Below are 112,231 nucleotides of genomic sequence, written 5' to 3' on the forward strand. Positions count from 1 at the left end.
ACCCTCACACATTGCACATACATTATACAGAACCCCCATACACCACACATACATTAAACAGCACCCCCATACACCGCAGATACATTACACAGCACCCCCATACATTACACAGCACCCCCATACACCTCACATACATTACACAGCACCCCCATACACCTCACATACATTACACAGCACCCCTATACACCTCACATACATTACACAGTACATTACACATCCCCCCATACACCTCACATACATTACACAGCACCCTACATACATTATACAGCACCCCCATACACCTCACATACATTACACAGTACATTACACAGCACCCCCATACACCTCACACACATTACACAGCACCCTACATACATTATACAGAACCCCCATACACCTAACATACATTACACAGCACCCCCATACACCTCACATACATTACAGAGCACCCACATAAATCTCATACATTATACAGCACCCTACATACATTATACAGAACCCCCATACACCTAACATACATTACACAGCACCCCACATACATTACACAGCACCCCACATACATTACACAGCACCCCACATACATTACACAGCACATATATTTCACAGCACCCCCATACATTACACAGCACCCTCATAAATCTCATACTTTACACAGCACCACCATACTCCTCACTTATATTACACTGCACCCTGATACATTACACAGCACCCCCATACATAGCACATATTTTACACAGCACCCCCATACATAACACATATGTTACACAGCACCCCACGTACATTACACAGCACACCCATAAATAACACATATGTTACACAGCACCCCACGTACATTACACAGCACCCCCATACATACATAAAACATATATTACACAGCACCCCACGTACATTACACAGCACCCCCATACATACATAACACATATTTTACACAGCACCCCCATACATAACACATATGTTACACAGCACCCCACGTACATTACACAGCACACCCATAAATAACACATATGTTACACAGCACCCCACGTACATTACACAGCACCCCCATACATACATAAAACATATATTACACAGCACCCCACGTAGATTACACAGCACCCCCATACACCTCACATACATTACACAGCACCCTACATACATTATACAGAACCCCCATACACCTAACATACATTACACAGCACCCCCATACACCTCACATACATTACAGAGCACCCACATAAATCTCATACATTATACAGCACCCTACATACATTATACAGAACCCCCATACACCTAACATACATTACACAGCACCCCACATACATTACACAGCACCCCACATACATTACACAGCACATATATTTCACAGCACCCCCATACATTACACAGCACCCTCATAAATCTCATACTTTACACAGCACCACCATACTCCTCACTTATATTACACTGCACCCTGATACATTACACAGAACCCCCATACATAGCACATATTTTACACAGCACCCCCATACATAACACATATGTTACACAGCACCCCACGTACATTACACAGCACACCCATAAATAACACATATGTTACACAGCACCCCACGTACATTACACAGCACCCCCATACATACATAAAACATATTACACAGCACCCCACGTACATTACACAGCACCCCCATACATACATAACACATATATTACACAGCACCCCACGTACATTACACAGCACCCCAATACATACATAACACATAATTTACACAGCACCCCACTTACATTACACAGCACCCCCATACATACATAACACATATATTACACAGCACCCCACGTACATTACACAGCACCCCCATACATACATAACATATATTACACAGCACCCCACGTACATTACACAGCACCCCATACATAACACATATATTACACAGCACCCCACGTACATTACACAGCACCCCCATACATACATAACACATATATTACACAGCCCCCCACGTACATTACACAGCACCCCCATACATACATAACACATATATTACACAGCACCCCCTACATAACACATATATTACACAGCACCCCCATACATACATAACACATATATTACACAGCACCCCCATACATACATAACACATATATTACACAGCACCCCACGTACATTACACAGCACCCCCATACATACATAACACATATATTACACAGCACCCCCATACATACATACATAACACATATATTACACAGCACCCCACGTACATTACACAGCACCCCCATACATACATAACACATATATTACACAGCACCCCCATACATACATAACACATATATTACACAGCACCCCACGTACATTACACAGCACCCCCATACATACATAACACATATATTGCACAGCACCCCACGTACATTACACAGCACCCCCATACATAACACAGCACCCCACGTACATTACACAGCACCCCCATACATACATAACACATATATTACACAGCACCCCCATACATACATAACACATATATTACACAGCACCCCATACATACATAACACATATATTACACAGCACCCCCATACATACATAACACATATTACACAGCACCCAATACATACATAACACATATATTACACAGCACCCCACGTACATTACACAGCACCCCCATACATACATAACACATATATTACACAGCACCCCCATACATACATACATAACACATATATTACACAGCACCCCCATACATACATAACACATATATTACACAGCACCCCATGTACATTACACAGCACCTCCATACATACATACATACATAACACATATATTACACAGCACCCCCATACATAACACATATATTACACAGCACCCCCATACATACATAACACATATATTACACAGCACCCCCATACATACATAACACATATATTACACAGCACCCCCATACATACATAACACATATATTACACAGCACCCCACGTACATTACACAGCACCCCCATACATACATAACACATATATTACACAGCACCCCATGTACATTACACAGCACCCCATTACATACATAACACATATATTACACAGCACCCCACGTACATTACACAGCACCCCCATACATACATAACACATATATTACACAGCACCCCCATACATACATAACACATATATTACACAGCACCCCCATACATACATAACACATATATTACACAGCACCCCATGTACATTACACAGCACCTCCATACATACATAACACATATATTACACAGCACCCCCATACATACATAACACATATATTACACAGCACCCCCATACATACATAATACATATATTACACAGCACCCCCATACATACATAACACATATATTACACAGCACCCCACGTACATTACACAGCACCCCCATACATACATAACATATATTACACAGCACCTCCATACATACATACATAACACATATATTACACAGCACCCCCATACATACATAACACATATATTACACAGCACCCCCATACATACATACATACATAACACATATATTACACAGCACCCCCATACATACATACATAACACATATATTACACAGCACCCCCATACATACATAACACATATATTACACAGCACCCCCATACATACATAACACATATATTACACAGCACCCCCATACATACATACATAACACATATATTACACAGCACCCCCATACATACATACATACATACCACATATATTACACAGCACCCCCATACATACATAACACATATATTACACAGCACCCCATGTACATTACACAGCACCCCCATACATACATACATAACACATATATTACACAGCACCCCCATACATACATAACACATATATTACACAGCACCCCCATACATACATAACACATATATTACACAGCACCCCCATACATACATAACACATATATTACACAGCACCCCCATACATACATAACACATATATTACACAGCACCTCCATACATACATACATACATAACACATATATTACACAGCACCCCCATACATACATAACACATATATTACACAGCACCCCCATACATACATAACACATATATTACACAGCACCCCCATACATACATAACACATATATTACACAGCACCCCCATACATACATAACACATATATTACACAGCACCCCCATACATACATAACACATATATTACACAGCACCCCCATACATAACACATATATTACACAGCACCCCCATACATACATAACACATATATTACACAGCACCCCCATACATACATAACACATATATTACACAGCACCCCCATACATAACACATATATTACACAGCACCCCCATACATACATAACACATATATTACACAGCACCCCCATACATACATAACACATATATTACACAGCACCCCACGTGCATTACACAGCACCCCCATACATACCACATATATTACACAGCACCCCCATACATACCACATATATTACACAGCACCCCCATACATACCACATATATTACACAGCACCCCCATACATACATAACACATATATTACACAGCACCCCCATACATACATAACACATATATTACACAGCACCCCATACATACATAACACATATATTACACAGCACCCCCATACATACATAACACATATTACACAGCACCCCATACATACATAACACATATATTACACAGCACCCCACGTACATTACACAGCACCCCCATACATACATAACACATATATTACACAGCACCCCCATACATACATACATACATAACACATATATTACACAGCACCCCCATACATACATAACACATATATTACACAGCACCCCCATACATACATACATACATAACACATATATTACACAGCACCCCCATACATACATAACACATATATTACACAGCACCCCCATACATACATAACACATATATTACACAGCACCCCCATACATACATACATAACACATATATTACACAGCACCCCCATACATACATAACACATATATTACACAGCACCCCCATACATACATAACACATATATTACACAGCACCCCCATACATACATAACACATATATTACACAGCACCCCCATACATACATAACACATATATTACACAGCACCCCCATACATACATAACACATATATTACACAGCACCCCCATACATACATACCACATATATTACACAGCACCCCCATACATACATACATAACACATATATTACACAGCACCTCCATACATACATACATACATAACACATATATTACACAGAACCCCCATACATACATAACACATATATTACACAGCACCCCCATACATACATAACACATATATTACACAGCACCCCACGTACATTGCACAGCACCCCCATACATACATACATAACACATATATTACACAGCACCCCCATACATACATACATAACACATATATTACACAGCACCCCATGTACATTACACAGCACCCCCATACATACATACATAACACATATATTACACAGCACCCCCATACATACATAACACATATATTACACAGCACCCCACGTACATTACACAGCACCCCCATACATACATAACACATATATTACACAGCACCCCCATACATACATACATAACACATATATTACACAGCACCCCCATACATACATAACACATATATTACACAGCACCCCCATACATACATAACACATATATTACACAGCACCCCCATACATACATAACACATATATTACACAGCACCCCCATACATACATAACACATATATTACACAGCACCCCACGTACATTACACAGCACCCCATACATAACACTGCACCCCACGTACATTACACAGCACCCCCATACATACATAACACATATATTACACAGCACCCCAAGTGCATTACACAGCACCCCCATACATACCACATATATTACACAGCACCCCCATACATACCACATATATTACACAGCACCCCCATACATACCACATATATTACACAGCACCCCCATACATACATAACACATATATTACACAGCACCCCCATACATACATAACACATATATTACACAGCACCCCATACATACATAACACATATATTACACAGCACCCCCATACATACATAACACATATTACACAGCACCCCATACATACATAACACATATATTACACAGCACCCCACGTACATTACACAGCACCCCCATACATACATAACACATATATTACACAGCACCTCCATACATACATAACACATATATTACACAGCACCCCCATACATACATAACACATATATTACACAGCACCCCCATACATACATAACACATATATTACACAGCACCCCCATACATACATAACACATATATTACACAGCACCCCACGTACATTACACAGCACCCCCATACATACATAACACATATATTACACAGCACCCCATGTACATTACACAGCACCCCCATACATACATAACACATATATTACACAGCACCCCACGTACATTACACAGCACCCCCATACATACATACATAACACATATATTACACAGCACCCCCATACATACATAACACATATATTACACAGCACCCCCATACATACATAATACATATATTACACAGCACCCCCATACATACATAACACATATATTACACAGCACCCCACGTACATTACACAGCACCCCCATACATACATAACACATATATTACACAGCACCTCCATACATACATACATAACACATATATTACACAGCACCCCCATACATACATAACACATATATTACACAGCACCCCCATACATACATAACACAGCACCCCATGTACATTACACAGCACCTCCATACATACATACATACATAACACATATATTACACAGCACCCCCATACATACATAACACATATATTACACAGCACCCCCATACATACATACATAACACATATATTACACAGCACCCCCATACATACATAACACATATATTACACAGCACCCCATGTACATTACACAGCACCCCCATACATACATAACACATATATTACACAGCACCCCCATACATACATAACACATATATTACACAGCACCTCCATACATACATACATAACACATATATTACACAGCACCCCCATACATACATAACACATATATTACACAGCACCCCCATACATACATAACACATATATTACACAGCACCCCCATACATACATACATAACACATATATTACACAGCACCCCACGTACATTACACAGCACCCCCATACATACATAACACATATATTACACAGCACCCCCATACATACATACATAACACATATATTACACAGCACCCCCATACATACATAACACATATATTACACAGCACCCCCATACATACATAACACATATATTACACAGCACCCCCATACATACATAACACATATATTACACAGCACCCCATGTACATTACACAGCACCCCCATACATACATACATAACACATATATTACACAGCACCCCCATACATACATAACACATATATTACACAGCACCCCCATACATACATAACACATATATTACACAACACCCCCATACATACATAACACATATATTACACAGCACCCCCATACATACATAACACATATATTACACAGCACCCCCATACATACATAACACATATATTACACAGCACCCCCATACATACATAACACATATATTACACAGCACCCCCATACATACATAACACATATATTACACAGCACCCCACGTACATTGCACAGCACCCCCATACATACATAACACATATATTACACAGCACCCCCATACATACATAACACATATATTACACAGCACCCCCATACATACATAACACATATATTACACAGCACCCCCATACATACATAACACATATATTACACAGCACCCCATGTACATTACACAGCACCTCCATACATACATAACACAGCACCCCACGTACATTACACAGCACCCCATACATACATAACACATATATTACACAGCACCCCATGTACATTACACAGCACCTCCATACATACATACATACATACATACATAACACATATATTACACAGCACCCCCATACATACATAACACATATATTACACAGCACCCCCATACATACATACATACATAACACATATATTACACAGCACCCCCATACATACATAACACATATATTACACAGCACCCCCATACATACATAACACATATATTACACAGCACCCCCATACATACATAACACATATATTACACAGCACCCCCATACATACATACATAACACATATATTACACAGCACCCCCATACATACATAACACATATATTACACAGCACCCCCATACATACATAACACATATATTACACAGCACCCCCATACATACATAACACATATATTACACAGCACCCCCATACATACATAACACATATATTACACAGCACCCCCATACATACATACATACCACATATATTACACAGCACCCCCATACATACATACATAACACATATATTACACAGCACCTCCATACATACATACATACATAACACATATATTACACAGCACCCCCATACATACATAACACATATATTACACAGCACCCCCATACATACATAAAACATATATTACACAGCACCCCACGTACATTGCACAGCACCCCCATACATACATACATAACACATATATTACACAGCACCCCCATACATACATACATAACACATATATTACACAGCACCCCATGTACATTACACAGCACCCCCATACATACATACATAACACATATGTATGTATGGGGGTGCTGTGTAATATATGTGTTATGTATGTATGTATGGGGGTGCTGTGTAATGTACATGGGGTGCTGTGTAATATATGTGTTATGTATGTATGGGGGTGCTGTGTAATATATGTGTTATGTATGTATGGGGGTGCTGTGTAATATATGTGTTATGTATGTATGGGGGTGCTGTGTAATATATGTGTTATGTATGTATGTATGGAGGTGCTGTGTAATATATGTGTTATGTATGTATGTATGGGGGTGCTGTGTAATATATGTGTTATGTATGTATGTATGGGGGTGCTGTGTAATGTACATGGGGTGCTGTGTAATATATGTGTTATGTATGTATGGGGGTGCTGTGTAATATAACACATATATTACACAGCACCCCATGTACATTACACAGCACCCCCATACATACATACATAACACATATATTACACAGCACCCCCATACATACATACATACATAACACATATATTACACAGCACCTCCATACATACATACATAACACATATATTACACAGCACCCCCATACATACATAACACATATATTACACAGCACCCCACGTACATTACACAGCACCCCCATACATACATAACACATATATTACACAGCACCCCCATACATACATACATACATACATAACACATATATTACACAGCACCCCCATACATACATAACACATATATTACACAGCACCCCCATACATACATAACACATATATTACACAGCACCCCATGTACATTACACAGCACCCCCATAAATACATAACACATATATTACACAGCACCCCCATACATACATAACACATATATTACACAGCACCCCCATACATACATAACACATATATTACGCAGCACCCCCATACATACATAACACATATATTACACAGCACCCCCATACATACATAACACATATATTACACAGCACCCCACGTACATTGCACAGCACCCCCATACATACATAACACAGCACCCCCATACATACATAACACATATATTACACAGCACCCCCATACATACATAACACATATTTTACACAGCACCCCCATACATACATAACACATATATTACACAGCACCCCATGTACATTACACAGCACCTCCATACATACATAACACAGCACCCCACGTACATTACACAGCACCCCCATACATACATAACACATATATTACACAGCACCCCATGTACATTACACAGCACCTCCATACATACATACATATATACATACATACATACATAACACATATATTACACAGCACCCCCATACATACATAACACATATATTACACAGCACCCCCATACATACATAACACATATATTACACAGCACCCCATGTACATTACACAGCACCCCCATACATACATAACACATATATTACACAGCACCCCCATACATACATACATAACACATATATTACACAGCACCTCCATACATACATACATAACACATATATTACACAGCACCCCCATACATACATAACACATATATTACACAGCACCCCCATACATACATAACACATATATTACACAGCACCCCCATACATACATAACACATATATTACACAGCACCCCCATACATACATACATAACACATATATTACACAGCACCCCCATACATACATAACACATATATTACACAGCACCTCCATACATACATACATACATAACACATATATTACACAGCACCCCCATACATACATAACACATATATTACACAGCACCCCCATACATACATAACACATATATTACACAGCACCCCCATACATACATAACACATATATTACACAGCACCCCCATACATACATAACACATATATTACACAGCACCCCATGTACATTACACAGCACCCCCATACATACATACATAACACATATATTACACAGCACCCCCATACATACATAACACATATATTACACAGCACCCCCATACATACATAACACATATATTACACAGCACCCCCATACATACATAACACATATATTACACAGCACCCCCATACATACATAACACATATATTACACAGCACCCCACGTACATTGCACAGCACCCCCATACATACATAACACATATATTACACAGCACCCCCATACATACATAACACATATATTACACAGCACCCCCATACATACATAACACATATTTTACACAGCACCCCCATACATACATAACACATATATTACACAGCACCCCATGTACATTACACAGCACCTCCATACATACATAACACAGCACCCCACGTACATTACACAGCACCCCCATACATACATAACACATATATTACACAGCACCCCATGTACATTACACAGCACCCCCATACATACATACATAACACATATATTACACAGCACCTCCATACATACATACATACATAACACATATATTACACAGCACCCCCATACATACATAACACATATATTACACAGCACCCCCATACATACATAACACATATATTACACAGCACCCCCATACATACATAACACATATATTACACAGCACCCCCATACATACATAACACATATATTACACAGCACCCCCATACATACATAACACATATATTACACAACACCCCACGTACATTGCACAGCACCCCCATACATACATACATAACACATATATTACACAGCACCCCCATACATACATACATAACACATATATTACACAGCACCCCATGTACATTACACAGCACCTCCATACATAACACATATATTACACAGCACCCCCATACATACATAACACATATATTACACAGCACCCCCATACATACGTAACACATATATTACACAGCACCCCACGTACATTGCACAGCACCCCCATACATACATACAGAACACATATATTACACAGCACCCCCATACATACATAACACATATATTACACAGCACCCCCATACATACATAACACATATATTACACAGCACCCCCATACATACATAACACATATATTACACAGCACCCCCATACATACATACATAACACATATATTACACAGCACCCCATGTACATTACACAGCACCCCCATACATACATAACACATATATTACACAGCACCCCCATACATACATACATAACACATATATTACACAGCACCTCCATACATACATAACACATATATTACACAGCACCCCCATATATACATAACACATATATTACACAGCACCCCCATACATACATACATACCACATATATTACACAGCACCCCCATACATACATAACACATATATTACACAGCACCCCCATACATACATAACACATATATTACACAGCACCCCACGTACATTACACAGCACCCCCATACATACATAACACATATATTACACAGCACCCCCATACATAACACATATATTACACAGCACCCCCATACATACATAACACATATATTACACAGCACCCCCATACATACATACATAACACATATATTACACAGCACCCCCATACATACATAACACATATATTACACAGCACCCCCATACATACATAACACATATATTACACAGCACCCCCATACATACATAACACATATATTACACAGCACCCCATGTACATTACACAGCACCCCCATACATACATACATAACACATATATTACACAGCACCCCCATACATACATAACACATATATTACACAGCACCCCCATACATACATACATAACACATATATTACACAGCACCCCCATACATACATAACACATATATTACACAGCACCCCCATATATACATAACACATATATTACACAGCACCCCCATACATACATAACACATATATTACACAGCACCCCCATACATACATAACACATATATTACACAGCACCCCCATACATAACACGTATATTACACAGCACCCCACGTACATTACACAGCACCCCCATACATACATAACACATATATTACACAGCACCCCCATACATACATACATAACACATATATTACACAGCACCCCCATACATACATAACACATATATTACACAGCACCCCCATACATACATAACACATATATTACACAGCACCCCCATACATAACACGTATATTACACAGCACCCCACGTACATTACACAGCACCCCCATACATACATAACACATATATTACACAGCACCCCCATACATACATACATAACACATATATTACACAGCACCCCCATACATACATACATAACACATATATTACACAGCACCCCCATACATACATAACACATATATTACACAGCACCCCCATACATACATAACACATATATTACACAGCACCCCCATACATACATAACACGTATATTACACAGCACCCCCATACATACATAACACGTATATTACACAGCACCCCCATACATACATAACACGTATATTACACAGCACCCCTATACATACATAACACATATATTACACAGCACCCCCATACATACATAACACATATATTACACAGCACCCCCATACATACATAACACATATATTACACAGCACCCCCATACATACATAACACATATATTACACAGCACCCCCATACATACATAACACGTATATTACACAGCACCCCCATACATACATAACACGTATATTACACAGCACCCCCATACATACATAACACGTATATTACACAGCACCCCCATACATACATAACACATATATTACACAGCACCCCCATACATACATAACACATATATTACACAGCACCCCCATATATACATAACACATATATTACACAGCACCCCCATACATACATAACACATATATTACACAGCACCCCATGTACATTACACAGCACCCCCATACATACATACATAACACATATATTACACAGCACCCCCATACATACATAACACATATATTACACAGCACCCCCATACATACATAACACGTATATTACACAGCACCCCTATACATACATAACACATATATTACACAGCACCCCCATACATACATAACACATATATTACACAGCACCCCCATACATACATAACACATATATTACACAGCACCCCCATACATACATAACACATATATTACACAGCACCCCCATACATACATAACACATATATTACACAGCACCCCCATACATACATAACACATATATTACACAGCACCCCATACATACATAACACATATATTACACAGCACCCCCGTACATACATAACACATATATTACACAGCACCCCCATACATACATAACACATATTACACAGCACCCCCATACATACATAACACATATATTACACAGCACCCCCGTACATACATAACACATATATTACACAGCACCCCCGTACATACATAACACATATATTACACAGCACCCCCGTACATACATAACACATATATTACACAGCACCCCCATACATACATAACACATATATTACACAGCACCCCCATACATACATACATAACACATATATTACACAGCACCCCCATACATACATAACACATATATTACACAGCACCCCCATACATACATAACACATATATTACACAGCACCCCCATACATACATAACACATATATTACACAGCACCCCATACATACATAACACATATATTACACAGCACCCCCGTACATACATAACACATATATTACACAGCACCCCCATACATACATAACACATATATTACACAGCACCCCCATATATACATAACACATATATTACACAGCACCCCCATACATACATAACACATATATTACACAGCACCCCATGTACATTACACAGCACCCCCATACATACATACATAACACATATATTACACAGCACCCCCATACATACATAACACATATATTACACAGCACCCCCATACATACATAACACATATATTACACAGCACCCCATACATACATAACACATATATTACACAGCACCCCACGTACATTACACAGCACCCCCATACATACATAACACATATATTACACAGCACCCCCTACATAACACATATATTACACAGCACCCCTATACATACATAACACATATATTACACAGCACCCCCATACATAACACATATATTACACAGCACCCCCATACATACATAACACATATATTACACAGCACCCCCATACATACATAACACATATATTACACAGCACCCCCATACATACATAACACATATTACACAGCACCCCCATACATACATAACACATATATTACACAGCACCCCCGTACATACATAACACATATATTACACAGCACCCCCGTACATACATAACACATATATTACACAGCACCCCCGTACATACATAACACATATATTACACAGCACCCCCATACATACATAACACATATATTACACAGCACCCCCATACATACATACATACATAACACATATATTACACAGCACCCCCATACATACATAACACATATATTACACAGCACCCCCATACATACATAACACATATATTACACAGCACCCCCATACATACATAACACATATATTACACAGCACCCCCATACATACATAACACATATATTACACAGCACCCCATACATACATAACACATATATTACACAGCACCCCCATACATACATAACACATATATTACACAGCACCCCCATACATACATAACACATATATTACACAGCACCCCCATACATACATAACACATATATTACACAGCACCCCATACATACATAACACATATATTACACAGCACCCCCGTACATACATAACACATATATTACACAGCACCCCCATACATACATAACACATATTACACAGCACCCCCATACATACATAACACATATATTACACAGCACCCCCGTACATACATAACACATATATTACACAGCACCCCCGTACATACATAACACATATATTACACAGCACCCCCGTACATACATAACACATATATTACACAGCACCCCCATACATACATAACACATATATTACACAGCACCCCCATACATACATAACACATATATTACACAGCACCCCCATACATACATAACACATATATTACACAGCACCCCCGTACATGCATAACACATATATTACACAGCACCCCCATACATACATAACACATATATTACACAGCACCCCACGTACATTGCACAGCACCCCCATACATACATAACACATATATTACACAGCACCCCCATACATACATAACACATATATTACACAGCACCCCCATACATACATACCACATATATTACACAGCACCCCCATACATACATAACACATATATTACACAGCACCCCCATACATACATAACACATATATTACACAGCACCCCCATACATACATAACACATATATTACACAGCACCCCCATACATACATAACACATATATTACACAGCACCCCATACATACATAACACATATATTACACAGCACCCCCATACATACATAACACATATATTACACAGCACCCCCATACATACATAACACATATATTACACAGCACCCCCATACATACATAACACATATATTACACAGCACCCCATACATACATAACACATATATTACACAGCACCCCCGTACATACATAACACATATATTACACAGCACCCCCATACATACATAACACATATTACACAGCACCCCCATACATACATAACACATATATTACACAGCACCCCCGTACATACATAACACATATATTACACAGCACCCCCGTACATACATAACACATATATTACACAGCACCCCCATACATACATAACACATATATTACACAGCACCCCCATACATACATAACACATATATTACACAGCACCCCCATACATACATAACACATATATTACACAGCACCCCCATACATACATAACACATATATTACACAGCACCCCCATACATACATAACACATATATTACACAGCACCCCCATACATACATAACACATATATTACACAGCACCCCCATACATACATAACACATATATTACACAGCACCCCCATACATACATAACACATATATTACACAGCACCCCACGTACATTGCACAGCACCCCCATACATACATAACACATATATTACACAGCACCCCCATACATACATAACACATATATTACACAGCACCCCCATACATACATACATACATACATACATAACACATATATTACACAGCACCCCCATACATACATACATAACACATATATTACACAGCACCCCCATACATACATAACACATATATTACACAGCACCCCCATATATACATAACACATATATTACACAGCACCCCCATACGCCACACTGCATCCTCATACACATCTTAGCCCCAGCTTCTCACAATGACTGAACTTTCTACAATGAGCGGTCACATGGTACACTGACATCACGGTCATGTGGCCGTGACGTCATTAAGGTCCTTGTAGAGGATAGGAACTACCGCCAGCCTCCGGGAGGCCGTGTATAGAGAGGGATCCGTGAGGGAGCCGTCCGGGCCACTCCTTGTAGTGGTGTGTGCTGGGGCCCGCTACCTGATGACATGATTCATGGGGACGGACCTGCAGACATGTCTGCTGAGGAGCCAGACGTACGGGATGCCGAGTGAGTGCTGCAGTGAGCCTGACAGGAGCCCGGGTGCGGGCGGCTGCTTGTGTCCGCTTAGTCGCGATTATTATATGATAACTATAGCGCTGTGTTATTAGTGTTTATTAACCCCCCATTAGCCACAGCCTAGAATGATATCCAGTGGTCACCAGCTCGTGACTGTTACTGTCCACACATTACAATCTTTTTCTAGGACTGTTCCCACCATAAGGCGCTGGTCTCCTATGTATACAAGGGGGAAAAAAGGTATACAGACATACTGTGACATTCCCATACATGTCTGCGCTAAAAGAGCAATGGCACATAAAGCCAAACCCCTGGCATACTTTAGGGAAGGTAACAAAAAACTTCAAAAAGACATGAATAATTTAGCTGAATATGTATTAGATTACAGCGGTGTTGTGGATGTGATGACCTGGTGCAGACGCCATCATTCTCATACAGTGCGCACAGTTCAGTGGTGCCATTTATAAGTTACAGTAAAGCGGTCTGTCGTGAAAATCGGGTGTCCTGTTTAAGTGCGGGGGCTATTATATCAAACGGCATGAAAAAATATAGTGCAGTTTGGATAATAGCTCAGAAAAAAAGAAAATAGCTGACCACTTCCCCTTTTAAAAAATCCGGATCTGAATTTGTGCTTTTTACCTAAGGCTGTGTTCACATCTGTATCAGAGGCTTTGTTCGGAGATTCCGTTGCAGAATCTGTAGTTTTTGATCGGAAAAATAGCGCTGCATTTTGTATTTCCTGTCAAAATGACATCTTGGTGGAACCCGACGGACCCCGATTGTAAGGGTATGTTCTCACGGCAGCGTCCGTAACGGCTGAAATTACGGGGCTGTTTTCAGGAGAAAACAGCCCCGTCATTTCAGCCGTAACGGCATGTGCAGGCGCTTGAACGCCGCGTCCGTTACGGACGTAACGAGCTGGTTTTCCATGTAGTCCATGGAAAATGGCTCCATTTACGTCTGAAGAAGTGACGTGACACTTCTTTGGCGCGGGCATCTATTTATGCGCCGTCTTTTGACAGCGACGCGTAAATATATGCCTCGTGTGAACAGACAAACGTCAGCCCATTGCTTTCAAGCCGTAATTTTGGACGTAATTCGGGTGTTAAAACGCCCGAATTATGTCCGTAAATAGGCCGCATGAACATACCCTAACGCAAATGTTAACAAAGTTTACGCTGTATGGGCCAAACCTAAAATGTGACCAGAGCCTTAATAACGGTCATAAAGCAGCCAGTGACAGGTTTACAGGGAAGCTGCGGGGCTGGCCGTCCTGTCATATCTTCAGATCACTCAGCTCTGTTAATGACAGCATGGTTGGTGATGTCACAGGGTGTGGTATACGGTGTTTGTTTTTGGTTTTTCCTGAAGCAATGTTTTTATAAGGAAACTTGTTCAGTTAGAATCTGCTGTGCCGGAGTTGGAGAATCCTCCGTTTCCCAGAAAAGTGCTCCAGTTACTATTACTATGTTCTGGCTCTTATTAAAACAAGTCTGTTTGCAATATAGTCTGATCAGGCCTTCTGTAAAAACCCTGCAGTTGTAGGAAGCATAATCTGTCTTCTAGGCTTCCATACCCACTGGAATCCTCAGTCTGGGCAGCACAGTGGGTACAGGTGCCTAGGAGGTCGACCCACACATTCTGCCTTATTGTTCCTGCACTGGTTATTACAGAAAAGAGGCACCGACTTGTAATGGGGTATTCTGCAAACAGACTTGTGTTGGTAAGCGCCGAACTCTGATAATATGGCCATACAATCTGGAATCTGAGAAGAGGAGAATTGATAGTAGAATATTTTATGCTATTGCTTTATTTGGGTATGTCTTAGGCTGGGTTCACACGAGCATGTTCGGTCTATAAAGGACGGAATGTATTTCGGCCGCAAGTCCTGGACCGAACACACTGCAGGGAGCTGGACTCCTAGCATCATAGTTATGTACGACGCTAGGAGTCCCTGCCTCTCCGTGGAACTACTGTCCTGTACTGAAAACATGATTACAGTACGGGACAGTTGTCCTGCAGCGAGGCAGGGACTCCTAGCATCGTACATAACTATGATGCTAGGAGCCCGGCTCCCTGCAGTGTGTTCGGTCCTGGACTTGCGGCCAAAATACGTTCCGTCCTTTACAGACCGAACATGCTCGTGTGAACCCAGCCTAAGTTTTCTAAGCTTAGAAGTAATATGAATCTACTTTTCTATGGCCTGTGCGGTCCCATTAAGAGTGGGATGTCTCCCGAAAACAAACCTGTACGTTTTGTCCTTCCCACAAGATGCACTGCAGTTGGGCTGAGCAGTTTATATGTCCTGCATACTCCTCCTGCAGCCCATGGTCACAATGGGTTAGTGTTGCCCTGGAATATAGAATATTTGACTTTGTGGTCAGACTTGTTCCTTCTGTATCGTAGGCTGAAATCTCCAAACCTCCACCCTAAGCAAACCCATAGGGACCGCTGGCGCCAACATACAGACCAATATTTGGTGTCCTACTGCAAGACATTCCTATCTGACAGTCAAGCAGGTCCCCAAAATATCATACCTTAGGAAACGTGTAACCCTTCTGGAGGTCATCTCTCTCATAGTGCTGTCATTATACTGCTGGACTGCCAAGAAATTACGTTGCAGAGCTCCTACACTTTCATTAGGGAGTGCTAACCTGTCATTTATCTTTCACCCAGCCTTGGCACACTACACATTACCAGTTATACTTAATTTGTCATCACTTATGCAAGTAGCGTAACTAGGCATGCTAGGGTATGTCCTGCGTAGATCTTTAGCAAGCTTATCAAATAATCACATGTGTAGTCAATGCTGGCACAGGGCTCATCTGAGGAAGAGGATAAAGGGGGATGTTGGCATCATGGCAAATGAAACTTTGGGGTATGTAGGGCATTTGGCTGGAATCTTTACAGTGCGGCAGAATGAAGACTTAGTGTTGACTTTTACACCTGATGCTAAACATTTTGATGGCATCTTCGAGGGCCATTCTGCACCTCTTTTTGACACCAGTAGTTGCACTCCTTACTGTTGTATGTAGTTCAGTTGCTGCTTCAGAGTTCTGAAGAGCTGTAGGCCCAGCACTCAATTAAACCCCTATAAAATGTCATAGCTTTTTAGGGTTCAGTGTTCTGTTATTGGGGCAGATTTACTATTGGTGTTGTGCCAGAGTTCTGGGCTAAGTTGCACAGTTTTTTTAGCGCAGCTAGTTTCAGACATATTTATCAATGAAATGTGCCAAAAAAAACATGTTTGCAACTGGTCTGTCAAAAGGTGAGGCTTTTTGGAAGAGGGGCGTGGCTTAATATGCACCATTGTTCAAAAATGTTGGCACTAAAAAAAGCCAACGTGGTATAAAGTTAGGCAGAAGTGTTGAATATGCATAGTCACGCATGTACAGGATAATCATAGAAACTAAGCACAATGGTGTTAAAGTCCAATTGGACAATTTGTCTATATACCCTACTGGGGAATATGGACGTCAGACATCGGGGGCCCCTCCACTTGGGAACTCCCTCTTTGAGCCAGAGCAGAGAGCTTCTATTAGCCTGTATTTATACGCCACAATCAAGACTTTCCCAAAAAAACACACAAATTGACCATTGTTGAGACCATTCATTAGATGTAATAGGGGCAGACGTATGGATGACGTATTGAATCTTAAACCCTACGTTTGCATACGGAAAACATATACTTTTTTTAACTTTAAAAACGTATACGTCGTCGTATACCACAAACGTGTGCAAAAATGAGATGTGAACTTAGCCTAACATTTCCTGGCCAGGGGAGTAAAGTCAACACATAATACAATTATATTTAGAACCAAGTGTACTCCATCACAGAATCCCCCCATAACATTAACCCCTTCCTTACATTTGACAGTTATATCATAGCCGGAAAGGGTAAGCATGGAGCGGTCTCACGGGCTGAGCCTGCTCCATACTCAGCGGGTGTCGACTGTATGTTACAGCGGACGCCCACTGCAAAATCTGGGATAGAAGAGATCTCCAATCCCGGCCATTTAACCACTTAGATGCTGCGGTATGTATGTAGTACACACTACTGGTCGAAAGTTTTAGAACACCTACATTTTTCCAGTTTTTATTGATATTTACACCGTTAAATGCCTCAAATCTACTTTAAAATGAAAGCATAAAAGAAATAAACAAGTTAAGATGAATAAAAATAATGGATTAAAGTGCAGCTAAACTTGGCATGTCAGAAGTTTTGATTGGTGGAGGTCCGAGCACTGAGACCCCCACCAATCGCTAAAACTAAGCAGCTATAGCACTTGTGTGAGCGCTCAGCAGCTTCGTTTCTGTTCGGCTTTTTCCGGAAATCTGATGTATCGGCGTACGGGCTCATAGACTTTCTGTTGAGTCCGTCCTCCGATACATTGATTTCCGTAAAAAGCCGAACAGAAAAGAAGCGGCTGAGCGCTCACACGAGTACTTCAGCTGCTTCGTTTTAGCGATTTATGGAGCTCGCAGTGCTCGGACCCCCACCAATCCAAACTTATGACATATCACTATGACATGTCAGAAGTTTGTTAAACGTTTAGTTACCCCTTAACTTTGTTTCAACAAATTAAATCTCAATTTTTGACTTTTCAAAGTAGCCACCTCTAGCTGATATAACAGCATTACACCATCGAGGCATTTTTTTCTACAATTGCAATCAGAAATTGTTCAGAAATTTCTTCCCAACATTGTTTCAGAAGTTCCCACAAATGTGCTGCACTATAAAGTTGCTTTGCTTTCACCCTTCTCCCCAGTTCATCCCAAACAAGCTTAATGGGGTTTAAGTCTGGAGACTGTGCAGGCCATTCCATTATTTGAAGCCTATCTGCTTCTTCTTGTCGTCTTTGGTAGTTCTGACATGATCTAGAACAGGGGTCTCAAACTCGGCCAGGTAGGTGGGCCACATATAGAAAAAATGGGAAGTTGACGGGCCGCATTACTTTCAAATTTGATACAATACAAAATTATCGTTAATCAATCAGTTATTTGAACTACTATAACAATACTACATTACTATAATAATAACACTACATTACTATAATAATACCGCTAGGTTTAAAATTTGTGAGATTTCTCCACATTCTTATTTCAACAATCCAGTTTTCCAGTTTGTGTCGCTAAATGCAGTCCGGCGGCTCATTCAGCAGCGTTGAGATTGAGCAGCCCCTTTTTAGATAGTGCCACCTCGGTGGATGCTGCCGCAGTGCCACCTCGGTGGGTGCTGCCGCAGTGCCACCTCGGTGGGTGATGCCAGGGGCTTGCCCAGAGCTAGAGTCCCAGAGCAGAGCCGCTTCTAGCACCCTGCCTGGGATTCCAGCTCTACTCCTGACATCACTGTCCATATATGGACAGAGATGTCAGGGGCAACCCCAGAGCTGGAGTCCTGGGCAGAGCGCTAGTAGGCTATTCCTGGGACTCCAGCTGTGCTCCTGACATCACTGGGTCTCCAGCTCTGGGGAAGCCCCTACATCATTGTCGATGTATAGACAGCGATGTCAGAGGCTGTCGCAGAGCCTACACTAGCGCTCTACTCGGGACTCCGGCTCTGGGGAAGACCCTGACACACTGTCTATACATGGACAGCGATGTCCGGGAATTCCACAGAGTCCCGGAGCAGAGCCGATACTAGCACTCTATACGGGTCTCCGTTCCGGGGAAGACCCTGACACACTGTCCATATATGGACAGCGATGTCAGGGAATTCCACAGAGTCTCGGAGCAGAGCCGATACTAGCGCTCTGCGCGGGACTCCGGCTCTGGGGAAGCCCCAGACATCGCTGTTCATATGTGGACATCGATGTCGGGGAATTCCAGAGTCTCGGAGCAGAGCCTATACTAGCAGCTCTGTGTCCTGCGGGTCGCAGATGACAGCCCCAGGGGTCGCATGCGGGCCACGTGCTTGAGACCCCTGATCTAGAAGTATGTTTTGGATCATTGTCCTGCTGTAATACGAACCCTATACCAAGTAGGCGTACACCAGAGGGTATTGCATGGCGCATCAAAATGCTGTGGTAGCCTTTTTTGTCCAGTGTGCCAGTAACACTGTGCAATTTGCCAACTCTGGATCGAGCAAAAGAGCCCCAGGCCATCACGCTTCCTCCTCCATGTTTGACAGTTGGAGTCACACATCCTTTCACATACTGGACGACGTAAAAAACCCTGACTGATGTACCAAAGATGTCAAATTTTGATTCCGCAATCCATAAGACCTTTCACTCTTCAGTAGTCCACTGGAGGTGCTGCTTGGCCCAGGCAATTTATTTATTATTATTTTGCAATCTTAGGCCTCATGCACACGACCGTATTTTTTCCCACCCGTAAATACTGGCGTAAATACGGGTCCGGTGTCACACGTATTCCACCCGTTTTGCACCAGTATTTACGAACCCGTGCTCGTAAATATGGGTCCGGTGTCACACGTATTCCACCCGTATTTACGAGCACGTTTTTGGCAGCAAAATAGCACTGCACTAATCGGCAGCCCCTTCTCTCTATCAGTGCAGGATAGAGAGAAGGGACAGCCTTTTCTGTAATAAAAGTTAAAGAAATTCATACTTACCCGGCCGTTGTCTTGGTGACGCGTCCCTCTCTTCACATCCAGCCCGACATCCCTGGATGACGCGGCAGTCCATGTGACCGCTGCAGCCTGTGATTGACCTGTGATTGGCTGCAGCGGTCACATGGCCTGAAACGTCATCCAGGACGTCGGGCCGGATGTCGAGAGGGACGCGTCACCAAGGCAACGGGCGGGAGACCGGACTGGAGGAAGCAGGAAGTTGCCGGTAAGTATGAACGTCTTTTATTTTTATTTTTTACAGGTTTATACTGATCGGTAGTCACTGTCCAGGGTGCTGAAAGAGTTACTGCCGATCAGTTAACTCTTTCAGCTCCCTGGACAGTGACTATTTACTGACGTCGCTTAGCAACGCTGCCGTAATGACGGGTGCACACATGTAGCCACCCGTTATTACGAGAGCTCCATAGACTTCTATGGACTGTCCGTGCCGTTATTACGGCCAGAAATAGGACATGTTCTATCTTTTTTAACGGAACGGGCACCTTCCCGTGAGAAAACGGGAAGGCACCCGTCGCCAATAGAAGTCTATGAGCCCGTTATTACGGGTCGTGATTACGACCCGTAATAACGGGAGTTTTTACGGTCGTGTGCATGAGGCCTTAGCAGTGGCTTTCTTACTGCTACTCGACCTGTCAAACTTGCAGATAGAAGTCTTCTCTTCACAGTTGAAATGGAAACTTGTTTATTCCTTGCTGCATTAAGCTGGGCTTGAGGATTTTGGGCTATGAGGTGCCGATCACACAAGCTGTTGACTCTCAAAAACTTGTATACAAAACTTGAGGACAGCATCAATGTGGCAAAAATATAATTGTGTTTATTAACACATCCCAAATATATCCAAAACAGCTACGTTTCGACTCCGCAGGAACCTTTCTCAAGCATGCTTGAGAAAGGCTCCTGCGGAGTCGAAACGTAGCTGTTTTGGTTATATTTGGGATGTGTTAATAAACACAATTATATTTTTGCAATACTGATGCTGTCAAGTTTTGTATACGAGTTATTTGTCTGGATGGGATTTCTGGACATGGAATTTTCATCTTCTTAAAATTGAAGTGAAAAGAATCTAATCAAGTTAGTCAGACCTCTTCCTGTCAGAGTTTTTACCAGTTTCCAAGTGCCTTTTGATGGTTTAGGAAACTGTACTGACTGCCAGCTTGGCTTTCTTGGCAATTTCTCTGTAGGACAGACCTACACTTCTAAGGCTATGTGCACACGTAGTGACCAAAAACGTCTGAAAATCCAGAGCTGTTTTCAAGGGAAAACAGACCCTGCTTTTCAGACGTTTTTTGACCAACTCGCATTTTTCGCTGCGTTTTTCGCGCCGTTTTCGCAGCGTTTTTTACGTCCGTTTTTGGAGCTGTTTTCATTGGAGTCTATGAGAAAACAGCTCCAAAAACGTCCAAAGAAGTGTCCTGCACTTCTTTTGACGAGGCTGTATTTTTAAGCGTCGTCGTTTGACAGCTGTCAAACGACGACGCGTAAATAACAGGTCGTCTGCACAGTACGTCGGCAAACCCATTCAAATGAATGGGCAGATGTTTGCCGACGTATTGTAGCCCTATTTTCAGATGTAAAACGAGGCATAATACGCCTCGTTTACGTCTGAAAATAGGTCGTGTGAACCCAGCCTTAGGGTATGTTCACACGCTGAGAGGCAGTTACGTGTGAAAAGACAGACTGTTAACAGCTGCCTCGTTTCACACGTAAAAGCTCCTCCTCGTAATTTACGAGGCATCTGAGACGCTCGTAAACCTTGAGCCGTGCTTCATTGATTTCAATGAAGAACGGCTCAAATTACGTGGCAAAGAAGTGCCCTGCACTTCTTTGCCGAGGCAGTATATTTACGCGTCGTCGTTTGACAGCTGTCAAACGACGACTCGTAAATAACAGGTCGTCTGCACAGTACGTCGGCAAACCCATTCAAATGAATGGGCAGATGTTTGCCGACGTATTGTAGCCATATTTTCAGACGTAAAACGAGGCATAATACGCCTCGTATACGTCTGAAATTTGGCCGTGTGAACATACCCTAAGTGTTATAGTTGTCTGTTTGTCTGTATTTTGTTAACTGCCCTTTCTTGCCATTATGTTAGCAATGTGCTTTGTCCTGAAGAGCAAAACTGTCCAAATCCTGCCCTAGAGGCTGTTTGTTGTAATGCAGTCTGTTCCAACACTGGTTATATACAATCAGAGGGTTTGAAAGTATTCTCCAAAAGTTGAGACACCGGTAGGAATAGTTTGCATTTAATTTGAAACCATAATTTGCTTTTCTGTGCTGCAGAGCAGCTGTCATTGATGTCTTCCCTGAAAAAAGCCCTTTGGTTAAAATAAAAAATTCAGACTATTGTTGTGTTTTGAGGTTAAAAATTCAAATAATTTTTATGTCTATAACTTATGTTATTTGCTGTGCTAGAACTGTGTTAGTGTAAAAAATAACTGGAGAAATTGAGGTGTTTGTAAAGGGAAGTGTCCCTTTTATTTTTTATATAATCTAAATATAATAAAAGAGTGAACTTTGCATGTCTGTACATTGAAAATATTTGCGAAAAAAAGTAATTGGGGGGAGCAAGGATAAGTGACAGAATGCATTATGGTGGTTTTTGTCTGTTAGTTTTTACGTGATGCGTGCACCAATAACCCAATTCGGATGGAGTTTTTAGAAAAACATAGGAGTCAACTTGAAGTAACATTTAGTTTTTATTTCATTGCAATCGGTTCACTCAATCAGAAGATATGCAAAGTTAATGTCTTCAAAAATTCATTTATGTTGCATTATTACAACAACAAACACATGGAAACGATTGCAACCAATCACATTTTTACTTTCATTTTGTATTGTCTTGGAAAAATAGACACCAGTTATGTGCAACTGCTCCAAATGTCATCTATACTGATTGATTGCAACCTCTCCCTTATATAACAATCAGATTGCTGCAAATTTTTAAAGCTGCCTCAGACAAATTACAGCTGTGATCTGATTGAAGAGGAACAACCGTCGTTTATGTCTGAACTTAGGGCTATGATTCGTGAAGAAGTGAGTCAGTCAGTAGCCTCCCGCGCCCCTCCTCAAGAAACTCCCTCACACTCCCGGGCAAAAAGACCACGGATTGAAGTGGATCAAAAATATTGTCCTCCATCTCAGGGGTCTGACTCTGAGCAGGAGTGTTATTACTTATCGGAGGGGGAGTTAGAAGGAGAGGAACTCTTGCCTTCAACTTCATCCACTCAAGAGAAAAAAAAATTCTTCTCTTCTGAGATGCCTGATACCTTAATCCAGGCAATACGGGAAACCATGGATATTCCCGAAGAAGACCAACCACATACCATCCAGGATTAGACGTTTGGGGGTCTAACGGAAAAGAAAACTAAGTTTTTTCCGGTGAACGGAAATCTCAAGAGGATGGTGACAACTGAATGGGAGGATTCGGAAAAGAGGCTCTTCATTTCAAGAGAGTTTAAAAACAGACTTCTTTTTGATCCAGAAGACACTAAATCTTGGGATGAGATCCCAAAAAGTAGATGTCCCAGTAGCCAGGGTTGCTAAAAAAAAACGCAATCTCATTTGAAGATTCCTCTCAGTTGAAGGACGCCATGGACCAAAAGGCAGACAGGCTACTGAAAAGAGGTTGGGAATCTTCCTCCGCTTTGATCTCTACTAATATCGTGGCCACATCAGTAGCAAGAGCAATGTTTATATGGTTAAACCAGCTGGAAACCCATTTGATGATGAAGACATCCCGACAAGATCTATTAGAATCTCTACCCTTACTAAAGATGGCAACCGGATTCTTGGTAGACGCTTCAGCGGAATCCATTAGATTTGCTGCCAGGAATGGGGCTCTCTCAAATGCTGCTAGAAGAGCATTATGGCTCAAAATGTGGTCAGAAGATACGAAGTCCAAGAACAAGTTATTTTCTATCCCATTTACAGGGTCTCTGATGTTCGGTCCTCTCCTGGATAACCTGCTGGAGAATGCAGCAGATAGGAAAAAGGGGTTTCCAGAAGAGAAACCTAGAAAACCCCCTCAGTTTGGGAGGTTTCGCCAACAGAGGGAACCAACCTTCCAGAACTACAGCGGGAAAGGCAAGTCCGGTCGCTGGAGTTAACCAAAGGAAGAAGGGGTCGAGGAGATCTCCTTAACCCCAATAACTCATTTCAACCCTCAAAGCAATGATGCCAAGAGTGTGGGGGGAAGACTCCTACAAATTTATCCTAAATGGACCGGAATAACCCAGAGCCCCTGGGTTCTAAAGATTATAGAAGAAGGGTACAAAATAGAATTTTCTTCCATTCCTCCAGAGAAATTTCTAATAACCCAGTACCAAGCAAAAGACCTTATTCAGATCCTTATCCGGGACGTCCAGAAACTACTCAAATTGAGAGCAATTACTCCAGTTCCCCCACAACGAAAAATTCAAATACCACTATTCAAAGATCTTCCCAGTCAAAAAAAAACAAACGTTTCCTACAGGACAATAATCAACCTGAAGGTCCTGAACAAGTGGGTGAAATATCGAAAATTCAAGATGGAGTCTATCAGATCGACTATTCCTCTAATAAGGGAAGAGGCATCAATATGTACGATCGATTTTAAAGGATGCGTATTATCACGTTCCTATCCACCCCGCTTACAAGAGATTCTTCAGTTTCGCGATTCAGAACGGTCCTTCCATTCTCCACTTCCAGTTTGTCTGCCTCCCTTTCGCCATTTCCTCCGCCCCCAGAATTTTTACAAAAATTATGGCAAAGATCATGGCATTCGTAAGAAGTCAGGGCATAGTAATTATCCCATAGCTAGACGACTTCTTGTTGACAACAGATACTCTGTCTATCTTACACAGTCATCGGTCACAGGTTTTTTCCCTACTACAGGAATTGGGATGGATAATCAACTTTCAAAAGTCAAGTCTTCCTCCCCATAAACAGGTGGTCTTAGGAGTGCTACTAGACTCCTCCCTTCAACATTCCTTCCTCCCAAGAGAGAAACAAATACTCCTACTGACAGAAGTAAGGAAACTTTGGGGGAAAGACGCCTGTTCCATAAGGGAAGGAATGCGGATGTTGGGAATGATGACATCTTGCATCCAATCTATTCCATGGAGTCAATTTCACTCCAGACCCTTATAGAATCTGATCCTGTCCCAATGGGATCGAAAACAGAACTCCTTGAATTCAAATCTCCGAGACCGTGAAATCATCCCTCCTTTGGTGGCTCTGCACAAACAACATAAACAAGGGGATCCCCTGGAGAACTTCTCCTTATGTAGTAATTACCACTGATGCCAGCAAACACGGCTGGGGGTCGGTAATCTAAGACAAGCACCTTCAAGGCACATGGCCTGTTCAAATGAAGATGATGTCCTCAAACTTCAGAGAACTAAAAGCCGTATGGGAGACACTTATAAGAGCTTCACCATTATAAAAGGGAAGCATATAAGAGTTTTATCAGACAACACAACAGCGGTGTCCTTTCTTCGCCATCAAGGGGGAACAAGACACACTCTTCTTCAGGCCCTCTCTACACAAATTTTCAGTTGGGCAGAAGAAAATGTCCTATGAGTCTCTGCAGTCCACCGGCAGATTTCCTGAGTCGGGAAAAAGTAAATCCTGGAGAATGGTCCCTAAACAGGGAAGTCTTTCTGTCCTTAACCCGAAGATGGGGTTATCCACAAATAGACCTGTTTGCCACAAGAAAAAACTCCCAAGTAGAGACATTCTTCTCCCTAAACCTCAAAGACAACCCATGGGGAGTAGATGCGTTGTCCCAACCCTGGGACATGGATCTGGCCTATGCCTTTCCTCTGTTTCCTCTAATACCAATGGTATTAAGAAAAATCCAGGAAGATTTGTCAAAGCTCATCATTATTCTTCCCTATTGGCCAAAAAGAAGCTGGTTTCCAATCGTAAAATACCTAGCGTTGGAAGACCCTATCATACTCCCAGTCAAGGAGAATCTTCTCTCCCAGGGTCCCTTATTCTTTCAGGGAATAAAAACTCTGAAGTTGTCAGCCTGGATCCTGAAAGGCAGATCTTGAGAAACCATGGTCTGTCAGATGAAGTAATTTCAACTATCTTATCAAGTCATAAAGAAGTTACCTCAAAAATCTATCAAAACATTTGGAAGAAATTCTGTTCCTGGTATGGAGACCCAGGACCAGACCCCTTTTCTCCCAACATCGCGAAAATCCTAGTTTCTCTACAATCGGGATTCAAAAAAGGGCTTAGCCCTAGTACCTTTTAAAAGTGCAGATTTCAGCCTTAAGTAATTTTTTTTAATACTCCTTTAGCTGAACATCGGTGGATCAGAAGATTCACTCAAGCAGTCTCTAAACTGAAACCTTCCCATAAGAAATCAGTTCCTACCTGGGATTTGAATGTAGTGTTAACGGCTCTTTGCAATTCCCCCCTTTGAGCCGCTTGACACGATTAGTATGCATTTTTTAACTCTTAAAGCTGCATTCTTAGTCGCTATTTCTTCAGCAAGAAGGATTGGAGAAATCCTATCTCTGTCGGTCATAGAACCCTACCTAAAAGTACAAGAAAACAAGATCATTCTAAAGCTAGATCCTTCCTTTATTCCGAAAGTATCTACTGCCTTCCATAGGGAACAAGAAATAATTGTACCTTCCTTTTTATCCAGATCCTAAAAACCAACAAGAAGAAAACTTCCATTGCCTGGATGTCAGGCGATAAATTCTTCAGTATCTGGATAGAACCTCCTCCTGGAGACAAGATAAAAATCTATTTGTCCTGTATGGGGGAAAGAAAGCCTCAAAAAGGCTCTCTAGCGAGGTGGGTAAAAACTACCATACAAAAAGCCTACAAGTCCCAAGGACTATGTGCCCCAAAAGGCATCAAAGCCCATTCAACTAGGGCAATTTTGGCATCCTGGGCAGAAAGAAGAGAAGCCTCTATGGACCAGATCTGCAGAGCTGCCACTTGGTCAAGCCATCATACGTTTTGCAAACATTATAGGCTAGATGCTCTGTCCGATACGGATTTAGTCCTCCAATCCGTAGTCCCACCCTGAGCGTTATAATTTGGTATTGCTCCTGTGGTGCTGTCATGAGGGATGTACTGGAAAATAGGAATTAGACCTACCGGTAATTGTATTTCCAGGAATTCATCATGACATCACCCTTACATTCCCTCCCTTATTGAAATCCTGATTTGTGCAAGTAACATGTCCGTTATTATTCCTAGAAATAAAATAGGGTTGCATCCATCCTGGTGTAGTAATTGAAAAACACTGGCAAGTGGGTGGTGGGAGGGGCTTTTTAACCTCTCTGTTTTCCTGTCCCTACAGAGGTCAATATGGCAACCTCCTGTGGTGCTGTCATGATGGATTCCTGGAAATACAATTACCGGTAGGTCTAATTCCTACTTTCATATCAGATTACAATCAAAAGGCCAATATCCAAAGTCAGAATTTTCCACAACTAAATAGTAACCTTGTATCTCCACTTCAAAACCTGCTGCATCAGGTGAATCCGTACGTGCATAGTTTCAAAGCTGCATTACAGTCTATTCCGCAAGGGCAAAGCAATGAGTACAAAATGATCATCAGCGCAGATAGACGTCCTGTTGCTGAACACCGCGGCAGGTATAACGCCCCCGTCACAGATGAAGTTGCAGTGGTTTTAGTTGATCAAGAGCGCGATAGGCGTGACATTGTGTTGCGCACTTTCGACGATCGCCTCCAATTTTTGAAACACACAGAGCTTACGACGCACTGCAATATCCTTTAATTTATTGCCACGGCGAAGATGGGTACAATTTTGGACTCTACCAAGTTAATCCTACAACTAGGGTAACAAATTTTCATAAAAATAGATCAGTCCAGAAATTTTATTTATACCTGCTGCACATAAGGCGTAATTGTTTTGTCTATTTGCAACGATTTCGAGGATTGTTCAGACAATTTATTGTGGACATGTATGCGAAAATAGAGACGGAGCGTTTAGTGTACATAAGCACTAACCAGACACGTTTACGCGCTGAAGATTACGTGCATCTGCGAGACGCCATGCAACAAGACCATAACGTGGAAAACTTGGGGCAATTAGTTATCCTGCCATCCAGTTTTACCGGTGGTCCGTGTTACATGCGTGAACGTACACAAGATGCTTTCTGCTACATCCGAAAATACGGCCAGCCTGACCTTTTCATAACGTTCACAACTAATCCAAAGTGGTACAAAATTTCCCATGAACTTCTCGCAGGACAGGCGTCTTATGGTATGCATGATTTATAGCCAGAGTTTTCCACTTAAAACTAAAGTTGATGATCGACCTGATCACAAAACAAAAAGTTTTCGGTTCAGCTCTTTGTTTCATGTACAGCGTTGAGTGGCAAAAGCGTGGTTTGTCACACGCCCACATTATCCTGTGGCTGCAAGAAAAACTTTGTCACGATGCTGTTGACACAGTCATAAGTGCTGAATTTCCTGACCGGAACGAGGATCCGATATTGCACGAGATTGTAAAGACGCACATTGTTCATGGGCCATGTAGCGCTTTAAATAGAAACTCTCCTTGCATGCAGGAGGGTCATTGCTCTAAAAGATACCCTGCATCGCTATTGGAGCAAACGATGTTGGGGGAAAACGGCTATCCATTGTATTATCGAAGATCACCCCTACAAGGCGATTTCACAGCTACAGTTAGGTTACATGGTCAAGAAATTGTTTTGGACAATCGATGGTTTGTACCCTATTCACCGATGTTATCAAGAACATTTCAAGCTCACATCAACGTCGAAATATGTAAGGCTGGGTTCACACAACCTATTTTCAGACGTAAATGAGGCGTATTATGCCTCGTTTTACGTCTGAAAATAGGGCTACAATACGTCGGCAAACATCTGCCCATTCATTTGAATGGGTTTGCCGACGTACTGTGCAGACGACCTGTCATTTACGCGTCGTTGCTTGACCGCTGTCGACGACGCGTAAAATGACTGCCTCGGCAAAGAAGTGCAGGACACTTCTTTGCAACGTAATTTGAGCCGTTCTTCATTGAAGTCAATGAAGAGCAGCTCAAGATTTACGAGCGTCAAAGACGCCTCGCATAATGCGATGAGGAGCTTTTACGTCTGAAACGACGCAGCTGTTTTCTCCTGAAAACAGTCTGTCTTTTCAGACGTAAAAGGTAGCTAGCGTGTGCACATACCCTAACAGCGTCGACGCCATCAAATATATATATATATGTAAATACGTTAACAAGGGTAGTGACCAGGCCACGTTTGCGTTGAGAAATAGTAATGAATACCGTGAAGTCACGAGGTTCCAATCTGGCCGATATATAAGCTCTTCTGAGGCGGTGTGGTGCATTTTGAGCTTCCACATTCACGAGAGACCTCCGCCAGTGATGCATCTTGAAGTTCACCTTGAAGGCGGGCAACAGGTGTACTTCAACTTTGAAAATGTGGCAGAGCGGTTAGAAGACCGAAGACAAACCACTTTGCTGGCATACTTTCAACTTTGAAACTGATGATTTCGCAAAAACACTTCTATAACGAAGTTCCGTCATATTATACTTAAAATAAGCAGCAAGGTGTTTTCATCCGTAGAAGACATGGAACAGCTGTGAATGGCGAACCCGGCATTTTAAAAGAACACGCCACTGGAAGATTCTATTTGTGTATCCAAACAACTCCGAATGCTATTACTTACGCTTCTACATACAGTGCGAGGACCTACTTCTTTTGCTGAATTGCGAAAGGTTGACGATATTGAATATCCTACATACCAGGCTGCTTGCCGAGTGCGTCACTTGCTAGATGGTTATCAGCATTGGAATGGCGCTTTGGCCGAAGCATGCGTCAGCGATAGTCTACATCGCTTGCGTCATTTGTTTGCCATTTTGCTATTTTTTTTTATGGACTTTCGGATGCTGCACAGTTGTGGCAAAAATATCAGGAAAAATTAGTTGATGACTTTTTCAGGAATGCACAACTAAACAATAACGGCAAAATGAACGACACATTGCATGAAAGTAATATGAATCGATGTTTGCTGGCTATCCAAGACCTAGTTTTATCTATAGGGGGTAATCCTGTGTCTCAATATGGTATGCCCGCTCCAGGTTTAGACGGGGAACGCATTAACAGGGAGTACGCAGCGAAAATAAACTATAATCCTGGCCGAAACATTGCAAAACGGTGTCTCGAGTCTGACCGTGGAACCGCGTATGATATTCGATTGCGTGTGTCATAGCGTAGATGATACTTTGGGAGAAATCCTGTTTTTAGATGCACCCGGTGGGACGGGAAAAACCTTTCTCGCCAAAGTCATCTTGGCCCAAATATGCAATCAAAGCAAAATTGCTCTTGCCGTCGGTTCATTCGGCATTTCAGCCACATTGTTGCCTGGAGGCAAAACTGCCCATACAATGTTCAAGATCCCGATTGACTGGAATCTTGCGGAAAGCCCAGTGTGTAATGTTTCTTGAAACCGTGACAGAGCAAGGGTTCTACGCAATTGCTGCTTAGTAATCTGTGCCGTATGGCAAACCGTAAAGCGGTAGAAGCAGAAGATAGAACCTTGCGAGATATCGGACAAAATGACCAGCCCATGGGTGGTATGACAATGCTTTTCTGTGGCGATTTTAGGCAGACTTTGCCAGTCGTCATACCACGAGGAATGAGGGCAGATAAAATTAGAGCCTGCCTAAAGAGCTCAAGTCTGTGGCGCAACGTTATCCGCAAGAAGAAGGGGAAGTTATTTTGCCTGATAATTGATGTTGTACAGTTCCATCACTGCAAAACCTCATTTCTTCTGTGTATAGTGACCCAACGCAAATAACAAATCATTAAATCTTTTGGCTATGCGAAAGAGCTATTTTGACCCCTCGCAACTACCAGGCAGCAGCAATAAATGCTGAAATATTGACGTGTGTTCATGAGGAAAGTGCACAATATATCTCTATCAACAGAGTCATTGAACAAGAAGACGCTACCAACTATCCGGTGTAATTTTTAAAGCATACCCGGTCTTCCGTCACACAAAATTAATTTCAAGTCGGCGTCCCCATAATTCTCCTTAGAAATTTAAGCCCACCAAAACTATGTAATGGCACCCGACTAAAAATTACAAATCTACAACAAAACGTGATAGAAGCTGTGTGTGTGTGTGTGTGTGTGTGTGTGTGTGTGTGTGTGTGTGTGTTTATATATATATATATATATACACACAAAACAGGAAAAGCCAATTGGTTGTTGTCTTGTTTACCATAAGAAGATATGAGATTGTCTTTGATCTCCTGTCTTCCCTACTCTGTGGGGGGGGGGGGGCATAGATGCAATTGGGAATGTCCTGTGATGTGTCGGGATTGCGAATAGACCTCTTGTCCTGGCTGGAAGGAATGTCTATTCACTGTCAAGACACTTCAGTAACGTTAGTGTGTAAGCAAGTGACTGCACATACTAATCTAGCAAGATCACTATGCGCTGATTAAATGAATGGAGAGAAGTGTATGACACTGATTGGTCAGCGTCATACACTTCTTTACAATGCCCACATGGTCAAAAGAAAAAACACGCCCAGTTGGGCATTTAAAGTCCTTGGCATAAAGCTAAAATCGCTCATAACGTGGAGAAAATAGATAGTTTTTCTAAATAAAAAACACTGCTGTCACCTACATTACAGCTCCGATCTACTTATGTAGGAGATAGGGCACTTATAATGTGGTGCCAGAGTCTCTAACTTTTTTTTAACTTATTAAAAAAAAAGTTTTTTACTTATTTTTTTTTACTTGTCCTCCTAGGGGACTTGAACCAGCGATCGCTTACACGATATACTGCAATACTAATGTATTGCAGTGTATCGTGATACTGACGGTCTCCTATGAAGGGCTTCATAGGAGTACAAAAATGGCAGACTTGGGGCCTTCGTAAGGCCCCCAGGCTGCCATGCTAACCAATGGCACCCCCTGATCACGCTGTGGATGAAGGGGTGCTGGAATGTAACAGGTTGCTGTGTCGGAACGGGAGTGGTGTTCTGGTACCAAGTATCAGATCATGTCAGTCTTTCCCTCCCTAACCGCCTTTAGACAGTAGTTCTTAAATAAAGCCCGGTGATCGCCCCCTGTATCGTCCCTTTATTCCCCTGTTTTTTCCCTCCTGGACTCTCGCATTATTCCCCTCATAGAATTTCCCCTTTTGGACTCTTCCGTGCGCAGGAGGCGTGGCTGGTGTTGCATGACAGTTGGTAAGAAAAAGCAGTTGGAGTCAGCCATTTACAGGTGGGGTGTCCAGAGTAAAGAAAGAAAGCCGAGTATTTACCATTAACCAATAGACGTTATCACAGCAAGTGGTATATGTACTATGCCCCTCTGTGTCTCCCTCAAACACTCTGTTTTAACTGTTAACCCCTTAATGACCAGCCTATTTTGGACCTTAATGACCAAGCTATTTTTTACGTTTTTTCATCGTCGCATTCCAAGAGCTATAACCTTCTTATTTTTGCATCGACATAGCTGTATAAGGTCTTGTTTTTTGCGGGACAAGTTGTATTTTTTAATAGCACCATTTTTAGGTACATATTATTTATTGATTAACTTTTATTAACTTTTTTTTGGGGGGGAATAGAAAAAAATCTGAAATTTCGCCACTCTTTTTTGCGTACTAAATCTACGCCGTTTACCGTGTGGTATAAATAACACAATAACTTTATTCAGCGGGTTGTTACGATTGCAACGATACCAAATTTGTATAGTTTTTGTATGTTTTACTACTTTTACACAGTAAAATGCTTTTTTTTCAAAATTATTTGTTCTTGCGTCTCCATATTTGAAGAGCCGTAACGTTTTTATTTTTTCGCCGATGCGGTTGTATGAGGGCTTTTTTTTTGCGGGACGACTTGTAGTTTTTATTGGTACCATTTTGGAGTAGATGCGACTTTTTGATCACTTTTTATTACATTTTTTTAAAGTCAGTATTCACAGAAAACAGCAATTTTTCCATAGTTTTTTATTATTTTTTTTACGGCGTTCACCGTGCGGGTTAAATAATGTTATAGATTTATAGTCGGGGTCGTTACGGACGCGGCAATACCAAATATGTGTAACTTTTTAACTTTATTTTGTTTTTTTAATAGCAAAGCAGTTTGTAAGGGGAAAAGCTGGGTTTTTCATTTTTTTTCACATTTTTTTTTAAATTAACTTTATTAAACTTTTTTTTCACTTTTTTACTAGTCCCACTAGGGGACTATAATATGCGATTCACCGATCGCTATTGTAATACACTGCAATACTTTTGTATTGCAGTGTATTACTGCCTGTCCGTTTAACACGGACAGGCATTTGCTAGGTCATGCCTGCGGCATGATCTAGCAGGCAGTCGCTCCAGGCAGACCTGGGGGCCTTTATTAGACCCCCGGCTGCCATTAGAGACACAGACACTCGGCGATCGTATCGCCGGGTGTCGGTGGGAGAGAGAGGGAGCTCCCTCCCTCTCTCCAAAACCACTCAGATGCGGTGCTCGCTATTGAGCACCGCATCTGAGGGGTTAAACGTGTGAGATCGATACTAATATCGATCTCACACAGCAGAGCAGGGACGCTCCCAGCCCTCAGCTGCCTCTAGCAGCTGAGAACAGGGAGATCTGACAGTTCCCTGCTCTGTTTACTTATTCCGATGCCGCGACGTAAAAAGTCTATGGCATCGGAATAAGGCCCGTTAGTGACCGACGTAGAAACACGATGGGCCGGTCACTAACGGGTTAAACTATTTTCTGTGTCCGCCTGGATTATTTCCCCCACAATGGTGATACCAAACACCCGGCATCACCACAGTTGCCCCCCTGCTTTTAGTCATTTAAATGCCGCTGTCAATATTGAGTGCGGCATTTAACTGGTTAAACGAGCGGGATCCCGTTCGTTACCCGGACGTACCGGCTGTAACGCAGTTGACACGTTCATTCTATTGAAGCGGGCTCAGTTCGTGAGCCCGCTCCATACTCCCTCCACCCGACGTGCGCCGTATATATATTGAGGCCTTATTGAGATGTGGCCGATTTTGCAATGCCGATTTCAAACTTAACCCCTTCCCGACATTTGTCGTAAGTATACGTCATGGAAAGCCAGTGCTTCCCACAAAATGTCGTATACTTACGACAAATGTTTGGCACAGGCTCAGAAGCTGACAGCTGACATCCGGCTGTAATGGCGGGGACCGAAATTCGCTTCGATCCCCGCCATTAACCCCTTAAGTGCAGCGCTCAAACGTGATCGCTGCACTTAAGGTGTTTGCAGCTCATCAGAACCCCAGCAATGAAATTGCCTGGGTTCCGGTGGCTGCAATGGCAACCGGAGGCCTAATACTGGCCTCCCGGTCTGCCTAGCACCGGAGCCGGTCAAGATCCGCCCGGCGGCGGAGCCTGATCGGCTTCCGTAGCCGCCGGCAAGATGGCGCCGGCTCAGGAGCTGATCCGGCGTCATTAGCGGTGGAAGTCAGCTGTATGTTACAGCTGACATCCACCAGTAACGGCAGGAACCGGAGCTAGCTCCGATCCCTGCCATTAACCCCTTCGATGCAGCAATCGAAAGCGATTGCTGCATCGTAGCGGTTTCTAGCAGATCGCCAGCCCTGACAGGCAATCAGGACTGGCGACTGCTGCTATGGCAACAGGAGACACAATGGTCTCCTGCTCTGCCATTACGGAAGCCGATTTAGGCCCCGCCGGGAGGCGAAGCCTAATCGGCTTGCTGTCAGTGAATGACTGACAGATCTAATACATTGCACATTGGAACTTCAAGTCCCCTAGTGGGACTTGAGAAAAAGTGAAAAAAATAAAAGTTTGAAAACAATAAAAGTTTCAAGTAATAAAATAAAAGACAATCCCCCTTTTACTCTTATCAAGTCCTTTATTATTGAAAAATAATAATAAACCATACGTATTTGGTATCGCCGCGACCGTAACGACCTGAGGTATCAAAATATTATAATATTTATTGCACGTGGTGAACAACGTAAAAAACTTTACCAGAGTTTCTTTTTTTTGGTCCCTTTGCCCTACAAATATTAGAATAAAAAGTGATCAGAAAGTCGCACGTATCCAAAAATGGTACCTATAAAAACTATAGCTCGTCCTGCAAAAAACAAGCACTCATACACCTCCGTCGACAAAAAAATTAAAAAGTTATGATTCTCACAACTTGGCGACAGAAAAAAGACAATCTTTTTACAAAAGTAATTTTATTGTGCAAAAAGTTGTAAAACATAAAAAATTGCTATAAATTAGGTATCGCCGGAATCGTACTGACCCGCAGAATAAAGTTAACGTAATTTATAACGCATGGTGAACGCTGTATAAAAAAAAAAAAAAGAAGCTGTGCCAGAATTGCGTTTTTTTGTTTACCTGGCCTCCCAAAAAATAGGATAAAAGGTGATCATAAAGTCGCATGTACCCCAAAATGGTACCAATAATAACTACAGCTCGTCCCACAAAAAACAGCCCTCATACCGCTACGTCTATGAAAAATAAAATTAGTTATGGCTCCAATAAGTCAGGAAATAAAAAAAATATGCTGTTGTGCAGGCCCGAGGAGAACATTTCTTCTGTTTCAAGAGGCGATTTATCAAGGACCTAAAATTAGGGAACCAGGAAGACGAGAGCCCAAACATCCGCTGGAAGCGACGGTTCCCGTATTATACCAGGACAACACTTTCCCAGCAAAATTCCCCAAACTGCAAAGTTGCAGATTGTGGACCAAAAGGGGGATAAGAAAGGACGCCATTTATCAGTGCGACACCGGCCTGTGCAGAGAGGATTGAGCACAGCGTAACACACATCTATGGGTCATTTTATTGTTTTTTTTACCCCATTATTATACTACCTGACTATGCCCCTTATATACTCTGCCCAGCTTACATGTACCCCCACATTATAAATGGAAACATCAGCAATACTCAAATAAATCTACTACCAAGAAAAATCCGCTCTCCAAAAGGCAAATGGCGCTCCCTCCGCTCTGAATCCTACAGCGTGCCCTAACAGCAGTTTCCTTCCACATATATGGCATCGTCATACCCGGGAGAACCCTTTTAACAATTTTTGGGGTGTGTGTCTCCAGCGTCATAAGCTGGGCATTACATATTTGCCACTGAATGGCATATCTAGGGAAAAATATTAATTTTTAATTTGCGCTATCCGCAGTGCAATCATTTATGGAAAAGACCTGTGGGGTGAAAATGCTCAATACACCCCTTAATAAATGCCTTGAGGGGTGCAGTTTCCATAATGGGGTCACTTCTCAGGGGTTTCTTTTTAATATTTCACATCTGAGCCTCTGCAGTTGTGAACCAATACTTTGTAAATCGCCAAATTAGGCCTCAATTTGACATGGTACGCTTTCACTCCTGAGCCTGGTCGAATGTCCAGGCAAAAGATTAGGGCCCCATGTAGGGTGTTTCTAAAACCGGGAAACCCAGCATAATAATTAGAGAGCTGTCTTGTTATGGTGGCACAAGCTGGGCACCACATAATGGCATATCTACGGAAAAAAATCCCATTTTCACTCTGCAACATCGAGTGCACACCAATTTCTGCCAATCACCTGCAGGGTTAAAATTCTTACTACACCCCTAGGTAAATGCATTGAGGGGTGTAGTTTCCAAAATTGGGTAACTTCTGGGGGGTGTCCACTGTTTTGGGCCCAGAGGTGCCCAGAAACCAATCCAGCAACATCTGCACTCCAAATGGCGGTCCTTCCCTTCTGAGCCCTGCCGTTTGCCCAAACAAGCAGTTTATGACCACATATGTGGTATTGCCGTACTCGGGAAAAATTGCTTTACAAATGTTGGGTTCTTTTTTTCATTTATTTGTTGAGAAAATAAAAAAAATTGCGCAAAAGCTACGTCTTACTGAAGAAAAAGGATTGTTTTTATTTTCACTGCCCAATTCTAATAAATTCTATGAAACATCTGTGGGGTCAAAACGCTCACTACACCCCTAGATGAATTCCACAAGAGGTGTAGTTTCCTAAATGGAGTCACTTTTTGGGCGTTTTCATTGTTTTGTCCCCTCAGGGGCTTTGCAAATGTGACCTGGCCTCCGCAAACCATTCCTGCTAAATGTGATCTCCAAAAGCCAAATAGTGCTCTTTCCCTTCTAAGCCCCGCTGTGTTTTCAAACAGCTGGTTATTACCACATGTGGGGTATTGTTTTACTCTGGAGAAATAGCTTTGCAAATTTTACGGTGCTTTTTCTCCTTCAGTCCTTGTGGAAATGAGATAAAATTAGCTAAACCTACATTTTCTTAGAAAAAAATTTAATTGTCATTTTCAGGGCCTACTTCCAATAATTTATGCAAAAAAACCTGTGGGGTCAAAACACTCACTATACCCCTAGATAATTTCCTCAATGGGTGTAGTTTCCAAAATGGGGTCACTTGTGGGGGGTTTCCACTGTTTTGTCCCCTCAGGGGCTTTGTAAATGCGACATGGCCTCCGCAAACCATTCCTGCTAAATTTGAGCTCCATAAGACAAATAGTGCTCTTTCCCTTCTCAGCCACGCCGTGTCTCTAAACACCCGTTTATTACCACATGTGGGGTAGTGTTTTACTCGGGAGAAATTGTGTTACAAATTTTTACGGTGCTTTTTCTCCTTCAGTCCTTGTGGAAATGAGAAAAAATTTGCTAAACCTACATTTTCTTTGAAAATATTTAGATATTAATTTTCACGGCCTACTTCCAATAATTTCTGTAAAAAACCTGTGCGGTCAAAATGCTCACTATACCCCTAGATAATTTCCTTGAGGTGTGTAGTTTCCCAGATGGGGTCACTTTTGGGGGATTTTCACTGTTTTGGCACCGCAAGAACCCTTCAAACCTGACATGGTGCCTAAAATATATTCTAACTAAAATCAGGCCCCAAAATCCACTAGGGACTCCTTTGCTTCTGTAGCCTGTGCTTCAGTCCATTAGCACACTAGGGCCACATGTGGGATATTTCCTAAAACTGCAGAAACTGGGCAACAAATATTGGGTTGCATTTCACCTCTACTTTGCTTTAATTCCTGTGAAATGTGTAAAGGGTTAAGACCTTTTCTAAATGCTGTTTTGAATACTTTGAGGGGTGAAGTTTTTAAAATGGGGTGACTTTTTGGGGGTTTCTAATATATAAGGCCCTCAAAGCCACTTCACAACTGAACTGGCCCCTGTAAAAATAGCCTTTTGACATTTTCTTGAAATTGTTAGAAATTGCTACTAAAGTTCTAAGCCTTGTGATGTCATAGAAAAATAAAAGGATGTTCAAAAAACGATGCCATTCTGAAGTAGACATGTGGGGGATGTTAATTAGCAATAATTTTGTGTGTTATAACTGCCTGTCTTACAAGCAGATACATTTAAATTGAGAAAAATGCTAATTTTTGAAATTTTTCGCTAAATGTTGGTGTTTTTCACAATTAAATACTGAACATATCGAGCAAATTTTGCCAGTAACTTGAAGTGCAATGTGTCACGAGAAAACAATCTCAGAATCGCTTGTATAGGTAAAAGCATTCCGGAGTTATTACCACATAAAGTGACACATGTCAGATTTGAAAAATGAGGCTCGGTCAGGAAGGTCAAAAGTGGCTAAAGAGGGAAGGGGTTAAAATATGTAATAATTTAGACTACAATACATGTAGATGGAGTTTTGAAAATCTTATTTACTCTTAGCGAAAAAAAAACTTGTACAAATTTTAAATTTGCAGCGTTCTCATTTTGTTCTAGAATTATCACGGATTTTCAAAGGGATTTTGGGACAAATGGACTTTTTCATAAAAAAAAGTGGTTTTATTTACTAGAAGTATAAAAAAATAGACCTATATGGCATCGCCGCAATCATGACTACCGTAAACGTGGTACAAAAACAATGGCGAAATTGCTTTTTTTTTTTTCATTACCACCCCCAAAAAAAAAAAGTGAATTAGTACGTCACATGTACTCCAATATAGTAACAATGAAAACTATATCTCATCCTGCAAAACACAAGCCCACATACGGCTACATCAATGGAAAAAATACAAAAGTTATGTCTCTTGAAATGTAAAAATAAATTATTTCTGCTTTAAAAGGGTCTCTAATATAGTGGCCATTTAGTGTATATATGTATAGCACCAGCATATTATATAGCGCTGAACTTTACGTAATTGAGGGACTTTTATTTTCTTTGTTTATATTTCATGAATATGCATTTTATCTATGCCTTTTGATGGATGGATAAAAAAAATCCCACAGTATTATGAATATGTCATGACTTACAGTAGACAAGCAACCAAACAATATACACATTTCGTTTACCAAGAATACATATTTGCCATATTCAAATATAGGCTAACCTGGGCTCCCCGCCACCTGTCTAGGGGTTCATTTTGCCTATAGATTTCTTTGTAAGATAAGTGAAAGTGACAACCTCTGCCGTTTTTCCCATTGAGAATGCCCTTTTGAAGCATTCAGTGCATTATTTGGGGGAAATTGAATTTATTCCTTAGTAAAGAGACTAAAAAAAGCAACACTGGATGAAACTGCATTTTCCGGAGAAAACGGTGAGCAAATATGCCTGCTTGCTAATATGTTGTGGTTAGTACATGTCTGCGTTATGTAGACATGGAGGGCGGTTTTCAGTAGAACTGGACAGTCCCTGCCGTTTTCCTGCTTCCTCTCAGGCATCCAGTGCGGTATAGCTCTCTTCCTATTGGGGTTTCCTGTTTTACAGATGTACAACTGATAAGCGTGTTTGAAGCCTAAACTCATTGTATTGTCCTGTTCCTATAGGCATCTCTTCTTCCTTCAGTATTCCTAGATCTCCTCTTCGTTCCATGCACTTCTGGACTTTAGCTAAAAACTATTTTTCTTAAAAATTTTTTAGCATTATATACATTGATGAACCTATAATGGCTGCCATTTGTTGTCCCTTTTGGAAAACTCAGAGGGAAGAAACAGATCTAAGAAATACGGTGCAGATATTTTTTAAAGCAACTAATAGAACACAACTAATATTTGTTGGGGTTGTATTTTATTTTTTTAAGGTCAGAAAGGAATAGTGCGTGCAGGTACATTACATAAAATGTCAGTGGTCCTATCGAGGAGATACTGTAGAAAACAAGTCCTATAATAATGTAATGTAGGAGTTTATTTGCACGATTGAGAGCTGAAGATTTTGAGACCCTCGGAGCTGTGTAATGCATAGGTCAGATAGTACTACAGTGTATTTTAAATGTCATTCCTGTGGAAAAGATTCTTTTGAATGGACTTCTTGACTGTTGGTTGGTTTTCCTGCTCTTTTGAGGGGTTCTCTGGCTTTGACAATCCCTACTTGTTAGAAGGGTACTTTGACAATAAGCTGATCCCAATTGTCCCCCTGCTGCCCCCCCCCCAGCGATCAGCCATAATCTGTGTGGAATCCTGGCAGTAAGTGTTCAATTTCACTGCTGCACCACCACAGGGGGAATTAGGCATTACACAGTGCCCAATGCCTATTCAAATGGGTTGTCTGTGTAATGCAGGACAGGTCCTCCAGAGTGTGAGATACTCTTTGTAACCGCTCCTCGTTTTGGCCAAGAGATGGTAAATCTGAAAAGAGGACCCTCCTTTCTTAACTCAGAATTCCCTAATAGGGCATATGAAATGTTTTTTTTTAGACCAGACCGCTCCTTTTAAAAGAAATCAGAGTCTTGAAATTTGTTCTACAACTGATGCTTGCAGAAGTCTCAGGCAGGGAGTAGCCCCCCTCTACTTGCCATTTTCAGGGATCAAATCTCCCCTATAGAATTACTTATAAAATGTAAAGCGGTAACCGCTAGCATTGTCAAGAGGACCTGAACACTGACCTAAGTTCATGAAAGACTCACAATATATTCATATAGTTGCATCAAACTTGGTAATACAATTTTTTTACACTTTGACATATAATGAAGAACTCATTACTTTGAGCTGGGGAGACCCATTTAAAAAGATACAAGATATAAAGGTTAAAAATCTGTGTAAAGAGCATTTAACTGCAGCAAGGGATCATCGACCTCTGGGCCGGGACTCATTTACACAACACCGTGCAAAAACAAATGACAGTCCACTAGTACAGGGGGACGGTAAGAGAAACATCCAGCACTTTTTCTATATAATACTCCCCATGAGACCAGTCATCTACCATCATGAGTGTGAATCCCAGCCATACTGACCATCTTCTAATATCAATATCAAACTGCGTTTTACTGAACCAAATTGTCAATTTTAGGAAATCACTTTTTTTTTTTCATGTAGTGAATACTTCATATTGATATTTTTTTAATGGAAATATTTACATCATTGTTTTGTAAGTCACCCAGACCGATTCACTTGGGAAGGCTTCATTAGGCTTCGTTCACATCTGCGTTAGTGTCCCGTTTTGTCAGAGGTTTCCGTCAGAACGGGACCCTGAACAGACACAAAAGGAAACCAGAGGTTTCCATCACCATTGATTTCAATGGTGACGAATCCGGTGCCCATGGTTTCCGTTTGTCTCTGTTGTGCACCGGATCCGTAGTTTTGCTGGAAGCAATAGCGTAGTCGAAAGCTCCGACGGAACGTCCGAACGGGACCCCAACGCAGATGTGAACAAAGCCTTACGTTGGACTTCTGCCTGCCAAGCACTTACCCTTTTGGTTGGAAGTTTATATTTTTCGCCTCACAGAACTTGTATTCAGCCGGCAGGTTTTAGATAAGGCCTCATGCACACGACCGTAGCAATGTGCACGGCCGGCCATTATTTTCTATGAGCCCGAACCGCAGAACACGGCCGTAATAAGACTTGTCCGTTCCTTCTGCGGTCCAGGCTCCTGGGCCATGCACAGACCGTGAAAACCACGGTCGTGTGCATGGCCCCATAGAAATGAATGGGGCCGCAATTCTCCCGTGGACTTTCGGGGGAATTGCGGCCGCAAAAGCACGTTCGTGTGCATGGGGCCTAACTTTAACGTCAATGTTTGAACAGTTCATTTTGTTTTTGTAAATAAAGTTGTTTTATTTCCCAAATATTTTATTCACTGTATATTGTCTTTGTTTCCACATTTATTGTAAGGGCTCGTCCACACGCTGTGCAATTGCCAGGTTTTTTCCGGACGGAAATACAGTAGTAGCATAGCGGGTGACATTTAACAGATCTCATCCACATGCTGCGTAAAACTTCCGAGCAGAAATTTACCTGTGGTGCGTATTTTTCGGTCCGCAGCATGTCAATTCCTGATGCGGAAAGTGGCCAGAATTGCTGCGTTTTTCAGAGAAGATGTCTCCATCTCCTAACATTGTGAAAAACGCAGCAAAATACGTGACATTTTCTGCCGTAAAAACCACAGTAAATGGTGCGTTTTTTGATGCAGCTGGATGTATGCGTTTTTCAACGCAATTGCTGCAGAAATTTTCAAGATTCTTAATCTGCATTTTGGCAGCTCTTGAAAGATCACGAATAAATAAATATATATAGAACTACATTTATTTATTTTTCCCCTTGGTTTCAGACCATCAAATGTATTGCACATCTCACAGTCCATGTAACAGAGACTACTGTAGTGTTGACGTCCCTCATGTCCCAGTGTTAGATGAGGCTGAGTAATTCTAGAGGAAGGGCTCAGATATCCAGTGGCTGTCTCACCTCCTTCTAAATGGGTGTTGTGCTGCTATATGCTAAACATGTTTTGTGCCTTGCTATTAGAGCCGGCCTTACTGTCTATTTGTGGAGCTTCATGTTTGTAAAGGCTCGTTCCGGTTCGTTGCATTATACCACATATGTTTAGTTGAAAGGAAATGATACCAGCGCACACACTAGGTTACTGTAAAGACTAGACGGGGCATCCTCATTACCAGTTGCATGTCAGATCTATTCTCAGTTCTTCTTCCTTTTTTTTTTTTTTTTTTAATATAAGGTTGAGTGAACATTATTTAAAGAGAACCTTTCACCTGCCCATACATGTGCAGCGTGTAATGGGCAGGGCTGCACAAACCCTGGGGCACTTTACATTTTTTTCCTACCCTCCTCCGTTATTTAGATATCGGTACAGTTATATTTGGCGCCCGATGTTTAAATAACCCCCTGAACTGTCAATGGGGCATGTAATGGCAAGGGGGCGTGTAACATCAAGTGACACTGTCCAATCAGCTACGGACAGTGTCACAGCAAGAGCTGGAGAGGAGCGAGCATGTGCGCGCGCATGCTCTCACTCGCACTTCAGCTCTCGGCAGACAAGGACAATACTGTGTGAGATCTCGTGGCGGTGGGTGCCGCGAGTATGTGGAAGTGCCGTCGACGGGGATAATATTGTGACCGTGTGTCACAATGATCACATGCCCAGAGACCATGCAGAGAACCGGCTTGCATTGTTGCATTTGTTTTCAGTCGGCACCAGCAATCCCTTTTGGCCGTTCGTTCTCAAGGAGAGAGGATCCGTTGTGTTGGATGTTTTTAAATGATCCTCTTTTGTCTGATCTTTGTTTTTATAATGATCGTCCTCTCCCGTAAGGGACCAGAGAATTCCAGGACCGTTCCCAGTATCCTCAAAACCTTCATTGAATTTCTGATGCGTCCAGCTGCCCTGTAATGAACTATATCCCCACTCCTGCAGACATGTTTTACTATATATCAGATTAGACTTCTTTTTCTTATGAAGCAATTGAATATTTTTGGTGTAAATTTATGATAGTTTTCTCCCAGTGATCACTTTACTTTACACCTGTGTAACTTTGTTTCACGGTTTTGCATATCCTCTTAAATTGTATAATTTATTTATTTATTTTAGGCAAGACACGTTTTCAGGATCCTTTGACAAAGCGGAATCTGTGGCTACAACTGAAGCAAGGCTTAGAATGGAAGGAGTAGAGCTTAAAGAAGAATGGCAGGATGAAGATTTCCCAAGGTAATTGTTCAGTTCTTACCATAATTATTATTCATTTTGTTTGTTCCATAACCGTTCCTTTAGTTTTTAAAAAGCTTAAAGAGGCTCTGTCACCAGATTTTGCAACCCCTATCTGCTATTGCAGCAGATAGGCGCTGCAATGTAGATTACAGTAACGTTTTTATTTTTAAAAAACGAGCATTTTTGGCCAAGTTATGACCATTTTTGTAGTTATGCAAATGAGGCTTGCAAAAGTACAACTGGGCGTGTTGAAAAGTAAAAGTACAACTGGGCGTGTATTATGTGCGTACATCGGGGCGTGTTTACTACTTTTACTAGCTGGGCGTTCTGATGAGAAGTATCATCCACTTCTCTTCAGAACGCCCAGCTTCTGGCAGTGCAGCACTGTGACGTCACTCACAGGTCCTGCATCGTGTCGGCACCAGAGGCTACAGATGATTCTGCAGCAGCATCGGCGTTTGCAGGTAAGTAGCTACATCGACTTACCTGCAAACGCCGATGCTGCTGCAGAATCAAGTGTAGCCTCTGGTGCCGACACGATGCAGGACCTGTGAGTGATGTCACAGTGCTGCACTGCCAGAAGCTGGGCGTTGTGAAGAGAAGTGGATGACACTTCTATACACAACGCCCAGCTAGTAATAGTAGTAAACACGCCCCGATGTACGCACATAATACACGCCCAGTTGTACTTTTACTTTTCAACACGCCCAGTTGTACTTTTGCAAGCCTCATTTGCATAAATACGAATATGGTCATAACTTGGCCAAAAAATGCTCGTTTTTTAAAAATAAAAACGTTACTGTAATCTACATTGCAGCGCCGATCTGCTGCAATAGCAGATAGGGGTTGCAAAATCTGGTGACAGAGCCTCTTTAAGGGAAAATCTATACATTTTCATCTGCTTATATAAAGCCAACATATACGTCAGTGCTGTACAGGGATCATAATCACTCACATCATTCCCTGTCCCCAGTGGGGCTTACAATTACATTTATTGATCTCACACATGCACACACCAGTTATCTGTATGTTTATGGGGTGTGGGGGGAAACCGGAGTATCGGAAGGATTCACAAGCAAACACAGGGAGAACATGTAAACTCCATGCAGATGTTGTCCTTGGGAAAATGTGCATTTTTATGCTTGCACTTGAATGGTTTTCCCTTGTTATGTGCTAAAGGAACACTATGTAAAAGATGGGTACTTTAATCCTTTCATTGCTGAAAATGTGGGTTCTGCATTTCCTTAATGCCACGTCAGACAATATATTTCCCCTGTAGCATTAGATGCCAGCCATTCAAATGAATGGCCGACCATGTAATGTATGGGTTGGGCCGAGTCCGCTCTCCATGCTAGCTAATAGAGGGTGGTCCCCTCTATGATCTCCATACACCCTATAGTGTATGTTCATTAACCACATCAGTACACAGCCTGTTTTGGCCTCGTGGACACAGCCGATTTTTTTTCAAATCTGACAAGAGTCACTTTATGTGGTAATAACTTGGGAATTCTTTTACCTATCCAAGCGATTCTGAGACTGTTTTCTCGTGACATATTGTACTTTATGTTAGTGGAAAAATCTGTTCGATAAATTCAGTATTTGGGAAAAACACCAAAATTTAAATGTATCTGCTAGTAAAACAGATAGTAATCCCACACAGAATAGTAACTAGTTAACATTTACCATATGTCTACTTTATGTTGGCATAGTTTTTGAACGTCCTTGACGTTACAAGGCTTAGAACTTTAGCAGCAATTTCTCACATTTTCAAGAAAATTTCCAAAACCTATTTGGTCAGGGACCAGTTCAGTTCTGAAGTGGCTTTAAGAGCCTTATATATTAGAAACACCCATAAGTCACCTAATTTTAAAAACGGCCCCCCTCAAAGTTTTCAAAACAGCATTTAGAAGGTTTCTTAACCCTTTAGGTGTTTTACAAGAATTACAGCAAAGTGGAGGTGAAATATATACATTTCATTTATTTTTTTTAGAAAATCAATTTTTTTCTGTAACTAAATGTTTTACCAGAGAAACGCAACTCATTATTTATTGCCCAGATTCTGCCGTTTTTAGAAATGTCCCACATGTGGCTCTAGTGTGCTACTGGACTGAACCACAGGCCTCAGAAGCAAAGAAGCATCTAGTGGATTTTGGGGCTTCCTTTTTACTAGAATATATTTTAGACACCATGTCAGGTTGAAGAGGTCTTGCGGGGCCAAAACAGGCCCCAAAACAGGATTTATAGAGGGGTATAGTGAGCACTTTTACCCCACAGGTTTTTTTTCTGAACTTTGTGGAATTAGACTGTGAAAATAAAAATCTACATTTTTTTCCAATAAAACTTAAAAATGATCAATTTTTACAAGGCATAAAGAAGAAAAAGCACCCCGACATTTGAAAAGCAATTTCTCCTGATTACGACAATACACCATATGTGGTAATAAACTGCATGGATCCACGGCATAGCTCATAAGGGAAGAAGCGCCTTTCGGATTTTGAAGCTCAAGTTTGCTGGAATGGTTTTCGGGTGCCATGTCGCATTTGCAAAGCTCCTGAGATACAAAAACAGTGGAAATGCCGCCGATGGTGAACCCATTTAGGAAACTACAGACCTAAAATAATTTATCTAGGGGTATAGTGAGCATTTTGATCCCATAGGTTTTTTGCTGAATTTAGTGGAATTAGGTCGTGAAAACTTCTATTGTTTTTTTTATTCTTTTTCATTTTTACGGCGTTCACCGTGCACTATAAATGACATGTTTAATTTATTCTCCGGGTCGATGCGATACCATATGTATATAGTTTTTTTTATGTTTTACAGTGTTTGCACATTTAAAATCACGGTTTAAAAAAAAATATACGTTTCGTTTTCGTCACCATATCCTAAGAGCCGTAACTTTTTTTATTTTTCCATCAAGAAATCTGCGTGAGGGCTTGTTTTTTTCAGAACAATCTTTAGTTTTTATTGGTACCATTTTTGGGTACATGGCTTTTGTTAGGCCTCCAGTTGTCATAGCAACCATCGACACCCCACAATCTCGTAGCGGGGTGCCGATGTTGCAACTCCTCAAATGCGGCGGTCGCTATTGACCGCCGCATTTAAGGGGTTAATCGGTGGAGATCGTGGCTGTGATCCCAACCGATGTCTTGTGTCTGTACTAAGGCTGCTACTAGCAGCCAGTACTGAGAGATACCGGGCTGCGGAAAATGCCTGTGCGCTCCTTTAGGAGCACACGTAGATTAACGGGCTGCAGGGACAATGACCAGCGCTGAAGCCCGTTAATCTACGTAGGCTGGTCGGGAAGGGGTTAAAGAGAGTTTGACGAGAGAGCGAGGAAAATAGCTGGGGGGGGCTAATTTAATTCTGTGTGATGGTAGTTATATTTTAGCTAAAATTATATTTGGTATGTTTTTCTGTTTTTGATGGAAAATTATATGTATCCTTTTTTCAATGTCTTTCTTAATTTTCCACCTTTCCTCCAATTTTATCAATGCTATTGTGCACAACTTGGTGATGATGATTATTATATCATGTGGTTCAGTGGCTGTTTTCTTTAGGGGTCAGTTCACACAGAGGTTTTTGACGTGGAAAACGCGCCAATAAAACGGCCTAAAATGCCTCCCATTGATTTCAATGGGAGGCAGAGGTGTTTTTTTTTCCTGCGAGCGAAAAAACAGTCTCGCGGGAAAAAGAAGGGACATGCCCTATCTTCGGCCGTTTACGTCTCTGACCTCCCATTGACATCAATGGGAGGCAGAGAAAGCGTATTTCTCTGCATTTTTTTGCCCGCGGCGCTCAATGGCTACAGGCGAAAATCGTCGTGCAGGCAGAGCAAAATCTGCCTGCAAAAAACTCAGTGTGAACCCAGGTTTGCTTTTATCTAAGTATTCTTAAACATTTTACTATTTACCACAATAGACCACTTCCAGAAGATGACCATATTGAAGGAGATTTCTTATCTGGAACAGATGGCATGCCAGGTAAGAGAGTATTTGGCATGAATAATGACTTCTGTATCTTTTTATTGTAAATGGTATGTGTGAACATTGATGGTAGTGAATCCATAGAAGTGTTTTTTTGTGAGTAGTATTGTTATGCTTTTCCAGGGCTAGTGCATACATTTTTTTTTTTTATTATTATTTTTTTAATGAGACTGTAAGGCCCTGTTCACACAGAGTTTTTTTTTTTTGTTTTTTTTTACACGTTTTCGTATAAACCCTATCGGAAAACGCCTTTCATTGATTTAACTGAAAAAGAAGCGACATGCCCTATCTTCGGGCGTTTACGTCTCTGACCTCCCATTGACATCAATAGGAGGCAGAGAAAGCGTATTTCGCAGCGTTTTTGCCCGCGACTCTCAATGGCCTTGGGCGAAAATCACTGCGAAAAACTGCATGCAGGCAGATCAAAATCTGCCTCAAAATTCCAGGCATTTTGCGGCAGAATTTTCTGCCTGCAAAAAAAACGCTGTGTGATGAACAGGGCCGAAGAACGTTTTCCAGGCAGAAAAAGTTATGTTCTCATTTTATTTTTAAGGCCTCAGGCACACGACCGTAGCCATCTGCACAGCCGTGATTTTCAGGGTCGGCCGGACGTGAAGTGCCACCCGCAAATCGTGGGCCGTGCACATGGCTGCGTCCATTATTTTCTCTTTGCCTGGTCCGCAGAACACGGCCGTAATAAGACATGTTCGTTCTTTCTGCGGTCCAGGCTTCCTGGGCCATGCACGGACCGTGGAAACCACGGTAGTGTGCATGGCCCCATAGAAATGAATGGGGCCGCAATTCTCACGTGGATTGTTTGGGGGAACCCGGGCCTGACTGATTCAGGTCTTCATAGACACCTTTTTGGTTTGAGGTGTTTTTTTAGGGGTTTTATCTTTAATTAAACAGAGCATGCTGAAAATATGGCACTTTTTCGTGAATTTTTCCCATTTTTACCGCAATGTAATAATCCTCCGTCAGTCTGTTTTAATACATGAGGCTGTTATATCATCTCTTCTTCTATGGACTAGCAGTCAATGGTGTTCTTTTTCAGTGTTAACGGCCTATTACACCAGCCAATTTTGGCAAGTGCCGATCAACTAGACATCGTTGATCGCCGCTCGTTTGCTCCTGTCGCAAAGAGCTATGGATGGGGACGAGCAGTCGTTACTCGGATCGCTCGTCCCCATACATTATTATCATGTCGGCAGCACGTCCCCAAGTTTACACAGGGAGATGTGCTGACGACAATGATAATGTTTCACTTTTTTTTAAACGATACGATCAGCAGATGAACAAGCGTTTGCTCGTTCATCTGCTGATGGCTGCCCTGTTTTCACAGGGCAATTATCGGCAACGAGCGTTCTATGAACGATCGTTTGCCCGATAATTATTTAGTGTAAAAATCCCCTGAGACTGATAATATCTTCAGATCTCCTTCTGATAACCGATTTGTCCAAGGAAACCACCTCACCAGATCTGTTCAGTTATTCTGACATATGAAAATATACCCGCTAGTTGGGCACCCTGCAGCTGGCTGTTCATTGCTTATAGATTATGCAGGATTATGCCATTCCTCTGGATTAGAGATCCGTAGATTATCAGGTCAATGATGAGATCTTTCGCTTTCAGTCCTTTATGTGTTGAATCTCAGTAAATACATAAATGTGCTGTTTCCCCATAACCTATGTACATGTGGTTATGGGACACTTCTACTACTTACTCTCCTATAATCGACTTCTTGTTTTGTGTCCCTTTATTGTCTGTGGACCCTGTCTGTCTGCTTTAGCTTGGGCATTTCCAGTGCTGGATCAGTCCATTTACTGTGTCCCTTACTCAGCAGCTCATAACTCACGCAAGTATCTACCTCCTAGCTATATCTGCATGTTACTCAGTCTGCCTGTCCGTGCCTGCTATATTAACCACCGTCTGTGACTTGTCCTTTTGTCTGCACCCTTCTGAGTCACTTTCTTCTGATAAAGATGATTACAGCGCAGGACGACCTTCATACACCCACCTGCACTCGAGATCCTAGTGTGCAACGTATATATGAGACGTATGATTTTGTTTGCAGTTTGTGCTCTATGTTGCTCAATGGGAGACTGTTAGCAGCACAAGATTTCCATGAAACATCACTGTCTTTTAAAGGGTTAACTGCTATATTTCGCGCACACAAAACTAGGACTTTATGCACACTACAGTGTTACAGCTTCCAACCGAGACTTGTACCTCTATATGCCTCCAATTTCATCAGACACCACATTACGACCATATTATCCCCTGGAAGTATTGATTCTAGGGGTGAATATCTATGTAATTTGGCCTCATATAGAGGCATCATACAACCGCCCTTGGAGTGCCCAGATCTCTAGTATGAAGCAGCATGGGTGCTGCGTGCCTCCCATACGGTTTTTGGGTGCAGAAGACCGTATATGTCATAGGCAAAGAAGTTCTATATATTATTTGTGTCTGTCAATTGTCTTTTCTTATCTGTGTATTGTATCTTTTTCCATTTTGGAAAGGTTGCTTTTTTTGTATTTAAGATAATAATTCACAAAAATTTAATTTTTGCATTTTTACACACACAAGGCTTCGTTCACATCTGCGTTGGGACTCCGTTCATGGGTTCCATGGGACCTTTCCATCAGTGGAACCCATGAACGGAATCCGGAGTCCCAACGTAGATGTGAACGAAGCCTAAGATGCTGAATATAAATATACGGGCAAAAAACTGAGTGAAAAACACTTTCTCTGCCTCTCATTGACTGATTTAAGAATACAGCATGCTTTAAAAAAAAAAAAAAGAAAAACTGTTGCGTTGTGTGGATGGACAGTCAACAACTGGAACTGCCAAAACACTTGAGCCAGCCAGGATGTTGTAGTATGCACAATCTGCCCCATCTCACCCCAGTAAGCTTGTAACGTATTCAGAATTCTTCTAGGTCTCTTGGTGGCCTCCTTGAACAGTAATTCAATAAGCATTTGGCACATCTGGAAATTCTGCCTAGATCAGTCTATCCCTTAAAGAGGCTCTGTCACCACATTATAAGTGCCCTATCTCCTATATAAGGAGATGGGTGCTGTAATGTAGGTGACAGTAATGCTTTTTATTTAATAAAACGATCTATTTTCACCACTTTATTAGCGATTTTAAATTTATGCTAATGAGTTGCTTAATGCCCAAGTGGGCGTATTTTTACTTTAGACCAAGTGGGCGTTGTACAGAGGAGTGTATGACGCTGACCAATCAGCGTCATGCACTCCTCTCCATTCATTTAGTCAGCGCATAGGGATCCTTTTATATCGCTATGTCCTGTCTTATACTAACACATTAACAATACTGAAGTGTTTAGACAGTGAATAGACATTCCACGGGATGTCTATTCACAATCCCTGCACTTCGTTACGGTTTCTGTGGTAGTTACAGCAGAGCAAGAGTGATCTCGCGAGATTACGTGGTAAATGACAGGTTACAACGAGATCACGCTTCCTCTGCTGTAACTACCATAGAAACAGTAACGAAGTGCAGGGATTGTGAATAGATATCCCGTGGAATGTCTATTCACTGTCTAAACACTTCAGTATCGTTAATGTGTTAGTATAAGACAGCACATAAGGATCTAACAGGATCCCTATTCGCTGACTAAATGAATGGAGAGGAGTGCATGAATCTGATTGGTCAGCGTCATACACTCCTCTGTACAATACCCACTTGGTCTAAAGTAAAAATACGCCCACTTGGGCATTAAGCAACTCATTAGCATAAATCTAAAATCGCTAATAAAGTCATGAAAACAGATCGTTTTATTAAATAAAAAGCATTACTGTCACCTACATTACAGCGCCCATCTCCTTATATAGGAGATACGGCACTTATAATGTGGAGACAGAGCCTCTTTAAGCTAACGTTTTAGTGATTGACTGCCCAATCGCAATTTAACAAATGAAAGTATGTTACATGGGGATTTTGCGGCTTCTTTTAGTTAACTGGTTCTCTTAGTATAGAAAGTATGAAATTGAACCTTAAAAATGAAAAACATGCATGTAGCAGCACTTTCTAACTCTTTATTAAATACAATGGTACATAAGGACGGGCTTAGCACACGTCGCGTCGGCACCTAAACTTGAAACAGGCCAACGGCCCTTTTATCGCTGGAATTATCGCTGGAAAGCAGATAGCTCTTGATACACCCTTCTGAAATCTGTCATGTAATAACTAAAATGTCTCTTGTTTTTACACAATTACAAGAAAACATGAAGCTTTCTCCAACAAAAAGACTTTAGTAACATTTCAGTCAGATGCGTTCTAGTAGTCCGGTACATGGAGGTTATGAGTTCTGGTTCTGACCCTCTGCAGAGTTGGCCAAATGCACAGTTCCTCTTGATTTCAATGAATAGGTGCGCTTGTATGTTTCTGTAACCCCCAAGTTTTTGACTTTCATTAAAAGTCTGATGGGACAACTTCATTAATGGCCTCTAAGATTAAGAAATAACAAAGATGCAAAAAATACTTGCAACGTTTACCATCATCTCCCCCTCCTTGTTTAACTCCTATAGCATACGAGGAAAACTGGTGAAGCAGAAACCTCCTCCACTCATCTGTCTGCAATATAGAGCAGACAATGTAAGCTTTGCTCTTTCCGAGGTTCCAGCCAAGAATGGCAGACAGTATGTGGAGACGGATCCCTGTACCCTGGGGAAAGCCCTTTTATTTTCTGAGCCTTTGGAAAGTCTTGAAGACTGACTAATGAGCATTTTCCCCTTCTTTCTGCATTGCTAGTCTTGGTTGAACACATCAGGATGTCACATATCTGACATTGTGACTTTTTTATGTTGGCCTTAGTTGAAATAATAATACTATATATATGTGTGTATATGTATGTATGTATATATATATATATATATATATATATATATATATATATATATATATATATATAAAATCCCAAGTCCTATTCTCTGTTCTACTTAATTACTTTACCAACCGCACACAGAAGAACACAACAAGCAGTCCGTGCGGAGATCTATGCAGGCTTTCTGTATTCGTCTATTTGAGAGCGTGGCTGTTGTTATTGTAAATTATATTGACTGTTAACTCTTAGATTGACATAGCTGTTAAAATGGCAAGAGGAACTTTTAAAGGGTTTGTAATATTAGAAAAATATTGCGTCTTTTTTCCAGGAAGAGTACTACCAAAATGAATGGATTGTCTGGTATTGCAAATCAGCCCCAATGAAGTGAATGGGACTGAGCTGTAATATAAATGTAATAAATGACTTTTTAAAGACTCCATCTCCCATGTGGTATCCAAAGTGTCACTAACATCTTCTCTACAGAGATGTCATGACTATTGCATGCTAAGAGCAGCCAGGAGTAACAGACTTCGTGGTTCTTCATGCTTTTATTTTCTGTAAGAAGCGTTTTCATTCCACCTTTGTCACACTCGCTCTTTTTACGTTTTGATGCACACGTTTGATCATGCCACAATAATTCACATTTTTTTGCATATATCACATGCATATTTTCTCTTTATTAGTACCTAGTCCAGTTGAAATAAATGGCAGTAAAAAAGCAAAGAAGAAACTCATGGCTCCCAACCTAAGCTTAACGCTGGATCGCAGTGACGGTTCCATCTTATCTGAAGACTTTGATGAAAGTGGAGATTTGGATTTAGATGATTTAGATACACCCTCTGAAAACAGCAATGAATTTGAATGGGAAGGTAATGGTTTACATTTTTCATGTTGTGTATTTAAAGAAGCTCTGTCACCACATTATAAGTGGCCTATCTCCTACATAATGTTATCAGCACTGTAATGTAGATCACAGCAGTGGTTTTTATTTAGAAAAACGATAAATTTTGACCAAGCTATGACCTATTTTAGATTTATGCTAATGACTGGGCGTGTTTTACTTTTTGACCAAGTGGGCGGTTATGGAGAGAAGTGTATGACGCTGACCAATCAGTGACCAAGCAGCATCATACACTTCTCTCTATTCATGTACTCAGACATCGTGATCTTGCGAGATCATGATGTGCTGTAACTTACTCACACACTAACTTTACTGAAGTGTCTTGAGAGTGAATAGACATCGCTTCCAGCCAGGACGCGATGTCGATTTACAATTCCGACACTTTGGTAACGTTTGTGTGTGACTTACTCAGCGAGATCACGCTGTAAATGACAGCACCGCGTGAACTCGATGTGCTGTGCTGTAAATCCCACACAAACGTTACCGAAGTGTCGGGATTGTGAATAGACATCGCGTCCTGGCTGGAGGGGATGTCTGTTCACTCTCAAGACCCTTCAGTAAAGTTAATGTGTGAGTAAGTGACAGCATATTGTGATCTCGCAAGATCACGATGTCGGAGTACATGAATGGAGAGAAGTGTATGACGCTGATTGGTCAGCGTCATACACTCCTCTTTACAACGCCCACTTGGTCAAAAAGTAAAAACACGCCCAGTTGTCTATTAAGAAACTAATTAGCATAAATTTAAAATAGGTAATAACTTGGTCAAAATTGATAGTTTTTCTAAATAAAAACCACTGCTATCTACATTACAGCGCTGATCACATTATGTAGGAGATAGAGCACTTATAATGTGGTGACCGAGCCTCTTCAATATTATTATTTTTTGCAATTATTAGTTAGTAATGACTATCCCCCATATCTGATATAAGCCATTGCTGCATCTGACATGCAGTATATAATGACTTTTAGATGCCAGAGGCGCTTAACTCATGAGCTGCATGGTTTAGGGAGACCTTGACTACACAGAGCTGGATTAGTGATAATCCTCTAAAGGCAGCTTGCTTATAGAGAAGTTCGTTCCCCCCCCCCCCCCCCAAATACAACAGTGATGGCGTATTCCTAGTTTAACTCTTGTTCAGCCAAATGTCATGGTTTCTTCTCTTTTTGTGTCTGCATCGAGCCGCAAGAAATTGAAGATCTCTTCGGGGATTGTATTTTAAAGCATACCCATCGTCCTACTAATCACAATTCTTACTTAGGCAGCTGTAGATTAGTTATAGTGCAACCAGAAATTAGTCTAACCTGCATATTTTGAGTCTTTTTCCTTCCATTTTCTGACTTCTGTTAATGTAAATTTTATTTCTCTATATGCTGAATGGTTAAGCTCTTCCTGGTGTGAAGTAAGAACTGTGCTGTGTGCTCTGAGCCAATTATCTATTGCTGCTATCAGACACACTGATGTAAAGAAACTGCAGCTGCATCTCCCTCCTGTCCCCCTTACCGCCTGTCTTCTATTTACTATATTACTGTAGACAGACTTTTTGAAGACTAAGGAGGTTTCCAAACATTATCATAGAGCCTATAGTCATGGAAAGGTTGGAATAGGCTGCTGGAAAGTAAGAAATTTCCCCTTATAAGATATATTACAAAGTTTACAGTATTCGCATGTAGTAATGATTGATGCCGGAAAAAAACTTGCACCGGTGGGTACGCTTTTAGTCTGCCATGGGGGTAGAGATCATTCAGACAATAACGTGCATCTGTTCTGATGATCTGTGCATCTTCGGTGACCAAACCATTTTATCTGATAAATAGAAATGTGATCCGTCAGTCCCAAAATGTATCAGGCATGTTGAAACCTTAACCCCTTAGTGACCACTAATACGCCTTTTTACGTGATTCACTAATGGGCTTTAGGCTAGGCTGACGCCTTTTCACGTCAGCCTAGTCTAAGTCCTGCACGGGTCTCCCGTGCAGGCAGGAGCCCTGGCTCTGCTGTCTGATGACAGCTGAGCTCCTGCTCCAACGTCCGCGATCGAAGTTTACTTCGATCGCGGCCGTTTAACCCGTTAAATGCCGCCGTCAATAGCGACCGCGGCATTTAACTTTGTTTACAGAGGGAGTGCGCTCCCTCTGTCACCCATCGGCGGCCCGCGAATGCAATCGCGGGTCTCCGATGGGGTGTCATGGCAGCCGGGGGACTGATAAAAGCCCCCAGGTCTGCCCTGGACATATGCCTGTTAGGACGCGCCGGAGGCACGTCCTAACAGATTGCCTGTCAGATTTACACTGACAGGCAATAATGCTCTGGTATACGAAGTATACCAGAGCATTATAGCAGCGATCGGAACATCGCACAGTAAAGTCCCCTAGTGGGACTAATAAAATCAGTCATCAAAGTGAAATAAAGATTATTAATAAAAAGTACAGTAAAAAACTAAATCCATTTTTTTTCCATAAAAAGTGGTTTTATTTAGTAAGTGTAAAAAAAAAAAAAAGTACACATATATGGTATCGCCGCGACCGTAATGACTCCATTAATAAAGTTAATATGTAATTTAAACCGCAAAGTGAACACCGTAAAAAAAAAAACGCAAAAAACTATGCCGAAATTGCAATTTTTTTCCATTGCCCCACAAAAAAGTCATAATAAAAATGAATCAATAAGTCCCATGCACCCAAAAACAGTACCATTCAAAACTACGTCTTGTCCCGCAGAAAACAAGCCCAAAAAAATCACTACATTGATGGAAAAATAAAAAAATTACGGCTCTTGGAAAGCGACGATACAAAAAGAAATAATTTTAGTTCAAAAGTGTTTTTATTGTGCAAAAGTCGTAAAACCTAAAAAAAACTCCACATATGTGGTATCGCCGTAATCGTACCGACCCATAGAATAAAGGTAACATGTTATTTACGTCGCATAGTGAACGGCGTCAATTTAAAAACGCATAGAACAATGGCGGAATTTCAGTTTTTTTTTATAATCCCCCCCAAAAAGGTTAATAAAAGTTAATATCAAAATTATATGTACCCAAAAATGGTGCTATTAAAAAGCACAACTAATCCCGCAAAAAACAAGTCCTCATACAGCTATGTAGACGAAAAAATAAAAACGTTATAGCTCTTTGAATGCGACTATAGAAAAACGAATAAAATAGCTTGGTCATTAAGGCCTAAAATGGGCTGGTCACTAAGGGGTTAAACTTACTTTACTGTAAACTTGTATAATATAGTATCTAGATTGTAAGCTGGCTCATGACTTTTATTTGTACAATACAAGTTCTGTTACATTACTTTAGCCATAATTTAATTAAGAAAAAGCCCACCCAGCTCCCGATACTCTTAACATCTTCACAACCAGGAACGCAGAGAGATACTCTGGGAAGGAGCATGCAATTGTGGATAACCATATCATCTGTCAATCTTAATTTTATATTTTTCAGCAACTTGTGCTGAGAAACGTAGGAAATTTAAGAAGATAGGACACATTTAAAACATAGCATTTGGCTAAGGCCTTATTCACACAAACGTATTTCTCATCCATGTGTTCGTTTTAACAACGGACAGTAACACTGACTTATCCAATTCAATGAGAATATTCACACATCCGTTTTTTGGTTTTCACGGAGCGTGTGTCTGTTGCCAGAAACTCACAGCATGTCCTTTTTCTGGTACGTTTTTGTGTGTTACCAAAAAAAAAAAGCGTGCACAGACGAAATTTGTGTGTTGTCCTTTGTGCATGCATCAGCTGCTAGATAAATGCAGAAAAGAACTGTGAAACCAGGAAGGGCTTGCCGAGGAGAAAAATGGATCACACACGGAGACCACACTGATGCAACACGGGTATTCATATGCATGAAATACTGTCTGTTTCTTGCAGATACAATTCGGACATGCTTGTGTGAACAAGGCCTTAATCTGTTCTTAAAGGAATTCAGATATTGCTTTAGTCATTGTACCAGGGTATGTTCACATGCGTCAGATTTGTTGCACAAATTTCTGTAACTGAAAATCCGTTCTATTCCCCTAAATGGGGTTTTCTTTCTGCAGCATGTGCAGGATTTTCTGTAAACCCCCTTCATATGAATGAGACAGTCACAGAAATTTCTGACCTAAATCTGCTGTGTGTGAACATAGCCTACAAGTAACATCCTATGCAATTCTGTCTGCCAAAACCTTAGAGCTGCAAATGTATCACAATGTATTTTTTCACACATACATGTCCATACCGCACACCTTGAAGTCTATGGTGCAAATGAACTGGCTATCTGCTCCACTAGAGTAAGATGCAACAAATTTATTAGGAGGATAAATCTGTGGCATCTTTCACTGCCCGTGCGCCACAATTGTGCACCATTCACCATTCACCATTGGACATAAAATGAAAAAAAAAAAAAACTGATGCTCACTGCTCCTTTTCACTTCACCCCTTTGTGCCCCCTCTGACTCCCTCAGCATGCTGCGGCTCTTACAAGGTCCTGATGCCGAGCAGTGTCAGGGCCTTATATACGATGCAGCACTCCACGCCATCAGTGCTACGTCACAATCAGCGTCCCAATGCTGCCTGGCCTCAGTACGTTGTATGAGCACGCCTGGCAGTAAGAGCCTGAAGGGAGAAGCGGAGTGGTAAGGTTAGTATATTTATTTATATTGCCTAATTAATTTTTTTAAGTCTCCGCTATGTTCTTCTCATCACTGCAATGTGCAGCACGTGATAATGTTCATTATATATTTACATTTTAGTATTACCAAACTAGACCATCCTGTCCAGGTATGGTTTTTACATAGGAGCAGCCATGTAAATATCAGTGTGTTCTCAACAGGATAATAAATGCTGTTTATTACTATTGTTATCTGGTTGCTTTGTTTCCCTTCCTGTCCATACAAATGAGTACATGGGACATATTACGGAGTGGATTGCTTTTTGTCTATTGTGTGATTGTTGACAGTACTTGTGACGTCCTGAGCTGGTTAATGCTGTCATGGCTCCTTTCTGCACTACTAAAGCCATTAACCAGCCAAAGTGTGCCCTTCAATAAAGACACTGTAAAGGGTTCCTGTCTATTTCTTTTTTTATATTCTATGCTGCTGTTTCCATTGCCGTGGAGGATAGTCTCCTTTAACAGCTAAGCCATTGGAAACAGGCAACTTACAGTAGGTCATTTCCTCCTTGCTTTGTGGTAAGGCCGCAGGCTTCTTGGTTTACAGAAATCATGAACACCTAAAATTTACACCATAATCAACCAAAATACTGTGTACCCTTTTATTGGGATGCTTTGTCGGTGTATATATTTAGCTGTGATCTGGCGCATGTCAACGTGTTAATTCATAGCTGATCGTATGCTTGCCTGCTACACAGCACCATTATACGTCTTGTCCAGCTTTAGCCATTTAATCGATGAGTAGTTGATGTTTGCAAGTAATCACTTCCTGCCAAGGGACTCTGGAAACAATAACGTCTAGCCATGCCATGTGTGAAGAATTCTTATAATTGAATTTGGGAGACAACACACTGAATATATGATGTAACGGCGGAAAAATGGTGCCCAAATATCATGGATGATGGATATATGGTACTGATTTATTTAATAGCGGGATAATTATTTGTTACTGTGCCCTAAATAAGCATACAAAAATGCCAATGGGGCCTTTCACCCACTGCAAACCTGGGAACATAATTAGTAGTCATTGGGGAAGATGTATCAAAAGTGGTGCAAAGAAAAAGTGGAGTAGTTGCCCATGGCAACCAATCAGGTTGCTGCTTTCATTTTCCCAAAGGACTTTGAAAAATGAGGTGGAATTTCATTGGTTGCCATGGGCAACTACTCCACTTTACCTTTGCACCAGTTTTAATATATAACCTAAATTCTCTTCCCTGCAGTGTTGTCTTCCAAAATCAGTGCATTGACCTTTACTAGTCGTGTGTTTTATTTGATGCTGGAAGTGCATTACAAATTGTCAATAATTCGCCACTTCAACACTAGTCTCCGCATCCATCCATGTTATTTGTGAACGGTAAAGAAAAATGCTTGCAGGGAGACTTGCATTAGAGTATTGTTCCCAGAGATCTAGCTAAAGGAAAGTGGTTAAAGATCTTATTTAAAATGTATGGAAATATGTACCTTCATTTCATTCTATATTTTAACAGACGACCTTCCGAAACCAAAATCCACTGAAGTACTTCCAAAAGGGTCAATCCCAGAGTACACTGCTGCCGAGGAGAAGGAGGAGAGTAGACGCTGGCGTATGTTCAGAATTGGAGATCAGGATCATAGGGTGGACATGTCCGCCATAGAACCCTACAAGAAAGTGATCAGCCATGGAGGTAATCTGGACAATGGTATCACTGTGTTTACCTGGCACGCTGTGTGTAATGGATTCATCACGTTTCAAAATCCATAACCAGCATTGTACCCCTTTGACTCCTAACTCGGTCGTTTTCTTATCTTTCTGAACTATGTGGTCGGGCTTTTTTTTTTTTTTTGTTTCAATGGGGCTTGTTTAGGTGTGTGAAATAAGTTCCCTCTTAAATTAGAAATCGTAGGGAACATCTGGAATTGGGCAAACTTTTTTTCACAGCACTGTTATTATAGTGACCTGAATGTACAGATGAATCCTTTGTCACTACACCATTAGAGCAACTCTAGCCCTGTGAATTTAAGCCTACAAATAGCTGTGAGTTATTTATATTTCCTCCTGACCTGCAGAGGCAGCAGGTCATACACAAGAGATGTCAAGAGAGTAATGCTGAGCTAGACCAATATTCAGTCATTTAAGAAAATAGCCTGATAAAGGATCCACTTATACACTAGATAGCCCTTTCCCTCAAAGTGGACATGTCTCGCAACACTCACTGTAGCCAATTCGTTTCCCAAGTCTCTCTTGACTAGTATTAAAGTGTCTCATTTATATTAATGGAGCACTGCTACCTGTAGAACTCCTAAGAAGGATTAGTTATTCAGCAACCGGAGGCTGCCGCTAAATTGCTTTTACTTTTGCACAAAAAAGTATCCCAAAAAAACAGCACACCGCTAAAAGACTGTAGCAGCTTCTCTATGAGCCCATAAGAAGACACGGGTGGAATATATCAAAAGGTTCACGCCAGAGTTGCGCTAAACCTTTTTTACTTTTCTCGCCACTTTACAAAAGTGGTGAGAAAAGGGCCCAGGCTTAGCCAGAGGGGCAGGGACTCCGCCGGAACAACCAAAGTATTATAATTTACGCAAGAAAACTGTCACGAATTAAAGTTCCCAGCTGGCAAAGATTTCAGTCTGTGGGGCCTAGCAAGGTAGATATATATAGTACACAATAAAATGGCAAAAGAACTCTGCCAACACCAATGGCACCTAAGCACCATAAAAAAATTAACTAAACATGCATTGCTGCTGAATCTACTTACAATAGTGAGGTTCTTATTGCACATTTTGATCAAATTGTGTAAGCCCACCTGCCACGACAAGGTGACCTCTATGAGGTGTGTCCCTACGCTGCTCATACACCCAGAACTGAGAATAAACCTACATATATCTGGGGATGGAAGGAACCAGCATTAAACTAATTAAAATCGCCGAGGGCAGAATGGGAAGAGTGCAAGATCAAAAAATCTGTTTATTTATTTATTTCTACTTACCTCATCACTCCTCTTCTCTTCTCCCCACCGGGTCCCCTTTGGCTTCCTCTTCATGCCGCAGCTCATCCAAGGTACTGGCGCCGGCAGCCTCATCACCTATGCAATGCAGCACTCAACGTCCTCAGTGCTGCGTCGTCGCATAGGTAGTGGCGCTGCCCGGTGTCCGTACCTTGAATAAGCTGCGATATGAAGAGTGAGCCGGATGGGACCCAGTGGGAAGAAGAGGAGCAGTGAGGTGAGTATGTTTGTATTTTATTTGGTGGGTTAAAATGGATGGCACACGGCTAGCCACAATTGTGCCTCATGGCCATCAGAAAGATGTGACACATTTATTAACAGGCATTCGCCTCTTAATGAATGTGTCGCATCTTACTCTAGCGACTTGGTTATTAAGACTGGCGTATAAAACGCCAGTCTTCATAAATCTGCCCCGCAGACGTTTATACAATTCTTCAGCTTACAGACCATTTACAGAGGTGCATGTATTTTGGGGTGGCAGCATGGGTTTTTAAGTCTTTAAGCCTCACTTCTCTATTTTCAGATCACTCCCACTTGTAAATGGAGTGATTCCCATAAAATGTTAAGGAATTACAGGATAGGGACGGGTCGATCAGTAGATCTGGCTTAGTAAGTTCATCATATTTCTCCAGAAAGTGTCAGTCTGGTGTCTAAAGTGGATCTGTCATCAAACATCATACTATGCTGCCTTTTTAAAGGCAACATATTATGGGGACTGGTTCAGTATACTATTGGCCCTAACAGCACAACAAATAAAAATTGTGACGTTTGGCTAGAAGAGCCTAACAAAGAATACAATGGACTCCGTTATCAGTCTTCTGTATTCGCGAGGAGAGCGCTCCCCTCGCCTCTCCCCCCTCTTCTCAGCAGTGATTGCTAAGTATCTGCATGTATACACAGCAGCCATCAGCCTGTCAGTCACTGGTGAGAGGGGCGGGGGGAGAGCTTCCCTCCTAAATTCAGTGGACTAATAACTACTGTAGGAATCCATTGTATTCTTTGTTAGGCTCCATTAACCAAAAGGCAAAATAATAGGATTTTTGTGCCGTTTGGTCTAATACTAGAGCGGTAGTATGATGACAGATCCACTTTAACTAGACATTAGCTCAGATACCATGTATATGAATTATTGTATGCCACAAAAGTAGTGTTAGGGTCTTAATAGATCTGGGGCCCTGGGCAAGTGACAACCACTGCACACATATGCTACTAGCATATTTGTTACTACCTATGCACACCAGCTAATATGCCATGACCCCAATGCTCTTCTTGGCATGTCAATACTGAGCCTATTCTATAAACGGTGTGGTCAGTCGGGACTAGGTGCAATATTTGTGAAAAGGACGCTGGCGGACTTGAGGAGAACTACTCTCTATCAATCCATGGTGCTGAGTATTCCAGAACCTATTCTAGTATTAATGATGGAATTACCTCTGTAAGACCCAGAAATGAAGCCTCCCAGTCCATTGTACATTTTTTGGAATGAATGGACTACTGTACATCCACCTAAGGAAGGAGACCGGCTCAATTTTAGGAGGCACATGGTTCTATAATCCATGCAGATTTTGTGGCTGCCTGTAAATTTTTGCATTGAAAACATTTCATTTGATAACCTCTTTAACACGTTCACTGTCAAGTACATGTCTTTAAATTCTTGCTGCAACTAAAATAGAAGGGCTTGGATCTTGGATTATATTAGCTTTCAAGCAATACCAGGATCAATGCTCTAGGGGCAATAATCTGGGTGCAGCATTCATTTGAAGTCGGATACAGATTGAAAAGTTTTTTTATTTCCTGGCTCTGTGCTGCACGTGAAATCAGAAAGCAACAACACCGCCTGATTCAGTCATCTCTCCCTTGTACAGCCTTCCAACTTACCTTCATGTTATTACCCTCTCTTACCAATTAAAGGGTAACTAAACTTTTATAAAGCTTTTCACATGTCATAGTGACACGTCAGAAGTTTTGATAAGTGGGGGTCTGAGCACTGAGACCGCTAAAGCGAAGCGGTAGAAGCACTCAGGAGAGGGCTTTTGTTTCTGCTCGGGCTTTCCTCAGAAGGCTGACTGAGAGGTGTACCGGCTCAAAAGAAAGTCTGAGGCCATACACCGCACACTCTGCTTTTCGAGTAAAGCCAATACGAAACAAAGCGGCACAGTGCTCACTTGAGCACTTCTGCTTAGTTTTATTGAGAAGTGGGGTACAGCGCTCGGACCTCAACTGATAAAACGTATGACCTGTCACTATAAAATGTCAAAAGTTGAATAAAAATTTTGTTACACTTTAAAGAGAATAAGTCCTTTTTTTGCCAACTATAGGGGGTTAGATGATCACTTACACATCGAATAGCCCCCTGCTCCTATTTAGGCCATTTTGTCAACAATGTGACTCAAATGCTTACTGGCATCTGGATCACATAGATTTTTGGTCTCTTCAGTTCTGAGGATTTTGTGAAGCTATATGCATGTTGACATAGACATAAGTGTATGAACACATCTTCCACATCTTGAAAATTTTTAGTAGGTGTTGAGCATTTCGGGCTTTGCTTGGGTGAGACTTCTGGCCACAAACATAAATTTGTATTCCTTTTTTTTTCCACAATATATATCCTATTGATGCAAAATTGCATTAAAGCGCCCATGAGTGTAAAGTGCTTAGGGCCCATTCACATCAGCGTTGTTTTCCGTTGAGTGTTTCCGTCAGAGGAACCCCTCAATGGAAAGGCAAACGGAAACCATAGGTTCCGTTTGCATTACCATTGATTTCACTGGTAATGCTTCTGTTGCTTATGGTACACCGTTGTGTAAGGTTTACGTTTATTTTGGCGGGATCACTAGCGCAGTCAAATGAGTGGGTTCCTCCAACGGAAAGGTCCGACGGAACCCCTCAATGGAAACCAACGCTGATGTGAACACAGCCTCCGTGGCCTTTTCACAATGTGACCGTGTCTACTTTAAAAAAATATATGGTATAACGTTATTTTTTTATTTTATAATTCTTTAATGTATCTGAAATTTTTTCCTACACCACTGCAGGTGAACGCTTTGGGCATACACTTTAGATGTTTGTCCATGTATGCCACCTATTTCTAGATTTTCTGACAGGCCAATTTGCATGGGCGAGTCTTATCCCCTTACAATGCCAACTGGGGATGAATTTTAACCCATCTTATTTTTGTTCCTGGTAGGTATGTGGTATCTGAGGTGTCTCGCAGCCACTTATCTCCCTCTTACTACTGAAATAACATTAAGCCGTGCTAAACATCTATGTTTATGGGTAGTGTTTGGGGAAAATGGCATTCCGTCAATAGTTTGGCTAAGGCCTCTTTCACATCTGCGTTGAAGACTCCGTCAGGGGCCTCCGTCGCAGATCCGGCCAAGATTACTGCAGACGATAGCGCAGCATACTGCGCTATAGTCTCCGGTAAAATCATGGCTACACCGACGGAACCTATTATTAAAGTCCATGGGTTCTGCCGGCGGTATCCGTTGTGCAATGGAACAGTTGCTTCCCTTCCCTTGTTCTGCTCCTCTGGCAGAGCAGAACAACAGAACACACCGACGAAGGTGTGAACTAAACCTAAGATCTATCTGGATGGACCGCTCACGGTTGATATAATAGTTTTCAATAAATGAAATTTACTTGCTACATGTAAAACATTATAAAAATGTAAACAAAAACATAATGGTTATATACATTTCTTCTCTTTTGGAAATTGATAGCCAAACTTCTCTGTTTTTAGGTTACTATGGAGATGGCCTGAATGCCATTATTGTATTTGCTGTGTGCTTTATGCCAGACAGCAGTCAACCAAACTATCGATATCTAATGGACAATCTCTTCAAGTAAGTATTTGTGCGCTGAAGATATATGAAAAATGGAAATGTTTTGTTTTTTTTTTTTCACTTTTTTTGTGTTTCAATCATTTTTATTGAAGGTTTTCAAATAACAAACAATACAAGTAGCAACCCGGGGCAGTCTCCATAAATAGAACTGTAACAGGCAAATATATACCGAATATTGCTACATGTCAAGAGAAAAGAGGGGGAGGGGATACAAAAGTGAAGGGAAAGAAAGAGGGGGAAGAGAAGGGAAAGGGAAGAGAATGAGGGTCGAGTATCCTAGAGGCAAAATAAACCTAAGACATCGTCCCTAGGTATCTGAGCCATGGCTGCCAAACTTGAAGGAAGAGTTCTTCCTTATCTGAGACCATACAGTGTAATCGATCATTCTCCATAATCCAATTCAACTTAGTCTTAACCAAATGAAGAGGAATCACAGGGCTCTTCCAAGATGTGGCTATATCCAGAAAGAGAAAGGATACAAATTTATGAGAGGCCTTAGACAAGCCAGGGACGGTCTCATGAAGTAATGCCTGTGTCGGAGACCAAGTCAAAATAATCTGAGTTATGGAATTGAACATATTAAAGATTCTCCGCCAAAATCGGCGTACCTTAGGGCAACCCCACCATACATGTAAAGGCTCTCCCACACATCCACAGTATCTGAAGCACAACGATGAGGAAGCAGGGAACATCTTGGCCAGTCTAGAGGGAACTAGATACCATCGTAAAAATACTTTATAATACTTTATAATTGGCTTCAACCAACGAAGCATTAATAGAAATTTTCACAGTACGTTCTGCCATATCCTGCTATTCCCTTACAGTAAAGGATGTTTTTTTTTTTCACTTTCTTAACACTTGTTTTGGCAGGTATGTTATTGGAACTTTGGAAATGCTAGTTGCAGAGAACTACATGATCGTTTATTTAAATGGAGCAACAACCAGGAGAAAAATGCCAAGTCTTGGGTGGCTCCGGAAATGCTATTATCAAATTGATAGACGGTAAGACTGATTTTTAAGGAGGACCTGTCATGTGTGTGCGTTTTTTGTGGGGTTTTTTTTGTTTAGTTTTTTAAAACCGCATACCTCTCCTCCTTTTTTCCTGGTATCCTCACGATTCCTTCACTGTAACTTTTTTTTTTTTTAAAAATTTGGAGACAAATATGTTCTTGAAACTGTAAATTATTAATAGGAAAATACCCTACATTTAGTTTTATATGGAAGTTGACATGGAGTGGATTTGTTGATTTCATTATTAGATATTATACACTATATAAATGAGAAGGACAGGAAATCCTTCAATGTCACCTAGTAACATTATGCATTATTTCCTCCAGAGTGGGTTGATCTAATGATTGTTTCATGGCATGCAGCAAAGTGCCACAAGGTACATTTGTCACCCATCTACAGCATAGGTGATAATTGTTAGATCACTTGGAGACCCACTGCTGGGACCCCCACCAATTACTAATATGGGGGTCCCGAGTCCTCCATGAGTCAACAGGAAATTTAGTCTGGCAATAAGACCTTTGATATACATCCATAGAAAGCAACTCCCGGTCAGGAGCCCGTACCAGATTTCTATTTGTGCTGGTTACCTGACCCCTGGGACTTTTCCTGTCCAACAAGTAAAAGGTCATGTAAACTGATTTTGTTTGAACTATAACATAATGTTTCTTTTTTTAAGGCTACGGAAAAACCTGAAGTCACTCATTATAGTCCATCCTTCCTGGTTTATAAGAACATTGCTAGCGATTACCAAGCCTTTCATTAGGTAATGAAGAGCGATTCATATTTTGTAAAATTCTTCTTCTGCATTTTCAGTCATTGTTAATTCTTGTTTGTTCTCTCTCCTTTTTGACTGTCTTTTTGTTTCTTCCATCTACAGCTCAAAATTCAGTCAGAAGATTAAGTACGTCTTCAGCCTGGTCGAATTAGCGGATCTTATTCCTATGGAGTATGTTGTCATACCGGAGTGCATAAAAGAGTATGTGATATTTAATTATGTATATGAACTGCAACAATGTTGCATGGTGGACTTTTACTGAACAAATGTTTCCCTTTTCGCAGTGTTCCCCAGCCTTTGGCTCGCTAGCTATTGAAAATATAACTCCTAGCATGCCATGGCAGCTGCATGCTGGTACTTGTAGTTTTGCAACAGCTAGAGAGCCACACGTTGAAGGACCACTGCTGTATAACTATGGTTGAAAACTGTTTTTACTACATTGAATATAGAGAATGATGTGGTGTTTTTGTGTTTTAATGCTGTGTTATGATTTTATAGACTTAAAATAGTTCATTGATAACATAATATCCATATTTGCTATTTATATATTCTTACTATGAGAATACAACATTCATAATCGGTACAACACAACATTAAGTAGAGTAATAATAGCAGTTATTATTATTGCAGCATTTTTATTGTTTGCCCCACATGTAAGGCTTCGTTCACATCTGCGTCAGGACTCCGTTCAGGGGATCAGTCTGAGATTTCCGTCAGGGGAACCCATGAACGGAACCCTGATTAAAACAAACGGAAACCATAAAAAAATGAAGATGCATACATAGGTAAATATCTCCACAGTAGGTTCCCACACCATACGATCAGTGCTATCCCCCAACACTCGAGGCATGTAGGGTATGTTATCCGTGTGACGTAACGGAGTGTGCACTTACCATATAAGAGTGCCCACGTGACCCTACATAGTGACCTACCCCGTCTGATTCATGTGCTGCCAGCACTTCCTTGCACCATGTGATTTAAAAGAACAACAAAGATGGTTAATACCATTAGGAAGTAGGTGAAATGTCCTTCTAGAGTAAATCGTTTGAAATATAGAGACTCTGCTTTATTGTTTGGATTGTTGTGCTTATTTCTATCAACAGTGATGCTAACCTCAATTCTCCTCAGTCATATATGTTGTCTCGCAGTTGTTTGTTTCTGTTTACTGAATTCCGACTCTTTCCTACTAAGGTATGACGACGCAAAAAGTAAAAAGAAACACAAAAGGTATCTGCACACCTTATGTGGGTTGCACCAAGACAAGTCCATCTGCCCTGCACAAACTAACCTCTCCCTTCTTGGTTGGCTCGGAAAATACCATGTGGCATTAGGAAATACAAACTTGCTCTGTGTGTGTGTAATATATATAATATACTAGTCCTTCAGAATTAATTAGAATATCATCAAAAAGTTAATTTATTTCTGTAATTCAATTCAAAAAGTGAAACTCTTATATTATATAGATTCATTACTCACCGTGTGATCTATTTCCAGCATTTTTTTTCTTTTAATGATCATGGCTAAGCGTTAATGAAAACCCAAAATTTCTTGTAGAAAATAAGAATATTAAATAACCCAATTTCAATAATGATTTTTAATACCGAAATGCTGGCCTACTGAAAAGTATGTACAGTATATGCCCTCAATACGTGGTCGGGGCTCCTTTTACATGAATTACTGCACCAATGCGGCGTGGCATGGAGGCGATCAGCCTGTGGCACTGCTGAGGTGTTATCAATGCGGCGTGGCATGGAGGTGATCAGCCTGTGGCACTGCTGAGGTGTTATCAATGTGGCGTGGCATGGAGGCGATCAGCCTGTGGCACTGCTGAGGTGTTATCAATGCGGCGTGGCATGGAGGTGATCAGCCTGTGGCACTGCTGAGGTGTTCTCAATGCGGCGTGGCATGGAGGCGATCAGCCTGTGGCACTGCTGTGGTGTTATGGAAGCCCAGGTTGCTCTGATAGCGGCCTTCAGCTCGTCTGCATTGTTGGGTCTGGCGTCTCCTCTTCCTCTTGACAATACCCTATAGATTCTCTATGGGGTTTAGGTCAGGCGAGTTTGCTGGCCAATCAAGCGCAGTGATACTGTGGTTATTAAACCAGGTATTGGTACTTTTGGCAGTGTGGGCAGGTGCCAAGTCCTGCTGGAAAATGAAATCAGCATCTCCATAAAGCTTGTCAGCAGACGGAAGCATGAAGTGCTCAAAAATTTCCTGCTAGATGGCTTTTTGATAATCTAATTCGATGAGAAGGACTAGTATATATCTCAGCCATTTCTGCACATAGGTCCATGTTCATAAATCGGTATCTGGAATTCTTAGTGAATAAAATTATGAAGTCCCAATAGCTATTGCCCAGTTTCCCTTAAATTAGTTTGATGCAATTTCTCCTTGTAAAAATACTGGCGTGCTGCTCAGTAATCTAGAAATCTATTCTGCATGGGCTGTCTTATTATTATTGGCCGTCTGCACACACAATGACCGTTTTCTTCTACACCAGTGCAATGTTTGTATTTGCTGTGCTCGAGTGTTCACGGTTAACCATTACACCTCCGTGGAGAATGTTCCTGATCCCTTCACTTTTTTTCGCCAGCTTTCATGCAACCATTAGGCAGTGACGTACACTTTCCAATCTGTATCATTTTTTTTTCCTACCTTTAATTAAATTGCGGTCTCCAAATTGCCACAGCTTGCATGAGTAACGTCATATTAACGGAATATTTAATGCCTCATTTAATGAAACACAATCGATTCAAATAATTTCACATGTGACACATTTCAAGAGCTTTTAAGATAATTACTTTCATTTCACCATTCTCTTTATTACTTACAAATTCTCTCACTTATTGAACAGTGTTGCCTTTCATTGATAGACATATATTTCTGCAGAACGTCATCACCACTCGGGGGAGCACAGTAAATACGGATTTATACGTTGAATTCTATCTGTATTCTGTGTGCGCCCTCTTAGTGGCATCCTGAAAAAATGTATACAGTAAATAAACTGCCATATGCGGAGATAGTTGGGGAAACAGCTGTGTGAAAGGAACGGAGTTCCCCCAGTTACAATATAATATTAAAGGGGTATTTTGTTTTTATAGAATAGGAAATCATATCGTTTTTTCTAATAAACAATGTATTAGAAATTCTGCTCACATACTTTTTCTTCTAACCGTGTAGTTGTCTCTGTCTAACAGAAAAAATGGTATAGCTCCCAGATTAGTCCATAGTAAAGCATTCATGGGCTAACTGAATGGACTAAACATGGCGTCTGTCATGTGACCTCTCCCACTCACACACACGTCATGTGACCACTTGCATTCAGGTAACACTGTCCAGGTATCTAAGAGGTTAAGGCCTTATTTACACGAGCGTAGTTCACGTCCGTGATACTAGCGTGAAAATCACGCACGTCGCACGGACCTCTGTTAGTCAATGGGGCCGTTCAGACAGTCCGTCATTTTCACGCGTTTGTCCGCTGCGTAAAACTCACGTCATGTCCTATACTTGGGCGTTTTCCGCGCATCACGCACCCATTGAAGTCAATGGGTGTGTGAAAATCGCGCACAGCACATGGAAGCACTTCCGTGTGTCGCGCGTGATTCGCGCTACAGTTGTTAAATAAATTAAGTTAAAAAAAATATTTAAAAAAGCACCACATTCATTGCAGTTTTTAAGCTTCGAAACCGTGTGTCGGAAGGATGGCATATGCGTGAAAATCACGCAGCCACGCACCATTCACTGATGACACACAGAACTGCAACGTGCGCAAAACACTGCGTTTTTTGCGTGCGCAAAACGCACACGTTCGTGTGAATTTCGCCTAATAGTACTTTTTATTGGGGAGCAGAAGTTTATAAATTATTTCTACCTACAGCAACCACAGTCGGTCGTTCTCTGTGAAAGCAGCTCTTGCATTATTCTTCCTGTCTCCTATAGGTGTGTTTCTTTTTGTTTTTTACAGTTAACTTTATTAACAGCATGACATCACCTAGAGACAGGCAGCCATGTTATACATCCCCTAGAGACAGGCAGCCATGTTGCACATCACCTAGAGATAGTTAGCCATGTTATACATCACCTAGAGACAGGCAGCCATGTTATACATCACCTAGAGACAGGCAGCCATGTTATACATCACCTAGAGACAGGCAGCCATGTTATACATCACCTAGAGACAGGCAGCCATGTTATACATCACCTAGAGACAGGCATCCATGTTATACATCACCTAGAGACAGGCAGCCATGTTATACATCACCTAGAGACAGGCAGCCATGTTATACATCACCTAGAGACAGGCAGCCTTGTTATACATCACCTAGAGACAGGCAGCCTTGTTATACATCACCTAGAGACAGGCAGCCATGTTATACATCACCTAGAGACAGGCAGCCATGTTATACATCACCTAGAGACAGGCAGCCATGTTATACATCACCTAGAGACAGGCATCCATGTTATACATCACCTAGAGACAGGCAGCCATGTTATACATCACCTAGAGACAGGCAGCCATGTTATACATCACCTAGAGACAGGCAGCCATGTTATACATCACCTAGAGACAGGCAGCCATGTTATACATCACCTAGAGACAGGCAGCCATGTTATACATCACCTAGAGACAGGCAGCCTTGTTATACATCACCTAGAGACAGGCAGCCATGTTATACATCACCTAGAGACAGGCAGCCATGTTATACATCACCTAGAGACAGGCAGCCATGTTATACATCACCTAGAGACAGGCAGCCTTGTTATACATCACCTAGAGACAGGCAGCCATGTTATACATCACCTAGAGACAGGCAGCCATGTTATACACATAGAGTGAAGTAAATCATTATTTCACCATTAGTTCTATTCACTGATCACATGGATGTTTCCTTCATGTTGCCCCAACACATGTATGTCATGTAACATAGAAATTGTATGTAGAAAAAACCACCAGCTCACCTTCGGCAGAATCCCACTGCCAGCTGCGCCCGGATCCACGTGTCGGCACACGGTGTATGTAGCAGGTAACGATACAGGGTAGGTTCCAGCGCAGGAAATTTCGTAGAAAATAAATGGATTAAAATGGAAAATATTCCAATTTTATTTAGATAATAGTAAAACAGGGAGACATTGTCCCACAGAGAGAGGTGGATGTAAATAATACACACTGCCAACGCGTTTCAGACGGCTTCCGCGTCCTTAATCATGGCTGAAGTATGATAACAGAGTGAGAGTTTATATCCGGTCAGTAACAGGTGAGAATTTTGATTGCGTTTCAAGGTAATCAACCTGGAACGCAGAAGAAGGAAGGTCAACTTCTCTCGTGGCGGATGTTTGTGTACATCTGAACACCAGCCGAACACTAGGATCGTACTTGGTGAGTTTGATTTATCGTACTTGAATGCCTCCGTCACACGAGAAGTTGACCTTCCTTCTTTTGCGTTCCAGGTTGATTACCTTGAAACGCAATCAAATTCTCACCTGTTACTGACCGGATATAAACTCTCACTCTGTTATCATACTTCAGCCATGATTAAGGACGCGGAAGCCGTCTGAAACGTGTTGGCAGCGTGTATTATTTACATCCACCTCTCTCCGTGGGACAATGTCTCCCTGTTTTACCATTATCTAAATAAAATTGGAATATTTTCCATTTTAATCCATTTATTTTCTACAAAATTTCCTGCGCTGGAACCTACCCTGTATCGTTACCTGCTATGTCATGTAACACTGTGCTAACTAAATTTAGGGGTCATATGATGTGTGTATGTGCGGGGGGGGGGGTCACATGACTAACGTCATGTTTAGTCCTATTCAGTTTGCCCATGGACTACACTGGTAAAAGAACATTATTTGAGCAGAATTTCTAATGCATGTATATTATTCTATAAATAAAAAAAAACAGCCAACCCCTTTAAGTTTATCAAAGTAAACTTGGGTATTCATTTTGTCATGAAAAAAATAATGATGGGAGCACGCTAAGGTAAAATATGTTCCGTATACAAGACAAACCGTTAAGAACTATGTACGATTTAGATGGCAAGGACAAGAGGGAAAGTTTATGTTATCGTCTTGGTTTTTCATGGTGGCAGGTTGTGACTCACAAATCAAAGTTCAGCTTGAGTTCCATGGAATATTCGGGGGATTTTTTTGTATGATAAGCTGCTACCACATAATAATACTGGCACAGTGATCAGGCCCAATGACCCAAACAGAGTTTATAATGTTGGACAATCGCTTAGAAGCCAATTCTATCCAAATGTTGAACAATGTATTGCTGAGTTTTGCAGTTTTTCCCACAAATTCGCCTTATATTAATGTGACAGAAAGTTGCATAAAAAAAATGTATACAATTATCCCGGTATGCCAAACCCCAGCACGTTTAATGGAATCTCAGAAAAATAAGCTTTTGTTGAAATGATTGCATGATCCCATGTGTGTAAACAAACTGCATGGTATTATATGGAGAGTATGTTTCCTTTACTGCAATCTGATCAGCTGTAAGCAATAGTCTTCAAATAGGTATCTAGACCATGTTGTGCTACTTTAAACATATATTGCACTTACGTGTTTTAAAGAAAAACATTCCTTTTTTCCTAAAAAAAAAAAATCCTTTCAAATTCAAAATAAATGTCGGCATGTACCATAAAATAAAAAAGGAGTAGCTGTCAAAAAATGATGCCATGTTTATTAGGCATGCTATAAAAAAGAGTCAGTGGGGGTTTAAATGCTCAGAATTAGAGGGTCCCTATTCTTGTTGGAGATATGGCTGTAAATGCACCTACAAATGGGAGCTACAGAAACCATCGGTGCTGTCTGATAAGTGTATGCCCTGAAAACCACTTAACGTGGAACCATTGACTTCTAAGTTGAAATTTAAATTTTCTTTTTCCAATTGTGTAAAAATGTAATTTGCTGATGTTTTATTTTTGTTATCTAGCATTGATAAAGACCTTAACAAGAAGACCGAAGACAAAACCAATGAGCAATAAGATTGTAGATGACGTCCTATAAGACTGAAGAACGTCTATCAAGATGGGGAAAGAGTGTCCGTTTCTTTTGTTTGCAGTTTACTGTTGTCAAAGTTTTCCTGCTCTGAAATGTGCCTTTTCAGATGTGATTATGGGTTTTCTTCAAAAGGAATCCTGTTCCTTATGTTATAACTGTTACAAGTATACAAAGGCACCGGACAAGTTGCAATAGACTGTTAACCCATTACTGGTGCCCTACCTTTGAATAGTTAGTGTATGTGATAGTGACCGTGAAAGTGCCCACACCACATGGTTATACTGGAGAAGAAACCGTTTGTGAAATACACACCTTTCCATGGAGAGAAAGGCACAAGCTGTTGAAAATCATCGTGTTGGAGTTGGTTTTAAGCCATTTTGTAAGTGTTACGACATTGCTGTTGGTAATAAGATTGTTTGAGTTGTTTAGATGCACTTTTGCTATAATGGTTTTTATTTCATATTTAACTATCGTCGGATACATCTATTGGTGATATACTTTGCATGTCCAGTGGATTATATTAGGTGACAAATAGTTTGTGCTTTGTCTTTGAGAAGGAAATGTGATTGTTGACATAAGGATAGTTTAGTTTGCTGCTCAGAGATCGTTATGGGTTTCTTGTATAAAGAGTAGAAGTTGTGAGTTTCCATTGAAAGTGCTTGACGTAGTGTCCGGCTAGGTAAGAGATTTTGAAACATTGTTTGGTAGCTTGCATTTCACATAATTGCCATATTATTTCAAGCATATCCGATATCCACTTTCCTATTTTTCATGTTTTCTATCACAAACTTTTGTAGTATCGGTAGTAAATGAACACACCTGTTGTCCTTACTTATGCTGTAAAGTCCATTTGAATCGGTTGTCTGCATAGTTCTTTATTGATCACTTTACAATATGGATCCTAGAATTACTCCCTTTAACACATACGCTACGGTTATGGGGAATTTCAAGTTCTCCGTCGTTGACCTACAAGTCCGTCAGCACAGATTCTATTGACTGACCACACACAGGCTGTGATAGTTTCCATTGTGAAATAGAAGGATTTCAACAATTGCCATTTAAGAAATTCCCTTAAACATTGGTTAATATTTCTACTTCTCTAATTTGATCTATTCCTAGATTTCCTCAGACACTGATAGTATAATTGGTTGTTCTGCTGTTTGTCATTTATGTCCCTAAAGTGTAGACTACTTATGGTGCCATGATAATCTGTCATCTTATTTGTTTTTCTTCAAGTATGAATTTTTTCTTCCCTTTAGCTATAGTCTTATTTAGCCATTTGACTTATGAACATTGCGAACAAATATGAAAGCGCATAAAAATTAGAAATTGTTTACAGACCGAATGTTACTAGTCTTGTAGAGTTCACATGTAGCCCTCCATTAATGTTGGTTATTATTTGCACTTAATTTATAAAGCCATTTTGCATGCGTTACTGCATGAAGGGTCAAAACAAGGGTTAATGTGATGTGCAGTGATGACGAAGGGGGCATAATTTTTTCCCCCATTGTCGCTATGGGGCACGTCTGAATATTGAACTTGACACCTACATACAAGTGGTTTCCATTCTCACTTTGCATAGCTTTACTTTAGTTTGGCCCTGTAGTGTGGTAAGAATTTGTATTTTAATAGTTTATTAGCCTAGTGCGATTATAAAAAACAAAATAGAAACCACTTTTTATGCCACACAATTTTAGGATTTAGCAGTGAAAAAAGTGCTGTATTACAGTGGCCCACCTTATCGAGCGGTCATCATGGCCATTAAACATTTGTAGACGGGTAAATGTTATCATTTCATAATACAACCATCAGTTTGCCATAACATGAGCTGGATGCAGTCATTATATAACAGTGTTATCTGGTCCGCAGAAGAAGTGTTGGGTGGCTGCATATGGTCCCGGGGATATGCGAATATTTGCCATGGTTGTCAATAGACTGAAGACCCAATCCGTTGTCTGTATGAGCCCAGCCCTGTATATGTATGTTTCACCCTCGTTTTGTTTCACCTCCATTTATTATGGAAAAGGTCATGTAAAACCTGTGGCAGAAATAGAACTGCTTATTTTTACCTGCGGCCAAACCAAATGAGTGATGATGGAAAGTGTATTTAAAATGAGATTATTGGCCAAAGTTCATGTTCATGAAATATTTAGCAAGAAAACGAAAAAGTGGGTTTTATGCCCTACACAGATCCTGTCCAAAAACTGTATCTAGACGTATACGGTTTGTTTTTTACGATAGAAGTGAGTGGCAACAGGATCCAACTGTATAGGCGTTCAGTTGTATCCATTTGTAGCGGTATACGGTTTGTTTTTTTTTGCAGCAAGGCTCTGTTCACATTTAGTTTTTGTATATGTTGGGGGTATTATGCCACTGTATAGCCATACAGTGGCATACGTCGGCCATTATTCACAATGTTATAAAAAAAAAAACTTCTACCACGCTATTTTGGGTTTTTGCGAAGAACCCACTGTATAGGAAAGCAAAGTCTGCTGCGCTCTCCTATACAGTACATTTAAAAAAAAATTTATGAAAATGCATAAAACCCAGACGGAGAAACAAAAAAGACGCCTAGTCTCTGTCTACGTTCGGCGTATGTGCTACGAGCTTTTCGGCGCATACGCCGAACATGTCCACATAAGATATGAACAGAGCCTAAGCAATAAAAAAAAACCATGTATGACAAAAACATGGTGTGAACATAGCCTAAAGTGACTAACACTTTTTTTTTTTTTCTATCTGTCCCGAATAGGCTGGTTGCGGGGAAAGTGGTCAGCGAGTCATTTGCCTTGCTTCAATATTACAGGGGAAATGATGCATTGCATAGTGCCTATTGAAATTGAGGGGGAAGATGGGTTGAAGGGGTTTTCTAGACCGGACAATCCTTTTAATAACCTTTTTTAATGAGATAAATGCCTGGATTGTATCACAGCAGGAAACCACTGGTGACTCTACAATATTAAAATATGTTACAGGGAAATGACTGGTTGTAAGGGGAATAAACCCTTGGAGCCTAGATCCCAAAGATATTGAAAAGTAAAGTTGCATCTCTGAAGCTATTCATTAGTTACTCTGTGGATGATACAATGCTGGCAGATACACGGGAAAGCGCTATTGTCTTTTTATTTGTTTACCATAAACCTACCTTTTTAATATTGTATTGTTTTATATTTTATAATGTAAAATGTCGAAAAAAACCTTTCTTTTGTTTGCTCTTTTATGTATATAGAATGCACTCTTGCAACTTTATTCTTGAGGATGCATGTTCTTTATTGAAATATTTATATTCATAAAAAGAAAAGGACAGAGCTAATATATATTTTTATGACATTTTTGTGAACAATATTTTATAACGTTCTCACTACCCCCGGGCAAGTGCTCCTCTGACTGTAAAAAAAAATAAAAAATGACATAGCCGTATTGTTCATGTAGGGGGGGGGGGGGGGTGATCAGCCAACGTTCCTGTTCTTACAAATGTGCATTATTTGTGAAATTGCTCATTTATTATCCCTTTATACTGGGTAGGCAAAATATAAGCTTTTGGCTCATTTTCTTTTTTTGTTTCTGTTAAACATAATAAAATTCCAACCGGAAACCTATAAACTTTTTCACAATACATTGTCATATGTAACTTTTTACTCCTACAGGTGGTGCTGACATTTTGGAGATGGAATAAATAGTCACAAACTTGTAGCTGACCAGTTTTTCACAGATAAGTGGAGCATGATGTCACTAGTTTTTCTCTTTTATTGATTCTTCTCAGGATCCCGAATGAGAACCAAAAATTATTTGGGTAAGATTTGGTGAAAACGGGCAGCTATAAAATGTAGTTGGATCGACGAATGCCAAAACAAGGAGTGGATACAAAACAATGTTACTTTATACTTTTCATCCCTTTTAAGAACCTCTCCTGGCTTTGACTTAAAAAAAAAAAAATGCATCAAACTGCCCTGTATGACGCTTGCCTACGTGACAGACTAATGGAACTGTTTTACTTTAGTGCAGGCCTAGACAAATCTTAAGGTGACCATACTCCTCCGCTACCATTCTGTCGACAACTATTCCTCCCAACCCCCCTCCTCTCCTTTGTACACAAGCATGCTCAGCTAAGCATGTATGTGCTCTCAATGGGGAGGGGGGAATAAGCTACTGTCAGCCACCTCTGCTGATCCTTCTTTCCCCCGACATCCCCTGCTATCGGAGGAGAGTCAGAACACTCCCATATGCATTAAAGGGAATGTGTTGCCAGCAAAACATGTTTTTTTTTTTTTTTAGTTAAACAATTAGTGTGTAGGTGATTAAACATTGTTCTAATTATTATTTTTTTTTCACGAGTCAGGAAATATTATAAATTGGATTCAAATTTATAATATTTCCCATTGCTGTTCACTAGATGGAGCCATTCCCAAAATTGCAGCATTGCATGTGGTAAAGCAACCACATTGCTTTATGCTGCAAAATTGGGTAAAAAGCCCTCGCTCTAGTGAGCTCTCAGCATCCCCCCCCCCCCCCTCCTTTATCCTGGCTAGTGCTGGGAGAAACGAGGGGTTTGAACGGTCTAACCTCCTACACTGTGTGTCGCCATTTTTTGAGCTAACACACAGTGTAGAAGGTTTACATACAGTAGTAAACACACACTAAAACACGTACATACATAGAAATCTCTTACCTGCTCCAGTCGCCTCCGGTCCATCCGCTCCGTCTGCTGCCGCTGCTCCATGTGCACAAGTCCGGAAGCCGCGACCGGAAGTAGTAATCTTACTGTCCAGCCGCGACTTCCGGTCCACAGGAAAATGGCGCCGGACGGCGCGCATTTCAAATTGAACTGTGTGGGAGCGGCGCACATGTTAGTGGATGGAACGGGCCCCGTTCGCAGTCCCTATGGGACTGGAGCTGACATTCCATGTCTGTATGTGTCGTTAATCGACACATACAGAAATGGAAAAAAAAATGGCAGCCCCCATAGGGAAGAAAAAGTGTAAAAATAAGAAAAAGTAACACACAAACACACAAATTAATCCAAACGTTTTTAATAAAGCACTAACATCTTTAACATATTTTAAAAAAAAATTGTGGTGACACTGTTCCTTTAAACGTTTGGCCCATCCCACTGAAATCATGAATATGGTCACCGTTAGTCAGGTAAAGGGGCAGTTTCCAAAACGTAAGAGCCAGCGACGACATGCTGTATGCTCTGGGTCTGCACTGCAGCTCCATATACGCTATATAGATAAAGTATTGGCTCACATTGAATTTAGGTGGTAGTCAAGTCTTCTTGTCAGAGCTGTATAAAATCAAGCATCTAGCCATGCAGTCTGCCTTTACAAACATTTGTAAAAGAATGGGTCGGTCTACGGTCTTGTTCACACAGTGCAGATTTGGAATGTATTTTTTAAGCCAAAACCAGGAGTGAAACCTCAACAGGAAAAAAATATATAAAGAAAAGCCTAGGCTGTGTTCACGGAGTTTTTTGCAGGAGGAAAATTCTTCCTGCAAAAACTGCTCCAGTAGGTTTTTGCACAGTGGTTTGACAAAAACTCGTCAAAACACTCGTCGAGGGTTTTTTTTCCTCTTTCTGACTCATTGAAATGGGGTTTTGGAGGAGGAAACCGCCTCAAGATGGGTCATGTTGCTTCTTTTTACCACGACGAGTTTTTTTTACTCGTGGAAAAAAAACTCGTCTGCCTCCCATTGAAATCAATGGGAGGCATTTTCGGGCGGTTTTTGAGGAGTTTTTTGGTGTGGTTTCTGCCCCAAAAAACTCGTCAAAAAACTCCGTGTGAACAGGGCCTTAGTGTCTCCACTCCTGGATCCAAGTCTGGTTTTGGCCTAAGAAATGCATTGTAAATAAAATCTGCACTGTGTGAACAAGGCCTTAAGAGCTTGCTGAATTAGTGTGGAACTGTAATAGAATACCACCATTGCAACAAGTCAGTTTGTGAAATGTCTTCCCTTCTAGGTAATACACGATCAACTGTGAGTGGTATTATTACAAAGTGAAAGCGGTTAGAAACTACAACTCAGTTACAAAGTGTCAGAACACAATGTTAGGGAGGAGTCGCTGAGTCCTGAGGTGCATAAAAGTCGCCAACGCTCTGCTGACACAACAACTGCAGAGTTCCAAACCTCCTCTGACGTTAACATCAGCACAAAAACTGTCCCGGTAACTTTATGGCATGGGTTTTTCGTGGCCGAGCAGCTGCATGCAAGTTTTACATCACCAAGCAGAATGCCAAGCATCAGATGGAGTGGTGTAAATCACACCACCACTGGAGTCTGGAGCAGATGGTACCTTATGCTTTGCCCTTCTCTATCTGGCAGTCTAATGGACGAGTCTTGGTTTGGCGAATGCTAGAACGGTACTTGCCTGACTGTATTGTGCCAACTGTAAAGTTTAGTGGAAAAGGGATAATGCTATGGAGTTGTTTTTCAATGGTTGGCCTAGGCCCCTTAGTTCCAGTAAAGGGAAATCTTAATTCTTTCGAATACCAAGACATAAAGGCATGGTTGGGTGAGTTTGATGTAGAGAACTTGACTGGCCCTCACAGAGCCCTGACCTCAACCCCATTAAACACCTTTGGGATGAACTAGAATGGAGATTATGAGCCAGGCACTCTCGTCCAACATCAATGTCTGGCCTCACAAATGCTCTTCTGGATGAATAGGCAAAAATTTCCACAGAAAAGAAAAGAATTTCCAGAAGAGTGGAAGCTGTTTTATCTGCAAAGGGAGACCAGCTCCTTAGTAATGTCTATGGATTTAGAATATGGCCTCATGTACACGGCCGTGCCTGTAATCACGGCCCGCCGCATTTTCAGACTGTGCTCTAATACATAGTATGGGAGCACAGCCCATAAAAAAGCAGGACATGCTCCATAATTTCCGGCACGGTTCTACGGCATGGACACCTATCCGTAGCGATACGGAAAGGTGTCTGCGGCCAATAGAACCGGGCGGGTCCCTGATTGTGGCCTTAGGATAGATCGCGCCCCGTGCGAAATTATCTTTCGGCGCCCCACCCCATTATAAAAAAAGTATAATGCCCTATATAGTGCCCCCACACAGTATAATACCCCTTTAGTGCCCCCATACTGTATAATAATATATTATAACCCCTTCAAGGACACAGTATTTTGTCCTCTAATTGTGCTCACACTGTATTATGCCCCCTAAGTGCCACACACAGTATATTGCCCCAGTAGTGCCCCTACACAGTATAATGTCCGCTTAGTGGCCTCCACACAGTATAATGCCCCCCTCCCCAGGCTGCCACACACAGCCCCCCCCCCTTATAGATAGTGCCCCCCTGTAGATTGTGCCACAGCCTCCCTGTAGACAGTGTAATAATCCCCCATCTCCCTCATGTAGACCGTGCCAAACAGCCCCCCAACCTCCCCCTTGTAGACAGTGCCTACAAACAAAAGAAAAATTGTACTCACCTAGGGTCCAGTGGTAAATGGTAATTTGAGAAGTTTGAGGAAAACACCAATTTTCCCTGGCGCTGCTAAGTGGTAAAACCCTTCTTGAGTAATGAGGATTTGAAACAACCAAATGTAATATCAGATATCGTTTTGATCACTACGCGTTTCAAGGTCGGACCGGCCTCTTCATCCGGTAAAATACAGATGCTATACATTCCCCTTGCAAAGGTGAAATATATAGCCAAGACAAAGTGGTACAAAAAATGTGTGAAAAAGTGCCAAGTCACATGGATGAGTCATGTAGAGTTGTTTGGATGAGACATGCAAATGTGTTTGGATGAGATATGCAAATGTGTATGGATGAGTCATGCAGAGATGTAACAGCGGCTGCTAGCGGCGCCGCCGGCCATGGGGAGGGAACCACGGGTGAAGAAAGTGCCCGGGCGGAAACACGACTGCTGGGCCCGGGGCGCTTCTGAAACAAGCGGGGGAAGGGAGCCAGCGCAGTGCCCCCTTCCACCTGTGGGAGTGATGCGCCCTCTGCAATGGCACAGGGCGCACACCCCTAAGGCCGGCCCTGAATGTAGTTATTTTATTGGTATAGTATAAAAATGGGGAGATATGTGTGGGCGGGTTGAAATCGACCCATTCAAGTACTACTCGAGTAATCTGGCAATATTGTATACATGTGGACGAAAAATGTCAAATAGGTCTCGTGTATTACCGAGAGGCCTGGACAACTTGTAACTGCTTATTATCCATGACTAATGGTATTTTCCCAAGAGTGTTTGATGCCTATCTTGGCAGCAAGAAAAGTGAATGAAATTTGTTTGAACATTGGTTCAGCGACTTTAAGGACAAGTATGTCCTCTTACAGCAATTTGACTATAAAATCTCATCTAGAATCTCATCTAGAATCTTCTCCTTAGGACACATCGAGAAAATATGGTGTACCCTTACCACCACATCCGTGAAAGTATCTAGAGAAGCCCTGTAGAAAGATCTTTGACAGTCTAAAAAGCATGATGTACCATTTCCTCAGTGTATTATCCCCAGCTTCCATAAGCAAGGTGTTTATTGGCAATTTGGTTTTGCATTGAGACATGACCTGACCGTCATTAGTGTCGATAAATCCCTCCGATCCCATTTCCTGCATATAGGGTTTTGAAATGAGGGAAGACCAGATGAACATAAAGATTGGAAATATTAACAGTGGCTCTAGGAGAATGAGAACAGAGTTGTTCAAAGATATTATTTTGGTCTAAGCTACCATATGTTTTACTACAAGTAAGGCCTCATGCACACGACCGTAAAAACACACGTTATTGCGGGTCGTAATTACGACCCGCAATAACGGGCCCATAGACTTCTGTTAGTCACGGGTACCTTCCCGTTTTCTCACGGGAAGGTGCACGTGCCGTTAAAAAAATAGAACATGTTCTATTTTTTCATTTTACGGGCCGTGCTGCTATACTTTATAATGGCAGCACGGCTCGCAAAAGGGGCCGGCTGCCCGTGCCCGGCCGTGCTCGTAATTTCGAGCACGGTCATGTGCATGAGGCCTGAGTGTTTGATTTTATGGTAGAAAATTAGAAAGTACAGGCCAATATGCAAAGTGAAGCTGCGCACAGCCAGCGGAAGAGCACCTTTGTTTTCCTGATCATGGGGGTCCCGGCAGTCACTTAGACCCCATGAACACGACAGTAATATTTATCCGTAATTACGGATGAAATTGCGGACCCATTTATATTGGCCACGGACACCTTTCCGTATTTATGGATGTGTGTCCGGGCCGTAGAAATGATCCACAAATTATAGAATATATTCTATTCTTGTCTGCAATTGAGGCACGGACTCGCCCATAGAAGTCTATGGGCGCTTCCGTAATTACAGATGGCTACGGATGTGTATCTGTAGCCGTCTGATCCGTATTTGCGGAAAGTAAAAAGCATTATGGCCTTGTGCATGAGGCCTTCAATCCCTAATTAAAGCATGGCAACAAAACGCTGAAAGTCAAACTATAACTTGAGCAAATTTACCATTGGTTCAGATAAATTGAGTGCTTGTTTGATACTGCTGTAATATGGCCATATTTTAGGGACTATAGGGAGCAGCAACACACAGACGTCTTGTGGTTAAACTGAAACTAACGTAAATCACCATAGGATTCTAGGGTAATCGAAGTTTGGTTGAGTAGGGCAACAAAGGATCTGGGTACAAATGCATTTTACCATCCCTATTATGGCTGCAAGACCCAGGTAGGTCCCCCAGTGTTTGTAATCCTATGATCTACATTTGCTTCCATAGAACAAATGCTTCATCAAGGCCAATGCTTGTTCGTTTTTTATCACATCTGCGTTGAGTTTAAAGCGGATCCGTTGCACATCTGATACCAGTAGCGTCTTGCAGACCCCATTGACTTACAATCGGGTTTGTTGGGTTTTATAAAGGTGTCTGTTTTACATGCTATTTGATGGAATCTGCGACAGAGCCTCCAATGCAGATGTGAACATAGCCTAACACGGACAGCCGTGCAAATGTGACCTTTCAGTGGAAAGAAGGCAAAACGTTGTGCAGGGAAAGGAGGTTGTTAATCGTACATCGCTGTCAGGACATAGGGCACGGGTAGAGTGGTAAACAGAAATTTCATTTCTCTACACAATGCATCAGTCAGCAGTTCTTTCACTTAACAGCAAGAATAGTGCAACATGCATCGCTATTTCTACAGTCAAAACAAAGGAACCCTCAATCGAGCCCACAAGTTCTGTTGGGCATTGTTTGGATCATCAATGCAATGCAAGCGACACTGCCTCCTGCTGTCTGTTATGAACACAAGCCATACATATTGCATTTTATTTTTATAAGTGTCACTTTACCTTTGCTCTCCTGCCTGATCTCTTACATCAGGCAAGGAGTGGGTCAGGTGGCATGCTGGGCTGTACAGTTACATAAGAAACTCTATGGGTATGTTCACACAGGCCGGATACGCTGCATAAAAGTACACAGCAAATCCACCCTGGACGCCGCAAAGAATTCCGGCCAAAAGCCGCACCAAATTGTGGTTCAGTTTTTCACCCTGAATGTCCGCTTGCGGAAAATAGGTTAAAAAAAACAAATTATACTTACCCATAGCCATGGCGACGCGTCCCTTTGATGTCCTGCAGCCCGGCCTCCAGGGATGACATTTCATCCCATGTGACATGGGATGAAATGTCATGCCGGGACGCAGGAGCAGAGAGATCTGGGTAAGTATGAGATTATTATTATTATTATTTCCCAGTTGCAATCTTTGCGGCGTAATCGCATCTTTTCCACTGCAATTAATCGCAACATGTGTTGTGGGTTTTACCTTCCCATTGAATTAAATGGGGGAAAACCCACAACAGCAAAGCAGCGATTCCGCAACATAGATTGACATCCAGCGGATTAAAAGAATGCACCGCAGGTCAATTTATGAACATTTTTTCGGCTGTTTTTTTTTCACGGCGTGTGGATTTGTTTAAATCTCATCCACTCTCCTGCTACTGTAATATGCTGCAGATTTTCCGCAATGAGATACTTGCGGAAAATCTGCAGTGTTTACACTACAGGTGAACCCGAGCAGTCTTGCTGACGCGTCCTATTAATTAGAGTGAGACACAGACACAAGACTCCTCAGGCACTGGCTAATGGCATGGCCCCAGCGTGATATCTATGCCCAATGTAAGATCAGGCGGGACAGAAAAGTAAAGTGACCCTTTAACAAAAACCGAAACTGAATGTGTGATCTGTGTTGCGGTTTTCATTACACTTTTTGGTGTTTTTTTAACTCCTTAACGCCAAAGGATGGATATATCCGTCCTCAGCAGCTGCTAGTTCGCGCAGGAGGACGGATATATCCGTCCTGTGATGGCGCGGGTACTGAAACTGTACCCACGCGATCAGCAGCAGGAGCACGACTGTTATACACAGCCTGGCTCCTGCTGCAACTGCCGGAGTCGAAGCGCGCTCCGATTCCGGCAGTTTAACCCATTAAATGCCTCTGTCAATAGTGACAGCGGCATCTAATGTGTTTGACAGAGGGAGGGAGCTCCCTCTGTCACCCCATCGGCGCCCCCGCAAATAAATCGTGGGTCGCCGTCGGGTTTCCATGACAGCTGGGGGCCTAACAAAGACCCCCAGGTCTGTCTTCAGCATCTGCCTGTTAGGCGATGCCGGAGGCATGACCTATTAGATTAGGGCGAGAGTGTTTGGCGTGCCGCCTAGAAATTTTAAAGATTTTTACTTACCTTGATGCTTTTATTTCTTGTTACTTCTGTGAGTATGGATTAAACTTGGCGTAGAGCAATCTTTTTGCAGAGGGTGTTGCACTATGTGTCTTCCTTTTTCCATCTATTAGAGACATAAGATCCTTTTCCTACCAGGAGTTCTTTGAATGTGGAGAGAGACGATAAGGAGCTCGGTGGAACTACAAGGATAAGAATTACCATCCACACCCTCATTGGATTGCGGACTGTCCACTGCATTTTTCTGGGAGAGAGTGTCTATACTGAATGATATTGGACTGTTACCAGTGCCGTCTGAGCGGTAAACTTCACTGTACTTTATACCTATTAGGCTTTATTCAGACGAACGTGAATTACGTCCGTGCAACGCGCGTGATTTGCACGCGCGTTGCACGGACCTATATTAGCCTATGGGGCCGTGCAGACATGTCCGTGATTTCTACTCAGCGTGAGTCCGCTGAAAAAAAGTCACGACATGTCCGTTCTTTGTGCGTTTTTCGCGCATCACGCACCCATTGAAGTCAATGGGTGCGTGAAAACCACGCATGTCGCACGGAAGCACTTGCGTGGGACAAGCGTGATTCACGCAACAGCTGTCAAAAGGATGAATGAAAACAGAAAAGCACCACGTGCTTTTCTGTTTACAAACATTCAAATGGAGTGTCATAATGATGGCGGCTGCGCGACAACCACGCAGCCGCGCATCATATGCTGATGCCACACGGAGCTGTTAAGTGGCTTTTGCGCACGCAAAAACGCCACGCTCGTGTGAATGAGGCCTCAGATTGCCTGTCAGTTTTACACTGACAGGCAATAATGCTTCGGTATACTAAGTATACCAAAGCATTATATATGCGATCAACAGATCGCATAGTGAAGTCCCCTGGTGTGACTTAAAAAAAAAATGTCAATCAGTTAAATAAAGTTTGTGAAAAAAAAAAAAAAATTTACAGTCAAAGTCAAATAAAACTACTTTTTTTTTGCCCAAAAAGAGGTTTTATTTAGTAAAAGTGTCAAAACAAATCACACATGCACATAGATGGTATCCCCGCGATCGTAACGACTTGACCAATAAAATTAACACATTAATTAAACCGTCGGATGAACGGCGTCCAAAGAAAACGCAAAAAACAACGGCAAAATTCTCTCTTTTCTCCCATTCCCCCCATAAAAAATAAAATAAAAGTTAATCTATAAGTCCTATGTACCCCAAAATAGTATATTATAAGCATCTAAAAATGGTACAATTACAAAATACAACTCGTCCCGCAAAAAACAAGCCCTTATACGGCTATGTCGACGTAATAAAAAAAAAGTTACGACTCTTGGAATGCGACCATGACACACACCCAAAAAAACACATTAAAAAAATGTTATACAGTCCAATTACACCTAATTATGTTTTATACTTTTTAGGTCACTGGGGAAATAAATCCCAGGAAAAACCATAAAAAATGTCATGAAGGAAGAGTCGCTAAACATGAGAAGAGGTGAAGATATAATAGAAGTTATTCCCATACCGCCTCAATATCATAATATAAGTATAACTATACAACGGCTCTCTTTTTCTTTCCTTTCCACGTTCCGTACGTCACGGCATTACTTTTCACGTTTACATCTAGTTACGCACGGCGATAATCCCCGGATGCTGATACGCTCCGCCGTTAGCACACCACAAAGTGACCTACGACACTAGCGAATCGCGCATGCGCAGGAAATAAGTCCGCTATTACTGGTAACGCGAGAGCGGTTAACGCATGCGCACTGCTACATGTTCAGCTTCCGGTGTTGTGTATTGCTAGGAAGTGCCGGGATTTGTATACGTTTCCTATAACCAGAACCGCTCGTGCGTAGGTGACGGCGAGCAGCACCCGGATCGCTGGCAGCTAAGTAGCGGCTGGTCAACACTGTTTGACCACCTTACATCATGGCTTACCAGCTCTATAGGAATACCACTCTGGGCAACAGTCTGCAGGAGAGCTTGGACGAGTTAATACAGGTGAGCGCTTGCCATGGTGTGCTTGGTAAGTACATACGGCATTATTCGTGTCACGGTCATCTCTGTCTATATGACTAACTACATGGGCCTGGTATAGTACGAGTCTATATGGGGGGGGAGACACAGGTCACGTGACCCCCCCCCCGCCCCCCCCCCCCCCCCCCGGATCTGCAAGACTGAAGCCCTGTAGTAATATGGCTGGCACAACCTACATTGCTCCACTATTCTGTGCGCTCCTTCTGAGAAATACATTTTTGTCAGTTATTTTACTGACCGCTGTGACCAATGTTAAATAAGTAGAAGCCATTGAGGTGTTGTTTTTTTCTCCAAAAATGTTCTTTAGTTATATCTATTTATTGTTCTACTTCTCCATATGTGACAACTGGTAACTATCAATGAGTGGTCACCTATATGTATCAGACTCCTGCCTGGCCATGTCATGATATGCAGGAATTACTCCTCAGAGTAGCCATTCAGGGGTTAAATAAGTCCTAACTCCTATAGTAATTGCTGCCATTTCCTGTCGTTCCTTTAGAGAGAAGAAACCGTTGTAAATAAGAAACGTCTTAACAGACTTGATAACTTAAAGGGGTTGTCCAAGGTCATGGCCGTATAACACTAATGCTGACAAGTTACTAATAAATCTTCACTAGAATGTGCGCCATCTGCTGCCCCTGGCATCCATGTGTAAGCGGTACAGCCGCAGTGACCGCGTCCAGCACTCGTGACCACGTAGTCCAATGGTTCTCCTACTATATACTGCCAACCCATGGCTTTATATTTATATGTGGAGAATATTCAGTTACTTTTTCTCATAAATCGATTTATATTTTCTATCTAAATACACCGTTAGCTCTATATGGGTACACACTGATGTATGGGCAATTTTACTCCTGTAAATGTTTCATATGGACGCCCTTCACAGGCTTTGAGTTAAGCAGGTACGTTGCATCAAAAACCAACACTACGGCTCTGCTCACACTAGTGTTCATGGTTGGCTTTCCAGTATTTTTTAAGCCAAGAATAACAGGCTACAGAGATATTTTAGTCATTAAAGATCTGACATCTTCTTAAAGTGAAAGGGATCCATCAGGATTCTCCATTCAAAAACAGATCCAGCATAGCTGTCATGGCTCTGGTTATAGCAGCGTGTAAAACATTTGATATCCTATAGCCAAGCTACCAGAAAGTGTGAGCAAAGCTTTATAACAACTGTTAGAGGGGGGGTCAAGTTTAGAAAACCCATTTTCATATGCGCTATTAGTAAGTGGAGAGCGGCTACAAGGATCATCTCTCGCAGTGGAGGACCTGTCCTGAATTACAGGTGCCCCATTGATATGAATGGGCACTGTGTAATGCTTCATTTCTTCTGTGGGGGCGCTGCAGGGAAACAGAATACGTATTGACAGGTTAGCCCACAAATTACAGCTAGTCGCTATGGGTCCCAGCATGGGGACACTTTAAGGGACCCTTCTAACAAATAGGAATTGTCCGCAGCGGAGAAACCCGTTAGTTTAATGTTGGCAACCCCTACCACGCTCTGATTTGTAATACTCGTGTATAAGAGGCTCCTAAAATAAACCTTGGAGACCCACTGGGTATGTTTTGTGGAGTGATGTCCGGACCATGTTTAGGAATAGAAGCCCATGTAACCTTCCTATTCCTATGTTACCGCAGACATGGCAGCATTTATAGTAACCCGGGGAAACCGGCTCGTTCATTGCATGGCAACCTGTGTGAAGTCCAGGAAGGGCATAATCCATTTAAGGGTTTCTATAATTAAACCTCAACTTACCTATCCGCCATATTAAAGTGTATGTTCACCAGTTTAGTTAGGCTACGTAAAAAGTTGAATTTGTAAATATATTGTATTATTTATCCTGTGATAGCACCTATATTATAGGCAGGACTGCATTCACAACTCTGCTTGCTTCAGAGCTGAACTCTCACAGCAGGTCGTACTTGGCAATGTGTACACAGAGTGGTGCACCAGAGAAATTGTGTATATAATACAGGCTGTAACTCAGGAGCTGTACTATATAAGTAATGCAATGTGTTTACAAAGTAACTGATCTTATTTATGTTCTGTTCACTAAAGAATTTTGCTTTTAACCCGTTAGTGACTTTTTACGTCGCGGCATCGGAATAAGTAAACAGAGCAGGGAGCTGTCAAATCTCCCTGCTCTCAGCTGCTAGAGGCAGCTGAGGGCTGGGAGCGTCCCTACTCTGCCGGGTGAGATCGATATCCGTATCAATCTCACCCGTTTAACCCCTCAGATGCGGTGCACAATAGCGAGCACCGCATCTGAGTGGTTTTGGAGAGAGGGAGGGAGCTCCCTCTCATCCCACCGACACCCGGCGATAAGTTCGCCGAGTGTCTGTGTCTCTGATGGCAGCCGGGGGCCTAATAAAGGCCCCCAGGTCTGCCTGTAATGAATGTCTGCTAGATCATGCCGCAGGCATGACCTAGCAGATGCCTGTCCGTTTTAAACGGACAGGCAGTAATACACTGCAATACAGAAGTATTGCAGTGTATTATAATAGCGATCGGATAATCACATATTAAAGTCCCCTAGTGGGACTAGTAAAAAAGTAAAAGAAAAGTTTCATAAAGTTAATTAAAAAAAAATGAAAAACCCACTTTTTCCCCTTACAAACTGCTTTACTATTAAAAAACCAAAATAAAGTTAAAAAGTTACACATATTTGGTATCGCCGCGTCCGTAACGACCCCGACTATAAAGCTGTTACATTACTTAACCCGCACGGTGAACGCCGTAAAAAATAAAATGAAAAACGACGGAAAAATTGCTGTTTGCTGTGAATCCTGACTTTAAAAAAATTTGATCAAAAAGTCGCATCTACTCCAAAATGGTACCAATAAAAACTACAAGTCTTCCCGCAAAAAAAAAGCCCTCATACAACCGCATCGGCGAAAAAATAAAAACTTTACGGCTCTTCAATTATGGAGATACAAAAACAAATAATTTTGAAAAAAGCGCGTTTTTACTGTGTAAAAGTAGTAAAACATACAAAAACTATACAAATGTGGTATCGTTGCAATCGTAACAACCCGCTGAATAAACTTATTGTGTTATTTATACCACACGGTATAGATTTAGGACGCAAAAAAGAGTGGCGAAATTTCAGATTTTATTCTATTTCCCCCCTCCCCCCCCCCCCAAAAAAAAGTTCATAAAAGTTAATCAAGAAATAATATGTACCTCAAAATGGTGCTATTAAAAAATACAACTTGTCCTGCAAAAAACAAGACCTTATACAGCTATGTCGACGCAAAAATAAAAAAGTTATAGCTCTTGGAATGCAACGATGGAAAAACGTAAAAAATAGCCTGGTCATTAAGGGCTAAAATAGGCCGGTCATTAAGGGGTTAAAAGCAGCATGACTACCTATTTGTTTATATCTGTATACAGGATTTCTATAGTAATGGTAGTGACAGGGGACGGACACTCTAAGTGACAGCTGGTTTGTACATTTAGATAATTGTACTTCTGCTCCTCAAATTTTTTTTCACTGGATTTTTAGGGATACCATTTACCTTAGCCTGTATCCTGGCAAGGGGGTCTACACAGAGGTTTTCACAATATACTGATGGGCATTGCAACTGTCTGTGAGAACAGGCTGTTCACCAATTCCACATGGGTTTTACGATTCACTCTTTTTGTTTGGGTTTCTTTCAATGCTCCAATCGCTTCCTATGCTCCAAAAACATATTGGGTCTAACTGCGTTTGTATTAAATTGTCCCTCGTGTCCAGTTAGGACTGTGTGACTACAGTTTGGGTGCAGCATATGGGGAACTGGACAGTTCTAATCGGCAATTTTTGTATTAAAATTAATCTTTTACTATTTTGCAGTCTCAGCAAATCAACCCACAACTCGCCCTGCAAGTACTGCTACAGTTTGACAAGGCAATCAATTCAGCGTTGGCACACCGGGTCAGAAACAGGGTCAACTTCAGGGTAAGAATCTCAGAACATCCTTTGAGTTCCTTATAATGTTAGTGATTGTTGTAAAGCAAAGTTTGCAGCTCAAGGGGACACTCTGGGTAAAGCTAATATACTGTGTTCCACCTTGTGACACACTGATTTTCTTTTATGTTCAATGAATCTCTGTCATTCACCACCCCACAGGTACTGCACGAGGCATAACACAATATATTGTTTATGACGGAGCATTCCTGTAGATATAATCTTATTAATTCTTACTAACTCAAGTGCCACCTTCTAGACACATGACAGATCATTCGCCTTAAAAAGTTTTAGGTCTACCAGAGCGGCTCTTGTTCTGGCTCATTGAGGGAGGGTCCTGAAGGTGTCATTTATTGACTTGCTAACTTTCCAATATGTGTACCCATGCGTTATTACTTCTTTACATTGTTGAGTTACAGTTGCATAGTGTTTCATCATATTTGTGTTTTCCATACAGGGATCATTAAATACATACAGATTCTGTGATAATGTTTGGACCTTTGTTCTAAATGATGTGGAGTTCAGAGAAGTGACTGATCTGGTGAAGGTGGACAAAGTAAAAATTGTAGCCTGTGATGGAAAAAGTAAGATCAGCTATTCATCTTTTCGATATGACTGCTCAGCACTGTTGTTGCCCTTTGTTTAGGTTCCCATATAAATATTCTCCAGGCTCCCCCTTATTGAGGTACATTTGCCTCAGTATATACTAGTCCTTCTCAATGAATTAGAATATAATCAAAAAGTTAATTTATTTCAGTAATTCAGTTTGAAAAGTGAAACTCCTATATGATATAGATTCATTACACACAGTTATCTATTTCCAGCATTTTTTTCCTTTTTAATGTTGAAGATTATGGCTAACAGTTCATGAAAACCCAAAATTTAGTCTCTCAGAAAATTTGAATATTGGGTAAAAGTTGAAGATTGTAGACTCATGGCGTCACACTCTAATCAGCGAATCAACACAAAACACCTGCAAAGGTTTCCTAAGCCTTTAAATGGTCCAACAGTCTGGTTCACAATCATGGGGAAGACGTGACAGTTCTCCAGAAGACAGTCATTGACACCCGCAAGGAGGATAAGCCACAAAAGGGCATTGCTGAAGAATCTGGCTGTTCACAGAATGCTGTATCCAAGCATATTAATGGAAAGTTGAGGGGAAGGAAAAAGTGTGGTAGAAAAAGGTGCACAAGCAACAGGGATAACCGCAGCCTTGAAAAGATTGTCAAGAAAAGGCCATTCAATCTGGGGGAGTTTCTCAAGGAGTGGACTGCAGCTGGAGTCAGTGCTTCAAGAGCCACCACACACAGACGTAGCCAGGACATGGGCTACAACTGTAGCATTCCTTGAGACAGCGTCACACGTATCTTACCTGAGCTAAGGAGAAAAAGGACAGGTCTGTTGCTCAGTGGTCCAAAGTCCTGTTTTCAGATGAAAGTCAATTTTGCGTTTAATTTAGAAATCTCGGTCGCAGAGTCTGGAGGAAGAGTGGAGAGGCATCAATCCAAGTTGCTTGCGGTCCAGTGTGAAGTTTCCAGTGTCAGTGATGGTTTGGGGAGCCATGTCATCTGCTGTTGTTGGTCCACTGTGTTGTATCAAGTCCATAGTCAACGCAGCCATCTAGCAGGAAATTTTTGAGCACTTCATGCTTCCGTCTGCTGACAAGCTTTATGGAGATGCGGATTTCATTTTCCAGCAGGACTTGGCACCTGCCCACACTGCCAAAAGTACCAATACCTGGTTTAATAACCACAATATCACTGTGCTTGATTGGCCAGCAAACTTGTCTGACCTAAACCCCATAGAGAATCTATAGGGTATTGTCAAGAGGAAGATGAGAGATGCCAGACCCAACAATGCAGACGAGCTGAAGGCCACTATCAAAGCAACCTGGGCTTCCATACCACCTCAGCAGTGCCACAGGCTGATCGCCTCCATGCCACGCCGAATTTATGCAGTAATTCATGCAAAACGAGCCCCGACCACGTATTGAGGGCATATACTGTACATACTTTTCAGTAGGCCAGCATTTCGGTATTAAAAATCATTTTTTAAATTGGTCTTATATAATATTATTTTTTGAGACACTACATTTTGGATTTTCATTAACTGTTACCCATAATCATCAACATTAAAAGAAAAAAATGCTGGAAATAGATCACCTGGTGTGTGATGAATCTATATAATATGAGTTCCACTTTTTCAATTGAATTACTGAAATTAACACTTTGATCTAATACATTGAGAAGGACTAGTATGTGATAGATAACTTATCTGTTTCTCACCGGTGGTTAAGTTGATTGTAGTTTTTAATCCCTCTGCCTTTGTGGTAAGTGTAATGAGCTGTCCATACACTGACTTCTTAAAGAGGCTCTGTCACCAGAATATAAGTGCCCTATCTTCTACATAATGTGATCGGCGCTGTAATGTAGATAACGGCAGTGGTTTTTATTTTGAAAAACTATCATTTTTGAGCAAGTTATGAGCAGTTTTAGATTTATGCGAATTTGTTTCCTAATAGTCAACTGGGCGTGTTTTTACTTTTTACCAACTGGGCGTTCTACAGAGAAGTGTCTGACGCTGACCAATCAGTGACTAATCAGCATCATACACTTCTCATTGTTCCAGCCCATTGTTACAGTGTGATTGGGCAGGGAAAGAAGCTGGGCTGGAACAATGAGAAGTGTATGAGGCTGATTGGTCAGCGTCATACACTCCTCTGTACAACGCCCAGTTGCTAAAAAGTAAAAACGCCCAGTTGTCTATTAAGAAACGAATAAGCATAAATCTAAAATTGTTTGTAACTGGGTCAAAAATGATCGTTTTTCAAAATAAAAACCACTTCTGTTATCTACATTACAGCGTCAGATCAGATTATGTAGGAGATAGGGCACTTATAATCTGGTGACAGAGCCTCTTTAAATAGCGTCAACACATTCCACAGCGCTGAACAGAAGTTGTCATCGATGACGGTCCCCATTGTGGCTCACAATCTAAATTCTCGATCTGTATGTTCTTGGAATGTGGGAGGAACCTGGAGGAAACCCACACACATCAGGAGAACATACAAACTTCATCCAGATGGGTTAAATACAGTAGCCAATCTTAACAGTCAGAGCTGCAGCATGGGACTGAGCAGCAACCTGAGCCACTGATGAGACAGGAGGTCAATTTTAGACTACCCCAGTCTCCCACTAGGTAATGCCCCCTCAGCTGGTGTCACTGATAATAGCTGGAACCTATTGGAACGATGACAATCATGGTGAATAACAAATAGCAGGCTAGCATTATCATAGATCCTGATTTTATTTAGCGGTTTTAAGACTATAACTGCAAATCTGCCTTAAATGCAAATTATACTAGGGGTCATTTATTAAGACTGGCAAACTGGGTGAGCAGTATGCCAATCTAGGAAGCCGGGAAGTCAGGGCTTTATTCCCCAACACTGCTTACAAATGTTGGAATATAGCCACTGCTTCTGAATAACGCAACTATTTCAAGAAGAGAAGGTTCAGACTAAACGCCATGTTTTCCAAGGCAGTAATGCTAGATAACTGCTATAACTGAATAGATACATGACACAGATTTGTGAGTTTCACGCAATGCGTATGAACCAAACTAAAAAATCGCCTGATGAATTTAACAATTGATATATATGTATATTTTTATTTCCCCTCCTTTAGATACTGGTTCGAACACAACCGAGTGAGCGGCACAAGATAATACTTTCCTGTTTCTATTGATTTGTGGCCTTCCTAAGAAGCCATTGACAAGACTGTTTATTTATGATAATGTCCAGGAGTCACATTCATACAGGATTGCAAGATTTTGGTAGTCTTACCTTCTAGTACTCAAAGGTTGCTATACAAACATTTTTTTAAATACAAATGTGAAGTTGCCTTTTTGTTTTCATTTTTGGAAATATGTCTAATAAACTTTTATTTAATAAATGTGTATTAAAAATGGAACTATTTAACTTCATTTGAATAGTTTCCCAGAAAGTTCATTTTTAATTTGTAGTTTATAGAGCACTAAATGTAGAAAATACACCAAAAACAACCCCACCCCCCTTCTTTAACCCGTTAGTGACCGCCAATACGCCTTTTAACGGCGGCCACTAACGGGCTTTATTCTGATGCATAGGCCTTTTCACGGCACTGCATCAGGATAAAGTAAACAGAGCAGGAGCCGTTAAATCTCCCTGCTCTCAGCTGCCAGAGGCTGGGGGCGTCCTGCTCTGCCGTGTGAGATCGATATAAGTATCGATCTCACCCGTTTAACCCCTCAGATGCGGTGCGCAATAGCGTGCACCGCATCTGAGTGGTTTTGGAGGGAGGGAGCTCCCTCTCTCCCCCACCGACACCCGGCGATAAGATCGCCGAGTGTCTGTGTCTCCAATGGCAGCCGGGGGCCTAATAAAGGCCCCCAGGTCTGCCTGGAGCGAATGCCTGCTAGATCATGCCGGAGGCATGACCTAGCAGATGCCTGTCTTTTTTTAAACGGACAGGCAGTAATACACTGCAATACAAAAGTATTGCAGTGTATTATAATAGCGATCTGAGAATCGCATATTAAAGTTCCCTAGTGGGACTAGTATAAAAAGTTTAATTTAAAAAAAAAACGTGAAAAAAAATTATCAAAACGTCGCAAAATGCTTTACTATTAAAAAACCAAAATAAAGTAAAAAAGTTACATATTTGGTATCGCCGCGTCCGTAACGACCCCGACTATAAAGCTATTACATTATTTAACCCGCACGGTGAACGCCGTAAAAAATGTAATAAAAAACTATGGAAAAATTGCTGTTTTCTGTGAATCCTGACTTTAAAAAAATGTGATAAGTGATCAAAACATCGCATCTACTCCAAAATGGTACCAATAAAAACTACAAGTCTTCCCGCAAAAAAAAGCCCTCAAACAACCGCATCGGGGGGGAAAAAAAACGTTACGGCTTTTCAAATATGGAGACACAAAAACAAATTTTGAAAAAAAAGCATGTTTACTGTGTAAAAGTAGTAAAACATACACAAACTATACAAATTTGGTATCGTTGCAATCGTAACAACCCGCTGAATAAAGTTATTGTGTTATTTATACCACACGGTAAACGGCGTAGATTTAAGACGCAAAAAAGGTTTAAAATAGGCTGGTCATTAAGGGGTTAAACCTGTCCTGTCTCATGTTAATGTCTTTCTCTATATGTCCCTGGAGACAATTCATTTTCCTCCTTACAAACCTCCAATCAGAACATTCTCTAAATGTAAGGCAATTGGCTGCAGCAGGAGCCCTCCCCTACTGCTCAGTCTACAATTAGAGACCAGATGCGCCACTATACTTGACAATTTGTCAGCCAAAAAATGGAACAGAGCAAAAGGAAGCTCCAAGTGGAAGCATTTCATCTGTGACTAGGATGTTCACATCTGGATCGTGATATTTTTGGCCTGTTCAGTTATGGTGTTTATGTGGAGATATCTGCAGTTCCTCGGCATCCATCCAATTAAAATTCTCCCCATACCGAAAATGACGTTAAGATAACAAGGACATGTACTGAGGAGTTTTCGAAGCTCACCCAGTCAGACCAGAAATGCACACATTTTCATGAGTCCATCATAGAGGCCATGAGCTCCTCCATTTGTTTCACCACCTGGATCTTCTGAAACCAAAGGCACAATGTGGGTGGGTCAGCTTTTTTCCACAAGGCTGGGCTACATGCATGAGCCGTGTTAACTAAATGACGTACAACTGATTTCTTGTATGTAGAAATAGGGATGTCACACAGATGAAGCAAGAAGTCAGGTGACTTGGAGCGTGAATTCAGTACATTTGGAGGTGACGTGCCAGAGATTGTCCCAGAAGGCCGTAAGCCTGGGGCAGCTCCAAAAGGTATACAAGAGGTCACCTACCTCGGTACCACATCTCCAACATCTGAGGGAGACCTCGTGGTAAAAACTGGAGTTTGGAGGTGACTCTGTACCATCTCGTCAGAATATTAAAGCCCGTTTCCTGAATTCTACTTCATAGTGAGGATTGATGTGTCATGGTGTATACCCGACTGCCGTGGTCTGCTGTAAAAGTTAGGTTAAGGTCTGTCGCCCATTTGGACAAATATGGAGAGGGGGGGGGGGGAGTCTGTTGGTGAATTCAGCATGTGATGTGCTAGAGAGAAGATATGGAGCAAGTGCCTGGTCATAGTGCATAATTTTCGAATGCTGTAGCAGTGCGGGAAAAGGTAGAGGGGGGGGAAACAGTAGAAAACGACAAAGATGGGAGGCCTGCCAATGAGGAAGGTGTCCCGAGTCTGCATTCTCCGTTGTGATAACGGTTTCCAGCTGTTAATTATGTAGTGACCGGCTTGGGGCTTGCGGGTGGTGTGTTGGTTGAAGGGACCTGTCTCACATCCTGGTGGGAAAGCGTTGTTGTCTAGTATGGGATAAAGTGGTGATCGGGAGGGGGGAAATGTTGCATAGTTTTAATGTGAGTGACGCTACACCTAGTGTGGGTCTGATAAGCGGATGGGATCTTGTGTTGTGAGTTAGTTCAGCAACCATGGGACGGCAAATAGGGGCAGTAGCAACAAGAATTGTTCTAGCTTATGCTTCATGCCCACTTCAGTCTTTTCCTTCAGGGTGCTAGATGTTTTTCTGACGGCTAGCACCCTGACCCATTCATTTCAATGGGGCCATGCACACTTCAGTTTTTTTGACGGTCCCGTTGCTCCGTTCCGACAAAAGTAGAGCATGTCCCACTTTGGTCTGTGAGATTCCGTGACCGTGAGACCCATGCAAGTCAATGGGGCCGTCAAAAAAACTGAAGGCACACGGAAGGCGTCCGTGTGCCGTCCGTGTGTGACTGAGCTGTTGTGGGCAGAAGTACATTAGAGATATTACACTAATCGGCAGCCACTTCTCTATCCAGCACTGATGGAGAGAAGAGGCTGCTGATAAAAATAAAATAAAAAGCAGTTCATACGTACCCGGTCGTTGTCTTGGTGACGAGTCCCTCTTCTTCCTCCAGTCCGACTTTCCTGTATGACGCGGCAGTCCATGTGGCTGCTGCAGCCTGTGATTGGCTGCAGAGGCTCTGAGGAACCAGTCGTCCAGATATGGAACCAGATATAACCCTTTTAGTCTGAGGAAGTCCGCAATCACTACTACAATTTTTGTAAACACTCTCAGTGAGGATGAGAGGCCAAATAGGAGGCACGTGAACTGTAGATGTTTGATTGAGGACCCTAGATGAACTGCTACCCTGAGGAATTTCTGGTGCCACCGGATGATAGGCACATGTAGGAAGGCATCTTTCAGATCAATTGTTACCATCCAATCTTGAGTCTGCAAGAGAGAAATTACTGACCTCACTGACTCCATCTTGAATTTGGTCTTTCTCATGAACCTGTTCAAGAAAGTAAGATCTATTACTAGCCTCCAACCTTGATCTTGTTTGCGGACAACAAAGACTTTTGTATAGACTCTGCACCGTTTCTGGTGATATGGAACCTCCTCTAGAGACCCCTTGTACAAGAAATCCTGAAGCAGCTGTACTGTGATTGGATTGTCTGGAAAATTTAGGAAAAAATTGTTTGAGGGAAAATACTCTTAACTCCAGTGAGTACCCACTTTCTATCGTGGTTAGTACCCATGCGTCTGACGTGACTGCATGCCAATTGATGTAAAAAAAAATTCAGGTGAGCACCCACTGGAGGAGGAGACATGGCGTCATTGGTTATTTTGTCCGGACTCCTCTTGGTGTTTAACAAAAGGGGAGGTGTTTTCTGGGTGAATCTACGATTAAATTTTGAGTTCGAATAAGACCTCTTAAATTTCGGTGACCACCTGGGTTGACCACGAAAATTACGGAGTCTTCCGTAATTAGACTGGGGAAAGGAGACCTCCCTTATTGTCATTCATATGAAGGTAGTGAAAAAAAGGAGAAGGAGGATCCTATAGGGCGCTGCTGCGTGGCTGTAGTAGAGAGTCAATGATAATAGGAAATGTATAACAATTATTTATTGAACATTTAATGGCTACGCGTTTCAACACTGAACTAGTGTCTTCCTCAGGTGTATAGTACTATTATATTCAGGGGCGCAGTGTATAGTACTATTATATTCAGGAGTACAGTGTATAGTACTATAATATTCATTGTATGATACTATTATAGTTAGAAGCATAGAGTGTGGCATCATGAGAATTTATAGGTGCGGAAATGTTGGAAAAGTGAGGAGCCGAATACATCTGAGCTGCAAACTGCAGAAATGGGCCGTGCCCGGGAGAAGTCATCATAGAGGTCTGGACCGGATGGAGAAGAAAAGAGAAAAAGAACGAAAAAGAATCTGAGGCGTCACCGGTGAGTCACTCAATATAAATATTCTACCTGTGACTGATCAGTACTATAGTCACTGTATGATCTGCAGCAAGATGACGGATGGTAGCATTCTTTTTGTTAAACAGCAACTCCCAGGATATCCTAACCGTTGTTCAGGCTATACTGGGAGCTGTCGTTTTATGATGTACAAATTTATATGGCAGGGGTTTAACTGAATTTGCAAATTATATCTGTACTGAACTGTATTTGTTCTGGTGCTGTATATATGTACTGAGCTATGTTCTGGTGCTGTGTGTGTGTGTGTGTGTGTATATATATATATATATATATATATACTGAGCTTGGTTCTCGAGTTGTATATATGTACTGAGCTTGGTTCTCGAGTTGTATATATGTACTGAGCTTGGTTCTGGCATTGTATATATGTACTGAGCTTGGTTCTGGGGATGTATATATGTACTGAGCTTAGTTCTAGTGCTGTATATATGTACTGAGCTTTGTTCTGGTGCTGTATTTATGTACTGAGCTTTGTTCTGGTGCTGTATTTATGTACTGAGCTTTGTTCTGGTGCTGTATTTATGTACTGAGCTTGGTTCTGGTGCTGTATTTATGTACTGAGCTTGGTTCTGGGGCTGTATTTATGTACTGAGCTTGGTTCTAGTGCTGTATATATACTGAGCTTTGTTCTGGTGCTGTATTTATGTACTGAGCTTGGTTCTGGTGCTGTATTTATGTACTGAGCTTTGTTCTGGGGCTGTATTTATGTACTGAGCTTGGTTCTGGGGCTGTATTTATGTACTGAGCTTGGTTCTAGTGCTGTATATATGTACTGAGCTTGGTTCTGGGGCTGTATATATGTGCTGAGCTTGGTTCTGGGTCTGTATATATTTACCTTATCTTAAGGTAAAAGTAGATGTTAAATCTACTTTTACCTTAAAGGGAATGTGACGCTAGAAAAACATTTTTTTTTTTTTTTAGTTAAACAATTAGTGTATAGGTGATTAAACATTGTTCTAATTTTTTTAATTTTTTTCACGAGTCAGGAAATATTATAAATTAGATTCTAATTTATAATATTTCCCAGTGCTGGTCACTAGATGGAGCAATTCCCAAAATTGCAGCATTGCATGTGGTAAAGCAACCACATTGCTTTATGCTGCAAAATTTTGGAAAACTCACTCGCTCTAGTGAGCGCTCAGAATCCCCCCCTCCTTTATCCTGGCTAGTGCCGGGAGAAACGAGGGGATTGAACGGTCAAACCTCCTACACTGTGTGTCGCCATTTTTTGAGCTAACACACAATGTAGTAGGTTTACATACACTAGTAAACACACAGTAAAACACGAACATACATAGAAATAACTTACCTGCTCCAGTCGCCGCCGCTCCCTCCGGTCCGTCCGCTCCGTCTGATACCGCCGCTCCAAGTGCACAAATCCGGAAGCCGCAACCGGAAGTAGTAATCTTACTGTCCGGCCGCGACTTCCGGTCTACAGGAAAATGGCGCCGGACGGCTCACAGTTCAACTTGGACTGTGTGGGAGCGGCGCATGCCGTTCGGCGGGCCCCGTTCGCATTCACTATGGGACTGTAGCTTCCGTTTTCCATGTCTATATGTGTCGTTAATCGACACATACAGAAATGGAAAAAAAAAATTGCAGCCCCCATAGGGAAGAAAATGTTCAAAAATAAAAAAAAGTAAAACACAAACACACAAATAAATATAAACGTTTTTAATAAAACACTAAAATCAAACTGATGTAAAAAAAAATTTTCCCGTGACACTGTTCCTTTAAGAGAAGGTAAATATATACAGTAAAAACTAAATCCAAAAAACCATGGAAGAATTTTTTCCAATTCACCCATTATATGGTACTTTACAAACTATAACTCCTCCCGCAAAAAAATAATCCTTCACACACCACTCCATTGACGTAAAAATAAAAAAGTTATAAAGCTCCTGACCACTTCAGTGTCTCAAAGTATACTGCTTTCTTTCTTCTATATGGCTCATTCTGCTTATACATCTAAATTAAAACCGTGCCAGGTCTGTGGCCGCCTTAACAGAAATCTGCAAATATATACGGTACGGGGGGAGGGGGACCCAGACCTGAAAAAGTGCCTGGGGCCCATGGTACCCTTAATCCGCCCCTGGTCCTACCTTTCTGGCTAATTGGAGGTGAAAGCCTGGCAATGGTACCGGCAACTAGCGAGTGAAAAATGCGCCATTATATTCAAGACGGATCTCGTGATGACTGCAAGTCCCACGCATGCGAACATAGGAATGCCTGTGCTGTCATCCAGGACCTGCGCGTAACAGCTCTAACTTCCGGACATGCGCAACTCCGCTGCATGAATGCCGCTTCATATGCGCTTGCGTGAGGCTCCACTCAAGACATGTCAAGCAGAAATAATTCTGCTAATGCTCCGCCTGCAATTTGGCAAGACGAGTCGGACACACCTGATCCACTGACCAGGGTGGTGTCTTTCAATGCCTCTCCAACATACCCTTCACAGGGGAGTACAACTTAGGGCTTGGTGGACGCACTAGAGACCTCCCTAGGATTCCAACAGCGGCCATTATCACATGAAATTAAAAAACCTGTAGTAAGAAAAACCTGTCCAGCTGGGACAGCAGAAAAAAACACATTGTATGTCTGTTCAAGGTATGATTTATACCATTGGCCTGAGGGTTAACGAGGTTGTAGTTAAGACTAATTATGTCTTCTTTTCTTCTGTACTAGCTGGGAAGAAGCTGGTCATTAACTCCATTGTGTGCTGCCTTTGGAACCATAGGGAAATTGTGGCTCTCCAGTCAAGTGACCCAGTCATCTAGAGAGCGAACGGTCAGTGAGATTTCCTGCAAGGCTTTGGCCTGCTTCTCTTCCAGGCGTGCCTGTCCATGTCCACCCGTGTGGGGAGAGCTCTCACCATCTACCACAACTCTGTGAGAGTGCGGTCCACCTGGGTACCCGTGGCTGTTACCGCAAGGGTAGCTGCAGGGGAGTCTGGTGGTGCAGAGCGGAATACTGCCAGAGTATCCTGAGATAGTTTGTTTGGCGCGCACATGTCAGGAGCAGGGGCAGACGCCATTACAGGTTCAGATGGCCGGTTGTCTTTCGCTGTCTGCTGGGGCCCCGCTGGTTTCATGAACCAAGCCAAAGAGGGCTCACCAGAGGCACCAGGGGTTCCGGTCTTTGATCTTCCCCTTGACATGTCTGGCCATGTAGGTGAGGGTGAGATATGAGAGTAGCTTAGCTGGAGGTGTCCGGAGCTCTGGGAAGTTTCTGCCTCACGCCGCCATGCCTAAGTCACCGTGTTGTTGTTTTTTTAATCCGCAGTATGTCTTTATATGCTGCAGAACCTTTACATTTTTTTTGTGTTTTTCACCATTGAATTCAATGGCGAGTTAAAAGCCACAACAAATAGAATGTTGTGATTTTTGCGGTCGAAAAGCTGCGATTCTGCTGCAAAAAAAACCCTAGTGTTGTCATAGCAACGGCTCCTCTTTCTTTCCGTTCGTTCTCCGTACAGCACAGCCTCCTCGGATGATACTTCATCCCATTTGACTGCTGCAGCCAATCATAGGCTGTATCGGCCACATTGGCTGCAGCATCATCACAGGAGGTCGGGTTGCATGGAGAAGAGGACGCGTCGCTATGGCAACACAAGTGAGTATTTGCTTTTTTTCTCAGCTCTGTTTTTCGCAGCAGCGATTCCGGAGAAAAATCTGCACCATAATTTGGTGTGGTTTTTCAAACATAATTCCCTGGGTGTTTGTACTTTTATGCAGCATATTCGATCTGTGGGTACATGCTCTTAGGGTGCAGACACATGCGGCAGATTTTGCTGTAGGAATTTCTCCAATTGAAAATCAGTTTCATTTATCTAAATGTGGTTGGTTTTACAGCAGGCGCATGCATTGCTGCAAGTTCTTTTCAGAACCTTTTAGGGGGAATTCACACAGCATTTTTTGGTGGCGATTTTAACGTGGAAACGGCTTCGGAATCAGTGCTGAGAAATGCTCCAAACAACATTCCATTGATTTCAATAGGAGGCAGAGGCGCTTTTTTTCCTGGGCAGCTTTTAGTCACTTGCAAAAAAAAAAAAAAAAGCGGCTTGCTTTTTTTTTTTTTTTCGAGCGGTTTCAACCTGTGACCTCCTATTCAAATCATGATCACCCGTTTATAGTGGTTGTTATGGCAGCCAGGGGGCCTAATAAATGCACCCAAGTCTGCAATCTTTGTACACCTTTTGAAGTCCTGCCTTCAACAGAGACTACATTAGTATTGCAGTATATCATGCAAGCGGTCCAACGATCGCTGCTTCAAGACCCCTAGGGGGACTAATAAAAAAAAAAAAAAAGAAAGTTAAATAAAGATTTTTATAATGTTCCAAAAAAAAATATTAAAAGTTAAAAAAAAAAAAACGTTTCACATTTTTTCCCAAATGCAATGTTAACTGGTATCGCCGCATCCGTAAAAGTCCAAAACTATCACAATATAGCCTTATTTAACCTGCTTGTTGAATGACGTAAAAAAAAAAAAAAAAAGTATATATAAAACATGCAAATTGGTCACCTTAGCTCTCCAAAGAAAAGGAATAAAAACGTATCAAAAAGTCGCATGTACTCCAAAATGGTATTTGTGAAAACTACAGCTCGCCCCGCAAAATCTAAGCCCTCACACCTCTAAATTTGTGGAAAAATATAAAAGTTATGGCTCTCAGATTACGGCGACACAAAGCATTTTTTTTTATTTAGAAAATTGTTTTATTTTTATTTTCTTAAAAGTGGTTAAACATAAAACATATAAATGTGCTATTGCTGTAATCGTATCAACCTGTAGAATAAGGTGAATATGTCGTTTTTACCGCCTGATGGATGCCGTAAAAACAAGATTCCCCAAAACATTGTGTAAATCGCTGTTTTTGCCCATTTCACCCCACAAATAATTTTTTTCAGATTCCCAGTACATTATGCGGTCCAATAAATGGTGCCATGAAAAACTACAACTTGTCCCGCAAAAAACAAGACCTCATGTGGCTATGTCAACGCAGAAATAGAAAAGTTATGGCTTTTTGGAAGACGGGGAGGAAAAAAATCTAAAATGAAACTCAAATTGGCCTGAGCTTTAAGGGGTTAAACTTGTTTTATCCTACACACAGCTGAAAAAATGACAGCCATAACATGACATCATGAACATAAGCCATAACTTTAAAAAGATGACATTACATACAGATAGCACATAATACAAATGACTCATAATGAGAATTAACCTCATACGTTGACAATATATAATCAGAATACACAGAAGAAAAATAGTATGGTGTTGTGCAAGGGATTAGACAATAGAGGAGGGTTGTATTGGGTAATTGAGGGGTTACACCATACAGCCCACACCTTATGAAACTACCTACTTCGATAGACCACTGGATCATGAGGAATAATCACGTTAATTAACCCCTTCCACTGAAAAAGAGGTTTATCCCCTATCCATCTATAGAGCTATCGGCTTCCGAGGCCATTAAAAAAAAGTACATCCTCTGGGAAGACTAGGGTGATGGGGCCAAGGTTTTCTTGAACACTAAGCCCAATAAGCAAATTTTAGAGATACAGGGAACAAGTGGTTGGAAAAGTGCTGCTAAAAAAGTGTCACCACCTCCACCCCGGATGCAAGAACATAGGAACGCTCCCAAATCAAGTGTCAGAACCTAGCTCGCCAATGACAGCAATCATGAGGACATCTGTACACCTTGCGGCGCTGCACTGGAGACAAATCGCTTTGGTGAGCTATAAATACTTGAACCATCCTATTGTGCACTGCAGGTGAAACCTATAGGAGCGACACCAAGGCCCCTCCACTTAGTTTCTACTGTCTGTTGTTTTTCAATCTGATTTTAGACCCTGGGAGATGAGCAAATAGAGGTGATACCTTTTCCCAGAGAGCAGAACCAACCTATAAGGTAGTGAGGGATATATTTCCTAGGTTAAAAGAATTTGGCACTAAGCACATGCCTTGATTGTAAGTATTTATCTAAATAGTTGCAGATGGTATGTCACCTGCAGTATCTCAAATTAAGGATAGTAGAAGAGTAGAGAGCTTCTGTGTCCACCCAAAAAGTTACTATCATGAACGGAAACCAAATGGGGTAACCCGGGGAAGGATTCTTTCCAGACACAACTTTAACAATATAAAATGATCGGTATTCTTTCTCTTCCTTCTCGCCCATGCTAATGCCAGCATATCCTGGATCCTGCCTAGTTTGAGGAGCCAAAAGGCCTGTCGCAACTGCAAATAATAGTGGCAACAGCGGGCATCCCTGTGGAACACCCCCCTGCACAAGGAAAAAAAATAAAAGCACAAAGCCTATTAAGCCCAAAGTACAGATAAGGTCATTTAATAGAATTGAAAGCCTTGACCGTGATGTCGATTTCCCATAAACCCAGATTGGTCAGGATGCATAATACTTATAATAAAATCGGTTCAATCTGGAAGCCAAAAACCTGACAAGTATCTTATCTTTAAGTAGGGAGAGGGGCCTAAATGACCCACACTCCCTGGGGTCTTTATCTGGTTAAGGCAATACCACTACAGTGGCTTCATATAAAGTCTCAGGCAGCCTCACCTCCCTAAATGTGTTAGGATACAGAGAAGAATGGGGACCATGACAAGCCGGTATCTAGAGTGTACCTCAAGGGTATGGCCATCTGGTCCCGGGGATTTACCTCTAGCCTAGCTATGGGCGAAGAGGAACAGATTCTTGATGTGATCATTACTTACTATATGGGTTAACGAGAGTTCTGGACGTGGTTGGACATGTCAATCTTCAGTTGGATTTGGAGTGGTTGGAGATACCCCTGGAAGCATGACTTATCATAACTGCCGCCTGGGCATTGCCAAAGATGTAATCAATGGGAAAGAAGTCCCCTATTAAGGGTAAAACAAGTAAAACCAGCTCACTAGGATAAGGTTTCCTCCACAAATCAACACGCAAGAAAACTATAGAACATAAAGGAGGGGCTGGTGAAGTGAGCAAGTAGCCCCCAAGGATAAAACTTAAAGAGGCTCTGTCACCAGATTTTGCAACCCCGATCTCCTATTGCAGCAGATCGGCGCTGCAATGTAGATAAGAGTAATGTTGTTTTTTTTTTTTTAAAACAAGCATTTTTGGCCAAGTTATGACCATTTTTATATTTATGCAAATGAGCCTTTCTAAAGTACAACTGGGCGTGTTTAAAGTTAAAGTACAACTGGGCGTGTATTGTGTGTATATCGGGGCGTTTTTACTTCTTTTACTAGCTGGGCGTTCTGACGAATCAGCATCATCCACTTCTCTTCGTTACCACCCAGCTTCTGGCAGTGCACAGACACACAGCGTGTTCTCGAGAGATCACGCTGTGACATCACTTCCTGCCCCAGGTCCTGCATCGTGTCGGACGAGCGAGGACACATCGGCACCAGAGGCTACATTTGATTCTGCAGCAGCATCGGCGTTAGCAGGTAAGTCGATGTAGCTACTTACCTGCAAACGCTGATGCTGCTGCAGAATCAACTGTAGCCTCTGGTGCCGATGTCCTCGCTCGTCCGACACGATGCAGGACCTGGGGCAGGAAGTGACGTCACAGCGTGATCTCTGCAATAGGAGATAGGGGTTGCAAAATCTGGTGACAGAGCCTCTTTAACCTCTATGGAGTCTAGTAACATGCAGTTTCCGGTGCAGATAATACAAGTATTCGGGTAGGGGGCACAAGATTGTACAACCTAGTGCAAAACAGTTATATTAACAGTAGGGGGAATACAGATCCCCAAGATTACACAAAACTTGTCCTTAATATAACCATAGACAAACACATATTTGCCCTCAGGGACTATCGCCAACTGAGTGGCAGCCAATCTAACTGATTTGTGAATTTAAAAGGGATACCCCTGTGAGTAGGAAGTATGGAAGTCATGTTTGGACCATTGGACCCAGTGCTTGGCAAGTCAATTTTCTAAAATGATAAACTTTACCGCTCAGACGGTTGCAAATATAAAGTCTAAAGCCCCAGCTTGCATGCAAAAAAGAAAATCCCAACTCCCACCGGTGTGTATCTCTGTATTGCTGGTTCTTGTAGTTCCACACAGTAGTATGACAGTGTGCTGTATAGATACTTGTGATCGATGGTCTAGATCTCCAACAAGGGAGAAAAAAAAGCGATAGTTCACTACCTTTGGAAAACGGCAAAGCCCTGGGCTGTAGAATTTGGCGTGAAGCAGGAGATTGTCTTATGCTTTTATTCTGTTTGTCTTGTAAGTATGGAATAAATACGTGGAGTTTGCAATTTTCCAAAGGTAGTGCACTCTTTTTTCTCCCTTGTTGGAGATCTAGACCATCAATCACAAGTATCTATACAGCACGCTGTCATACTACTGTGTGGAACTACAAGAACCAGCAATACAGAGATACACACCGGTGGAAGTTGGGGTTTTCTTTTTTACATGCAAGCTGAGGGAAAGGAGAACCTTTGATGCACACTTCAGACTTTATATTTGCAACCGCCTGAGCCGTAAAGTTTATCATTTTATTTCTGTTTTCTGCGGTGTTGAGGATTTCACCCTTTTTTACCTGCTCCGGTTGTTTTCTCTCTTTCATGAGAAATTGTAGTGAGTGGAGAGCTGA

The 112,231-nt window shown here is 41.5% G+C and overlaps 2 protein-coding genes across 5 annotated transcripts; both read left to right on the forward strand.

Moving 5' to 3' along the window:
- The first annotated feature begins 16,881 nt into the window (after positions 1-16,881).
- On the forward strand, positions 16,882-81,264 carry BNIP2 (BCL2 interacting protein 2). 4 transcript variants are annotated; one of them, XM_075857871.1, is made up of 11 exons: positions 16,882-17,071; positions 47,427-47,543; positions 51,462-51,523; positions 57,063-57,248; positions 63,435-63,611; positions 68,677-68,779; positions 69,650-69,781; positions 70,467-70,553; positions 70,668-70,766; positions 71,757-71,792; positions 77,506-81,264. In XM_075857871.1, the coding sequence occupies exons 1-11, from the start codon at positions 17,010-17,012 to the stop codon at positions 77,555-77,557; spliced, it is 1,113 nt and encodes a 370-aa protein (XP_075713986.1). In that variant the 5' UTR covers positions 16,882-17,009; the 3' UTR covers positions 77,558-81,264. The 4 variants fall into 4 exon arrangements, with proteins under 4 accessions (XP_075713986.1, XP_075713987.1, XP_075713988.1 ...); XM_075857873.1 differs by lacking the exon at positions 16,882-17,071 and adding an exon at positions 35,883-35,915; XM_075857874.1 differs by lacking the exon at positions 16,882-17,071 and adding an exon at positions 35,919-35,986.
- Positions 81,265-91,006: 9,742 nt separating this feature from the next.
- GTF2A2 (general transcription factor IIA subunit 2) lies at positions 91,007-99,197 on the forward strand. Its single transcript, XM_075855196.1, has 4 exons — positions 91,007-91,258; positions 95,134-95,238; positions 95,705-95,831; positions 98,931-99,197. The coding sequence occupies exons 1-4, from the start codon at positions 91,187-91,189 to the stop codon at positions 98,954-98,956; spliced, it is 330 nt and encodes a 109-aa protein (XP_075711311.1). The 5' UTR covers positions 91,007-91,186; the 3' UTR covers positions 98,957-99,197.
- The last annotated feature ends 13,034 nt before the right edge of the window (positions 99,198-112,231 follow it).

This window comes from Rhinoderma darwinii, chromosome 3, assembly GCF_050947455.1.
Source record: "Rhinoderma darwinii isolate aRhiDar2 chromosome 3, aRhiDar2.hap1, whole genome shotgun sequence".
NCBI classification, from domain to species: domain Eukaryota; kingdom Metazoa; phylum Chordata; class Amphibia; order Anura; family Rhinodermatidae; genus Rhinoderma; species Rhinoderma darwinii.

What these genes read in the sequence shown, in the direction of transcription:
- BNIP2 (XM_075857871.1), top strand. Translation starts at nt 17,010, where the DNA reads ATGATTCATGGGGACGGACCTGCAGACATGTCTGCTGAGGAGCCAGAC. An exon ending in CCAGACGTACGGGATGCCGA is followed by an intron (nt 17,072 to 47,426) that starts GTGAGTGCTGCA and finishes TATTTATTTTAG; the next exon opens with GCAAGACACGTTTTCAGGAT. An exon ending in TGGAACAGATGGCATGCCAG is followed by an intron (nt 51,524 to 57,062) that starts GTAAGAGAGTAT and finishes TCTCTTTATTAG; the next exon opens with TACCTAGTCCAGTTGAAATA.
- GTF2A2 (XM_075855196.1), top strand. Translation starts at nt 91,187, where the DNA reads ATGGCTTACCAGCTCTATAGGAATACCACTCTGGGCAACAGTCTGCAG. An exon ending in GCTTGGACGAGTTAATACAG is followed by an intron (nt 91,259 to 95,133) that starts GTGAGCGCTTGC and finishes ACTATTTTGCAG; the next exon opens with TCTCAGCAAATCAACCCACA. An exon ending in GAAACAGGGTCAACTTCAGG is followed by an intron (nt 95,239 to 95,704) that starts GTAAGAATCTCA and finishes TTTTCCATACAG; the next exon opens with GGATCATTAAATACATACAG.